The sequence below is a fragment of the Mastigoproctus giganteus genome, chromosome 11 (assembly GCF_048544385.1).
Source record: "Mastigoproctus giganteus isolate SK-2022 chromosome 11, ASM4854438v1, whole genome shotgun sequence".
Lineage (NCBI taxonomy): Eukaryota > Metazoa > Arthropoda > Arachnida > Uropygi > Thelyphonidae > Mastigoproctus > Mastigoproctus giganteus.
The window spans coordinates 76,515,650-76,659,828 of record NC_143585.1 but is presented as its reverse complement, the minus strand read 5'-3'; the positions used below and the strand labels follow the sequence as shown (position 1 = coordinate 76,659,828).

Sequence of the window (144,179 nt, the reverse complement as noted above, 5' to 3'; positions counted from 1 at the left end):
ATATTCTCCTAATGTGGGTAGGGGTGGCTGACGCCCACAATTCAGCGCCATACAAAATGGCTGAATACACTGTGGTTCTTAAATATCGTGCGGTTGTTGCAGTCTGTTTCACGTGCAAGAGGTGCTGTTTTGTTGCCCAACGTAAGTAGTTCATTTTCTTTACAGTCAGGTCAATATGAGAGTTGAACGTAAGTTTCGTATCAAATGTTACTCCCAGATCTCTATGCGTCTCAACAACTGGGATAGGTTTGCCATTAAGTTTCGGGTGTACGAGCGTAGGCGATTTTTTGAGCGAGTACACCATGATTACAGTCTTCTGCGGATTTAGGGCCAAGCCAAATTTGTCCAAGTACACGAATAAGTTCAGAAGCTTATAATTAATCTGCTCACACAATGCCCTGTTGTTCATGGACGGTTGGATGGGTGTTAGGATCTTAATGTCATCTGCATAAGTGCATACATCATCCCTACCGTTGCAGAACGGGATCATCATGGCGGTAAAGAGGAGTCCTGATAAAACTCCACCCTGTGGAACTCCTGCATGGAGTTGGCGTTGGAGGATCTGATTATCTGTGCGGTAATAAATGGACCGACAAGTAAGTAGGGCCTGTAGGAACTTCAGCAAATTTCCTTTTATTTGGAAGGTGTGTTGGAGCAGATTAAGTAAGGCATGTACATCCAGACTATCGAAAGCTGCTTTTATATCGGCATAAATTATTGCGATTTCCTTTCTGGCTTGGAAAGCATTTAGTATCGTGGCCTGAACTGTGAGGAGGTTAGTTATTGTTGATCTTGCAGTCATTGAATAATGAATTTGTTGAGGCTGCCCAGCCAGTATCTGATTCGACAACTTTGGCAACAGAGCTTTCTCCAGTACTTTTAACAGGGTAGATGCAGTAGATATTGGCCTATAGTGCTCCACAAGGTTAGGCTTTGTAATTTTCGGCATTGGAATTACAGCGTACTTATTCCAGTTCTCAGGGAAAACTCGGCAAGCAAGGATAGAGGTATAAATTGCTTGGAGTGGTTCAATTAGGTAAGGACTAAGACACTTTACCATGAAGTGGGGGACTCCATCAACTCCAGCTGTGTTAGTTGGCCTGAGGGAGTTAATACTCTGTATTAGTGCTTCTTTAGTTATAGGAACAGACTCTATCTCATTGTCAACTAATTGATCCCACTCAAACTCCCTGACTTGAGACTCATGATATATGCTGGAGAATCTGCTGATGTGGTCCATCCACGCTTCTTTGTCAAGCCCCTGATTTGTGTCACTTTTATGTGTGCAACGAGGTAGCTTTCCCCTGTCAAGTGTGTCTTTCATGTAGCGGTTGATTGCTCCAGATTTTTCCCTATTAAATATTGCTCTGGCCCTCGAGTAGTTAATTCTATCTTGTGTGTCATTAGACAGTTTCCATTTTCTGTGCAGAGTTTGCTTTAGTTTAAACGATGTAGATAGGCTAGAGTTCCACCAAGTTTTAGATTTTGATGACATCCTTACTACTTTGGAAGCCGCAAATTCTGTAATAGAGTTGATCCAACTTGTTAAGAGAGTTGTTGCAAATAAGGCATCACATTTGAGTAGACATTCCCACGGGATACAGCTGGCAGCAAATAAGCATTTATTTGGGTCCAGAAAGGCTGGCGAAGTGACAAGCTGGCTCTTAATTTTTTCCTTGACATTGAAGTCCACATACGGTAGCATTATGAGCATTGCAATTGGGCTATGATCGGATGGAAAGAACATTTCGGGGGGTACATCAATTATACATTTACCAGAAGACAGAATTAGGTCAAGTCTATTTTCACCTCTTGTAGGTTGGTCATTGATAAGAGAGATGGAACATGGCTGTAGTTTATTTAACATGGTGTCCAGTAGGTTATTGAGCTGTGGTGTAAGGTTGAAATCTCCACATACTATATGGGTGGCTGACACATGTAATTTGTTGAGAAGCCAGTCTACTACATTGTTTATCATTTCTAGACTAGGAACAGGTGGAATGTAAACGACTGCTATATCCAAGAGTGCTGAGTGGACTTTTAGAGTGACGAGTAATGCCTCATAAAACTCTGAATCTGAGTAGGCGACCGAGATTATTTGAAGTGCTATGTCACGTACAAACAGGGCTACTCCTCCACCCCTCGCTACAGATCTGGATTTGAAGTAGGCATTGTATCCAGCAGCGTCAGCAGCGACCAGAGACTCTTGATGTGGCTGGAGCCAGGTCTCTGTAAGACAGATAACATCAGCAGACAGTGACAAGAGCATTTGTTCCAATGTGTCCAACTTGTTTCGTATGCTCCTAACATTCTGATAAAAAATCTTCCCCATGGATAATGGTTTTATCTGTGTTCTAGTAGGTGTTCTACGGGGTATAGTCTTACTTTGTATCATGTGTCGGGTAGTGACTATTGTAGAAATTCGATTGACATCTGAATGGCGATCCGGTAGCGGTTCAGTATCCTGTGTAACTGACGGGGTACATATATTCTGCGATGGTCTGGTTTCCTTCCTTTGGCGTCATACTTGTGAGTTTGTGGTTGGCTTACTGGGATATACATAGCGAGGTAGATTTAATCTCGGCTGGCCGTTGTGATAAAAAAGGTCTGATGAGAGCTCCCACTGGCCAGAAGGAAGTGGCGGCAACATTATTAATATCTTTTTCGTCACACTGAATTTTGAAGGACGCATATGTGGCTGCCCTCTTCAGTAGGGTGACTCTTACAGTTATATTCATGAGTCGTAGGCATTCAGACACAATTTGGTCTGGGGTAGTCTGAGGGTCGACTCGGGAAACAAAGATTGCTTTAGATTGTTGGATGGGTCTTGTGATCATGGGTTTTATTCGAGAGGAGAATGATGCACCTGACAATCTACTATGATTGTTATTGGTAGGGTATTGTGTACCAGCTGCCAAGATGGAGTTGTTTCGGCTGTACCCGCTACGACTAGATGTGTAGGAAGGGACGGGAGGTCTTTGAACAACTTTTCTTTTGAAGAAAATTTCATTTCTCTTCCCATATGATTTGTTATTCAGTCTATTCGGCATAAGGCTACTGAGACAGTGTATAGCATTCTGGATTGGCGGGGAATCCGGCAGACTGGTATATGAAGTATTAGCTTCTTGATACGGCCACTCAGTAACGTCTTCATTGAGGCAATTTGCCACTGGATTATTTGTTGTGGATCTGTCGATGCATTTTCCCATATGAGTTAAGTGGTCTCTCTGAAACTGAGTTGGTTGGTTTGTGTAGAGATATCTGGCCTTAGGACCTACCGCATTAGGGTTATTTAATGTGGGAAAAATGATATTATTCACACAGCAGTCACTCGATGCAGGTGTGAGACTTAACTTCTCCGTTCTATGACATGAATTGCTTGTGCTAAGTTTATCCTCATGAGGTACTGAGAGATTAGAATGCTGCCAATTCTGAGTTTCAATTTCTAGCGAAGGATTTATACCGTTGATAACACTAGCTTCTGGAACTGATTGAACACAACTCGTCATGTGTTGAGTTTTGGGTGCCTCTAGTATCATGACCATTAAGTGACCTCACCCTTGGTTGATATGACGTGTGTGAATTGACCCTGGGGGTATTCGCCATCGTACCCTGATTGTCGTGATCTTCAGAGAGTTTTAATAATTTGGCTTTGACTAGAGACATTAGTTGAGTGTCTAGAGTGTTGATTATTAGATGCCTTATTTCGTTCGCGATGAGCTCCAGTTTTTGGTCGTCTAGGCGAAGGAATGTAGTATTATCTGGTTGTTGGTACTCTGCTTTTTCTTTTGTTCCTAGGCAAGGTTCAGCAGCCAAGTTCGATACTTCACTTGGGGCGTCTAGACTCACGCTGCGATTTATTTGGTTGTCTTCGTTTAAATTTACTCTTACAATAGTATTTCCACTGTTAGAAGCAGTATCAGTCAGGGTTTCATTATAATGTTGGCTGACATACACAATACTATCACTAGTATGCCGCCGTCTGCATTGATTTCCTAGTAACTCTGTTACTAACTGCCTTGGATGATTATCTTAGACTTTTTGGGCTCTCTTAGAGCTTGTATTTAGGCAAGAACTTTTTAAAACATCATAATTTTGAACCCTGCCTAATGTGATTTCATCTAGGATTTGGACATGTATTACTTTTGCGTTAACCCTGAAACCTTTTATTTATTAGGCCAGGTTATGGCATTACCCTGGCATTACATTGGACGTATCTGTACATAGTGTATATTCTGCTGTGTTCCTGAAGAAGAGGATATTGTACATATTGCACACAGTGCCTTTCTGTGGGTAGGCGCCTCCGTAGCCAGGTGGGAAGGAGCAGCAGTGCGTAGCACACGCTTCTTGATTAGACCGGGGTTCGAGCCCGTCACCACCAAATACGGAAAGGTCAGGGAATGACCACCGCATATCTCGGAGCAATATGGCCTTAGTTGCTAATGCTCCTAAAAACCAAATAACAAACAAACTTTCTGTGGAGCTTTTCAGAATTCGTGGAATTTGCTTTCACTGTGTTTTTTGTTAGAAGATCAATTATTTCTTCAACAACTGAAGATGTTCTGCCTACAAGGGGTTAGGGAAACTGTAAATTAAGATGTTTTGCTGATCCTAGTTCCTAGGATGGGATTTTCCATGGGACAGGTTTCCATGGTTAGAGAAGTTAGTCCACTTCTTCCTACTTTATTCTTGCTTTACTTCTTCTCACTTCTAACTATTGGAGAGTCCCTCTGTTGATTCTCCTCTATTCTATCCATTTACCTCCCCAGATCCCAAACTTCTCCCTCTGTATTCCTCCTTTTCCACTTCATTCTTTTTTCGGGCACTCTCAGGTGTTATGCCCTGGGCTTGCCCAGCAGGAGATAGTTGATCCTGGCCGCCTCCACGTGGCGGGGATGGGGGGTGAGACGTAGTGACCAGGTGTTACTGCTTCTTATCTGCTAAGAGCCAGACACCGGCCGATAACATAACAACAGAACACATCATAACACTTACACGTCCAACACACTACATACAAATGGCCGGTTTTGGCAACACAAGAAGTACAATAGCTATTGTACTTCTTGTGTTGAAGCTTATGCCTGGGATCCGCCACAACAACACACGAATATCCCTGAATATCCCCTGTCTACTTTCATTTTTAAAATCAATTTCGTATGTAGTCAAATTTGTTTTTTTATTCTTTCCGAAAACGAAAAAAAGTATATACCTAGGTTTGTCCATTGTTTTTATTACTACTTTTATTTTTCTAATCAAATTCTTTTATGTAGTCAGAAAATTTGTTTATTCTTTCTGAAAACGAAAAAAAAAAAATAATAAATAAATACTGCGCGTACGTAATATACTGGCAGTGTAAAGTGAGTGTCGCGCATGCTCCGTGACAATTCGCAGCACACAGACCAGCAGATATAGTTAGTGTCGCGCATGCTCATTGAAGTCGGAACTTCTCCGTCAGAATATATGGACCCGCAGATACAGAGTGTCGCGCATGCTCCATGATAATTCCCAGCACAGACAGGCAGATACAATGGCAGCCGGCAGATAGTAAGTGTTGCGCATGCTCAGTCAAGTCGGAACTGCCCGTCAGAATAATTCGCTTTCTCCCTTGAAGAAGATACACATTTTACGGTAATTCTTAATTGTTTCTTTAGAAAAATATAACACAGATTTCTAAACGCATAAAATAATATTGAAAACCCCTATTGGAGAAAGGGAACTTTCATAAGTGAGCAAACTCAATACCTTCCTCTCCCTCAAAATCACACAAGTCAACCGAGTCCATATTAATGACGAATTATTGTTACAAATAAATTGGAAGCAGGATCTGCTATTTTAAATTAGCAGAGTTAAAATGAGGAAAAAAAAAAAAAATTGAAAAATAAAATAAAATAAAAGTAAATAAATAATAAAAAGACGCTTTATCGGCTTGGGGCTCAAGTTCCACAAATCAACATTTAATAAATACGTGATAATTTAAGACGTATTTGAACTGTAGCAGTACAGTTCAAACACGCCTGTTAATCTTAAGCCTTTTCATCACAAGGCTTATTGCAGACGAAAATAAGTAGATGAGAAAATAAATTTAAATCTTGTTTTCTAAAAATCGCAATCACTTTTCGCAACTTGGAAACAATTATTTATTTCTTCTTGATATATTTTTATTTATTTTTTATTTTTTATTTTTGTGTTTTTGTATGGGCGGCTCCTAGAACAGAAGTTCATCTCCGCCTCGTTGCTCTGTTCAGTTTTTATAGACTCTGTAAAGATAAGGCCGGTGTGTGTCTTATAAAAATAAATAATATATATATATTTTTTCCAAACCAAATCCACACAGGAATATCCCAGATTGGATGAAGATAGATGAAAAGGAAGGGGAGAGAGAAAAAAAAAAGAAAAAAAGAAAAGAAAAGAAAAAGCTTTTCATCCCGCACGGAAGAAAGTGATAGGAAAGAAAAACTGTGTTTGTGAGCTTATGTGTGTGTGTTCTGTAGCGTGATGTTGTGTTTTGGCCTATTGGCTACCTGGAAGGAGTGATCACCTGGACGATTCCTCCAGGTACTCGTCCCTAGCAGAAGAAGAGCAAGGCCTCCCCTACTATCTGCACGCCCTCCTCCCTGGGGAAGAGTTCCCAGGGAAGAAAGAAAAACTTGTATAAGATGAAGAGAGGGAAGGAGTAAAGAGGAGAAGGACTGTTCCGGCCCAGGGAAGTCCCAATCCAGGATGGATAGCTAGAACAACAACGCAAACAAATAAATAATAAATAAATAAATAAATAATAATAATAATAAAAAAAATTAGTGTGAGAGAGGAGCTTTCCTGGTCTGGGGAGCCCCAGCCCAGTTCCTGACGATGATTATACAACACAAATCATGCAATAAAATAAATCGGTGTAATATTATAAACACACTTACCGCATATCTCTGAGTCGCCTCAGTTCTCGCATTTCTAGTTCAAATTTAAGTTTATTAATATCACATAGCAAGGCATCCTTTTCCTGTTTCATAACTGCTAGTTAATTTTCAAGTTCTTCTATCCTTATAAGCTGACGTTTGATCAACAAATCCTTTTCTTCTATCACCATCATTAGCCCGTCCACAGCCATCCCCTCCATCGCGTTACACCTGTTTAAACCCAAAGGGAGTGTTCCCGGTACAGTACTACAACCACGAGCATCCACTCCATAACTTTGGCAAGCGATTGTTGTGAGAACTGCCCACTAGCACGTTGTTATGAAAGAGTTGGCCACGTTTGTTAGTTTCGTATTTTGAGAAAAACGCTAAAAATTAAGTCTTTCGTTCTGTTAATAATTTTTTAAAAAATAAGAACTCATTACTTTAAGGCAGAACATTAGTATCAATATTAATTAATATTTATTTTACTTTAATTAACTTAAAAACGTTTGTATCTTTTGGCGCATGCGCTTCAAAAGTAAACACAAGTAAAGACGCTCAAACGTTTAGTAAAGCGGCAGACAGGAGTGAGTAGAAGGGCAAACCCCATCTCGATCTTCGTTGTCTGTATTTACCTGAAGCATATAAGCAATGTTTGGCGCAGAATTCGATAATGAATAAAAAAAAATAAAATAAATAATAATAATAATAAAAAAAGGAAGAAGAATGGCACCAAGGTTTCCTCCCCCGACACACAGACTATTAAAAAAAGTCTCCATGTTATTTCACATTCGGGAGGCTTTGGAGCTTTGAAGGATTTATTAAGTCGAAAAGGTTTTGGCGTCGTAATAAAAATGATAGAAAAATAAACAGTCATGTTAATTAGTATATTAATAACATTTAAATTTATCGTGTTATTAATTTATTGAAAACTGAAATTTTAAAAAAGTTGAACGTTAGAATTAGACTCCACCCATGTTTCATACTTTAGCACTCTTAGTCGTTTGAGTCATTTGCAAAACAGATCTAGAAAAAAAAATCCATAACCGTATCATGAAATAAATAATGAAAGTCAAAGCGATTGCAAATTCAACATGATTTTGTTTGTTTTTTATGATTTTATTATTTTGCTATTTTTATTATTTTTACAAATTAAAAACGGCATTCCCATTTTTTTTACAATTCAAACAGCCACAGATCTGTTTCCTAGATATATTTTTTTTCCTTATCTTGAATTCAGAATATGCCCCAAAATTTTTTGCACATACGTTTCAACACCCTGTATATGCTAACAAGTTACTTATTTTAAGTATTTTAACTATCATTTCGTTGGTACTAGTTCCTCTTGATTAGGGTTCATTGCTAGGGTTGCTAAACGCTGAAAATTATTTTTACGGACGGAGAGTATGGAAAAATTTTACGGACATCAGACAATTTTGGGGTAAATATCAAGACGGCCTCAAAGGCTATAAAAGTCCTAAGTGATAAAAGAACATAAAGTTAGCAGCAAAATATATGAAATTAAACAAATAATAATAATAACAACGATTTTTGGTCATGCATTACTTAGAGCACATGAAGCAATGAGGATTTTTTTAAACTGTGGCTGAGTTATTTAGAGTTTTTCATCCAGCAAAAAGAGGTGAACTGACCAATTAAAACACGCCATTTACATAAACAACACTGAAGAGAACTATTAGTTAATGATAGCAATTGTTTTTATAATTAAAAAAAAAATTGATTACAATCTTTCCATCAGCTGTTGGGAATTGATACGAAACCAACTGGACTAGAACAAGGAGCAAGAAATTTTAAATAACTTTTATACTCTTATTTATATATTTTTAGTAGTTTCAATCTTGCAGCTTTGTCAACTTTTTTAGTATTTACTATTTAGTGTGTTTAGGGTTAAACGGCACCAGGAGTTTCCCACACCTCCGCGTAGTACACATTGTGGTGTGATACAGAACACTGTAGAGGCCAGAGGTTTAAAAGTGTATGGATATTGTGATGTGTAATGTTTTGTACAGTTGTTCATCAGGCCTTTTAGCCGTTGGGCCCCTAATGAGAGGCCACCGTTGCCCACGCTAAGCGCCGTGGAAGCAGATCAGGTACACAGGTATTTTAGATATTTATTCTGGCAGGTCCTGCCACCTAATTTCCTGAGATTTCAGTGGCTAGGAAGGACCATAAAAAAAAAGTGGGGGGGGGGAGAAACCTTAAAAATTATGTCAGGCCGAAAGAGATATAACTTATGCTGGGTAGAGTTAAAAATTTTGAGTGTGGAGCTTTTGTAGTTTTGACAAGGGTCAAACACTATTAGTGAGATAGCTAGAGAGGGAAGGGAGGCTGAAGACTGGGGGTGAGAGACAGAAGTATGGGGACGAAATTCAATTATTATATTAGGGCCATCCGTTATTACTAATATATAGCCATATATATATTTTGTCTGTAAATTGCGTACATTCTCTGGTCGATTTGCCTGTTTTGCTGGACGAAAAAAAAAACCTTGCAATCTACGCCTGAGACCGACTAACTCAGCCACAGAGTGAAAAAAGCCCATTAAAGTTCCTTGCGTCATCGACGGGATTCGAACCCGGGCCTTTTCCACCCGGTGTGGGGAGGACGGTGACGATACCATTGTACTACCGCACAGACAGTAAAGTAAAGTTACACTTTACTTTACTGTCTAGTAAAGTAAAGTTACACTTTACAGTAAAGTAAAGTTACACTTTACTTTACTGTCTGTGCGGTAGTACAATGGTATCGTCACCGTCCTCCCCACACCGGGTGGAAAAGGCCCGGGTTCGAATCCCGTCGATGACGCAAGGAACTTTAATGGGCTTTTTTTTGTACTACCATTGTACTACCGCACAGACAGTAATGGGGACAATAGGGAAGACGGCTCCGGAGTATCGGTGAAGGAGGCTCATACCTCACCAGGTGAAGGGAGGGTTCGGGGGAGCACGCCAACTCTTCCCCCCTCCCAGAAAGGGAAAGATAGGGGCACCTCACAAGAGAGTGAGGCACAGATCGCCAATGGCACCAGCATAGCTGGGAGTTTTCACAGTGAGTATTAGAGTCGATATCAGTTGTTGGAGGTCGGTCCGCTGTGAGGCATACATTGGGAAAGCCCCGTCCGGTGAGGTTGTCTTGATGTTGGTAGTTTTTGGTCCACTCGAGATCAAATATGCATGACTGGCCGGGTTATACGTTGTCCAACCAGGGAGTGGAATGTCCCAAATTTCGAATTTCCTGTGTGTGTTGTCACTTCATCTAGATAGAGTTGTTTTTAGTTGGTATCATGAATAGCAATCAGGACTTATTCTCCTGGAGAATAAGTCCTGGGCGAAGTGTGAGAATGCTCTGTAGTCGTCCTCCGTTTCGAGTAAGTGCGACTGTTGATTCAGGGGTGTATACCTTGTCCTTGTTATTAGGAGGCATCGCAGGTCCTCATAGTGTTCACGTCGGTGCATTAGATGGTCCTATGTCTTCGCCTGCCCGCAAATACATAGTGGGCTATCAACCAAATTGAAGGTTGCCAATTTGGCGTTGTATGGGCCATGTCTTCTGATTAGAAAGGTCAGATTCAGTCCTGGATGAAACCAGGAGGAGGCCTGGGGTACACCCTGTCAATATCTGGTAGGAATTTCCTTGTCACTACTCCTTTCGTCGAATTGGCCAATCTATTCTGCCATGCCTGCTGCACATGTTGGATTAGGTTGGCTTTCTCCATCTTCTGACTGAAATTCACCGAAAAGAAAGGAATTTTAATGCCCTCCCCGCTGTGGCCAAGTTAATCGGTCTCAGATAAGGACGCATCATGCATACGTTTTTTCGCTAAAGGGAAGGTCTGGAGCCCTAGTAAATTTATGGCCCACATCATAAAATAGAATAAAGTACAGGAACAGAGAGCATGATGTCAAAATTTACAGACGATGTAAAGATTGGGAGAGTCGATAATGATCAGTGCCAAGCAGCTCTCCTTCAGGACGACTTAAACAGGTTCAAAAATAGTCAGAAAAGTGGCTATGTTTTAATACGGCAAAATCTAAGTAAACACTTTGGGAAATAGCAACCCCAAAATAAATTATACAGTTGGTGAGGTTGAATTAAAAACAGTAGAGGAGGGACATAGGAGTTACAATATGGGCAGATGTGAAGTTTTCTGAGAAGTTTAAACAGGCAGCCAGAAAAGCCAATGGAGTCCTTTCGATAATTAATCGAACGGTATTGTGTAGAGATAGGGAGGTCATAATCCCATTGTACAAGGCAATTGACGACTACATTTGGAATACGGTATTCAAGAACGAGACTTCATCTGAAGAAAGGCATTGAGCTTCTTGAAAAGGTCCAAAGACGGCCAACTGGCATGGTGAGACTGGCAAAGAGGAAACCGTATGAGGTAAGACTTCGATTATATGGGCTACACAGCTCGGAAACCAGGTACCTGATTGAGGTTTATAAGGCTCTGATAGGGGTTAGTAAAATTAACGAAGGCGAAATTTTCACTGTTATAAAGAGTTCCACAACTAGTGGTCATAAATTCAAATTCCAGGAGATGAGGTTTAGACTATACTGTAGTAAGTTTTCTTTTGATTACTGGATCAAGTTGCTTCAAAAGTAGTTGAGGCTGACAGTTTGAAGAATTCCAAAATTCAACTGGATAGGCTCTCGTGGGTAGCACAGCTGGTAACCTTGAAATCCTATCAATGACGCGAAAACTTTTTATGAGCCTTTTTCACAATGTGGCTGATTTCGTCGGTTTCAGGCGAGGGTAACAGGGTTTTTTCTCCCGGAACTCGGGTTTTTCTTTCAGCAAATAGCAAATTAACCATAGAACGCACGCAATTTTCAGACATGTATTTTCTTATCTACTGTTTACGTTTTCTTTTTTTCTTTCTTTCATTTTCTTATCTTTTTTTTTTTTTTGGCATGAGCAAAAGCCTATGGCTTCCTTGCACTATTATGGCTAATATAATTATTCAACTAGCATTATTTATACAATGTACAAAGTACATAATGAATTTCTTCTTTATACTCCGGGGCGACCACACAGGGTGAGAGGAGTTCACAAGATAGAGAGAATACAAGAACAAAATACCGTATTCGGTAGTCACGCAGGCTTGAATCACGGTCACTCAAAGCGAGTGCCCTTTTCTACCCCGGGGTTTGACAACACGGCTACGGAGGCCTATTCAGGCATCACATGCTAGGTCGTATTTAGATAGCAGAAATGTACAACATATTAACACCGAACAAAAGAGCCAATAAGCTGAAGTTCATTATGATTGATTGTCGCATTAATCAAGTTCTGAAGACGGTAAAATATTTAATAAGAATGGATTACCAATAATCCGAATCAATTATTATTGGATTTGGTCAACAAGATTATTTGACGGATTTGATCAATAAGAATGCTTTTGGACAATAGGTCTTATGAAATAAATGATGATTCTCTTACCTTCAAATATCCTGTCAAAAGTAGTCAGACAGTCCCACTAAATTTAGTAAACAATGTGAACACAGAATGTATAGAGAAGGAACTGGAATGGAAATGTGCTGAAAACACCAGGGATATGAGTAGCAGGAAATTCAGGTTTCAAGATGGAAAACATTCATCTTTTAATGTCAGAAGTCTCTTGTTGTCATGGTAGAACCAATTTGTCAACTTCCCCTATTGTGATTTCATGGGTCAAGACACGGATTATGGTTTTTATAATTGAAACTAAAGCGTTTTGTAAGTGCTTGCCGTTTCAGAAGATTCCAACAGTTTCTATTACTTTTAAATCTAACTTCTCAGATCATTGATTTGGACATCTGACATTTATTAAGCACGATCTGTTTTCACAATCCTGGAATGTGATATGAACTGGGCACATATCAAGAATTCAATGAAGTGGTTTCTTTCACAATTAAGAATTTCATCAGTCACATGGATCCTTCACATACCTTTGCTATTCATGCAGCATAAAAATCAGTGGCAATCTAAACTTCAAACTATTGTATATGCGATCTCAAAACTCAACAAGGCTAAGTGTTTAAAAATTACGATAAAATCTACAATATACTCTGTCCACCTCTGTGGAAAAACGTTTTTCAAAGGAGTACTTATTTTACAGACAGATTGTTTTTCTTTGGTTGATTTCGGCTTCTGTAGTTTTTTTGGATTGATTTTTGGAGTGTCACATTAAGTGACATTCCAAAAATGTGAACTTATACGGGACAGTCAAGTTAATTACCGTAAAAATATGTGAATGTTCTGATTTAAATATGTTAATCAACATACGTACAACCAGAGGTGTATTGCTAAATACACCTCTGGTTGTACGTATAAAAGAGCGTTCCGGTAAAAATAGTACCGGAACGCTCTTTCTCCAGAAGACTATATGATAACGCCACATCTACATACAGTAACTGAATCAGACTTCAGACTCACGATTCATAGAACAACCAGTTCTAGCGTTCAGCACACGGCAAATCAAAATGCAGTGTTCGCAAGCATCACGGTATATCTCATTCGTTGGATCCCTTTATCTAACACATTGCACTTTAGTAAGAAATGTTCACGTTTCATTGCGAAATTTATATTTTTGTTTCTAAATAAATTTTTAAAGAAATCTATTAATTTTTAAGATACTAATATATATTTTTAGTAGCAATGGGTAAAATAGATATTTTTCTCTCCCCTTTGATTATGCCATTGTTTCATAATATTAGGCGTATAAAATTAAGGATTTTCTATTATGACATTTAGGAAAAAGTACGGGAACGTCGTTCCGGTGCGTTCAGGCCCGAATACACCACTGCGTACAACGAAATAGAACAATTAACCTTTATCAGAGTGCCTGAATTTACATGGCTGCAAATATTGCTCAAAATGTTATTCCTCTGGATCAACAGCTGATCAAATTTGAACATTGAAATTATTGACACGTTCATTAACTCTCTTTACTCGAGCGACATCTTTTAGGTCATGTCTGTAGACGCAGACTTTTAGAAAACCCCACAATCAGTAAACAGTAGCAGTAGGGCATGGATCAGGACTGTGAAGTCGTTACTTTGATTCAAATTTTCTATCGGCGCGCCAACCACCGAAATGTTGTTTTGATAATACAATAAATCTCCAGTGAATATGTGGGATCGGTTTATCCGGTTGATAAATCAACTATTCCAAATACTGGACCGGCCAGGGTATGATAGGCAGCCTGGCTCATCTCCCACTAATGGTGGCGGGAAAATTAGGGACACTGCCGTCAAGCAGCCAGCGACATAACGAAAGAACAAAATATAATACTACATAAACCAAATACTACCTTTTCCTGACTTTTTCAGTAGTTCTGCATCCCATTACAGAGTACATACGGCGCAGATGTGGGAAACCATTGGTGGCACCTGACCTTAAATACTATGCCACTATGTTCCAAACACCCCCTTTCTGTCTGGAATGACAATATTTGTAACATATCCACATATCTCTATCCACGGCGTTCGCACCGGTAGTACAGTGGCTATAATCACTATCATCCCCCACATCGACCTTCGTTGGTAGCACAGTTGGTAGGATCGCAGTCCTCCCCACACCGGGTGGAAAAGACCTGAGTTCTAATCCCGTCGATAATGGGAGGAATTTTTATGGGCCTTTTTCACAACGTGGCTAATTTAGTAGGTCTGAGGTGAGGGTAGCATGGGTTTTTCGTCCAGCAAACAGAAAATAGACTTCAGAACACACGCAATTTACACACAGTATACATGGAATACAATGGCCTTAGTCTCTGATACTTCTAAAACCCTACAACAACCCCACACTGATTGAAAAGACCAGGGTTCGAATCCCATCAGTGACACGAGGAACTTTTAAGGGCTTTTTTCATTGTGTAGTTCAGTTTGCCGATTTCAGAAGTGAAGTAAGCTTTTTTTCCGGCTGAATTTGAGTTATTTGTCCAGAAAAACATGCAAACCGACCAGGGAACGCACGCAATTTATGAACATTATACATAAGGGCTTATAAATTAGGTCTTGGATGCCCCTAATATGACAGTTTGTCCATTTACAGCATAACAAACTGTTGATTAATTTTTAACAAATAATGACCAGTTATGAAAGACTCTGCGAAACCTCCACTTTTTAGCGAGTTGGGCCAGCACTCTTAATTGCATAATGGGACAGCACTCTTACACTACATTCTCCTAAAGAAAATTCGTTTGCAATTCGGCTAATTTCATTAACATGCAGTGTGACTTACTGCATGCAGGTTTTCCTCAGCAAGCACAGCACAATTGTCTATCAATGCAGTATGAAGACCAAAGGGAGCTTAGTCTGACCATAAAACACAATTTAGCATTGTTGGTCTTCAAGTAGGATGATACATAGGTGGGAGAAATTCAGACAAATTTCGGTGTTTGAAGACAGCAAAGGGTGAACTGTTTCTAACTTTCTCTCACACTATGTGGGAAAGGCCCAAGTTTGATTTTGTTGCCTGCTAACGTTAAGAAATAGTACCTGTCAGAATGTAAGAAATTTTATAGGATTTTCGATGCGGAATCAATCATAAATTTTGTTAGTTATGTAATTTAAGTTTCCAGGTCCAATCGCATTTAAGTCGTTCTGCACTTGGTCGTCTTTGTTTTTTTGCACTCCATTATTTTTTTTACACAATTACTTCGCTATTACTTCCCTTGAATAGAAATTTGCTTATATCAGCTAACTCTTTAAAAGCCAGGAATCTCTACTTCCCAATAATTAATCGATTAACCTACTTAATAGCCCGTTTTAAAGTAATGAAGAAATGCATTGATTGGCAGATCTTACATTATCTCAAAACGTTTCGTCTAATTATTAATCAGCAATATGGATTCCATTGATATCGATCCGTAGGAAATTTCTTGGCTTATGTCATTCATCAGTCGTTCTCCACTGGTGGAGGTAAGAGACAGAGTATGTACTTAACTTAATTCATCTGAAACACCAGTCGCGTTGCATTTTCCTCAAGAAAAGAAAAAAGTTAAAATTTAATGCTCTCATTCTCATTTATTGATCCTTAATAAGTTTTTTAATTCATTCGTGGCTTCTCAATTCGTCCACACCTTAAGCTCCAATAATCTTTTGTGTTTGAAGGTCATCATGAAAATACTTGCAGCTGAAATAATAAAAATTTATACTCCGGAACTGGTTGAGAATAATACGAAGTGATGGGTGTTGATACACACATCAGACGAATAGTCCTGCGTACAGAATATGCCCAAGGAATAGATCAATACATTCTACTCTAGCCGTGTTGCCAAATTTTTGGGGATACCGCTTCATACAAGAAATAAAAAAATCTATCCTTAGTGAACTTTAGTAGCAATTGCATAATGGTATGGTCTTGTTTGGTTTGCAAAATGATGAAGTCTGCATACTTGTTCAGGGTGCAAGGGTTACAGGATTGCTGCAGCAATAAAGGTCCACGGCATTCCCACTAGGTTTAATTTTGCTATTCATAACCATAGTCCGTTTCCCCTCTATGCACGATACATGTTAATCGGTTTAGCTTGATAACGGTTATCTTAACTTATTTTTACACTCCCAGAAAACGTTCCGCTACTGGAAAGTATTAAAGAACAATGCTTCGAACTGCTACATGTTCTGGGTTTCTTGTGTGGCACTGCGGTTATAACCACCGTCCTCGCACACGTGTTGGAAAAAATCTAAGTTCGAATCTCGTCAATGACGAGATGAATTTTATGGTCTGTTTTCACAACGTGGCTAAGTTAATCGGTTTCAAGCGCGGTTGAATGGTTTTTAATCCCAGAAATTTGGGTTTTTGTCTAGAAATTAGCAAACCGACCGAAGAATGCATGCAATTACAGATACAATATTGTGAGGCCATTAGTTGCTTTGGTGTTTAACACACGTCGTACCTGGACTCGGAAAACTCGTCGAATGTGCCGTTGAATACATGTCAAGAAATTATGAAATACATCCTGAGATATGGCAACTTCATGCTGGCTGCAGTATTCTGTTATTACGGCATAGTGGACGGTATTGTGTGTGTACGTCATAAAGACTGATCTTTTCTGATCAGTCTTTATGACGTTCGATAAGTCCAGATGAGAGAAACTTGCCGAAAAGAGAATCGTGTGAAGTCAATTTTTCAGACTATATCTGCCTAGTTCTAGCGGAACTGCTTTGTCCTGTTGGAAAATGTCACTGCTACAATCAAAAAGTTGTGTTAAAGATGATAGGCAACAAAGTTCAGATAGTCTTCAACTTTCACATTGTTGAATTTTTCCATAGAACTCGAAGAACTTCAACGAAATTTCCAAATAGTCCATTCTCCACCCTCACCAGATTGTTCTGTGTGGAGCATGTACATCTGGTTGATTGCTTCCTTTTTTCTCACCTGCTACTGTTTCTACCACTCGGATAATGAGATAGATCAGCTTTCTTTTCGTGTCGATTGTGAGTACTGTGAATGATTTATTTTCTGGCACTTTTTTTTGTTCAATTTCGATCCTTCTTCCCGTCCATAACTTTGAGTGTTGCTCTTTCGCTTACGACTGCCTTCTACGTACATTGAACAGTGAATTCACCAAGAGGTTCTTCTTTCTTTTCTTTTCAATTCTTCATATTTGCAGTGCATGACTGGACAGCAATCTTGGAAGCGACTTAACCAAACTTTAATTTGTTTCAGCGACTTAAGAATACCATATTGTTGTATCCCGTGGATACAACAATATGGTATTCTTAAGTCGCTGTACGTTGAATATCCATTCCACTACGGTTGTATCTCATAGCTACATAGAAGGGGCACTTTTCCAAGGAGATACAAAATGCTAAATACTGTAGATACATAATGCTACAGCATCATCTGACAATGCAGTTGTTATTTCGTCCACTAAGATGAGAGATACCAATTGGTATATCAAGGAGACTTAGAGGGCATTAGTTCGGTATGATTGTTAAAGATCACAAGAGGAGGTGGCCCGTTCGAATATCTCGCGGGAGGGGCCCAGAATTTCTAGTTTTGTCTCTGCTGTTCTGCACAGATTATAAGGAATGGATTATATGCACAACTTCCTTGCCTAGCCATCCTCCCCTACAGTCAATGGATTTCAATTTAGTGGACAACATATGGCATATAAAATGACATATAAAAGCGACTTCTGCCTACAACTATGGAAAAATACAAGAACGGGCTAACATCATTAGGGATGTTATATAGAATCAGTGGCAAGGAGGACTGTAGCTGTCACCCTCTCAAGGAGGTTTAACTAGCATTTAATAATTCACTAATATTTGTAAAGCAAATATTATATATACTGTATACATGAGTTACGAGTTATGTTATAGTATAGTCTAGTATAATATAACTGTTACTGTATACCCATTTTAATGGCGCTTTATTTGAGTTTTTATGTTTGTACTGGAATTATCCCAATTATTATTGTTTTATTAAACAGATATTTTTTGTTAATGTTTTGGACATTTCGCTGTTATAATGCAGATCGTGGTAATTTTGATTTAAGTTATACACTATGTTTCTATTATATTTGTCAACTGAACTGTTTAATGATATATTTTAGTTTTATTTAAATTCTTGAGAGTATATCCTTTTTTTTCCTACAGAGGAACAGCACTTTCACGTGTCTCTGGAACATGCATAGAGCACAATTACATGTTGCCCTCGTGAGTCGTCAAAATTTTTGACATCCTTGAAGAGATCGAAACAGTATTCCTGGATTATTGTTCATGTTAACTTCTGTCTGAAGACAAGTAACGATTGTTTTCGGAAGTAAATGCCTGCTCACGTGGTCAGCACGGTTGGTAGGATCGCGGTCCTCCCTACACCGGGTGGAAATGAAAATTTTTATGGACTTTTTTTCACGTGGTGGAGTTAGTCGGTCAGGGTATGGTTTTTCTCTGGGGGGTTTTCATCCAGAAAAACAGAAAGAGCCCAGAACGCACGCAATTTATAGACAATATACACGGAACAATATGGCCTTACCGCTGATTCTCCTAACACCCTATTATAACAACGTCTTCCACAATAACTAAAACCTGGCTTGAATGCATAAGTTTCCAAATGAGCACAAATTAGCATTAGTAGAGGCATATGATGCAAGAAAGTGAGTTTATGAAGCATCAGCCAAAAAAAAAAACCACTTCCATTTTACCCCTCCGTTCCTTCGAAATACCTGTCCAGCTGAGCTTTAAATTTATTTAGGCTATAAACTTCCACAACAAGGGATGGAAGTCTGTTCCACCAACCAAGTACCCGCTGGCTAAAGGCAAATTTCCGCACATCTATCCTACACCTGTCTTTCCTCAATCTGAATTTATGTCCTATCAGGTGATTATTCTGAGCAAGAGGAAGTATCCCATCAGAATTGAGCATGCTCAAACCATTCAAGGCTTTATACACCTCTATGAGATCACCTCGCCGGTGCCTAGTCTCCACACACTGTAATTTGCAAAACTTAAGCCTTTCTTTGTAAGCGCAACCCTTTGTTCCATTCACAAATCTTGTTGTCTTTCTCTGTACTCGTTCCAGCAGCTCTACATCCTTCTTGAAATGAGGCCTCCAGACCTGTATACAGTACTCAAGGTGTGGCTTGACCATTGCCTTATACAAGGTGAATAATCACCTCCTTATCCCTGCTAGAAAAATTCCTGTATATCATTGAGAAGACACCATAATCTACTCTTACAGCCCATCTGCACTGCTCAGAGAACTTCACATCTGACTGCACAATTACCCCCAGGTCCCTTTCATTCTCTACCACTGTCAGTGTAGTACCACACAGTTGATACATTGCTCTGGGGTTGCTGTTTCCCATATGTAGTACTTTACATTTGTCAATGTTAAATTTCATTTGCCACCTCTACTCAACCTTTCCAGATCCTGTTGCAGCAGCAGAGCGTCAGTAATGTCCTTAAGAACCCTGCGAACCTTTGTATCGTCTGCAAACTTGGTCATTAGCTTGATATACCATCATCAATATCATTTATAAATACAGAAAACAACAATGGACCCAACACTGAACCCTGAGGGACTCCACTAATAACTTTAGACCACGATGAGCAGTGTCCATTGATTACCACTCCCTGTCTTCTCCCCCTCAATCCAACCCCTTTATCCATAGCAGCAATTTGCCTCCAATACCACACTGCTCCAATTTATGCAGCAGTCTTCCAGGTGCAACAGTATCAAAAGCCTTTCCGAGATCCAAATATATAATATCAAAGTTATTCCCTGCATCCAGTTCTTTTGTGAATGCATCATAGTATCCAATCAAATTGGTCAGGCAAAACTTTCCCTTAACAAAACCATGCTGTGTCTGAGCTATGACTGAAGTCTTGTCTAGATGATCCTGCAGTGCTTCTTTAACCAGTGCCTCCATTAATTTTCCTGGAACAGAAGTTAAACTCACAGGTCTATAATTACTTGTGTCAGCCTTTGATCCTCCTTTGTGACTTGAGGTCACATTTGCACATCTTAAGTCGCTGGTACCTCCTCTGAGTCCAAAGAAGCTCTCATAATTATGGCTAAGGATTTGCTTACTTCCTTTGCTGCCTCCTTTAATATAACTGGATAGATCCCATCCACCCCAGGTGCCTTTTTTATGTTTATCCTAAACAATTTCTCCTCCACTTTCCTCTCAGTAATTACAAAATCATCTAGCTCACTGGCAGAGTTTACTTCACCTATGGCATTCCCCTTCCTGAATAACTCATGTGCATGTAGATGCAAAATACTCGTTTAGTTTGTTAGCCACCTGAGCAGGATCGTCAATTGTTGAACCATCAATATCTATGGGACCAATCTGATTCATCCCTTTCCTTCTAGAGTTTACATAGGTAAAGAACTCTTTTCTGTTCTTCTTTGCATCCTTTGCCAAGGATTTTTCATAATCTGCCTTTGCCTGCGTACTCCTTTGTGACTTGGTTACAGACCAGCTTATATCTATCATATAGGCTTCCATGTCACACATTAATTTTTATGTTTCACATGCATTTTCTTCTCTGCCATGTCTCATAAGTTCATCTGACATCCATTTAGGCCGAAACCTTGAACAATATTTCTTCGTTGTACAAGTCCCAAATTCCAGTTCTGCATTGGTGTACATGCAAGTATACATGCACCTGTTCCTATTCTTAGCTACCCTAACACAACCCATGTGTTTACTTGTACCGCAATGACTCTCAGCCGTCTCTGAAATATCCTGCATCTTGTTTTCCAGGCTGCTTCTCATTCCAATAGAAGCATTGCAAGAATTACTTTGAACTCTGCCAGTGGCTATTGTTAATCTATTAGTCCTTGTACCGTCCCAAGATAGCAGTTTTCCGACCCACCTAACACTGCCTCGATAGCATCGGCAAATATTCTTGCACCCTTTCATTTAAGTGTATCCCATACCTGTTGAAGCAGTCTCTCCTGTTAACAAGTACAGACGAGGCTGAAAAAAATTCTACCCCTTGAGCCTTGAACAATCTTTCCAGGGCCGAAATGATCGACAAGGCTAGATACTCCCTCCTATCGTATCTGGGCAGAATTGCTGACACTTTCCCTCTTAATATCACTAGTGCCAACCTGTAACACTATATCACCTTTTGTGCCCTTAAAAGATGATATCCGCTCTACGTCATCAACCTTTGCTCCTTGCAGACATACCCTGGTCCTGTTCCACCTATCCTTTTTAAAAAGCATGTTCCCCGTTTCCCTGACAATAGTTACCAAAAACCACTAGTTCCTGTAGGACCAGCGCACTCTGCCTTGGGTGTTGCGTGATGACCAAGTGCACACTCTGGCATTCTGGGCAGCTGAGAGCTTGATGGGCCTCTCAATTTAGATCCTTCAAAGGCATCCATCCTGTCCTTCAAGCTCTCATATAGGCTCATAACAATGCAGAGTTGTCGCCTGATTTCCTTACACTCCTTACATCGCGCAGACAACCCATGGCAATATCATGTCCCGTACCCAATTGTGAACAAACATTATGCAAGCGGTGCATTTTAAAAGGCTGTGATTCAGAGTGCAACTGCCCCCCAGTGGGGGATTACCCATTAAGGCAATGAGGCACGTGCCTAAGGGCCCCACCAGCCAAGATATTTTCCTATAGTGTTCTAAAATAGATTGTTTTAATTTGATTAATTTAAGCAAAAAATTCAAAAGTACAAAATTTCATTTATTTGCCACCTAATTTATTTTTTTATTATCTTTTGGGGGTCCCCAAATGTAATTTGCCTGGGGCCCCAACTATCCTTAATCCGCCACTGCTGCCCCTCCCCCTCAGTTCTTTCCCGAGCCTGAGCTTTTTGCTTTGCTGCTCTGGTCGGAGTCATGATTTCGATTTCATTTCAATTTCAGTACAAAATTATAACCCTAAACTTGTATCCCAAGACGGTTATAACGCTATATATATTTTTCAGTATCGAGTTCCATTTATATAACTTCCTTATCAAGTTATGTATTAATTAATTATGTTGCATTTGTAATCTAAGTCGTTATATGTATTTAGTTAAAATGTACAATTTAATTGACAATGAAGTTTAACAAGATTAATAGATTTTACTGATTGATTGAAAATATTATATTATATACTATACTAAGCTAAGCTTACACTATCAAGTTCGGGATATAACGTATCGTATAACAATGGCGGCAAGTTACGAACAGTAAATCTATGGACACTTAAGTATTAATTAACTTCTAAATCTCACTGTCTGAATTCAGAATAAACTAAAGCTCCTGACTAGGTCTATAAAGCGGCTAAATATGGCTAAAAAAACTTCTCGTTCAGCAGAGCTGGAACTTTTAACACATAGATTTGATACTCTTACCGATACTAATACCTACAAAATCTCTAAGTTAAACTTTAAATTAAGTGTCGTAACTAGGAATATAAAGCTACTCTCTAGAAAATAAGTTAATATGCCAATTTAAGCTAATAAAACAGAAAAAAACTTCTCTATTCCAGGAGCAGTAAAAAACTTCGCCTGCACAAGGCTACTCTCGTACTCAAGCCGAAAAGAAACTTTATTAATGAAATTTTACATATATGAGTAATGTGTATGTCGGTTCATTGCTTATGATTAAGTGTTGGTAGTATTGGAGTGGCTGTGAATCACCCCGCTACTGCTATTGCTTATAAGGGTTACCCAATAACCTGCTGACATAGTCAATCAGATCAGTAGATGGCACTAGTTATTTTCATTATGTTCAACCAACCATTCGAATTCCCAACTTTAAAAGAAATTGTCCATTTTTTTTGGCTTAAAGTTGTTTATTGCACTTCTCCATTAATTTTTCTCTTTCCACCCCTTCCCCCAAAAAAGAAACCTCAGCTTTTTCTGCTTCGTTAAAATTAAGTGTAAAGAAACTCACACAAGACATTAAAATCTTTTATCTTGGTCTTCAGAATAAATGCTAGTAATAATTTCCACACAATGTATTAATTAATTTAGAAATCAATGAGGTCCCACTAAAACAGTAAATGTTTCTAAAAGTACCATTGAAAATTAAAAAATAAATAAATAACATAGACTGATTCCTTTTATCAGAAAACAACTTGCACATTTTTGTAGCTCATCAGAACCAATGACGATGTATATCTCTGTGAGCACTAGTATCAGCATGAGAAAAGCCAGATCACTGTAATCAGAAAGTTGTAGGTTGCTTTAATAGTGTTGATGCCTTCAAAAACATTCAGATTTATCCAAGTGTACCATAAGAGAGGCGCCTCTGTAGCCAGGTGGGAAGGAGCAGCAGTGCGTAGCACACGCTTCTTGATTAGACCGGGGTTCGAGCCCGTCACCACCAAATACGGAGGATGCGGAAAGGTCAAGGGAATGCCCACTGCATATTCCCGGAGCAATATGGCCTTAGTTGCTAATGCTCCTAAAAACCAAATAACAAACAAACCGTAAGAGAACGGTTAGCTGGCCAGCTGACATGTGAGACAGACTGCAAATAATTTTAAACAGAACAAAATAAATTTAGTTTAACAGAACCAAAGGATTAATTTTCAACGGAATAAAATTATAGTTCCAGAACTGCCATAAAACAGAATGAGAGCTTGTGACAGTTATTTGGTTCTCTTTACGGAGAGTATTAACTCTCTGTAAACGTCTGAATTATGCAGAACTGTCCCTTCAGATTTAGTAGTTATAATCTAATGATTACTATTCATGAAACTACAAATCTGTATTATTTTAATTGGAGATTATGAAAATCAGGTTTGTATTAGAAATTACACTCTTTGGAGTAAATACGAATGTATTTGATTTGAACAAATGTAGCCAAGACGATGAAAGTGTTATAAAGCAATTTCACCTGGATCACTTAAGCACACAAACGTGTTGTAGATATAAGTTTCCGGGAGAAGAAAAAAACAACTATGCTACTTGCCCGAGTCCAACTAACACAACCACGCTGTGAAAAAGGCGCATAAAAATTTCTCAAGTCATCGACGGCATTGGAACTGAGATCTTTTTCCAACCGGTCTGGGGAGGGCAGCGATTCTACCCATGAGGGTGTTAATGAATGAATGAGCAAAATTTATTCTGCTGTGGCATTGAAATGGGTGTATAGTAACTGCATTAACTCTGCAATTTAAATTCTTCTGGCTGAAAAACTAGCCAAAAGGACAGGATTTTCCTAACTTCATACAAGTTAATAAGACCCAATAGACCTACTTTGAATTTCGGTAGTTTTGAAAAGTGGAAACATGGACATGTCGAAAAAAGTTAAATTGTTTTATAAAACTGTCGTTAGAGGCATTAGTGGGAAGAGGTTGCTTGAATGGCATCTCGTGTTTTTGTGATGAATCATGTTTCTGGATTCAGGGAGGGACGTTATGCATGTCTGTGTACACCTCAGGGAGAGGTAATCCAAGGAGCATCAGCATACTTAGTTGACTCCCACAATTACATGGGGAGTAATCAGTTATTGAGAGCATCTTGACAGCAAATTATGTTGAAACCATTCTGAGACCAGGGCAAGTCCTAAGCTGTACTCTGAATGCTATATTTCAGGACAGTTCCTGCCCACATACGGCTCTTGCATCCAGATAATTTTGTGATGTGGATACACTTCCTTTGCCTACACAGTCATTAGATGTTTCCCATTGAACCCAACTGCAATATGGTTTAATCAAGGACCGGCACCTCTTAGCCCCACACCACCTTAATCACAAAACCCTATTACTGCATGTTGGCGTCACCATAAGTACATAAAGTTACACCGCCGCACAGAATTGAGAAAAGTGAAAGTAAGAGTTGAATGTAACTGCTTTATTTCCTGTGCATCACGGAAAGCTATGTGGCAAGAGATATTAGAAAAAAGTTTTGATACTTAAGTGTGATATTTTTTTTCATAACGTTCTGAAAAAATGAATATAACACGTTTTATAGTGAACTTTTTTAAATTACATTTTGCATGCTTCACATATAATTTGTAATCCAACTAATGCATACATTTATTCATTAAATGTGATGATTTGTTTACCATAGTTGAAAAACTACTTTACTTTAAATGTTTAAAGTTTACGTTTGTGTTTCTTTTAATACATCGTTTTCCTTTTTACAATAATTGTTGAGAAAAATATTGATAACGGTATTAATCAGTAAATTTAAAATTATTTTTATCCAAAAAAATTTCATTCAAAGGAAATTCCGGTTTCGAAATTTTTTTTTTCTCAAAACTTCTCGAAAATTTCACTAATCACAACTGAATAAAAGTTAAGGAAGTTACAAGCTGAAATATTAAATTTAAAAACGTAATAGTTATTTTTTGAAATAGCTTTCAGCATTCAGGCACTCTGCTAGTTGTGTGATGCATGAAATTCTTGAGTTTTTTCATTAATTGTATTTGTTGTTTGTTATTTGGTTTTTAGGAGCATTAGCAACTAAGGCCATATTGCTCCGGGGATATGCGGCGGTCATTCCCTGACCTTTCCACATTCTCTGTATTTGGTGATCACGGGCTCGAACCCCGGTGTAAAGAAGCGTGTGCTATGCACTGCTGCTCCTGCCCACCTGGCTACGGAGGTGCCTAATTGTATTTACCTTTAATACTGTTTTCCAAGGTGCTTTTAAAGTATTTTCTTCTAATCTTCGCTTCTTTTCAGGACTGTCTCTGTGATAACTAATTGCTTGGAGAGTTCAGAAATGATAAACCTTAATTCAAGGAACAGCTCTGTGAACTGCGATTGAGAATAAAAATGTCAAAGCACTTTTCTGGTAACTATTTAATAGAAGTTATCTTTTATGAGGACAAAGAAATCAAGCTAGTCCCCAAACTTCCCTTTATTTTTTGTTCCTACAGCATGGCCTGTTGTAGGAACAAATGCATCTTGTGATAATGAGAACAAAATGATTCCCCACATTATTTGCATGTCTCTGGACCTGCAAATGATCACATACATTATCAGTGTATTTGATATGCATTAAAATAAGTTGACTGCAGCGTCGGCTGTATATGTCTGACCTCTTTAGGTTTTTCAGGTGCCATGTCTGACATACATTACTGACACCTTTTGTTTCAGTCGGAGCTGCATTGGCTGTATAGTGTTGATTGTTGGGAATTCACATTATTTTTTAAAAGCGTGGCCTCTGGCGATACATGTGATGAAATTTGCATGGCGCTATTAGCAAAAATAAGCGAGTAACTGGTCATGATTCAAAAATTCTTTATTATACAAAGTTTACAATTACAAAATCATTTGTTGTCCAAAAACACTCTAAACACATGAAAGGCTGACGAATACAGTCTGGGCAATAAGTAGAAACTCTTTTCCCCTTATTGCTAGCAACAGATGTTCCTTCAAATTCTTTCAATTTTGCATAACAAAAAATGCACATTCTTCTAACTTTCTTGTTGTTTGCATCAAATTTTGTAGTTAATATACGAGTATTATCACCTTTTGGCTTTTTGCGTTTCTCTTTGTGTTCTATATTTAGTAAATCTGTAACTCTTTTCCTGAAAGCTTCTTATATTTATATTTTTTGCATGGCACTCTTGTATACCACATGTGCATTGACAAATGAAATACCAAGTATATACTCTATTGCTAATTTGCGGTACCACTTTATCCCCTTTTAACATTGTGGCATATGAACCCATTCGGTCCAACAGATCAATGCCTGCTTTTCCTTTATTAAATGTTAGAATAGGAAGTGGTTTTTGTTTTCCTTTACTGGAGGGTCCATCAACCATTTCTGGGGCATGCTTTGTTGGCAATAGCCCCACATCTCACCACTTCAGAATGATAATTCCAATTTTTTATTCCTTGGCGATCATCCCCCCCTTTATCTAGCTTTGAGTACATGACTTCTTTAGGTATAAATTTTTTACTGGCTTGTAACATACTGACAACGCGAGTTTTTTGATGAAGAAACAATGCCAGATTGCAACTCGTATAAAAATTGTCTATGTACAAGGCGCAACCTTCATTTAGAGGTCCTTGCAATAATTCTTTGTAGACCTTTGCAGTTAAACCCATAGATTTTCTATTAATTTTCAGATTTGCCCGAATAAACCTTACCTGACCAGGTATATCCTTCAGTACATAACTTGAACTTTGATTCCATATCTGTGAGCTTTATTTAGCATATATTGTCGGAATACCAGCCTGCCCTTCCAAGGAATAAGTTTCATCAACAATGTAATCTTGACTGGAGAAAAATATTTTCTGAAATTTGTGCCGCAAAACATCTATCAAGTGTTGTATCTTACTGAGGCCTGGAATAGTAGTTTCATTGTCTGAAAAATGAATGAGGCATAACAACAATTCAAATCTGTTGTGAGACAATTTTTGTTACCAAGTTATTTTTATAGATAGGTTTGGTTGACCAGTAAGATGCAATACTGTCCAATCTTACTAGTCCATTCACATAAGATAAAAAAAAAAAAAAAAAACTTTCTTATCCCATCAACAGTTGTTGGAACCCACTTTTTTACATGACTCTGCTGCAAAGCCCAGGTACTTTGAATTTTCTGTTTGGCATATATGTTTGTTTTTGTTACCTCAATCTCAGGTTCTTGGTCTTTTCAATTTGCTCATTTCTTTTCGGCAGTGGTTCCCAACCAGTATGTGTGTACCACAGCCCTTTTCAAGTGTGCCGCAAGATTAGGAAAAATTCCACTGAGTTCAATGGCAATCACTATTTCAGTGTGCCATTAATATTCATCTTTTAACTTACAGTGTGACCTAACTGATAAAAGATTGGGAATCACTGGTTTAGGGCATTCAACTGTACACACAGAATCATACAAGAAGTGTGTGGAGCAATAATTAAGAATCTTCTCCTGGAATGCATTCCAACACCTAGGAAGAAAGACTGAGAAGAAATCATGCTTTATTTTTTTTTGGTCTATATGTAATTTTCCAAACTGCTTGGGTGCATTAGATGAAAAACATTGAGATATTAGCAATTATATCTCACACCTGCAAAACAGCAGTTTTAATTATTTTAACTACAAAAAACCCTTTTCTGCTATATTGCTGGCTTTAGTAGATGCAAATTATAAGTTTATATCTGGAAATATGGGATCCTATGAAAAAAAGTGATGGAGCATTTTTGCGAATTCGAGGCTAGGAAGAGTTCTTGAGAACAAAACTTCAGATATCCCTGAAAATAAAGAATTACCCAGCCAAAAATATTGACACCTTATGTGATTTTAGGAAACTCAGCATTCCCACAAACCTTTCGAGACTTAAAGATAATTTTTGCTACTTGTATCCTATATAATTTTTTGTGTGCTTACAACATTCACACAATTTATAGAAGATTTATCATCTAATGAACAAGACAGTATATTAAATGCTATGCCAAACCAAGGCAGTAATGCTCAACAAAAAACATAAAAGAATACTTTTACTCTTTTCAGTTCTGAGCTCAGGGAGGTATCTTGGCAGATGAACAAAATTTGATGCCATAGTCACGAGTATTATGCTGTGTATATTACCTATGTACCTTTTAAAATGAAAATGTTAATTAAAAATGACAAGGGAATGTAAATTAACCTACTTAAAAAACAATTAATACTCAATTTGTATAATTTTTCTCATATTTTTTCCCCCACTTTATTTTTATATCCGGAATCTGATTATCTTCTGCTCGAAAACTCTCACAGTTCTTCATTTGCATGCAATAGTTCTATCAATTTTTCATCCATTTGAAACAAAAATGAAATTCTCTTCATCTTGATACAAATGACAATGAAAATATGAGAGGCCAGATTATTCTCTGACCAAACAACATTCACACTGACTGGTTTCCGCACAACATACAGGTCACAGCTTGCTCAAGTATTCGGCTAAGGTAAAGAAAGCCAACACGAGAACCATGGTAAAATACGGGACACTTACTAGACAAACTGGTTTTCTGCCATGCCACTTTAGTGCTGCTTGCTTGGGAAACAGACCGTGCATGTTATCGGTAGCAGCAATGCATGACTGCTGCTACTGCTTCACATTGCATGCTCAGTAAACAGGTAATGTGTGCTATTGGTCTGGAGCAGAAGTCGAGAATGATATATTGATCGACACATAGGCATGACGGACGATGTACTGATTGGTGCGTGAACACAACAGATGATAACACCATAGCATTAAGTGATTGATTGAGGTTATGATATGTATATATAAAGATTCTTTCTTTCTTTTCCTATTATTTCCTAACCTAATGTTTAAATTAAGTAAGGAAATATAAGAAAAATAAAGAAACCTTTTCTTTTGCATTTCAGTAGCTGTTTGCAATTTGACTAACAATATTCTGAAAAGAATCTTCATGATTTTCTCCATAAATCTTATGCCATATATATTCATTTATGTGACCAGGCAACATATGTTTATAGCTGCCATTTAATCTTTTAGTCACACTTTTCGGTCTCTTCCACAGGGCTTCAATGTTATTTGTATGTGTTCCTGTGTGTGGATCTGCTAAATGTTCCTTATGTTTCATACCTGTAAATTATTTTTTTCTAAAGTCGTAATATGGCTATATCCACGCCATTCACCTGTCATGATGGTAGTGTTTTGTTTCACTACTTTTTCAATAATCCGTAGAAGAGTTTCTGCTTTCGGAGCGGCAAACCAGTTTTGTCCGGTAAGTTTCCCATAGTTTGCTGTGGTTCTTGTGTTGGCTTTCTTTACCTTAGCCAAGTATTCTTTCAAAGAAAGACTGTAGCCATGAGACCAGCAATATGACTTGACTGCGATTGGCACTGTGAATGTTAATTTACAGTTGCACATGATTTCTATAGAAACCCCCACTACAATATTTGACTGGATCATGCATGATCTGACCATGATTTAACTATAAGTGGGAATCGATCTCAATTCAGCTAGAAGTTAAATGTTTATTTTTTTGAAGCTCACCAACAAGATTAACATTGTTTTCCAATAATTTTGAAGCCAGTGGTATAACACAGAACCAATTACCTGTGGTAATTATGACTTGGTCAAGGACGAAAGTAATGGAAAACCTTATGACTGCAATGATGGGAAACTCTGAAGGTTCAAAATTTGATGTGATGCTGCAGTCGGACCACAACTGTACCTATTGAACTGCAAGGAAAAATAAGAATAAATGAACACAATCTAATCTTCAATTAAACAAATAATTTGAATGCTAAAGAACAATGACCATAATAAATCTTGGGAGTTTAACAAAAATACATTGGCACTAACTTGCATAGATCCAGTGCTCTCTAAAGGAGAAGGAAAACCTACCTCATCACTAATGTATCTTGATCTGACCATTAAGTTCTTTTTTAACATCGATGTCAGAGTTCAAGAACTCCAAATTCTATAATAATAACACTGGGAACTGATAACATCCACAACTACTGGTACAAGAAGGCACACACAAGCACCTAGCAGAGCAGTTCACTCGAATGATAAGCAACCTGGAGACAAACCCGAAGCTTCTCACTGAAGGAGTCACATATCTGAAGCCTAAAGATGAAGATACAAGAAACCCGGCGAAATACAGGCCAATCACATGCCTCCCAATGAGGTACAAGATCCTGACCAGCTGCATAACTAAGAAGATATCAGACCACTTAGAGAGTTAGAATATAATGGCTGAACAGCAGAAAGGATGCAAGGAGCAATTAACCATAGATGCCGCAGTTATGGAGCAAGCCTTCAAGATGCGCCGCAACCTATACATGGCCTATATTGATTACCGCAAGGCCTTCGACTCTGTATCTCATAGCTGGCTTAGAGACCCTGAAGATCTACATGGTCAAGCTGATAGTGATAAACTTCCTAGGAGCAACAATGGCGAAATGGAGTACCACCATTAAGGTTGAGAACATCACAACCAAGCCAATCCCCATTAGAAGAGGAATCTTTTAGGGAGATGCTCTGAGCCCACTATGGTTCTGTCTAGCACTCAACCTGCTATCCACCATGCTCAACGGCAGCAAGTACGGATATAACCTCAAACAAGGAATAAAGAACCTGTACACCCTCACCCACCTGATGTACATGGATGAAATCAAGCTCTATGTGGCAACCGAGAAGCAACTCCAGCAACTACTCTGGATCACCGAAGAATTCAGCAAGGACATCGGGATGGAATTTGGTCTAGAAAAATGCAAGACCCACACAATGCACCAGGGAAAATTAGTTGGCCAAAACTACCAGCTGCTAACTAGTAAAGAGATCGAAGCTATGACAGAAGGAGAAACCTACAAATACCTAAGGATGATGCAGGCTGAGCAGTTAGAGCACAAGGAAATCAAGAAGTGCATGACCGAAAAATATCATCAGAGACTCAGAAGCCTGCTGAAAGCAAAACTGAACGGAGGGAACACAGTTAAAGCCATAAACACCTATGCAGCTCCAGTACTAACATACACATTCAGGGTCATAGATTGGACTAACACTGAGCTAGAAGATACCATGCGAAAGACAAGGACAACGATGACCAAGAGTCGCCAACACCACCCGAAGTCAGCAGTGGAGAGAATAACAAACCTCGGAAAGAGAGAGGAAGGGGCCTGATAGACCAACAGAAAACAGCGATAGTAACTAGAAGGATTACTTCGAGAACAACACAGCACCACTCCACCAGGCCATAAGGAAGATAGATAAGCGGTATACCCTACTCAACCTAAGCAATTAAACCCCTCCCGCCCAGACAGTACAAGAAACAAAGTTAGAAAGATGGGCAAAGAAAACACTACAATGACCTCCATCAAGATCACATTGATGCCATTGCTTCCAATGCATGGCTCACAAGCAGGACGCTCTTTCCCCGAGACTGAAGGATTCGTGCTGGCTATCCAAGACCAGGTAATCAACACCAGAAACTATAGAAAATACATCGCAAAGGAGCCTGGAATGTCAGATGACACATGTCGATGATGCCACCTGGCCTCAGAACCGATCCATCACATCACCGTAGGGTGCAAGGTGATCACCCAGACTGAGTACTCTCATAGACAAGACCAGGTAGCCAGGATAGTACATAAGAAGCTAGCGAGGAAATACCAGTTGACCAAAGAAAGTGCACCATACTACAAGTACGAACCCCAGGCAGTACTAGAGACCCGAACCCCAGGCAGTACTAGAGACCCGAACCCACAAGCTGTACTGGGATCGCGCCATAATAACGGATAAGACCATCCTGCACAACAGACCGGACATAACCCTTGTGGACATGAAAAAGGCCACCTACCTGATTGACATAGCGGTGCCGAACACTAGCAATGTCCAGAAAACCCATGAGGAAAAAATTAGGAAGTACACGAACCTGAGACATGAGATGTGGCATATGCAAGAAGTATCAACCATCCCAATCACCGTGTCAACCACTGGTATGGTGCCAAAGGCTCTACATAGCAGCCTAGCAGCAATAGGTCTGCCAGAGAAAACCTACAAGGAACTCCAGAAAGTCGCAATCCTGAACACCTGTAGGACAGTCAGAGATTTCCTCGACCAACAGTAACACCAGACATTACAACCGCCCTGCGTACTTGGTGGCAGTACCCATCATGGAGTGGAATCCACCAATCAGGGAGAAATAATATAAGAGCAACAACAACAACAATAATAATAATAAAAACACTGTCTTAGATTACAAACAGCCACTGTAGACATTTTGAAATTCTTACTTAACAGATGAAACTAAGAGCCTTATTATAAACATTTCACAATCAGTGAGAAATGGATGGACGAGTTCAAATATATAACAAATTAAAGGGAAGGGGAAAGCTCAGGTAATTTTTTTTTTTTTTAAATGAAAATCAACGAGCAAAAATGTAAAATTTAAAAATACTGTTGTCTACCTAAAATTTATGTATAAAATGCTTTCTGATATTCAGATTTCTTGAGTAACACCTACAAATAATGTACTGTTATGTTCAACGTATTGATTATCAAACAGGATGTCACCATCAGCAAGTTCATATGCCTGAATGCAAGCTCTATCAAACAGCAAAAATCCAGAATTTAAAATAATAAACAAATAAATAGCAGTGTGCTATGATTGACTCATCCATTTACTCTATCTTTTTTCCTTATAATCTAATCATATTCCAGTGACTTTTCCACAGCACCCTGTACCAAGGTTCTGCAAAAAGTAATCAAGGTGACTGTGCAAAAAATTAACAAAAAAATTAACCTTCATACTTATGATGCAACCTAGATTTTAAAAAATACAGGGTGATTCAAAAGGTATTCAAACCCATAATATATTTTAAATTTTATTTCAAATTTCATTATAAACATAATTACAACCAGGGTATTAGTATTAGTATTAGTATTAGTAACGGCCGTATGGTGCAAGAAAGCCTATGGCTTATGCTGCACCAGCCAAAAAAAAAAAAAAAAAAAAAAAAAAATCGGAACAAAACAATGATAAAAACAAAAATTAAATAAATAATAATAATTAATAAATAAATAAAAATAATAAAATGAAATTAAAGATTAAATAAAAAGGAAATTAATCCTATCATCCTATGTGCTTCCCTTACCCGAAAGTACTATCCAGATGACCTTTGAATTTCCCCAAACTGTCGGCCTCTACCACCCATGAAGGCAACTTATTCCAGTAATTTATAACTCGCTGGCTAAAATAAAACTTCCTGCAGTCCAATCTAAACATTTCCCCGCGTAACTTGAATTTATGTCCCCTAGTTCTAGCATCATTTATAATCTTGAAAATTTTGTCCTCATTCATTTTACTGATGCCTCTCAGAGCCTTAAACACCTCAATCAAATCTCCTCTAAGGTGTCTAGTTTCCAAACTCTGCAACCCACATATTCGAAGTCTTTCTTCATAAGGACGCCCTTTTGCCGATCTCACCAGGCGAGTTACCCTTCTTTGCACCCTTTCAAGAAGCTCGATATCTTTCTTTAGGTGCGGTCTCCATACTTGAACACAGTATTCCAAGTGTGGTCTAACATAGGCCTTATATAATGAGATTATCACGTCCCTATCTCTACTTGCAAAAGTTCGATAGATCATCGATAGGACACCATGGGCCTTCCTTGCAACCTGTTTACAATGCTCAGAGAATTTCATGTCTGACCGTATCGTAACACCCAAGTCCCTTTCCTCCAGTACTGGGTTTAGTTGAACTCCACCAAGTGAATAAGTTATTTTGGGATTACTGTTTCCCAGGTGTAATACCTTACACTTTGTTGGATTAAAGCACAGCTGCCATTTTTCTGACCATTCTTGAAGTCTATCTAGGTCTCTCTGAAGAAGCTCAGCTTGACAGTGATCATTAACTACTCTACCAATTTTAACATCATCTGCAAATTTAGACATCACGCCCTCTATCCCTTCATCAATGTCGTTTATGAAAATTAAAAACAACAGTGGTCCTAATACTGATCCTTGGGGAACCCCACTTCTTACATCAACCCAATCTGAGGAATAGCCATTTATCACAACCCTCTGCCTCCTGCCCTGAAGCCATCCTTCTATCCATCTAAGGATTTTCCCAGTGATTCCAACCTGTTCCAGCTTATAAAGCAACCGCTCATGTGGGACTGAGTCAAAAGCTTTGCTGAAATCTAAATAAACAATGTCGAAATTATTCCCTAAATCCAGCTCGTGAGTGACCCTTTCGAAATAGCGAACCAGATTTGTTAAACATGATTTTCCCTTTACAAAACCATGCTGAGTATCTCCTTAAATAGGCCTCTGAGGTTGGGTATGTTCATATTACGTTCTTAGCGTTTTTTCACCAACCTTTCATGGAGTAAAATAAAATTAAAATTAAAATATAATAAAATAAAACAAAACAAATCTTGATAACTATATTTACAATAACCTGTATTTACAAAACAAATATATGGATTACAATATTAAAAATATATTAAAACACAAGATTAAAATGCATTAAAATATACTAAGTTAAAAGCGATAAAATCCCGTAGCTTTCAAAGGCTCCAGCCTTCTTCTTCAGCAGTACTCTCTATTATTCAGTACACCTTTAAATATCAGCAGGGTAATGGTAGGCATCACATGTTTCCATTCTCACGTGTTCCGCTCTCTTGCATTGTGGAACCGGAAGTGGCTCGAACGGAAGTCGTACGGAACCGCTCATCCTTTTTTTTTTTTTTTTTTTTTTTTTTAGGTAATAGTGGCAATAGTGATAATAGTGGTAATAGTGGCATCATCTCCCCAGACGATGCCACTATTACCGATCGGGCGCATAGGTTCTGGGACCGTAAGTGGCTCGAGAGTTTGCGGATCAGCTCTACAACCAACATTAATAGGGATAGGGGTGTACGGATTCACCCCCTTTTAGAGACTATTATCCTAAAAAAGGATGAGCGGTTCCGTACGACTTCCGTTCGAGCCACTTCCGGTTCCACAATGCAAGAGAGCGGAACACGTGAGAATGGAAACATGTGATGCCTACCATTACCCTGCTGATATTTAAAGGTGTACTGAATAATAGAGAGTACTGCTGAAGAAGAAGGCTGGAGCCTTTGAAAGCTACGGGATTTTATCGCTTTTAACTTAGTATATTTTAATGCATTTTAATCTTGTGTTTTAATATATTTTTAATATTGTAATCCGTATATTTGTTTTGTAAATACAGGTTATTGTAAATATAGTTATCAAGATTTGTTTTGTTTTATTTTATTTTAATTTTAATTTTATTTTACTCCATGAAAGGTTGGTGAAAAAACGCTAAGAACGTAACATGCTGAGTATCCTTGAGAATTTCAATTCTATCCAAATGATCCTGAATTCCACCCTTGATCAATGCCTCCATGATTTTCCCTACTACTGAAGTCAGACTGACAGGTCGATAATTTCCCACTTCACTTTTAGAGCCACCCTTATGTATGGGAGATATATTTGCACTTTTCCAATCCAAGGGAATCTCCCCAGAGTCTAGTGATGCTCGCATAACCAGCCTCAGTGGTTCAATGCACTCGCTTGCCGCCTCTCTCAAGATTATAGGGTATATTCCATCAACTCCAGGAGCCTTACTAGTCTGTAGGCTTGAAAGTTTTTTCATTAAATAATCTTGCGAAATTTCAATATCATTAATTATATATTTTTTAACTTCGCTCCCACAATTTCCCATTGCCACAAAAGGCTTTTCATTTGTAAATATCGATGCAAAATAACTGTTGAGTTCATCTGCAACGGCAGCTGGTGTATTTATTACTATCCCCTTTCCCTTACGTAAAGGTCCGATCTGGTTTGTCCTGCTCTTCTTGGCATTTATATATGTGAAGAATTCTTTATCCCCCCTCTTTGCTCTGTTTGCTAGTGATTTCTCATAAACTGCCTTTGCCTGTCGAACCTTTTCTGTGGCTCTATTACACACCACCTTGTAGCTGTTATAGGCTTCAGTACTTTTTATTGCTCTGTAACGTTTCCATGCCACCTTTTTCTGCTCAAGTAATGTGGCAACTTCACTATTCATCCAACTTGGAACCCTTCTCGTGGAGTATTTTTTTAATGGTATATACGCATTCAAGGCATCTGTGATTAATGTTTTAAAAGCGTACCACAGTTCAATTGTATTCATTCTCTGCGCGATATCTACCCAGTTAATAGAGGCCATGTAGTACCTTAAGGCATCGTAATTTCCTTTTCTGAAATTAAAACCCATTCCTTTGCCTTTTACTTCTGCTACCTCTCTCGTCATCATCCACCGTAGAACTCCGTGATCACTTCCTGCTACTGGTTCCTCTACTGTCAGCCCTGTTATGTCATCTGATTCATGTGTGATGATGAGGTCTAGGATATTCTTTTCTCTAGTACTTTCCCTGACATGTTGATACAAATAACAGTCATCTAGTTGATTTAAAAATTTTGTTCCCCATGTCGAGTTTCCTTCCCATTTACTCCAATCAATTAGAGGCAAATTGAAATCACCCATAATAAGGCATTGACGCTTACTTGCCCATTCCATTTGCATGTAGAGGCTTTTGTCATAGTCTTCACAATCACCTGGTCTGTAGATTACGCCTACTCGCATTGTACCTTTGTTTCCAACTATCTCACACCATACAGACTCTATACTAGCATGTGAAATGTCTGAGTCCGGGAAAGCTATCGTCGCACTCAGGCTGCTTCTGATAAGAAGCATTACCCCACCACCCCTTCTATCTAACCTATCCTTCCTAAATACATTATACAAGCCGTACTGAAACTCATCATCCCCAATTTCCGGGTGGCACCACGTCTCTGTAAGCCCTATTATGTCCACGTTACTTGTTTTAACCAGCAGTTCGAATTCGCTCATTTTATTGACGACACTTCTAACGTTACTGTATAAACAATTAAGATTTACTGTTCTTGTATATTTAACAACCCTAACACAACCCTTGAAGTTTTTTAGGCTCTCTTCCCTGATATTAGCTACCTGCTCACGTGAAACGTCTTTGCCCCCAGAACATCTAGATAATACGTCCAGTTGGGGTAACAGATAAGAACTCTTAAGGTATGTGCAAGAGTTACATTGACCAATATTATCAGATAAACGCGTGTCAGTATTACCCACATCCCCCCTAACTAGCAGTTTCCCTGAGCCTTTAAGGTATCCTCAATAATACTGGCAAAAACTTTTGCACCACCTTTGTTTAAGTGTATCCCGTCTCTACAAAACAAATTCCTTCTACCTACAAGTGTGGGCCATGCTGATAGAAATTTACCCCCTAAAGCCTTGCAGATTCCTTCAAGTCTTGAGTTAATCCACAAGGCTCTTAACATATAATCCCTCCTATCGTGTCTGGGCAGAATTGCAGACACATAGACATTATGGCCTAGCTCGCGACATTTCCTCAGCATGGTCCTGTATTTTTCCAACAAATCGTCAGATCGTGTACGTTTAATATCGTTTGTCCCCACATGAATAATAATATTTTCTTTACCCCTTTAAAATCTGACAGTCTGTTGGTGACATCATCAATAGTTGCTCCCGGCAGACATACCCTGGTTCTGCTCCACCTATCTTTATTACAAAAAATATTCCCCGTTTCCCTGACAATGGAGTCTCCTAATAAAACAATGTCCTTTCTAACCAGGGTAGTTTGCACTTGGTTTTTCTGTTTTGAGGCTCGAATTGGGTGTGCATCACTTGGTAGATTGCTGGAGTTTTGAGTCCCTGACGAGCTCCCAGAAGCATTATTTTCGAGGGCAAGCACTCGTTTTTTCAGGGACTCAAATTGTTCCATCAGTGCACCAAATTGTAATTTAAGATCGGTGCACTCCTTACATCGATCACAAAGAAAAGAATCCCCAGCTGAGGTAGGATTAGTCACCAGGTCGACCTTGGAAAACATTCCACAGGTTCCACAACGGATTAAATCATGACTCACCCGTAAATCGCCATCTGCTATTTCCGTGTGACTCACGATACCCTGTGACGTGTTTAAGGCAGATCTCGTAACAACCATTATAAAATTAAATAAATATCAATGAAAGTAACTTTAAAAAATTATATCTATAATATTATTAAAATCAAACAGTTACAGGAAAACCTATAACAAAATAATCCAACAATATTTAAATAAATCAAATACAGTATTTAAAAGCACTATCCAAAAGTAAACCACTTAACTGAGGAGCCCTGTCTAAGCGCGTCCGCTCACCTCGAATGCCAACCTATGTATGTCTGCCAGGGGCAAAAGTCGATGATGTTGAAGAACAGATATCATATTTGAATAGCACAAAGGGCGATATTTTTGTATACAAAAATAAAGTGCAGCCATTATCAACCCACTGCAGGATGGAAGCCTCCTCAACAATTCATACTGAGGGAAATGGACCATAATCTGCCATGCTGGTCCAGTGCGGGTTGGCAGATCGACCGTATTCAGCAGTCAGGGGCTCGAACCCAGGTCTACTCAAAGAGCGTGTGCTACTTGACCCATGACCCGCTCATGACCACTCGGCTACGGAGGCCTCTACAAGTTGGCACTAAAGACATTAAGAGCTGGAGATCTACAGATTTACTTAACAAGTACAGGTCGATGCTGAAAAAAAGTCGAGAGTTAGGGTTAAATTTGAAAGTGTCTGCAATTCTGCCCAGACATGACAGGAGGGAGTATATGATGAGAGCTGTGTCAATCAATTTAGCCCTGGAGGGATTGTGCAAGGCTCATGGGGTAGAATTTTTCTCAGTGTGGTCTGTGCTTGTTAACAGGAGAAACTGCTTCCACAGGGATGTGATACACTTAAATAGAGGGGTTGCAAGAGTGTTTGCTGATGCTATCGAGGCAGCGTTCGGTGGGTTGGAAAACTGCCAGCTTGGGGGGGGGAATTCACAGACTAAAAGGTTTATAGTAGCTGCAGGCAGAAGTTAAATTGATTCTTGTTCTGCTTCTATTAGACTGAGCAGTGGCCTGAAGGGTGGGGTGCTGGGGGTTTAGGGACTGGCAGGAGTCATCATGAAACAAATAAATACATTGGCTGTGGTGGGGTAACTAAGAATAAGTGCATGTACACTAATGCTAGAAGTATAGTAAATAAATTTGATGAATTTGAAGTGCTGGTCAAGACATCAAAGGCAGATTGTTGGGATATCAGAGACATGGTGTTATACAGATATAAGCAGTGGAAATTGGAATTTGGGGAGTACAATGTTCACAGAAAGGGAGGAGGGGGTTATGCTGCAAATTAAGAAAAACAAAATCTAAGGAAGTGTACCCAGCTGATATAGATGGACAGTGCAATGTTGAGTCAGTTTGGTGTGTAATAAGCACTGGGAAAACAAAAATGAGAGTAGGAGTTTGTTAGAGGCTTAATGACTAATGAGTACAATGAACAATTGTACAGAGAAATAGAATGGGCCAGTAAATCAAATTGTGTTATAATGGAGATTTTAACTTCCCAGATATTGACTGGAACTTGTAGGCTGGTCACTTGCACACTAGTGACACTTCTGTGGATTTATTGGATGATTGTTTTCTGCAGCAGCATGTTTGAGAGGCAACCAGAGAGTGTAATACTCTTGATCTGGTTATTAGCAGTGATTATTTGTGCATTAAGAATTTGCAGATAAAGGAACCACATGGAAGCAATCACAGTGTACTGATGTGGGATTTACTTAAAGATATAATTACCATCAGGGGTAAAGGGAAGGGCTTTTACTCCTGTAAAGGTGACTACAGTGGGACCAACTGATGATGTTACCAACAGCAAATTCTAAGTGGGAAGCATTCAAGGAACTAATTGTGGAAGCTGCTGGGCTTTTCATACCAATTAAGAAATATTGTTTAAGGTTCAAGCCTAAATGGATGTCAGATGAACTGATGAGACTTGTGGCAGAGAAGAACAATGCATGGGATGCATATAAATTATCAGGAGACACAGAAGCCTACGGCAGATATAAGCTAGTCTGTAATCAAGTCACAAAGGAGATTAGGCAAACGAAGGCAGATTACGAGAAATATTTGACAAAGGATGCTAAGAGAAGCAGCAAGGAGTTCTTTACTTATATAAACTCTAGAAGAAAGGGGATGAATCAGATTGATCCACTTGATATTGATGGTTTGACTGTTGATGATTCTGCTAAGATAGCTGATAATCTGAATGAGTATTTTGCATCTACATTCACATGAGGAGTTATTAAGGGAGAAAAATGCTGGACGTTTATCAAACTGTGACAGGGTGCTTAATGATTTTGTAATAACTGAGAGCAAAGTGGAGGAGAAATTGTTGCAGTTAAACATAAGAAAGGCACCTGGGGTGGATGGGATATATCCAGTTATATTAAATGAGGCGGCAAAGGAAGTAAGCAAACTCTTAGCCATAATTATAAGAGCATCCTCGGACTTGGGGGAAGTCCCCACAGACTGGAGATGTACAAATGTATCCCCAATTCACAAAGAGGGATCTAAGGGCGACAAGAGTAATTACAGACCAGTTAGTTTAACTTCCGTTCGGGAGAAACTATTGGACTATGGTTAAAGATGCATTGCAGGAACATCTAGACAAGACTGCAGTAATAATTCAGACAGAGCATGGATTTGTTATGGGAAAGTCTTGTCTGACAAATTTCATTGGATACTATGATGTGGTTTCAAAGGAACTGGATGCAAAAAATTATTTTGATATTATATGCTTGGATTTCAGGAAAGCCTTTGACACTGTTGCACATGGAAGACTACTGTACAAATTGGAGCAGTATGGTATTAAGGGTAAGTTGTTACAATGGATAAAAGGGTGGTTGAATGGGAGAAGACGGAGTGGTAATCAATGGATGCTGCTCTTCATGGACTAACGTTATTAGTGGCGTCAGGGTTTGGTGTTGGGCCCACTGTTGTTTTGTATATTTATCAATGATATTGATGAAGGTATATCAGGCTTAGTGTCGAAGTTCACAAATGATACAAGGTTGGCAGGGTTGTTAATGACAGTAATGGCAGTGTCCTACTGCAACAGGATCTAGAAAATTTGGGAAGATGGGCTGAGAAGTGGCAATTGAAGTTTAACATTGACAAATGCAAAGTACTGAATATGGGTAGAAGTAGCCCCAGAGGAACGTACCAACTGTGTGGTACTACACTTAGGGTGGTAGAAAATGAAAAAAAGACCTGGGAGTAATTGTGCAGTCAGATATGAAGTTTTCTAAGCAATGCAGACAGGCTGCTAGAGCAGATCATGGGGTATTGTCAATGATATACACTAATTTTGCTAGTAGAGAAAAGGAGGTGATTATCCCTTTATAAGACAATGATTAGGCTACATGTTGAGTACTGTGTCTGGAAGCTTCATTTTAGGAAGGATGTAGAGTTACTTGAGCATATACAGTGAAGGGTTAGGGGAACAAAGGGGCCCTCTTACCAAGAAAGGCTTAAGTTCTGCAAATTGCAGCAGCTGGAGACTAGGCACCTGCAAGGTGATCTCTGACTGAGGTGTATAAGGCCTTGAATAGGTTGAGCACACTGAATTCTGATCGGATTCTTCAACTTGCTCAGATTATGAACCCGAGGGGGTTCAAATTGAGGAAAGACAATTGTAGAATAGATATGTGGAAATTTGCCTTTAGCCAGCGGGTGGTTAATTGCTGGAAAAAACTTTCATCTGTTGTTGTGGAAGTTGATAGGTTAAATAAATTTAAGGAGGAACTGGACAAACTTTTAGAGGGAATGGATATGTTAAATTGTTTTTTTTTTTTGGCTGATACTACATAAGCTCATACACTTGCTTTCTTGCATCACATGCCTCCATTACTACTACAACAGGGATTGCAATAAGTGGCAAACTTGTCATTTTTCACAGATGTAAGCAAACATATTTAATGAAAACTGACGTGTTTGAACAGTTATTGAAATTTAATACTGACTTAATTAAAATGACATGTTGCCTTCATTATAAACAAAGCACTACTGGTCATTAGGGTGACTATCCGTTCAGAAACTGGTTTGAAATGTCCCACAGTCAGACAAATAAATTCTTTTTTGAGTTTGGGAATTATATGTCTTGCCCCTCTTGTAAGCAAACATCTGATTAAAATTAAAATTTGTACAAACAAAAGAAAGAGCAATATAATGATATTAGACTAAGGCAAACACATGCAATATGGCTTCCGGACAGATGTCCCCAGGAAAGTAACACATCTGCATAAATTAACTACCCACTAGTGAAATCAACCAGTCTGTTGCCAGAGCAACACTAATTCCATTGAGGCTCCCTGTCAGAGAAGGTCTATATTTGTCCTCTCCCACTCTTGCACATACTTGTTTGCCAGCTGTTGTTACCACTTCGTTTACTGGTAGTGAACAAACTAAAATTAACCTTGCTGTAGTTTTAAGTAGGATTTTGCAGGTGTATTTTTTAGTTATGTAATAATTTGATATTTAAGTTTTTATCATTATGTTAGCACTTACAGGTCAAGATGATTCCTTCAAAGAAACCTAAGAAAATATGTATTTTTCATAATGAATGATTAGTAAAATATGCATGGCTGAAACAACTACCTGACGACAACTCAAGGGCATTTTGCAAGGTATGTAAAAAGTTATTTACTATATCTCATGGAGGAGAAAATTATATTAAAAAGCATGCTTCAGGAAAAGAGCACCAACAACTCCATAATCAGGTTGGTCAAAATCAGTTGTTATCTATGTTATAATGACTAGCCAAGACAGTAACTGATACATGGCTCCTGAGCTGGCTCAAATATATTGTGCTGTACAGCATGAGCAATCCTACAAAATCACCGCCAAATGAAATTAAATGCTTTTATATGTAGTGACGAAATAAATAAATAAAAAAAAAAAAAAAAAACACATGGTTGCCAAACAAAAGGTGAAGCGATTGTAACTGAAGTTTTAGCACCAGCTTCTGTAAAGGAAATCATAAATATACTTGATGTGCTAATCCTCTTCCTTTTAGTTCTGTGGCAAGTGATGCTTCAAACTATGGCCATACTAAACTGGTCCCAAAACGTTAAAGTATTGGACACCAAAACAGTGTAGAAATCAAAGTCCCAGACTTTTATGATGACCTGGATGAAAACATCAGCCAGGATATCTTGACAAATTCAGAAGACTCCTGGAAAATTCATTAAGCACTGAAAATAAAATATTTCCTCTTACTCCAGAGACAATGCTAGTGTTAATTATGAAAAGTGCAATTTGGTTTTCCAGAAATCAAACCACCAAATCCAAATATTCAACATGCTTATCGTCTTGTGCATATTTTGCACAACTGTATACAAACAAGCTGGTGACCAACTACAGATCCTCTGATGGAAAAATTGAGAAACAAATTTAGCCAAAGAAAAGAAGGCATGTTTATCGGGGAAGAAACAGAGATGTTGTTAAAACTTGATGGAAAAAAGTTCTATTATTATTAAGAAAGATTTTCTCAGCTTTTATGACAAATCTCTCAAATATTTGGAAAAGTGGTTATTTCTATAACAATCTTTTATTTTAATTTTTATTTCCACAAAAATCCAGTTTTTATCACTGAAAAAGGAACCAACATATTCTGACTTCAAAGAGGCTGTTGTAGTTTTGAACTTGAAGGCATCTATCAACATGGATGAATTATATGAAGAATCTTGCATAACAAAGCTTACATTTGCATTGTTTCTGAACAAAGAATCGAACTGTTAGTGACAAATGGTGTCAAATAATTCAGATGGAAGACAGTGGACTTCCAAATGCAGTGTGATTACTCTCGTTTGTAATATATATTCCAGTATACAATGATTATGTGGAGTGAGTTTTCTCAATTATGAACTGCTACTGGAGAAATGAACACAATAAGAGCAGCATAAACTTAATAAAAAGTGAAACTGCAGTAAAGATGAATTGTATATATACTTACAATAACTTTTACATATTTGTGCTTAAGGAAAAGAATATTCTGGAAGCAGCAAAGTGACAAAAACTGTTTTTAAATTCAAATAATGAACCAAAACTGACCAACTGAAAATTTTCATTTTTGATAATCCATAAAATATAATGATACATTTAATTGTCTGAATTTTGTTGATTAAATAAAAATATTTTAGTCATTGTAGTATATTTTTGTTTTCTAAAAAAAAAAAAAAAAAAATTCTTGCATTTTAAAGTTCAACATGAAAAAATCTTTCAAATAGTATGTACTTTGCAATAATAATTGTCACATGTAAACAGCTACAACACAAAACCTTGCACTGCATGTTACTGCTATAACCCTCACTTCCCTTGTATGCTAGCATACTGTGGAAACTGTCAGAATGTCCTGCAATATGAAAATGAAAAGGTGATCATCCTATTGGTTATCCATAGCTGTTATTGTAGTAGGTAGAATTAAATTCTATCAAATGTCAATGATAAAACAGTTCCCCTCTATCTATAGCTTTAATTGTTCCATTAGTCCCAGCTTTATAAAGAGGATATCCAATTTGAATATAGTTGTTCATTTTAAAGCTTAAGTAAACAAATTTTAATGTTTTTTTTTTTTTTTTAAAATCATGTTGCAGAGTAACTGGTGAGTATGGAGAATAACCAAATGCTATTTGAAGATAGGAAGTGCTTTCTGAAATGGTATTGGAAGTATAAAATGTTAAAGACGTTCAGTGCATATGGCAGGGATTGGCAACCTGCGGCTCTTTAACTTTTAGCCCACATGAAGCAAAGTTTGAAATGGAGTCAGAGGACTTAAAAATCAAGGACATGCAGAGTGCAAGACTAAAATGCCTTAAAACAGAAATTGAGCATTTGGAGAGGCAAAAGGCTACCCTTGTAATTCTACATAAATGGATGCCGATAGGCGAGTCGAGAAAGCAAGACCAAATTGTGTTCGATGCATGGTGTAGCTTACTGGCTTACAATACAGAGATTCCAGGATCCTGGTATTGATACAAAAATACTGGTTTTTCGGTACTAATTTAAAAAATAATTATCCATTCATATAAAGGTTATAAAATTGACAACAATAATTCATTAATACTGCTGAATTTGCAAATGAGAGATTGTTATACACAGTACAAATGCAATGGAAACCTGAAAATGTCATGAAACTGCAAGACAAAATCTTACAAATATATATCTCTTAGTAAGTATAGTGTGTGTGGAAGTAAAGCACTTAAGGAATAACGAAAACATCATTACGGAAATATTTCCATTAGTGGCAGTAGGCCTGGTAGGATAGTTAAGGAATATGGTGAACAATGGTATGGCAGGTGTGGAAGGGTTAAAATTAAAAGCTTCTGAACAATAGTTTAATCCATCTATTACACTGCTACTTGAGGATGCGACACTCAGTGCGTTTTAGGAAAGGGTGTTGGTATGGAGCAGTTCAAAGGTATTGTGAACAGGTGATGTAGAGGTAAAAGATGAAAGCATTTTGTTGTGTGGGAAAAAGAGAATATTTTTCCCACCAAAGGAAGAAGAGCGAGTTTATAAAGAATAACACCGTGATTGGGCCAGGTTTAAATTAGACAGTGGAAGATACGTAAATGCGTGCAAACCCCTCTGGGGTTTGCACATAAGCTTGCGTATAAAATAGTACAAGGGGCGATTGTAACTTGCAATCAATTCAATAAATAAATAAATGAGAAGGAAATAAATAAGGTGCTCGCATCAAAAGAGGGGTTGCAGACTTCCAATGGTAGTTCTGGGTTCAGTTCGGGTCCAGTTCTGGGAGTGTCCAGCTGTATAGTGAAGGGTTCCATCGGGCATGTTCCTGTGCTAGAAGTTAATCCGGAAGTTGAATAACAAGCCAGTTCGATAGTGCCCTGGCTTCTACTACTGCTGTGGTAATTTCCTTCAGTATTAACAGAGAACTGTTCTCGAAATCCCAAAATAAGACAGTACTGGAAGAGTTATACAGCAGAGATGCAGAGTTCAACTAAGGAGAGAGAGAGAGAGAGAGAGAGAGAGAGAGAGAGAGAGAGAGAGAGAGAGAGAGAGAGAGAGAGAGAGAGAGAGAGACATTACCGCACTCCGTGGAAGGAACCCGCACAAAGGAATCCCAACATGAAAGAGAAGGAAGGCAAGTCCTCTGAACTGTGTTGTTTTGGAAATGGTACTTAGATAAAGAGGGAGATTATTTTAGAGTAAGGTTGAAGTTGAAGAAACACTAGAAATAAGGAAATGTTTAGTATTGAGTTGGTTTATTGGTTGAAGTTGTAAAGAAAATTGACATTTCTAATTTAAGAGAGATTACATGGAATTGTTAGCATTAAGTTAGCGACGTATGGATTGCTGTTGTGAAGAGAATTGATATTGGTGATTAAGGGAAATATGAGGTAGTGATTAAGATTGAATTAGTTTAGTGTTTGAAGCAGTAGAGACTTGAGATTGTTAATTGAGAGAAATTTTATGGAAATGATAGTATGTATTAACAGATTAAATGAGAAAAATGAATAGATTAGATGTAAATGAACACCAGTTATGTATTATAAGTAGATTTGTATGATAAATGACTTTTTTTATATTTGTGTCAATGTTCTTGAGAAACTGACAGCTCACATATAATATGTATATAACATAATATATATACTTGTGTGTGGGGGATGGGAATATCCCTCAGATCCTGGAAATTATTTTTTAACACAATCAGGTAGCTTGTGGGGCTTAGTGCTTGAGGGGAGCTGCTGTCAGCAAATCATAGCAATGGCCACTGACAGCGATACTAAAGTATAGGGAAATAAAAATTAATAACTCCCACAACTTAGATTTGGTTTCCTCACCAAGCTTAACCGTGTTTCTTTTGTTAATATGGATATAGTGCCATAAAATGTCAAAAAGGAATTATATTTTTATTTTTGATAAAAAGAAAATAAGATTTTTTGATTTTTTAAGATTGAGGGAATAAGGTGGGGGTGAGTAAACTGCAACTCGTTTACGACTATTTCAGTACAAAGCTGTTGTTGTTTGTTATTTGGTTTTTAGGAGCATTAGCAGCTAAGGCCATATTGCTCCAGGGGGATATGCGGTGGTCATTCCCTGACCTTTCCGCATCCTCCACATTTGGTGGGCATGGGCTCGAACCCTGGTCTAATCAAGAAGCGCATGCTACGCACTTCTGCTCCTGTCCACCTGGTTACGAGGTGCCTAGTACAAAGCACCAACCAGCACAGAATCCAAAAGGACATATTTTCTGCCACTAATCAAATATGTACCAAAATTAGATCCAGTTTAAACGATAACACTACTGAGTTTCTTAAGAGCTCACTTTATTCAGACAGGTAGTGTGGATGCTTATTTTTTAGTTTTTAGAATAACTGTATGTTTAATAATATTTGCTAGAATGTTTATTATTGTAATAAAAGTTTGAGTTAAAACGTGAATTCAAGTAATTACTTGTTTTTTCCTTACTTTATTGCAACTAATTGTCATCAAAATTTATTGCGAAAAATGCTTTTTTTGGAATACCGGTATCATAAATTAAAAATACCGGTATTAAGGTTTTGATCGGTATTGTGAGCCCTACCGGACACGTATATAAATTTGAAAATATTTACGCTTGGACTTTTTCGGTTTGAAGAATTTTTGCAGGCAAATATTTTCGAACATGAATTATATTAAAAATAAACAAAGAAACCATTTGAACAAAGCGAGTCTCTCAGCATGCTCAAAGAAGAAAATTACAGCATACGTCCCCAATACTGAGAGACTCGCTCAAAAAGTTCAGCAGCAAGTCACATTAATTAGAAATATTATTAATAAATAATATTTAATAAAACATCTCCCCACTCTATTCCATTTCTTAACCCCCCCCCCAAGCTGGATTCCCCTCTTCGGATTATCCCCTTTTTTTATAATTAGATCAAATACGGCTCTTCAGTCAAAAAGGTTGCCAACCCTTGGCATATGGGAATACAAGTAAGAACAAAAAGCACCAATCAATTTACAATACCTTGCTTCTGTGACAAGTTTGAAGAACACTTAACGGTTCACAACATTAACCATTGAAAGAAATGAACATCAAAGAGTGCCAAAAATACCCAAGCTCAAGTGCATAAGACCAGTTATCAGAGAAGTCAACAAGACTGACCTGAGAAGTGAGTTTGAGTCAATGAACTATTACGGAAAGTTAAAAAACAAACTTCAAACCTTTCATATCTTGGCTATTGCATACCATTTGGAAAGATGATCATGATCAAAAAGTACAATTTTGTAGGTGGTGCTATGAAAAGAACAGCAAAGCCAGAGATTTTCACGAAGTAATCATATGGTCTGACAATGCAAACTTTCAAATTAAGTGACTATTTGAATCATCACAAATGTGTAGAAAATTTATGAAATATCGAAAAGCTTTGCAGGGTGGGGGGAATGCCTTCGAATACCTCACCTAATATTTCCAGACTTCACTCCATTGCATCTTTTCTTGCATCAGATTATATGAAAGATAAAGTGTATACTTTAAAGCACTTTAAGTGTACACTTAAACCAGTGGTTTTCAAACTTTTTTTAATAACGGCACCCCTAAGTAATTTATTTTATTTTGCGGCACTCCTACTCAATTTTCTTAATATATATATATAATATTAAAAAATATATGTTATATGATATTTATTACAATAATATAATTATAAAAATTACATTTCACAATACAAATTATATATATATACAGTATATAATTTTATTCTTTATATAGTGGTACTAAGTAAACATCAATTATAGATCACCACAAAATTAAAGATACTGTACATCTTTTTATAATGAAATAAACATATAAATTAAAAAATAATAAGTTTAAGTAACTTAAACCCAAATTATGTGGCACCCCTGGAATGTTGTTGCGAGACCCCGGTTGAAAACCACTGACTTAAATAATCAAGTGATTTAATTGAGCAATAATACAACAGGAAGCAAGCAAAATTACAGCTGACATGTGCACTAGGGTTTGGGAGTTGTGATACTTTACCACAAGAATTGAGAATATTCTTTGGAAATTTCACAGGAATTGTTGATTTCCTAGGCCTTTAATTCTTATTCTTACTTACTGTGCAATACTGAAAAATATTACAGACAAAAGGTATTTGATATTACAATAGTTTATTTAATTCATTGAAATACAATTAATGTTCCAAAAAAAATAATGCATCAATGAATTTGTTGCTTAATGACACCCTTTCAGTAACAAAATTAGTGGCATTAAAATAAAATACCCACTGCTGTTTTCCCCTGTACTTTTGTTTAGTTCCTCAGTGTTTTATTGTAATCATTAAAAGGTCAAGGTTTTAAGCAACCTGAAATAGCATTGCAACTGTGCTTATAGTAGGATTGAACTGTAAATATTCAATGACTCTGAATGGATAAACACAAAATTCCATCACTTCGTTACTATCAATTATTTTCCCAAAAATGTGAAAGTCACAAAATTTTTCTTCATAATTTCTTTCACACATTTTGTTCCATTTTTAAGTCATTTTGAAAAATACCACTGTCCAAATCTGATGCAATGAACCCAGAGTTCCATGTAGCACCATAAAGTGGCATAGTCCTCTTTCCTGAAATTAAATCCCATGTCCATACTTTTAGCATTAACTTTTTATCTCATCACTGTCGTACTACAACCACTATGATATCATCTGTGTGGAATCAGGTCTGGAATATTCTTACCCTTAGTATTTTCTCTAACATACTGATGCAGACAATTTTCAAGTTTATTTAAAAATGTTGTCTTCCCTGGTAAGTTTCTCTCCCACCTTCTCCAATCAAACTGAAATCATTCATAAGAAATTTTTACCCATTCCATCTTCATGTAGAGACTCATTATCATATCCCCAATCTAACTTTACCTTCGTATCCATCCATGCCACACTACATATTCCGTGCTGGCAAAATTCTGAATCTTTGAAATCTTTAGTCATGCTCAAGCTCCTACTGTTAAGAAGCATGCCAGACTGAAACTCACTGACCACTCTTTTTTTGTGTGACCCCACATATTCATTAGCAGTCTTAACCAAGAGTTTGCACCTACTCCTTTTATTGATGACATTCCTGTATACTCAGTTAAGGTGTTCTTGTGTACTTTACTATCCTTGAAGTTATTTAAGCCTTAGCATTAGCTTCCCATTCATTTGAAACATTGCTACCCTTGTCCCATCTTGTCAATATCACCTGTTGCAGCAACAACAAGAATAGCTGGATGTGTGTGCATGTGTTACTTTGACCCATATCATCACAAGGCACATATCCATTCATATTATCCCTGCCTCTCCCAGCTAGCAGTTTCCTCAAATCCTTAAGGTATCCTCAATTATCAATGACATTGTTAAAACCATTGCATCAGCCCTTTGTTTAAATGTATATTGCTATAAAATAGATTCTTTCTACTTATAAGTGTGGGTCATGCTAATAAAAATTCTCTTCCGCAAAAGGCTCATTAAGTCCCTCAAATCTTGAGTTAACTCACAAGACTTTCAAGTATATGGTTCCTATTGTGCATAGGCAGAACTGCAGACACAAACGTTTCCACCCTAACTTAGAGCATTTCCAGTATGATCCTATGTTTATCCAACAAAGCATCAGTTTGTGTGCTCAATATCATTAGTTCCTATATGAATAACAATGCTTTTTATCTCCCCTAAAATCTGACAATCTGTTGATGACCATGAACTGTTGCTCCTAACAGGCACACCCTTGTTCTATTACATCTACCCTTATTACAAAAATTATTTGTTTCCCAACAAAACTAAATCCTCTTGAACCAGAGCAGTGTGTGTGTGTGTGTGTGTGTGTGTGTGTGTGTGTGTGTGTGTGTGTGTGTGTGTGTGTGTGTGTCTGTGCTGCTCCTGATTCAAGAGGATTTAGTCTACCCTAGGGCCATAAATTGGAGGTGCATCACCTGGCAGGTCATTAGATATTCGAGTCCCCCCCCCCTTTTTTTGGTAGTTGTTGGCGCATAGGCTTCTGTGGCCATAATGCACCTCCCAAGGTTTTTTTGCAGTACTCTGATCCAAGCCCGAGGCGGGAATCAAACCCGCGACCTTTGGGTTGCCAGGCAGGCACTTTACCCATCCGGCTAGCCTGGTCGGCACTCGAGTCCTGACAAACTCCCAGTTACATTTGTCTCTAGGGTAAGCAACAGTTTCTACAGTACTCAAATTCAACTAGTAATGCACTGGTTTTAATTTGAGATTTGTGCACACCTTACAGTGGGAATAAAGAAAATAATCATCAGTTGAGCTATGATTATCAACTAGATTGACCTCTGAATACGTGCCACAGGTTAAACAAGCAATGAACTCATATTTCGCATGGAAATTGCCTATGGCCACTTCCATTAGAATAATGATATTTTAAGACTAAGCATTCCAAGTGGATCGTGCAAATCAGAATTAAACTAGCAAAATATTACAGCAACTAAGCAGTTAACTTCTACTACTGAACTTACAAATTTAAGCTTACAAGATACCAAAAAATAATGTAACGTAACAGAATTAGTTATAGATAAGGGGGCGCCTCCGTAGCCAGGTGGGAAGGAGCAGCAGTGCGTAGCACACGCTTCTTGATTAGACCGGGGTTCGAGCCCATCACCACCAAATACGAAGGACGCGGAAAGGTCAGGGAATGACCACCGCATATCCCGGAGCAATGTGGCCTTAGTTGCTAATGCTCCTAAAAACCAAATAACAACAATAACATATAGATAAGGGAAGAATTAAATTTAAAGATTACAGGAAATCACTTCACAAAATTATTGAAATTAAGTTTATAAACTTACAGAAATTAAATTTAAGGAAAGACAAAAATTGTTTCTTCATATACAATCCTAGAGTCCTAAGTGCCTCATGTCTACTCTGTGACTCTAAACTCATCCATGATATTTTTGCTTTCAGTTATGAGATTAGTCCTTTCTGCCATTTTTTTCTAATCCCATGATTAGCTTTAATCCTATTATTCCACTGACAGAGAAACAAGGTAATTTGGAGTATGACCATTGTTGAAGAGTAATGTTATAGTATGAGGGGTTTCTGAAAAGTAAGGTAACACATTTTTTTTTCTTAATAATGGTGAAAGGGAATGAGATGAAACGCTGTGGACAGATAGACCTGTTAATAATGTTCAAAAAGACCGCCAATGCAGTGTTGTGGTAACGTTGCCTCACAGCAGATCCCAGTTGCAAAATGGCAGCTACTGTGTGAGTGTGGTCCAAAACAGGTGTTCGTGAAGTTATTCACTTTTTGCAAGCAAAAGGGTCTTCAAGTTATATTCACCGTGAACTGGTTGCTGTTTATGGCAAAAAGGTGATGACAAAGAAACAGGTGTGTTTTTGGCACAATGAATTTAAAGTGGGCCGTGTTGACATTGAAGATCGACATAAAGGCCTCTGTAGCCGAGCAGTCAGGAGCGGGAGTGCAGTAGCACACGCTCATTGAGTAGACCGGGGTTCAAGCCCCTGACTGCTGAATACGGTCGATCTGCCAACCCGCACTGGACCAGCATGACAGATTATGGTCCATTTCCCTCAGCATGAATTGTTGAGGGGGCTTCCATCCTGCAGTGGGTTGATAATGGCTGCACTTTATTTTTTTTTTTTATTTATTGGGAGGGCAGGCCTTCATCGAGCAAGACAGAAGACAATATTTTGGAAATTAAGGGCATCGTTCTTGAAAACAGGCAAGTGAAATTGCACAAATTGTGAATGTGAGTAAGCTGACTGTTCGTGATGTCCCTGGCTTTCAAAAGGTGTGCTGCTGGGTGCCCCGACAATTGTCAGAGAAGGACAAAGCAAAACGTATGGGGATGTGTCTGGAGAACCTGTTGCGATACAGTGACGAAGGAAAGGATTTTCTCACTCACATAGTCACAGCAGATGAAACGTGAGTTCATCACTTTACCCTGGAGAGCAAACAAGACTCAATGACCAGGAAATATCCACAATCTCCTGTGCCCAAAAAAATCCAAAACCGTTCCCAGTGTCCGAAAAGTCATGGCCACAGTGTTCTGGGATCACCAAGACATTCTGTTGGTGGATTTCTTGCCGAAGGGAAGAACAATCAATGCACAGCTTTACTGTGCAACGTTGGAAAAACTGAAAGCCAACATTCAACACAAACGACCAGGACTCCTGACAATTGGCATGATTTTGTTGCACAACACAACTCCACACCACTCGTGAGTGGTTGCACCATAATTGTTGGGAAACTGTCACATCCCCCCTACAGCCCAGACTTAGCGCTTTCAGACTTCCATTTGTTCAGCCCTCTGAAAAAAACACTTTTCAGGAAAGCATTTCACCACAGATGAGGAAGTTCATCAGGCGGTGCAATGTTGGGGGAACGGACTTCTTCAGTACTGGTATTGATAAACTGATCCATCATTCAGACAAGTGCATCAATAAAACTGGACACTTTGTGGAGAAGTAGTGCACATCCACTTATTTCTTGGTCTGCAATTTCAACTTCGTATTATTAAACATCATCGAGAGAAAAAATGTGTTACCTTACTTTTCGGAAACCCCTCGTACCTCCAAACCACAACAAACTATCCACTCATGATTACAATATTTCACTTTTTCTTATAAGAATTTCAGATTGTCAGTCATAACACCCATTTACTAGCACTTTTGTGTAGCAACTCTGTTTAAGTTTGTGATCAAACTGTCAACAAAGAATCCCCATCCTGATGAATCAAACATTTACACCCAGTGCATTGATTAAATCACTTATGTAAGTACAGAACTCAAGAGGTACCTGACTGGAGTAGAAGTGAATGTATTTTTTGTCCAAATCTATACCAAGCAAATAAAGTGGGAGGCATCAACAGATTCATTCTAATATTCTAAGAGCTGTTCTGAATTCTTCAGTAGATCTACTGGTGCAGTAAAAGGAAAGAAGTTTGTCAATACACAGAAATTGTATACTAAATTCTTATTCCACTAAATTTGTACTAACTTGCATTTCTTCTTAATTATTTTAGGAATGAGTTCCGCAACACCTTTATCTCAATTTATTTTTCTTTTGCCTATTCCCTCTCCTTTTGTTGTTATTCCGCAACACCTTTATCTCAATTTATTTTTCTTTTGCCTATTCCCTCTCCTTTTGTTGTTATACTTATGATTTTTTCTGATTAAGCAGTTTCATTCCATACCTGGTAGGAGAGAATAAAGCTATTTGTAATAGCTTTATTCCCTCCTACCAGGTATGGAATGTTGTATTTTGTAATAATCTGCTGACGAGGCTACTATAATCTGCTGACGAGGCTACTAGAGTACTAGAGACGGTCGTTTTCAAAGCCGCTAAGTGGATTTTTCTTATTTATTGATTTGAAATTATTGTTTTTCTAAAACTTTTGATTTAAATTTAGTAGTATAACATTATTTTGTGATTTTCTGATTAATTTGGTGTATTTATTCTTTACTCGGCCTTGTAATTGCATAAAAGTATCGGTAAAGGTTTCCACGTGTTTCAACTCCGCTAACCGTTCGTAATTTTCCCGCCTTTGTGATACGATATACCGTACTAGATAGCGTTAGTTGAACTTCGTTAGCAGTTAAATTGTACGTTTAAATAAATACATATAACGACTTAGATTACAAACGTAATATAATTAATTTTATTTAACATAATTAATTATACATATAACCACTTAGGTTACGTAACATAAATAATTAGTAAAAACAAATAATTAATACATAACTTGATACGAAAGTTATATAAAGGGATTTCGCAGATAACACTCGTTACTGAAACGTAAATATTTCGTAGATAACACTCGTTACTGAAACGTAAATATTCCGTAGATAACACTCGTTACTGAAACGTAAATATTCCGTAGATAACACTCGTTACTGAAACATAAATATAGCGTTATAACTGTGCTTGGATACAAGTTTAGGATTTAATTTTGTACAGAAATTGAAATTTTATTGAAAGTAAATCTAAATCATGACTCAAACCAGAGCAGCAAAGCAAAGGGCTCAAGCTAATGGGAATGCTGTGGCCCAGGGGAGAACTGAGGGGGGCAGTTGTCCTCTGAATCACAGCCTTGTAAGATGCACTATTTGCTTGATGTTTGCGGAGCAGTCAAGTATGGGACATGATACTGCCATGGGGGATGTCTTTGTGTGTGTGCGATGCAAGGAGTGTAAGGAGATAAGGCGACAACTCAGCGTTGTTATGGGCCTATATGAGAGCTTGAAGGATAGGGTGGATGCCCTCGAAGGATTACAAGTGAGGGGCCCATCAAGCTCTCAGCTGCCCACACCAATGCCAGAGCTTGCACTTGGTCATCGCGGAACACAGCGGCAACCCCCAAGGCAGAATGCGCTGGTCCCAAAGGAACTAGTAGTTGTTGGTGACTCTATTGTCAGGGAAACGGGAAACATGCTTTGTAAAAAGGATAGGTGGAATAGGACCAGGGTATGTCTGCCAGGGGCAAAAGTTGATGACGTTGTAGAACGGATATCATCTTTTAAGGGCACAAAAGGTGATATAGTTGTACACGTTGGCACTAATGACATTAAGAGTAGGAGACCGGCGGAATTACTTGACAAGTACAGGTCACTGATGAAAAAAAGCCGTGAATTAGGGTTGAAATTGAAAGTGTCTGCAATTCTGCCCAGACACGATAGGAGGGAGTATATGATGAGAGCCCTGTCAATCAATTCGGCCCTGGAAAGATTGTGCAGGGCTCAGGGGGTAGAATTTTTTTCAGCCTGGTCTGTACTTGTTAACAGGAGAGACTGCTTCTACAGGGATGGGATACACTTAAATAGAAAGGGTGCAAGAATGTTTGCTGATGCTATCGAGGCAATGTTAGGTGGGTCGGAAAACTGCTAGATTGGGGGGATACAAGGACTAATAGATTAACAGTAGCCACTGGCAGAGGTGAAAGTGATTCTTGCACTGCTTCTATTGGAATGAGCCGCAGCCTGGAAAATAAGATGCAGGATATTTCAGAGACTGCTGGGAATCATTGGGGTACAAGTAAACACATGGGTTGTGTTAGGGTAGCTAAGAAAAAGAACAGGTGCATGTATACTTGTGTGTACACCAATGCTAGGAGTTTAGTAAATAAATTTGATGAATTTGAGGTATTGCTCAAAACATCAAAGGCAGATATTGTGGGGATTTCAGAGACGTGGTGTCACACAGATATAAGAAATGCAGAACTGGAATTTGGGGAGTACCATGTCTACAGAAAGGATAGACAGGATAGGAAGGGAGGAGGGGTTATGCTATTAGTTAAAAAACACATAAAATCCAAGGAAGTGAAGCCAGTCGACATCGCTGGACAGTGCAGTGTCGAGTCAGTTTGGTGTGACATAAGCATTGGGAGATCAAAATTGAGAGTAGGAGTGTGCTATAGGCCTAATGACTCTGATGAGTATAATAAGAAACTGTTCGGAGAAATAGAGTGGGCCAGTAAATCAGAGTCTTATAATGGGGGATTTTAATTTCCCAGATATTGACTGGAATTTGGGGGCTGGTCACTCACACAGTAGCAAGGCTTTTGTGGATTTATTGGATGATTGTTTTCTACACCAGCATGTTCGGGAGGCAACTAGAGGGAGTAATACTCTTGATTTGATTATCAGTAGTGATTCTTCATGCATTAAGAATCTGCAGATAAATGAACCACTTGGTGGCAGTGATCACAGTGTGCTGAAGTGGGAGTTACTCAAAGAGGTAACTACCATTAGGGGTAAAGGGAAGGGGTATTGCTTTCGTAAAGGCGACTACAATGGACTGAGACAGTATTTAAATTCTATACAGTGGGATCAACTGATGATATTGCCAACAGCAAATTCAAAATGGGAAGCATTCAAAGAACTTATCGTGGAAGCTACTAGGCTTTACATACCAACTAAGAAATATTGTTCAAGGTTTAGGCCTAAATGGTTGTCAGATGAACTAATGAGGCATATGGCAGAGAAGAAAAATGCATGGGATACATACAAATTAACACGTGACACGGACGCCTATGATAGATACAAGTTGATCTGTAACCAAGTTACAAAGGAGGTTAGGCAGGCGAAGACAGATTACGAGAGATCCTTGGCAAGGGATGCGAAGAAAAACAGCAAAGAGTTCTTTACTTATGTAAACTCTAGAAGGAAGGGGATGAATCAGATTGGTCCACTTGAGATCGATGGGTCAACTGTTGATGACCCTGCTCGGGTAGCTAACAAACTAAATGAATATTTTGCATCGACATTCACACATGAGGAGTTATTCAGCGAGGGGAATGCCAGAGGTGTATTCAACTCTAGCAGTAAGCTAGAGAATCTTGTAATAACTGAGAGCAAAGTGGAGGAGAAATTGTTGAAGATAAACACAAGAAAGCCACCTGGGGTGGATGGGATCTATCCAGTTATATTAAAGGAGGCAGCAAAGGAAGTAAGCAAACCCTTAGCCATAATTATGAGAGCTTCCTTGGACTCAGGGGAGGTACCCATTGACTGGAGATGTGCAAATGTGACCCCAATTCACAAAGGGGGATCAAAGGCTGACACAAGTAATTATAGACCTGTGAGTTTAACTTCTGTTCCCGGAAAATTAATGGAGGCACTGGTGAAAGAAGCACTGCAGGATCATCTAGACAAGACTTCAGTTATAGCTAGGACACAGCATGGTTTTGTTAAGGGGAAGTCTTGCCTGACCAATTTGATTGGATACTATGATGCAGTCACAAAAGAACTGGATGCAGGGAATAACTTTGATATTATATACTTGGATCTTAGAAAGGCTTTTGATACTGTTGCACATGGAAGACTGCTGCACAAATTGGAGCAGTGTGGCATTGGAGGCAAATTGCTGCTATGGATAAAGGGGTGGTTGAGGGGGAGAAGACAGAGAGTGGTAATCAATGGACACTGCTCATCGTGGACTAATGTTATTAGTGGAGTCCCTCAGGGTTCAGTATTGGGGCCTTTATTGTTTTCTGTATTTATAAATGATATTGATGATGGTATATCAGGCTTAATGTCCAAGTTTGCAGACGATACGAAGGTTGGCAGGGTTGTCAAGGACACTACTGACACTATGCTGCTGCAACAGGATTTGGAAAGGTTGAGCAGATGGGCTTCGAGGTGGCAAATGAAGTTTAACATTGACAAATGTAAAGTACTACATATGGGAAACAGCAACCCCAGAGCAACGTATCAACTCTGTGGTACTACACTGACAGTGGTAGAGAATGAAAGGGACCTGGGGGTGGTGGTGCAGGCAGATATGAAGTTCTCTGAGCAGTGCAGACGAGCTGCAAGAGTAGCTCATGGTGTATTGTCAATGATATATAGGAATTTTTCTAGCAGGGATAAGGAGGTGATTATTCCCTTGTATAAGGCAATGGTCAGGCCACGCCTAGAGTACTGTATACAGGCCTGGAGGCCTCATTTCAGGAAGGATGTAGAGCTGCTGGAACGAGTACAGAGAAGGGCAACTAGATTGGTGAATGGGACAAAGGGGTTCTCTTACGAAGAAAGGCTTAAGTTTTGCAAATTACAGTGTCTGGAAACTAGGCACCAGCGGGGTGATCTGATAGAGGTGTACAAAGCCTTGAATGGTTTGAGCATGCTCAATGCTGATGGGATTCTTCCTCTAGCTCAGAAAAATCACCTGAGAGGGCATAAATTCAAATTGAGGAAAGACAGATGTAGGATAGATGTGCGGAAATTTGCCTTTAGCCAGCGGGTGGTTGGAACAGACTTCCATCCCTTGTCGTGGAAGTTGATAGCCTAAATAAGTTTAAGGCTCAGCTGGACAGGTATTTCGAACGAACAGAGGGGTGAAGTGGAAGTGGTTATTTTTATTTATTTATGTTACTTTTTTTTTTTTTTTTTTTTTTTTGGCTGATGCTGCATAAGCTTGCTTTCTTGCATCAAATGCCTCTACTAATGCTAATGCTAATGCTTTATTTTAATTCCCCCCCACACACAGTTTTTGAAAAATGGCATTACACCATTTGCTACAGTCCACCCAACTGACAAATAAAACGCCACAAATTGTATTTTCTAATAATGAACAATGTTATGTTTTAATTATTCATCATCAATGTAATGTTTTTTTTTTTGGAAAATGTCTCACTGTTGAGCCACATATGGCAACAGGTCCAAACTGCATGAAATATCACTGCAAACAGAAATGAAAACCAACCACATGACCATTGCATTACATCTCGGCAGAAGGTCACAAGGCTAACAACAGGCATGGAATCACTGAACGTAAAACATTAAATGACCTGACAGACAACACTTATCAACCTGCAAATGCAGTAGATATAACACCACACTGAATAATGGTCATCAGAGATTTACATTATTTTATTTGGTTTCTTGTATATTACATGGTTAAGTGAATTAAAGATGTTGCTCCACTCATATTGTCATCTATAGTTCGGTTTTTTTGTATTCTTATTTAATTGCATTATTTGTTGGTAGTTTGGTATTGCCTTGTAAGTGCTTTGACTTGTTGTTGCATAATTTTTTGCTGCATAAGGGCCACCACTATTCAAATATACTTCACTGGCAGGTTGAATAGTATGTCTGCCAGGTCATCAACGAACAGATTTGTTCAATGTTTGAAATGTAGTGATTCCATAGACTGTTGCCTTGTGGCATTCTCACAAAATAAGACTAAATGGCCATGATGTGGTTGTTTTTCATTTCCAGTTATAGTGATATTTCACATAATTTGGACTGGGTTCTATATAGGGGACACTGCTAAATTTGTAAATTAGTATTTCTTCTAAATTATTTCAGAAAGAAATTGCTTCTGCAATATACGTATCTCAATTTATTTCTTCTCACTCTTTTTGGTTGAATTTTTCCTATTTACTTGGCTTGCCATATGACTAGCATACTTTTATTTTATCCATTCTAGTTATGTTACTACAATATGTGGTCGATAATGCTTTGGATTACATGATGCCTGTGTTACCACCTTTTGTTTTCTTTTTCTTTATTGCTTATTTAATTAAAGTTATTTTTATCTTCTTGTGTGCATATAGATATATGTAGTTCATGCTGCATTTCAGTCAGGTGATATAAAGCAGACGGAACAATAATACTTTAGCTACCTTTACTACACCAACCACTAAGAAAAGTGGCCAGTGTGAAAATTATAGCATCAAGAACCACAGGAATTTTCTCAAAACAAGCAGTTTAAACCCTCTTCAAAATTAATTTTAATTAATGCACTTTTAGTGCAAAAATCTACATAACTAAGGCATCCAAGAATTGCTAATAATTACTGGATGTTGTTTAGCACATTTGCACTGAAGTTTAGGGGGAAGTGCCCAAACTTATGTAAGGCACAATTCTAGAATCAAAGCTGGCTGTGGCATCCATATGCATATTTTTAAAATTTAGTAGTGCCAAGGCAACTCAAAGCACTGATGTGTTGGTAAACTTTATTATCATCCAATTTAATTGTTTTTCTTTAAAAAAATTTTACAAAAAAAAAAAAAAAAAGCGATACTTTGCAATGACTGCGATTATGATAAAGAATAGCAATAGTAATGCAAGCTATAATATGCTTGCATCACTATCTTTTGTTTCCTTTTTCTATCTTCTCATTTTCTCTATTGCCCATTTAATTAGTTATTTTTCTTTTCTTGTGTGTGTGTGTGTGTAGATATATGTAGTTCATGCTGCATTTCAGTCAGGTGATATAAAACAGACAGAACAATAATACTTTAGCTACCTCTACTACACCAACTACTAAGAAAAAGTGGCCAGTGTGAAAATGATAGCATCAAGAACTACAGGAATTTTCTCGAAACAACCAGTTTAAACCTTTCTCAAAAGTAATTTTAATTCACGCACTTTTAATGCAAAAATCTAAATCTAAAACTAAGGCATCCAAGAATCGCTAATAATTCCTGGATGTTGCTTAGAATATGGGTACCTGAAGGTGGGAGGGGAGAGTGCCCAAACTTATACAAACCACAATTCTAAAATCAAAGTGGCTTTGCCATCCATGTGTATATATATTTTTTAAATTTAGTTTAGTGCCAAGTCAACTCAAAGCCGCTGATGTGTTGGCAAATTTTATTATCAGCCAATTTAATTGTTTTGGGATGAAAAGGACTAGGAAAATTGTTCAAATTGTTTTTTCTTTAAAAAATTTACAAAAAAAAAAAAAAAAAAAAAAAAGTGATACTTTGCAAGAACTGAAATCATGATAGAGAATATCAATTTTTTCCACATACTATAAAGTAAACAATTTTGTTATTCTTATATCATAAAATATATTCCAGAGTAAATATAATTGTTACTTTTGAATCCCTAAAGAGATTTATTCTAAGTTTAATTTAATACAGTACATTCATTGCCCTGAATTGTAACATTTGAGTAGTATTTTTAAAAACTTTATGAATTATGGGCTGTTTCACAACTAGCATATTTTTAAATGGAATATGTTACAATGTTGCTGAAGCTAAACATAATTTTAGTTTTTCTGGAAGGATTTATTATATTTGAAGGCAAGTGCATTATTATAAAATACAGCGATTTCTGTTTAACCCTTTCAGGAGTGAGTTTAAGTGCTGCATGGGGAACACCTTTTTTTATGAAATCTCTGAACAATCAAATTCTTTTAAACATTAATCTGCTCTTATATTGACTTGGTTGCCTAACAAAACATAATTGCAAAATATTTGCAGAGGTAAAAAAAAAAAAAAAACCGCCTCTCCATTACTTTCATTTGAACAAAGTAGTGCAAGGATATTTTTGCCATTATCATTGAGGATATCTTAAGGGTTCAGGAAAACTTAGAGGGAGAAGGGTAATATTGATCTACGTTTATCTGATGATATGAGTCAAAGTAATGTTTGCACTGACCTTAAGAATTCTTGTTTGTTGCTGTAACAGCCGATGTTGGCAAGATGTCCTGAGGGTAGTAGCATTTCAAATGAGTGGGAAGATAAAGCTAGGGAAACAAGCCTAATTAACTTCAAGGGGGGGGGTTGTCAGGGTAGTAAACTATAGAAGAATACTTAGTCTTAACCATGTTTATAGTAATGTAAGGAGTGTTGTTAATAAAATAGCTGATTTGATCTCCTAGTTAGGACAACTAATGCTGACATAATAGGGCTAACAGAAATGCGATGCTACTCGGCAATTGGGGATGATAAGTTCAACTATGGTATGTGTAACATATTTAGGAAAGACAAGGAAGACAGCAGAATGGGTAGTGGGGTCATGCTTCTCACCAAAAGCAGCCTGAACGGGGAAGGAAAAAAAAAAAAAAAAAAAAAAAAAAAGAGAGCCTTTGTTGAGCCTGAAGTTGTCTGCCAGCATAGAATCTGTGTGGTGTGAGTTAGCTGGAAGCAAAGGTATATATAGCCTCTACATGCAGATGGAATGGGAAAGCAAGTACGAATGTTTTAATTATTTGCAGCAGTATAGAACACTGACCTCATACAACTGTCTGCTGTTGTATTTTGCTGTGTTAAAACAACACAAGACTTTACTAACATATCTAATTTAAAAAAAAAAAAAAAATAGAATAATGATTGTGAATGAAGTAAAAAAGAAATTAAAGAATGGAGTTATTGTTATTTGGTTTTCAGGAGCATTAGCAACTAAGGCCATATTGCTCCGGGATATGCGGTGGTTATTCCCTGACCTTTCCACATCCTCCGTATTTGGTGGTGATGGGCTCGAACCCCGGTCTAATCAAGAAGCGTGGGCTACGCACTGCTGCTCCTTCCCACCTGGCTACGGAGGCGCCTAAAGAATGGAGTATGGTAAACTGTTGAAATAATGGAACATTTGAGCTAACGGAACATTGAGATTGGATGTTTACACACAGCGCAGATGCCTCGCACTGGCTAAAAAAGAAACAGCAAGTCACGTGATTACTGTGTTTATGTTAGCCATTTGGAAAGTGAATTCTGTACTGATATCACAGATTATACTGCTGTTTTACATTTTTTTAAATTAAAAACTTCTCACTATTGTCCCTAAAGTTAATAAACCTCATACAGAGAATAAAAGAACAACATTAAAGCTTAGTGGCAAACTTGATATAATAAAGAAAATAGGGCAAGGCACAAGTAGGAGCGTATTAAAGGCAGAATATAACACTGGATCGTCAACATTGTATATATTAAACATTCAAAACACAAACTTTTAGAATTTATTACATGTTCAGAACCTAACAATAAGACAGCTGATAGAAAAAGTTCACAAGCCAAAATTAGAAAACTTAGATAAAGTGCTACACGAGTGGATTTTATTAAAATGATCGGAAGGGATGGCTATATCAGGGTCAATGATTATTGCCAAAGTTTAAGATTTTAAATAAAAATTGAGCATTGATACAATTACTTTTACAGATGGATGGTTAACTAAATTTAAGATAAGACACTGAATTAGAAAATTAGACACTGTGGGAGAAAAACAATCTGCTGACACAGAGTCGGCTAAAGAATACAGTGTGACATTTGAGAAGCTTGTTAATGAGAATAATCTTGCAGCTAACCAAATTAGTTTTTGATTGTGGAAATATTTTTCTTGTTATTTACCATCCAATGTCACTTCTCTCATTCACCATAGATCAAGGAGTTATTCAAAATTTTAAATGCCATTAGAGAAGTGATTTTATGAAACTAATGATTAGCAAGGATATCTCCACTCTCAATTTTCAACAGGATTTCACAATTAAAGATGCAACATACTCTATAGCAATTGCTTGGAATGTGAAACTTATCTGTGAATACTGTTAAACTCTTCGGAGAGCATGGAGGAAATTATGGCTAAGTGTCATGTCTGTCGCCTTATCATCTGATGAAGATAATATTGGTGGTCAAGGCAAAGCAGTATAGAAGAAATAATGCAAACAGTTCAATCTACCACAACAGAAAATTCCTCACATAGACTGGCTCGCTGTTGATAATGAGGTTGAATTATTACAATCATTCTCACATCAAGAAATCATTGATAGTGTTGTTACTCCTGAGAAACTGGATGATGCACTTTGTTCAGATGTAGAAGAGGACATTGATACAACTGAAAAGATAAATTGGGCTGTTGCAGAATCAAGCATGGAAAATATTCTGTCTTTTCGAACAAAATCCAAGCTTTACAAGCAACACAAGCACACATGCTGAGAAACACCATGACAACGAGCATTAATGAAACAAAGTGATATAAGAAAATTTTTGAAAAAAGCAGTTACCATTCCTAAAGAAAACCATTAAGAAAATGCACCCTCTACTACAGACAAAGCACCCTTTACATATTCAAAGATCAGTTAGAATAGAAAAAATTTTCCTTTAAGTTTACACATTACAGAATGTTTATGTTTTTTATGTGCAGTTAATAAAATTGCATTCTTAATCTATCTATTTTCTTATTTAGCCTCATTATTTCTGCATTAAATATATTAAAAATAAAACTTTCCAGATAATGAAAAAATTAAAATAATGGCACCTTCAATCCATGAAGGTGCCGTTATTCTGAAAGTCTACTGTATATAAATTAGTTGGCAAAGCATATGCTGAATCAGATTTCAATTAGTGATTGATGAAAATGAAGAATTAGTTAAAGATGTTGCAGCATTTCGTCTTCAAGTTTTTGTTTTTCAAAGCCATAAAACTGGTACTTCATCTACATAGACATTCTGACACCTCAGAATCTAGTTTAAAAACTATAAAGGGCTATTTTAGAAAAACTGTGGATACATTAAAAATGACAACTAAAGAAGAAAAGAAATAATAATAATAAAAAAAAATTGACAGTGAAATGTGTGTAAAGATATCAAATCCTTTCGGTCTGTTGTTAGTGAAGAATTTACAAAATTTGCAGTGTCTTATTGATAGTGCTTCAAAATCTGGTTGTACTGATGCCAATGCACTGTTACCAGATCCTACTACTGTATCACCTAATACCAAAACCTTGGCATTGGAACTTCAATTTAAAATTAATCCTGAACTCAAAGAAATTTTGTTAAATAAGAGGGGCAGTAACTTTAGATTTGTGGAAGAGAATTTTAGAAAAACTGGACATCGATGTTTAATTTTACACCACATTAATAATGGAACTTGGTCTTTGGTAGAAAGGGTATCATGAACAACACAACCCACAGTCTAGGCCTCCGTAGTCGAGCAGTCAGGAGCAGGAGTGCAGTAGCACATGCTCTTTGAGTAGACCAGAGTTCAAGCTCCTGACTGCTAAGTATGGTAGATCTGCCAACCTACACTGGTCCAGCGTGGCAGATTTCCCACAACACGAATCATTGAGGTTGCTTCCGTCCTGCAGTGGACTGATAATGGCCGCAGTTTACCTTTACCTTTTTTAAATCCAGTCTTCAGCATATGAATTAGATCAGCATTTCCCAAACTGAGGTCTGTGGAACGTTTAGAAGCTATCAAGTAAAATGTGTTTATTTTCTTAAAAAATATAATAGAATCGCAACGAATTTCATTATAGAACATTACTTAATTTCGATACGATTAGTATATATAATTGTATACATATTTCAAATTATTCATTCTATGTATAGCAAATTGTAATTCGATATATATAGAAAGGAATTCCCCGACTTATGTAAATTCAACTTGTACATAAGTTTTTGCTGGCCGATGCATACTTAAAAAAAACTGTTGAAATGTATTTTGCATTCCGTAGGAATACATGGAGGTATTGTGAAAATATTGTAATGTTAACCCAATTTCATTCCAAGTCCTTGGAAGTTGAAAATTTTGCTATATCACTAAGCTCTAATCTCTCTAAAAGGTCATATTTATGATGGAAATTGCACTACCCTTTCATGGTTATCATATGTTTCCGTTATAAGAATCAATTTTGAATGCCTTTGTGATATTTTTTAAAGCATGTTTCTGGAGGTCACAACCATAAAACAAAAACAATCTGCACTTTCCGGTTTATTGGGCTTTTCTGTTAGTGCATCTAATTATAAACAGGTAATAAACTTGATCTTATTGCATTTGCGATAATACTGATAACTGCAATCGTGTGGGTTTGTACACTATTACGGTGAAATGAGTTCCCCTTCACTGAAATCTTCAATCATATAAAAAACAAATTTTCAGAAACTCCTCTTCATTCCTATTTACATATTACAATGATGAAGGGAAAGGGACCAACGAAAAGTGCAAATAGTGGTAGTGCCAGGAAACAAAACAAAATTGATTTAGAAATGAAGATGAAAATGACTAAGAAGTACGAAGCAGGACAAAGTCTGTCATCTATTGCAAGGGAATTAGGTTTTGCCACTTGAACAGTGAATACTATTTTAAGGGACAGTGTGCATATAAAAGAACATGTTAAAGGATCAACGCATTTAAGATCAACTGTGATCACAAAACAGCATTCAGGTGCTATATCGAAGATGGAACAGTTGTTAATAATATGGATGGAAAATCAGATTCAGAAGCAAGTGCCCTTGAGTCTAATGACCATTCAAGCAAAAGCAACAAGTATTTATAAAGATATTAAGGATAAGTACGGCGAACCCCAACCCAAGTTTGTGGCAAGCAACAGGTGGTTTAATAGGTTCAAGCTTCACACTGGTTTCCACAATGTTAAAGTCGCCAGTGCTGATTCTGCAGCTGCAGAGAAATTTTGTGATGTGTTGGAAAAAAATGCCGGATTGAACATACACTGCCAAGTTTCAAGGCATCAAAAGACAGGGCCACACTCTTACTTGGGGCTAATGCAGCGGGTGATTACAGATTAAAACCACTGCTTGTGTACCATTCTGGAAATCCTCGTGCATCAATAAAGTCACCATACCTGTGCATTTCCAAGCGAACCAGAGAACGTGGATAACAATATCTCTCTTTGAGGACTGGTTTAAATCCTGCTTCATTTCCGAGGTTGAAAAATATTGTAAAGACAAAGTTCCTTTCAAGATTTTGCTTCTATTAGATAATGCTCCTGGACATCCTATGCACCTAGATGATTTCGACTCAAACGCGAGAGTCATATTTCTACCGCCAAACAAGACTTCACTCATCCAATCTATGGATCAGGGTGTTATTGTGAATTTAAATGCATACTATTTACACACAAAATTTTCTCAGGCATTGTCTGCAGTAGACAATGAGAAAAATTTTACATTAAGAGACTTTTGGAAATCTTACAATATTTACCATGCCATCTTAAACATTAATAAGGCTCGTGGGGAAATTACCAAAAGTTGTTTAAATGATGCATGGAAGAAAATATGCCCACGGCATGTAAAAGGCTTCGAAAAAGACAAATCATATGAAGAGGTTACAGATAACATTGTAAAGGTTGCAGAGCTACTTCAGTTGGAGACTGATGCCAAAGACATGGAGGCGTTAATAGAGGAAGAAGAAAAGGAATTATCTAACAAAGAACTTATTGACTTGCAGGCAGCGATAGTAAAAGAAGAAAATGCTGATGAAGCTCAAGATGAACCAAATGAGGAGCAGAGACGTTTCATCACCAGAGAGATGGCATCCCATGAAATTGCATAGGCAATGGCAAGGTTTGAGGAGATAGATCCTGACAGTGAACGATTCTTAAAAGTTAACAGAGGGGTGAATGATATGCTTGCTTGCTTGCTACAAAGAAATCTACAATGAAAAGAAAAAAGCCACTGTCCAGTCATCCATTAATGTTCTTCTGTAAGGTTGAGTGGCTGACCCCTTCTAAATCTCCACAGCCCCCAACCTCTGCAACGGCGTACTTATCAGCTGAAGACGTCAATGATGCTTGAGAGGTAAAACTTACTGATGTCACACCTGTCTCCCCACTCTTTTATCATTTTGAAATTTTTTAAAATTGCACACTTTTGTAATTATTCTTGTGCATGAGATAAAAAACTGAATAAATACAATGAATAATTCTATTCTCATGTTTGTCCAACATTTCTTTTTTGATTCAATCAAATCAGTAAGCACGGTTGCAAGTGCTGCACAAGCATGAGGGAAATTCTGACTTATGTAGTGTTCTGCGGAACGCAACCCTTATGTAAGTCGGGGAGTTACTGTATATAGGGGTCCGCAAACATATTTTAATTTTTTAAGGTGTCCATAAATATCAGTAGTTTTGGAACCGCTGAATTAGATGATTATTCCCCTAATCTTTTTTATGTAACTGACCATGGTGCAAATATGATATCATTAAAAAGTGTTAAATGTTTGAACTATTCTGCACATCTACTAAACACAGTTAAGGTGCCAGTTGAAAATAGATGTAACAGTTTGTCCATGTTTGAATCTATTCACATGCAGTATGATCATATTAAGGAAATATAACTGGACAGATCAGAGGAACATCGTCTCGATGATCTGAATGCTTACTTAATGGAAAATATTGCAGCAATCTGGAGCAATTTAAAAGAGCTTCAGATGCAGCGGAAGCTTCAAGTAAGCCAATGTAGCATTGGCTTACTTCTTCACCATTACCTGATGAAATTTAAAATTATATTACAATGAAACTTCCAAAACAAATTTCTGACAATGGAGAAGATTTCAACTGTTGAAGCAGTGAAAAATAATTATTTTTTTTCAAATCTTGCATCCATGACACATTTCATTCTGTCCATCCCTGCTAGCAGTGCAGCCAGTGAATGAGATTTTTCTGCAGAAGGATTTCTCATCCAAGAAAGGTCTCAGTTGAACCCAGAAACTGTTGATGTCCTTTTTCTGCACAGCAATTTAAAAAATGTGTAAAAATAATTATGCTATTAATAAATTTTCAGAACATTTTTTTCCATTAATTTGTGTAACTTTTTGTGTATTATATACAATAAAAAAAAAAAAAAAATCAATATTGTTTATGCAGTGATTTATTGCATTATTATCAATATTTATAAAAAAATTAAGACAAATTTTCTTAATGTTGTTTTTTTTTTTTTTTTGCAGATACAGTGTGGGCCAGGTGCAGGTATATAATGGACCCATGAAGGATAAGTCAATGTACTTTCCATTGCAGAATTATAAGCTGGTGCTTCACAGTCAGGCGCCTCCGTAGCCAGGTGGGAAGGAGCAGCAGTGTGTAGCACACGCTTCTTGATTAGACCGGGGTTCGAGCCCGTCACCACCAAATACGGAGGATGCGGAAAGATCAGGAATTGACCACCGCATATCCCCGGAGTAATATGGCCTTAGTTGCTAATGCTCCTAAAAACCAAATAACAACAGCTTCACAGTCTAGGTGAGAAGTAAAGTGTGTTAGTTGTCTGATGGCACCAGGGGTTTCCCCCATCACCGCAGTGAGAAGCGAAGTGAAGTATAACATCCACATTATTGTAATAGAAGTAGTTTGCAAATGTTTTGACATGCTCTTGGAAGTTCAATTTGTTATCAAAAACCGACTTAGAATTTAGATCTAAATGTTGTTCACAACTGGAAAAGGATGGCTTCATTGTGCATCTGTTACAAAAAACACATCCAGGATTCTGTGTTAGTCTGTTTTGTGTCATCCATAGTTCAATGTTATTTATTGAGATTACAGATACCCCCCAATGACAGGATATGATAAGATAAGATCACTGGTATAGTGGTATGTATCCACAATGTTTGGAATATCAGTGGTAACATGATTTTTTCATATTGAAAATAAAATGGCATCACGAACCACCAAGGTGAAAATAAAATGACACAGAGAACCAAGCCTTGCGGGCCTCCTTGTACACTGGTCTCAAAGAGTATCTGTCAGTAGTGAACTTCAAAGGATCTGCATTAAAGAAAATTTTGAATGAAACATAACAATACCTTTCAAATGAATGGAATGGAGAATCTTAAGACCTGTATTGCAATATGGAGTAAAAGATATTCTCCATTTCACCATATACTGTGGCTAGATGTTCATTTCTGATAAATAAGTTCCTGATGTTCAAGTCAGCTTTAACCACGAGTTCTTTCAAGAAAGAGAAAAATTCCAACAGATTTGAGTATCACCAATGGTATGGCAAAATGACACAGGTTCCTGTACATTTTTCTGGAAGTCAAATTGATTATTACTGGTCGTTTCAGGACTCAAGATATAGAGCAAACTGACAGTATATTTTTTCTAGTGTTTTGTTCAGGAAACCAATAAGAAAGACTGATCTAAAGTTATGCTAAATAGAATGATCTTTGCAGGTTTGGGGATTGTTAGTAGAGAGGAATCCACTAGGAACTCTTTGTACATAGGTTTGAATGAGTATCTGTAGATAGGGTATTTCAAAGGATCTGAATTAAAGGAAATTTTGAATTAAACATAGCAAATAACCTTTCAGATAAACGGAATGCAGAATCTTAACATCTATTGCATAATATGGTGTCACAGATTCTCTATTTCAACACACATGGCTAGACATTCATTTATAAATTTCTGATGTTCAATTCAGCTTTAACCAAGAGTTTTTTTTTCAGGAAAGAGAAAAATTCCAATTGAATTGAGTATCACCAATTATATATCGCAAAATAACAAAGGTTCCTATACATTTTTCAGGAAGCCATATTGATTATTATTACCCATGTTTTGGGACTCAAGATACAGAGTGAACTGATAGTATAGTTTTTCTAGAGTTTTGTTCAGGAAACTAGTAGGAAAGCTTTGTCTACAGTTATAATAAAAAGAATGACCTTTGCAGGTTTGTCATTACTATGTACTATGCCAGTACATAGGAATGACAACAGGAAATGGGGAATGTATGTCCAAAGAAAATTTGATTGAAAACCGTTTAACAAGCAGGATAACAATTTCTGATTGAGATGAGATGGAACATTATACAGTAAACTCCCCATCAGCACTGTTCCTTGAGGTAGTTACAGATTCTTGCAGTAGTGAATGTGGGCAGCTGATAAGGTAAAGGACAGTAACTTTAAAGTACCAGTTTTCAATCTCTCAGCTAAGGTTTTAATATTTTGAAATGGTAGATTATGAGGTTGAGGCATAGTTTGGACAATACAGCTCTTAGGGCATTTGCAATCTCTGTAGTGGTTTGTTTGTTTAGGGGTTTTATGGCACATAAGCATCTGAGGCTATTCTGTAGTGGTAGAGGGCTCATCAGTACTTTTATTAACTAAGGAAACAAATTTATTCAAGAAGTTTTCTTTTTAGCTTTCTTCCTGATATAGCATGCTTTTTCTCTAAGCCATTTTTAGAAATGTTTTCATGCTTTCTATCTCTTTTTTTGCATCACTGTTGCAATTTCCATTCCACCAATAATTTGTTTTCAATTTCTTACCTGATAATGTGGAATGGCAGGAGTTTCAATTTGATTGATGAATCTTTTAGGTTAATTTTAAATCTATCTATATTGTCCTTTAGTTTTGAATCAGCAAAGGGAAAGGCTATTCTCTTCTATCATGCATCACTGTTACAGAGGGAGACCAGGTAAATAATAAGCCTAGTTCAGAATAACAGTTTTTTCACTTAGAAAACAATTTCGATGGAAATTAAGAATATAATACAGATCATTTAGCAAAACAATTGTAATTCTTTATAATAAAAAGGAAAAGACAAAAATAATTTTACAAACAAATCTTACTTTGCAAATTGTTCACATTTTTTGACAATTAATTCAAACTTATCTATACATGTATTCAACTACTTACTTTCAGCAATACTGGGCAAGGTTTTATGTTTTATAACAAAACCGAGGACAGAAATCTCTTTTCATGATTCTTGACTACGACATTGGCTTATTTTATGGAGTGAGCCATACATTCATAAAGATCTTGTCAAGCTGCAGATTTAAAAAAATATATTATTTATGCATAAGCATTTGCCATTCAAATATATTTAACAATTGTAAAAAAGATCCTCTATGCATTTTAGATTAATTTTTTCATAGATTTTAGACAAAGAACAGTATATAAATTGTACGAGTATATTTGCTAAGGAGAGCCTTTAAAATTTAACTGTGTGCTTGATTTTATAACCAGAAAAATAATCCATACTTTAATCGTAGCACTCCCTTTAGCTTTTGGGGCAACCTATTATTAGTTTTTCTTGACTAAAGCAAGAATTATAGAAACCACTATAACTTGAAGTAGATAAATTTAAACTAATTTCAACTACCTAAATTTGCTTATTAAGATTTATAATGGAAGGTTTTTAATATTTCACACTAGTATCATAATAAGAGGGAAAAAAAAAATCATACTTTCAGTTCAAAGGAGACCAGAGTATTCATAATTACTATACAGGTTACTTCACTAATACTGTACCTTTTCGTGAGAACAGAAAACTAATGTAATTATTATTATTAGCCATATGGTGCAAGGAAGCCCGAGGCTTATGCTGCACTAGCCAAAAAAAATTTGCACATTACCCTGAGAGAGAGAGAGAGAGAGAGAGAGAGAGAGAGAGAGAAGTACAAGGGAATCTTTGGGAGAGAGAGAGAGAGAGAGAGAGAGAGAGAGAGAGAGAGAGAGAGAGAGAGAGAGAGAGAGAGAAGTACAAGGGAATCTTTGGGAACGAGAGTAGACTTGTGCAGGTGATGTTTTTACAGCTCCGGAAAATAGAAGTTTTTTCTGTTTATTAATTTATTAACTTATTTTCTAGAGTAGCTTTATATTCCTAGTTACGATATTTAGTTTAAATTTTAACTTAGATAGAGATTTTGTAGGAAATCTCTATCTAAGTTAAAATAAGATGCCAACTCTAATAAGATTTCAAAGAATTTCATTCAGAAATATGCTATGTTACTTACCTATCATTTTTAAATTGAGATTTTCCCAACACTAAAAAAATCTGACATGGGCCATATTTAAGTAACAGATTATCAAATTATATTACATAATAATTACAATTACAGTAATTGTACTATTGATGATTTACACAAATTATTTTTATATTTTTAGTAAAATGCAAGGAACTTTGCTTAACACGTCATTTCTCTTGATATTCAGGCTGGCCAAATACATAACAGCTAGAAAGCTTTTAAAACTACTGAACAATAATTGCTCACTTTCATTATTCATGACTTTAAGTACTATAAAGCTGTATATCTGTGTCTGAATTATAAGGTTACGGTGATTGTAATTTCAGGGATGGACAGAAAAAATATTCACAAGGGAGAGGAGAGAGAGGGAAAAAAACTCTCTAGAATAAATAAAACTGAGTAGACCATCAGCAATTTTATTCACTGAAGATTTAGGTTAAAAATGAACGTGCAGGGTTCAAACTGGCTCTTTTCAAAAATCACACGGCACACCTTAAATCATGGCTAAGGGCATCTAAAAAAAAATGTAAGCATCTTTCATTATCCACATGTTTTTTAAACAGAGTTGGCAATTAATGGATTTTTCCATCACTCTCTGGAAAGAGTAGATGTTAAGTGCAATGGGATAACTGGAAAGGGATTTATCACCCTTTTACAGAAATGACCTGGCTGGATGTGAGCAAATTTCCATGCAGAAGGAAAAAGACCAGTGGAATAGAAAAGTGTAAAAGAGTAATACAAAAATGTGAAGTTCTAGATTTAAGACATGGCATCAGAAGCTGAAGCTTTCGTGGCATCAAGGTTGTTCACAATTCTATTAATTTTTTTCTCTCAAAAGACCATGGGAGGCAACGACTGGAGTGCTTGGCATGGCAGAATATGATTTATCAAGATCGTTGATACAAGAATTAGAAGACAAGTAGAATGCTAATAAGTTAGCTTTATCTTATCTTCAGCAAAGGATACAACAGAACCATCAAGTTGTAACAGAGGTAAAAGTATAGATGGATAGAAGTTGTGGCCAACAGCTTTGGCAAGAGACCAGAAGGGTTGACTACCACTCGAACGGAAGGAAGTTTTTTACCTTTAGCTTGTTCAAAATTGTGTTTGGATTGCTTAAAATGGTTTGTGTTGCTGGCACATATGTGGTACACATATTTTATTTGTTCATTCCATGTGTTGAAAAGTAAAAGAAAACTGCAGAATTCTAGACACTTTTCAGTCATTTATTTTTAGACAGATATTAAAGGAGTTGCTTCTCAACATTCTGAAAATCATAGCACATGAAATGCGCTCTCTCTCTCAAATACAGCAGCAAAAAATGTGTTAATAATTATTTTACTGTTTTTGCAAGTTTTAGTGTAAACAGAAAATGAAACCAGGGATCTGGATACAAACTAATTGCAATATGCTACATTCTGTCTTTCACAGTCATAGTACATTTACTGGAAAACCAAGTTAGAGGAAGGATGAGATTTTAGAGTGGAATGCAAATTTAAAATTAATCTCAGTGACAATCTGAGCAAACATTAGGACCAGATGATTTAAAACAGTAATCTGACCAAGGATCATCCCATTTGCCATTCTTTTGATGGATAAACTTTCATGTTAATGTCTTTGCTGGTTTAACAATTATACATTATACACACATTAATAGTATTGTGCATAAATTTTATTTGATTTATGATTTTTATTTAGGGTGGGATGCATTTCAGTCTGACCGTCTGCTTAGCAATTGGTGTGCTAGCAGAGGTCAGTTATTCTATTGTTACATGTTGAATTAAAATTGCTAAAAGAAGACAATATTAGGTTAGTGAATTACAAGGCAATAATAGGTTAGTGGAAATAATAATAAGGTAAAGTTAGGAAAAATTAGGGAACAAAATTACATTCTTTCACATGGCTATCTTTCTGCTACTTCCTCAGGGGCTGAGTGGCCAGATAGCCAATATTAAAAGAATGTCTCATGCATACCCGATTTTGTAAAAAAAAAAAAAAATGGAAATCCTGCATAGTTATACAAGACCCATTGGACTGGCCATATGTAACTACAAAAACACTATAGCAAACCTGAATAATACTGAACACCTCTGTTACTGCAAAGAAACCAAATACAGAGCATTTACTGATCTAAATCACAAACACATTCTTACAGGCGACCTTAATATAGTTCAAGATCATGCATTAAAAGAAATCATGGGTAAAGGTATGAATTTCAGACCTAATGCCCATACCAACCTAAAAAGCATACACGGTTTGATCAGATTGGACTCACTACGGTTTGCATAAAAATTAGCCTATAAATACAATACACCAGTGGAAGCTTTCAAAATCTGGATTAACACCACCTAAGAACATATAATAGCAAGATTTAGAGACGTCATACAATATCAATATAATTACAAACATTACAACCTAAAAGCAATACATAAAAATATTAAAGACTTGCAAAATAAATTTGTTATTACTAGCACAGACAAAGCCAATAAAAATTTCAGTATAATATGCAAAAAATTTTACACAGACACACTCAAAAAGGAATTGAACAACAGCGATATGTATAAAATTACCAGAGCCACCCCAGTACTATTACAAATAAACTTATAGCTATGCACAAAAAAGTTAAACTAAAAATAGATAATGCCAAATTTCTTCGCCTATTGGATACCAAAATTCCAAAAAACCCAGTAGGCAGCAGGTTCATCACTACATGTAGAAACACCTACATTAAAAACCCCCAGTAAAAAACTGGAGATCAAACTAAGATTAATAAGTAGCCAACTCACAAACACAAAATTCATTTCAGACAACAGAAACTACATAGAAAACCTCAAAAATAATAACATCCATAAAGTGAATAGGTATTCCAAATACCTATTCACTAGCATTATCGCACGATAATTTAAAAAAAGTACTAACCGACTACTGTGTAGAATATCAGGAAATACTAGACTTTAGTAAACAATACTGGCTAGACCTTATAACATTATGTGTAATTAACAACTATATACCTATGGGCAATAGCATCTATGTGCAAAGTAGAGGTGTGACAATGGGAGTGAGTAGTTTTGTTCCATCGCCAACATATACTTGCACTACTATGAAAGCAGAATAAAAGATAATATAATATTCTACAGATATACAGATGAAGTTTGGGTTGTCGATTACAATAAATTCGAAGACTTGGCATCGGAAATATCCCCCAGATCTGACCATCAAACACACTTATCCCAATAACCACCTACAAAGAAAATAAAGTCTGCACACGACACTGACAAAAGATACCACTTTAACTTCTGAACCATTAAACAAACCAACTGGGACACAAATTTAGCAAAGCAAGTGTAGGGAAACATTATTAGAAACCAAACAAACAGAATAACACGAATTTGTAATAACCAGGAATATATATTGGAGACATTAATAAAACTAAAAGACAATTTAATGAAGAATAAAATTCGGATTAATTTTTATCAGATTCCATATAAACGCAGCCATCCAAGCCAATATAAACTGACATCACACAGGCATCAATCCAAATAGGCTCACAGAGCAACTATTTGGGCCGTTATTAGACAAGGCTTGTTGTCTGACCCCACTGTAATCCTTATGTCCAAATTCAAAGCTCTAAAAAGATAACGACAATAATATAGTTAACAGACTGTTGACCCTGACTATCTCATAGAAAATTAAACTGGATATTATAATACAAATACACATCACACTTCACTCAACCTACAGATGAAAATCAAAATAAATTCCTTGGCACCATAAGGATAGATATCACCACATTTGGAGGATGTAAATATGTATATAGCTATCCTGCTGGGTTTAAGTTGGCTGTTATGCTGTAGAAAGGTTATGTCAGTCCTTGCCCAGAAGATAACATAGAATAAAAAAAAATTTAATAAGTGTTAAAGGCTTTTTGTACCGACCACAGTCCACAACAGCTACAGGTAAATGCGTATTATATTGATGCATACCCATTGGGCTTTGGATTCCAATCCCAGTTTACTGTTAACACCAAATAATTTGGATTTCAAAAATTAAAAATATACTTATAATCCGGTATACCTAGACCTAAAAACTTAATATGATAAAGATCTACTAAAACTGTTATTGGGACTACAGAAATGGGTATGCATGAGATATTCTTTTAATATTGGCTATGTCTGCTCAAAACCCCTGAGGAAGTAGTGGAGAGATGGCCATGTGAAAGAATGTAATTTTGTTCTCTAATTTTTCCTTAAATTACCTTAATTTCTCCTAACTTTACATTATTATTATATTTCCACTAATCTATTAATGTCTTGTAATAATTCTTTTAGTAACAAATAGGCTAACCGACCTCTGCTAGCACACCAATTGCTAAGCAGACAATCAGGCCTTAATGACTGATATGCATCCCGCCCTAAATAAAAACCATAAATCAAATAAAATTTATGCACAATATACCATAGACAGTTATCAATAGCACTGTTCTGTGGATTATTTACAGAAGATTAGCAAGATTATACAGTGTCTGGGAGAAATGCTAGCACCCTAGATAAACAAAGGGCCATCCTGTGTCCCAATCCATGTAGACCAGCATTTGGTGACAAATGCCCCTACAACCCCCATTGTCACATCCCTGCTTATCTGACAACCAGCCTGCAAAAACCATTTTAAAGATGTATCACAAAAAGAATGAAATACCAGACTTTGCTATGTTGTCCATCATAGCTCAAAAGACACGACTAAAGTTACATGATAGAAGAAATGCCAGGGCTTTGCTCTGGAAACTAATCATGGATCTCACCACTTTGAGCCTCCAATAAGCAATGCTGTGGTATTGTACTAGGCAATGAGTCATCTACACTTAGTATTGACTGGTAAAAAAGATGGTCAGCCATTCCTCTGTGATGTGCCAACATACCTTAACCTGTGTTTATGTTGGTTCACACTGGGGTGGTCACCTTAAGTATATTAGATGCAGTGTTTCTAAGAGTTCCACCACTGTGAAGGCGCAAGCAGAGGTTAGGTTGTTAATACACAACCAAACTTTACAGGCAGAAATTTGGTCTACTTTATTTACAAGTGGGACCTTCACTAATGGTTCCACTAGTGTTTTAGAATTTAGGCCTTAGTTGTCATATCAGGAAGAATGCCTGTGACAAGCCTGAGGAGCCAATCAGATTATAAAAGTAAATTATTACAACCACAAACATAGGTTACATAAAAATACTAACTACAATTACAAACCAGTAGTGTAAGAATGAAAATGGGCTTGAATTCAAGGTTTATAGTGGCCATTTATTATTTTTCCCCTTTTGTTACTTTGTCTCTTACATAAAATTTTGTATCTCTACTAATTATTATTATTATTTAAGCGTTTGAATTTTGAATTTGAACATTGGAGTACAGGTGACCCCCGCTTAACGCTGATCATTCGTTCCGGAAAAACAGAGCGCTAAGTGAATCCGCGCTAAGCGAGCGCCGCTTTCCCATAAGGTAACATATGTATTTATGAGCTGCGGTCGGTGCCATAGGATATTTCCTAATGAATAATGAACAGTAATGAAAAGATGCACAAATGTCGGTCAAAATATTTAATATTCAAATATTTGCACATATAAAATATTCTGCATTGCATACGTATAATTATGTAGTAACTACTTGCGTATCAAAAGTAAATTTAAAATTCAAATTAAAATAATGAATTTAATCATGAAAAATAAATTTTGTAAATTTTGAGTTGAACTTTGGCCCTCTTCCAAATAAACTAAAAGGGGTATTAATTTTAAATCCCCCGCAGCGTTACAACCAACAATAAAGTCAACCGATCCTTCGCCGCTTTGAAACCTGGCATGTTTTTTTCTTCTTTCAATATGAAACTTCTTTTAGGCATTCGTTTCCACAAAAGTCCTGCTTCATCTATGTTAAAAACTTGTTGAGAAGGATAACACATAATAGCCCTCTTCAATAATTTTAACAAGTTCTTTTTTGAAAGTTTCGGCTCCTTGATCTGCACTTGCGGCTTCTCCCTGGATTTTAAATCTATTCAACCAGCCCTTACCAGTTTTAAATGGTTCCACATTTTTTTTTTTTAGGCGAGTTTTCTTTAGATCATCATATTGGCTAATCTCTTTCTCTCTCTCTCTCTCTCTCTCTCTCTCTCTCTCTCTCTTTTAATATTTAACTTAACTGAATTCTGCATTGGAATATTATCTTCAATAAAATTAAAGTCTTTCCATTTCAATCCTAATAGCCGGCCTAGCCCTAGTTGCTTGCAGTGGAACAGCTATCTTTCCCGCTGCAAAAATTAATTCTTTATTTTTTTATAATTGTTCTTACAGTTAAAGTTGCAAGTCCTAAATTATGGCACACATCCGTTTGTCGTTGACCGAAATCGATTCGCTTCAAAACGTCTAATTTAATTTTCAAATTCAGTCTTTTTCTTACATTTATAGTCTTCGTACTGCGCCCAGACGTTGTTGCTTTTCCATTCCTTTCAGTCATTATTAGCTCTTCGAAAATGTAACTGCGTTGGTTGAATTAATTACGATACAATGTTCAAGTAAACTTTCCGTTACACACGATGTCTAATACTCTACTTAGTGATGACTAGACTTCGGATAAATGCATATAACGCAAATATTACAAGCAATATACTTGATCATTTTTTAAAATGTTGATCTCGGAACTACGTAATAAGTCACTGTACTGAAACTAAATTAGCGTGCGAGAAAATTTCACTGAGCATGGGAAAATTTCTCAAGTCGGCGTGGGAAACTTTTTAATGCTGTTTTGATATTCATTTTCAAGCTATCGACTCCATCAAATGAAACGATTTCGTTAATATGTCAAAATGTAATCTGTAAAAGAGCGTTATAGTGATCTGTGACAGCGTTATAGTCAGATACGGGTTATAATATAAGAACAGCGTTATAGCGAATCAGCGTAAAGCGAACCGCGTTATAACGGGGGCCTGCTGTACATACCAATTAGGGTCACATGGGGTCCATAACAACCCATGCAGTTGTTATGGATCTCATGTGACCAAGCTAAATATTGCTTTCAATAACCAAAAACTAATAGGAATGGCTTTAACAAAGAAAACTAATTTAAAACACATTACAAGTCCATTTAAAAACATTCTGCGAAGAATAAGAGACCTAAATTTTTTTAAAAGCCTTTAGTCACAATGTAAAATCAGCAGAAATTTTTAATTCTAATTTGAACCCAGGGCCGGATTTACACATAAGCTAAACAAGCTACAGTTTAGGACCGCATATTACAAGGGGCCGCACTCCACCTTAAAAATTCTTTTTTAATATTGTCACAGTGAACCAGTGAAGGTTAGGGCCACAACAAGTTTAAATCTGGCTCTGTTTGAACCCTTACATCCTCATTAGGAATTTTCCATGACGCAATAGGGTTACCTCAACAAAAAAAAAAATCTATTATCCTAGTCTTTGTTGCCAGCTCTCTCTCTCTCTCTCTCTCTCTCTCTCTCTCTCTCTCTCTCTCTCTCTCTCTCTCTCTCAGTTCTTGTCTTTTCATACTTTTTTGGACTCCATCCATCCATTACTTCTTCCTGGTGCCACCCAATTCATAATCACTTTTTTGGAAGTCTCTTTTTCCATTCTTCTGGTATGTCCATACCACCTCAGCTTCTTTGTTTCAATTACCTGGATTATATCAGTTTTCGCTTCCATCATTCGTCGAATTTGTTCATTTCTTATTTTCTCCAGTCTTGATTTTCTTGCTGCTCATCTCCAGTAGTCCATTTCAGTAGTTCATTTGCATGCAATTTCCTCTGTTGTCTTTTATTCACCGTCCATGTTTCTGCCCCATAGAGCATTATGCTCTGTAGAATTGTTTGGTAGATATGTTTCTTTGTCTTACTGAGTATATTCCTATTCCAAAGGATTGCATACCTATCACTTTTCTTCCATCACTAATTCTCTTCTCCATCTCCAGTTTGGACCATCTGTCAGCTTGTATTATCGATCCCAAGTATTTAATGTTATGTACTGTTTTTAAGTTTATATTCTTCTATATTCAGAACTGCTTTCGATGTTTTATCTTTAATCCCCATCCTCTATGTCTCCACCAATTTCCTGCACATATACAGTACTCCGTATCATCCACGTCTTGTGCTCTCACCACCTGATCAGCGAATAGTAAGTTGAATATGTTTTCGGGTATACCCATATTGTTGCATTATCCGGAATAATTTGAAAGGCCGATTTTTCTTCTTTTTTTTTCTTTCTTTTCTTTTTTTATTAATGGTAGTATTTGAGACTAATGTTTATTATGCTACTAAAGTATTTCTGTCTGTGTTTTTTATGTTGTATATTTAGTGAAATGTTGGATTAGGACTAACGAGTTTTCTCAGAAATCATGAGTGATAGAGTTTAGTTATTTGCTTCCATGAAATATTTTGTTCTCTTCATTTCATATTTAGTTCAGCTCCACATTCGACAAGGATAATATCAGCCTGAAACTGTGCAATTTATTTTTATTATTAAGGAAACATGAGAGATTTTGCAGCAAAAAAAAAAAAGTCACAACAAATGAAACAAAAAAATGATGGAATATTATTTTAAAAAATTACTTAAAATTTTTTTACACAAAATCTACAGTAAAATATCTCTCCGAATATACATACATATGTAAATGTGCAAATTTTTATGTACAGGTTATTATTATTATTATCATCATTTTTAATTAAATAAATTTGTTTTTTTTTTCATGCTATTTAAAGTCTTTTTCTTTTACCTTACATTTGATTATCTGGAAAATTTTGTTATTCAGAAGAGGTCTGACAATTATTCTGGATAACTGACGCTCTACTGTATATAGATCTTAAAAAGAGTTGGTGATATACAGCAGCCCTGCAGAAGATCGTTTGAAGTAGTAAACTACATGTTGCCCTTATACATGGTCTTAATGATATTTATCAGTGGTTCACTGATAGATGCACATTTCAAAGCTTCCCATAACAGTTTTCTGGGCACATAATCATATGCCTTCTCTAAGTCTATAAAGGTCATCCTGACCTTTCTCATACTTTTTTTTCAAGAATTTGTCTTAGTGTGAATACATGCTCTACACATGATTTGCATGCTGTAAAACTGCATTGTCCCGATCCCTGGAATTCCTTTTCCAGTTGATTCCTTATAATCCTTCCCATGGTTTTCATAATGCAGTTTTGTTATATAGATACCTCTATAATTTGAACCCTTACACATTGAAAATTCCATTGGACATTGACATGTTGCTGGAAAGCAGTCAATGATTGAAATGTGAATCTTCTGGAGTTCACAAGTGTCAACATCCTTCTGCAGTGGTGCTTGTATTTTCTCTGTCTATTTTAGTGCAGTTAATGTGGAAGTGGCACTTATCAGTTGATGTGTGGCAAGTTTCTCTCTCTCTCTCTCTCTCTCTCTCTCTCTCTCTCTCTCTCTCTCTCTCTCTCTGTGGGGAGTTCTGTGTTTGTACTGCTTGTGCATTTGAGTAAGTGTCGCTTTAGTATTTTTATTTTAATTCGATTGTTAAGGTATCTTGGTACTTAGGTGGCAGAATAACCCATTGATGGTAAAACTTTACAACATGGTATTCCCTGGTTATGGCCAAAGACTAAATTACCCCAGGGCTCACATCTGGTGAGTATGGGCTTGGCACACCCAGGGTCTTCAGCTGGATACCATCATTCTTCTCTTTCTTGGTGATACCTTTCTACTTCTGACTCTCTCTCTCAGGATAACTCGGGTTTTGGCTGGTGCAGCATAAGCCTCAGGCTTCCTTGCACCATATGGCTAATCATAATATTAATAAGTCAGTATTTCACTTAACGGCATAAAATTCTCTACCTTCATTCAGTGATGGCTTTGTGAATGATTCTTCAATCACCCTGTACTTTAGTAAATCAAGAGGAATCTGACTAAATGTAAATGGAAGTGATTTAAATTTTTCATAAACATTAAGCATTTTACTAGTTTACAATGGTAAAGATATGGAATGCCAGATTTCGGAGGCTCAAGGGATGAGAGCTAGTTCCATTACATGTTGAATTTAAGAACGACTCTACACATTAATCATACACCTATAGAATTACATAAAAGAAAATAATATATTACACTTCTTCCAATATCGATGGAAACGAAGAATTTGCGAAAAAAAGAAAAAAAAAAAAAAAAAAGAAAATCAGAACACGTGCAATAATTTAACCCAATAAACACTACTACAATTCACCATGTGCCCAATATAAAAGAAAAATTTGAGATTTTCTGGGTTGAGATTCAGTTGCGGGTACAGCCAATGAGAATGAAGAGAATGAAGGCAGACGGCTCCACCCAGTGGGCGGAGTCAATTACGTCCTCAAGATCACAACTGACACTGGTGCCACGAAGTGCGTGTCACCCGTGTCACAGTGCGTGGCACGCGATATTGATATCACGTTTTGATGTCACGTGGTTGCGGTTTAATCATCGTAATTAATCACGTGGTTTAATCATCGTTATTAAAAAGAAAAAATTTAAAAAAAAAATAATACTTAAACGGCTGAATAATCCCGGGGGTGTGGGGGCTGGAGCCCCCACATTGACGGGGGTCTGGGGGCAGAGCCCCCAGAAAAAAAAAAATTAAATTTAATTCGAAATGCGAAAAAATTAAATTTAATTCGAAATACTTAATCGGCTGAATAATCCCGGGGGTGTGGGGGCTGAGCCCCCACATTGACGGGGGTCTGGGGGCAGAGCCCCCAGAAAAAAAAAAATTAAATTTAATTTGAAATGTCGGCTGATGAAAGTGACGTGGCCACTTTCCTCCTCTTCTGAGCCTTCTAATTGGCTGATTAGTAATTCCTAATTCCCCCCATTTCTGTGGTTCCTCGTGATTTTATTTCTAGTTCAGCCACGTTGGGTGCAGCTGTGATTTGTAGTTCAGCCACGTTGGGTGCAGCTGTGATTTGTAGTGCTGCCACGTTGAGTGCAGGTGTGAATTCCTTTGTTTTAGGTATGTATTAGGTATGTTTTTTGAAAGCTGTTTCTGTGTTATACAAGCCCGCCACTCAGGATTGAAAGAAGCATTTTCACCGATCAGGTGAGTGGTTTTCTTTGTTTTTTTAGCTTTTCTGATGATGTGCATCCCAAATTTTCATTGTTAATGCTGGTGAAATCGGATAGTAAACAACCTTTTTTTTGAAAAAAATGTTCATGAAAATCTTCAAATTTTCATTGTTAATGCTGGTGAAATCGGATAGTAAACAACCTTTTTTTAAAAAAAAATCATCATAACCATTTCTGTTGTTCACGTGTATCCGCAATTCTCGTTGTTAATTAATGCTCGCGAAATACTCTTTTTTGCAATTCCCTGGCGAATTTTACGTTGTGCTGTATTACCTGCGGTCGAGAAAACGGTTAGTTTTCTGAAATTCAAATGTCACGTGACATTTCGCGAACTCGTAGAAACGTGTATTTTTGTATGTGGATTTTTCTGATTTTCGCTTTTATCCTTTGTTTTCAGCTTTCACTTTCGTTGCTGTGCCACGTGCCATCTGCGTGTCACTTCGCCTCCGCCGGGCGAGGAGAGGAGGGGGAACGCAGTGAGTGGGTGGAGTCAAAACCCGTCAATCACTGCTTTTCCCCTTCCTTTCCTCGTCGCCATTTTGGTTGGCCGTACCCTATATTGAATCTTTACCATTTTCTGATATAATATCAAAAATATATTTTACTTAAAAGTTCAAAGATATAATTTTTGTGATAGCAACAAGTAACATATTTTTTTTGTACTGTTTATTATCTAATTATTTGCTCAGAAAGCAAGTTTATTATTTTAATACTTACTGTTACAAACTCTGCCACTTTTCAAACGCCCCAAATGGAAGGTAACACTGCTAAGTAGACATCGCACAACGACGAAATGCGAAAACAGTAATATATAAAAAGAGGGCGCTGTAATGTAATCCCTAAAATATTTGTTTTAAATATTCCCTTGGATATACAATGCGAGATTGATACACAAAGTTGCAAACTCAGTTGCTCATAATTATGTACAGAAAGAGCCTATGCGAACGTCAAAGGTCCAATACCACTGGATTATTTAATATTCGGCGAAGAGCTAGATTCCCTTTAAAAGGAAACCCGAAACTGAGGGTCGTCTTTTCATTAGGAATTGTGCTATAGCCATTAATAAAAAAATATATAATTAATAAAAATAAAAATACTGCTCTCAAAAATAACTGGAATAGAATTTAATGATTTTATACAACAATAAAATTCTACAAACTAATTTTTATATACAGATTTCTAAGATAAATTCTTCGTTTGGCTTTTCTGTTGGCAAAAATCACAACTTCAGCACCAAATTTATAGAAATGTTTTTCTTCAAAAACAAAACAAATTAGGTTTAATGCATGGGAATTTTAATACGATTGATATAACATAGTGAGTCCTCAGAATGAAGAGTTCATAGGGCCAAGGAACACCAAAAGGTGGCCCTGCTGAAATTATTACAAATCTATTAAATAAAAAAATGCAGATGATAATCAGAAAGGGCTTAAATTTTGCTGTGAAACCATGAAATTCAGTTAGTCACCTTAAAATAGTCTGATAAAAGCCCTTATTACACATGGAGAATATGCCAATATTTCCCATACGGCCACATCTATGTTTTATGCTTTAATTACTTGATAGTTTCATTCTCTAATATTTATGAAATAAAGAAAAGCCAACATGGGTAGCACAGTTGGTAGAATCGCCGTCCTCCACACACAGATGTAAAAGGCCAGGGTTCGAATCCCGTAAGTGACATCACGAAATTTTATGGGTCTTTTTTAACAACGTGACTAAGTTAGTCGGTCTCAGGAGAAAAACCGTACGAGGACAGCATAGTTTTTCTCCCGGAAATTTAGGTTTTTCGTCCAGCAAACAGCAAATTGACCACAGAACACACGCAATTACAGACAATATATAAGACGCAACATGGCCTAAGTTGCTGATGCGCCTAAAACCCTACAACATTTGGTCATTAGTACAATATCTGTTTAAGTCATAACTTAATTGATGTTTGGCGATCCACAACCCCATTAAACATGGTGCAACTTGGACACATGGGACATTACGCACGCACATTGGCTGCATTTATGTACCAGGTATCATTGGCACATAAATATGCCATTGCTAGAAAAGCCACTCTGGTCAAACACGTCAGCGTTGTTGCATCCCGAACCATTACTGATCACCAACTAGTAGCGATGGTTCTTCCATTATTTCCCACAATTGACTTCAGATTCTTGGCGTTTAAACCCAGTTCTTCTATCTGAGCATGAGCTTCAGGCTCTAGTACGGTCCAGCGGCTGGTGCTGGGAATTTTTATCAACTCACCGTCATCAGTTTGTCTGAAGTGACATGCGATGTATGTGATGGGGGGGGGGGGGGAAGAGGAGAAGCACCAGCGCAGATGACAATATACTAGAAATTTGCAAAAAATTCTTGAAAACTACTGGTCCGATTCCAGCCGTCATATTTTGGAACTTTTTTGTTACAGGCAACATTCCAGCAGTCTTTATGGAGGACCAGAATGTCTTTATAAGGAAAGCAGGCAAAACCTGAGAGGTGATGACAGACTCTAGACTAGCATTATTACTTATTATAGACTATACGTTATACTCAAGAATATTAAAATGCTCTGTCAGAGACATGGGCTCTGATGATGTTAACTAAACGTATGAGGTTCTGTAGAGGTTCACGGTATCTAATCTCTTCTATCTGCGCGACTTAGATCTACTGTACAAGAAAAATGCATTACAACATTCTGATAGCTGCAATTGACTTGGAAAAAGTGTTTGACAAATTCTCCCACGACTATATACAACGCCTGCTACAAAGAGTGAGAATGCGCTCTGTTGGGTACAGCGGTCATCAGTCTGTATAGAGCTGATGCGCCTAACAAATCCCTAAATCAAAAACAACAAAATCTGTATAGAGAAGCGCATACCTCCGTTAGTCAACGGGCCTGTTGACTAACTTGTTGGTTCCTCGAATCGTTGGAGGTTTAACGGAGAGTCATATGGTCTCGGATTCCCAGTTTGGCTTCAAAAAGGGTCATTCAACTGAGGAAGCAATTTTATCACTAATTAACTATATAAATTCTTCTCCTGAGAAGTATGTGTTGGCTGTTTTCGTTGATTTTGAAGGTGCTTTTGATTCTGTTTGGTGGGAGAGTGTGCTGATGTCTCTGAGGAGATCTGGATGTGATAGATATATTTATGGAGTTATCCGTTCTTACTTCAGTGATCGGCTTGTGAGAGTATGTGCAAAACATCTTACGTATTGTAAGTATGTTAATAGGGGATGTCCACAGGGTTCTGTCCTTGGGCCGATATTTTGGAACTCGGTTCTTGATCAATGGCTAAACAGATTGCAGGTTCCTCAGTGTTTGCAGGTGGCTTATGCGGACGATCTGGTCTTGGGAGTTGCTGGTGGCTCTAGAGCCGTACTGGAGTTGAAAATTCAGGAAATTTTGAACAATCTCTCAGAGTGGGCTGTGTTAAACAAATTAAAGATCTCATCTAAGAAAACCAAAATGATGGTATTTAAAAAGCACTTTGATTACAATCGCCCGCCCAGAGTATTGTTGAACGGAAGTCAGGTTGGTTCCTTTGGTGTCCAGTATAAAGCATTTAGGTTTGATTTTGGACGACCGGTTGGGTTTCCATCTGCATGTGTCACATTTGAGGGATAAACTGAAGAAATTTACTTCTTTTGTGATGCGTATTTCTAGGAAAGAGTGGGGACTTAATAAACGTACTATGCTATTATACTATAAGACCATTTTCTTGCCGACTGTTGCATATGCAGCGGGTGTTAGGATGAAGGCTGTGATTAAGGTCAGAATTAGAAATCAACTTATGTCACTGCAGAGGTCTATGTTGCTAACATTGTTGTATGCTCCTAGGACTGTTTCGACGGTTGCACTGCAGGTGATTGCAGGGACTCTTCCTGTCGATTTATATATATTGTACCGTGGTATGTTGTATGCACTAAGAAACGGAATTTCTGCTCAGTGCCTGGACATCTCTATTGACCTGACTGCTAATATTAAAGACGAAAAAGTTAGAATTTGGAATTCCCTCATTGCTATATGGGGGATTCGATGGAGTTCTTCTGCATTTGGTGAGATTACAAGAAAATTCATTCCATTGGCGGATTTTGCTACGTCAAAGACAGTGTCTTCTTGGTTCTGTCCTTCGATGTTTACAAGTTATATATTGACTGGACATGGATCTTTTCGTGATAAACTATATTCAAGAGGATTAGAGCCTGACCTGTGGTGTTCGTGTGGGGAGGCAGAAACTTGGATGCATGTGTTGTTTGATTGTCCTTTTTACGGATCAGAGCGTTGTAGACTTTTTGATGAGGTTTCTCCTTTTACTGAGGTCAATGTGGATATTCTCTTAATAGATGCATCTAGTTTCCGGGCTCTGCAAAGGTTTGCTGCTGCTGTATTTGCCAGAAGGACAATCATAAGGAACTTCTCAGATGTGGAGTTGGCAGCTTTTATAAATCATGCATGATTGCATCTGGGTTCGGGAACTTCAGTCTGGGAAGCTTTTGTCCAGTCTGTAGCTCCTGAACATGTACCACTACGGTGGTTTTTTTTTTTTTTTTTTTTTCTCTCCTTGGTTCTCGAGCTTGGGCGGCCTGAGACCAGGGATGTTGGCACCCAACAGTATTGCACTTCCTCTGTTGGGTGCAGGGGTGCAGGTTTGTGCTTTGCACTTCAGTATAAAATAGTAGAGACAGGTCCGGCTCCACGTGCCGGGGACGGGCATCAGCCAGCAGCTGAAGATGTCAGCTGCTTCCTGATGGCAGAGAGACCTGACATAAACAACATACTAAGCTCATAAACATTTCTTTAATACAATTTTAATCTTTCCTATACAAAATTGTCTATTTTTACTATAATTAGTGTACTTTATCTACCAAATTTTCTTGTTTTGAATATTCAATTTCTTAGCTATATTTCAGCCCACTTTACAGTTTTCTGTATTTTTAAATGATTTAGGTGGAGATGGGCATATGCCTGGGAACCACCCGACACAGTATACACACACACACGTTAGTCAACGGGCGCCACTCCAGAACGATAAAGGTGGATCGAAGTGCAGGCAGGGATGCCCTTGAAGTCCCGCACTCCTTTCTTTGGACTTGGAACCTGTATTTAGGTTTCTGTTTCTAATTCATCTTCCTGGATCGTATCAAGATGGCCAATATGTAGCGCAGGCTAATGATGTCATGTTGACAGTATCAGATGACGCATCATTGCAGACAGCTGTGGATTTTTTGAGTCAATTTAGTTTATATAGTGGCTTGCGTATTTAGAGCAAAACACAGTGTGGGCAATGGTTTGTTAGACCTGCGTGGCAGCTCTTTTGGGGCCCCTGTTCAAACACCTTTATTACTGTCCTAAGAATACGATTCACTAATCCCTCGTGGTAATCACTCGGCAGCTACTAAGCGCTTGGGATGGTTCGATCGATCAGTGGAACTTTGGGTCAGTATCTTTTGCAGGAAGGGTAGTATTAATTTTATGGACGATTCTGATCCAGGGATTAATGCATGTTGTGAAAATAACGCCCTTTAAGTACTGTACTCAAAAGAGACTACTTGAACGGCTATTCCAGTTCTTTTGGAACGACAGACAACTTAGGTAATTCTGCAAGAATTGAATTGTAAGAAGTCATTGGGAGGCTACGCAGTCCCACAGCTTAAGTGATTACGTTGGGCGTACATAATAAAGTATGCTCGAGTAGTGTCGACGGGCATACATGTGGTTTCTAGCCTAGCGAAATATTCTTTGAGAAGGCTCTCAGAACTATTTAGAATCGTGCACGCTAGTCCTGGTGCCGAAATTATAGCAATCTTCTATAAACAGGTTATCAAATTTTTGCAGCAGTTGGTTCTTGGCGGTTTAAATGTGAGAAACAAAATAAAAGTGGCTGATTTATACTGGAAGCTGTTCGATATGAACATGCCACCCACCATTCCATTCATGGGAATGGTCCAAGCTAGACATCGCCAGGCCTTTAGTTACATTCATAAGCATATTGGGTATGGTTCACGCAGTGACCTGGCTTGGAGGGTAATTCACAGACATCTACCAGTTCTGGCAAATAAAACCAATTTCATGGGATACACCAACTCAACCTGTTTATATTGTGGATCCAAGGAGACGGTCAAGCGTGCTTTTTCTTTCTTGTCCGGTCACGCAACAAGTTTGGATAAGCGTACACAGAAGTATGGGAATAGCAAGGTTAACAAGAGATCAGTTGCTATTTTCTCAACGTTCTGCCCCAATGTGGTTGTTGTTGCCTGGGGCATTAGCGACTAAGGCTATAATGCGCCAAAACCAGTCCAATGTCTAGAACCGCGCACACTCATATTTGTTGTCCACGAGGAAAAATATCAGGCGTGGAAATTGAAAAAACGAAAAGTACAGGGTTCCTTTACCGAAGTATCTAAATATGTGCTTCGCTCTATGCATGCCTTGTCATAAAGCGTTTTCTTCTCACAGAGTTAGAACAACTTGGAGAAGACAGTTTCAGGCAGCAGTGGTGTTGTCCGACACCTTTACGTCGTCTAGTGGAACATGACATCTATTTTCAACTTAGAAGGTAAAAAAATCAAATTATTATATTAGGGTTACCCGTAATCGATTACATTAACCCACATTTTTGTCTGTAAATTGCGTGTGTTCTCTGGTCGATTTGCCTGTTTCTGGGGAAAAAACCTTGCTATCTACGCCTGAGACCGACTAACTCAGCCATGTAGTGAGAAAATAGCAAGCCTATTAAAGTTCCTCGCGTCATCGACGGGATTCGAACCTGGGACTTTTCCACCGCGTGTGGGGAAGACGGCGAAGATACCATTGTGCTACACGCGTAGACTAAACTTAAGGGTGAGTTAGTCTAGTATAAGGGGTAATACTAATTTTATTCCGTGTTAGCGTTAAGAGACAGAGAGACCCAGTGAGGCGCAGGCAATTATTATTATTATTATTATTATTAAGCTATATGGTGCAAGGAAGCCTAAAGCTTATGCTGCACCAGCCAAAAAAAAAAAAAAAAAAAAAAATTCCCCGATTACCCTGAGAGAGAGAGAGAGAAGTAGAAGGGAATCACCAAGAAAGAGAAGGATGATGATATCCAGCTCAGGATCCTGGGTGTGCCAAGCCAATTGGTGGCTCTCCTGACGAAACAGAGGTCTGCTTTGCAAAAAAGCCTGTCTGAGTCTGCAGACCGAAAACGTTGGACGACCTGTGAATCTATTGCACGTAGGCTTACTCCAGGTGACCGCCAAACTAGTAGTCACATGGACTTGGCCCTCTACAGAGCAACTCTGATGACCGTTTTTGGTCTTTAAGTTCATATGGTATGAACGAGGGCTTTGTTTATTTGAAGGTAACTGTCCCTTTATGTTTTCATCAGCACTTTCCTTTTCCTGTCATTTTCCTTTATATTTTCTCATGCCTATTGTGGGCAGAGGTGTGGCAAAGGTTTTACTTATCCTTTACCGATGCACGACGGATTAACCGACTTCCAGCGAGGAGTTGGTCTCAGGAGAGGGTATCATGTTTTTTATTCTCCCAGAAACCCTGATTTTTTGTCCAGCGAACAGAAAATCAACCACTGAACACGCAAATTACAGACAATATACACAGAGCAATATGGCCTTAGTCGCTATTGCTCCTAAACCCTACAGCAACAACTTTAAACGTGGAATGATATAGGGTGCTACATAAGCTATCGCTCTGCATGTAACATTTAAATAGCACTGAAGATCTTTAGGTCTATGACTGGTGATGTGATGTGATATAGTGTGGCAGCAGACTGGTGCTGAAACTGTTATGAAACATGTAATGTGTAGAATTCTATTTTCCCATTTGCATTCAGTCATTTGTTGTATATTAACACAATAGTATGTGTAAACCTCGTGTTACGGTTAGATATCGAAGGTTATTATTATTATGATTATTTTATTCTTATTTTGGAAATTATGATGCAAGAAAGCAAATTTATACAGCATTAGCGAAAAAAAAAAAAAAAAAAATTCTATGGACATTCGTCAGTTCCAAACTTCATCACCAAACTTAAAACCGTGTTCGGTGATTTGCCTCCCCAAGACAGTTTTTCAATGTTCCATGAAATAATTACAATTTCGCGAAACAATTACAATTGCGGACGCTATGCATTGCGTACTGCGATTTTTGGTCGAGTACTGTACCTCATCCGTAAAGTATTATGCACTGAACCTTCCTACGTATGATCATTGTACCAATATCAGATCCTCGCCATCATGAACTGCTGGATGACAGTATGCAACGAATATGGATTGGATCTACATATTACTCCCAAGTATCCTCTTCTCTCTCTTTCCGTTAATGTCTGTAGTATACCGAACGCTTCCTGGCTGTGATAGCACCATGACGTTTCCATTTGGTAAATTCTTCAAAGATCAGACACTATCGATCTGAGGTGCTGCAATGGCAGGAATATATTGATTGCCGTTATGGCATCCTATAATGTCATCCTGTCTGAAGTTGCTAAACGGAATGCTTTGACCTATCTACTGTATTTCATTGATCAATTTATCACTAGCGTTAACACAGTTTTTCTTACATCTATTCCAAACATGTGAATGATAAGGTATGGTTTCTTGTTTCTAAATCCCAGGAGTGTTCGTATATTTTTGCAGTACAATGTATATAATGTAACCTATCTTAACAGATATTTATTTAAAGTATACCCAGTATAAAATAAAATAAAATAAAATATTTCCAGAAGCTTTCGGAACTCGTGTCCCTTTCTCAACTGATAAAATTTTTAAATACGCTACAAGCAAAGTGTGGCACGTTACTCATTCGTCATTGTTGTAGCACGGACGTGTGCTGCCTTGCGCCAGTGATCATCCATCAATAAAACGGTTGTCTCCAGGATTGGATGTATACGCATGCCTTTCTGGCGATTTAATGCCTTAGGGTTGTTCATTATGTTTAGTGACTCTAGCCATAGGCGGTGGCGAAAGTGTCGCGCGTGGTCCACTATCTCAAAGTCGCGCTTGGGGTCAAGATCGTGGTTGGTAGCCCAAAAATGTTCTGCAAGCGCGGACTGGTCAGTTTCGGCAAGCCGGATTGCTCTGTCGTGTTCCGTGAGGCGATCCTGGAGACGTCTCGATGTCTCACCCACGTAGCAACTGTTACAGGCCCTACAGGTGATACGGTACACTACATTGCTGCGTAAGACAGGTGTGACAGGGGTCTTCACACTGGAGACAAGTGAACGTAGGTTCCTACCTGGTAATTGTACACATTTTATGTTGTAACTTCTCAGGATCTTCGAGATACGTCCTGACACTCCTGGATAGTACGGAATGTAGGCGGATGATATGCCGACTTGCTTCGGAGGTCTTGGGTTGGAAGTAAGTTCTTGTGCCTGTAACAAGCATCTGTTTAGTACATGGGATGGATAACCGCATCTGGTTAAGTCCGCCTTCACACGGGAGATCTCGTTACGTCTAATTGTGTCGGTGCTGGAATGGCTCCAGGCCCTGGAGAACAGGGTGCGGGCAGTGCTATTGAGATGGCTTGGAGCGTGGCCGGACCCGTAGTTGGTGAATTGACCGCACCACATGGGTTTGCGGTATACTGAGGTCTCTAGATGTGGGCCTACGCGATGCACTAGCATCGCGTAGGCCCACAATCTAGCATCTAGAGACCTCAGTATACCGCAAACCCATGTGGTGCGGTCAATTCACCAACTACGGGTCCGGCCACGCTCCAAGCCATCTCAATAGCACTGCCCGCACCCTGTTCTCCAGGGCCTGGAGCCATTCCAGCACCGACACAATTAGACGTAACGAGATCTCCCGTGTGAAGGCGGACTTAACCAGATGCGGTTATCCATCCCATGTACTAAACAGATGCTTGTTACAGGCACAAGAACTTACTTCCAACCCAAGACCTCCGAAGCAAGTCGGCATATCATCCGCCTACATTCCGTACTATCCAGGAGTGTCAGGACGTATCTCGAAGATCCTGAGAAGTTACAACATAAAATGTGTACAATTACCAGGTAGGAACCTACGTTCACTTGTCTCCAGTGTGAAGACCCCTGTCACACCTGTCTTACGCAGCAATGTAGTGTACCGTATCACCTGTAGGGCCTGTAACAGTTGCTACGTGGGTGAGACATCGAGACGTCTCCAGGATCGCCTCACGGAACACGACAGAGCAATCCGGCTTGCCGAAACTGACCAGTCCGCGCTTGCAGAACATTTTTGGGCTACCAACCACGATCTTGACCCCAAGCGCGACTTTGAGATAGTGGACCACGCGCGACACTTTCGCCACCGCCTATGGCTAGAGTCACTAAACATAATGAACAACCCTAAGGCATTAAATCGCCAGAAAGGCATGCGTATACATCCAATCCTGGAGACAACCGTTTTATTGATGGATGATCACTGGCGCAAGGCAGCACACGTCCGTGCTACAACAATGACGAATGAGTAACGTGCCACACTTTGCTTGTAGCGTATTTAAAAATTTTATCAGTTGAGAAAGGGACACGAGTTCCGAAAGCTTCTGGAAATATTTTATTTTATTTTATTTTATACTGGGTATACTTTAAATAAATATCTGTTAAACTATGGACCCCAGTACTCCAGGCCCATTTGTAACCTATCTTCTTAGGAGGGTAAGCTGATGCATCCAATTACAAGTGTGTGCGGGCGTTAAGCAACTAAGGCCACAAGGTGTCAGTATATTATTGTTGTTGTTGTAGGCTTTTAGGAGTATCAGCGACTAAGGTCCTATTGCTCGGCGTCAGTATATCGTGTATATTCTGCTCACCATAATCGCGCCATAATCATCATTACTGTCAATATCATACTGCATCACGATCTTCAATATTGGAAAGTAGGCATGTTCCACCTGTGGAGAAGTGATTGAATAAGGACTAGGACATGCTATGCATCGCTTTTTACCGATGGTATCGTAAGGAGGGTAATTACTTTCCATTTCCTTTGGTCCTTGAGGCTGTCGAAGACATTCTCCCAGACATGCCAGACAATGTTGTTTGTTGTTGTTGTTTGTTATTTGGTTTTTAGGAGCATTAGCAACTAAGGCCATATTGCTCCGGGGAGATGCGGTGGACATCCCTGACCTTTCCGCATCCTCCGTATTTGGTGGGCACGGGTTCGAACCCCGGTCTAATCAAGAAGCGTGTGCTACGCACTGCTGCTCCTTCCCACCTGGCTACGGAGGCGCCATATGCATACATGCCAGACTGAGGCTGTATTTGCTACCTAGGAGTCTAAAACGCTGATTGAACTGATATTCGGGTGACACTCAAGTCAATTGGTCTCAATTTCGGCGAAGTCCGGACTGTCTGTGACAGCCAAATCCTCTGCTTGTACCTTCACGATGGTGTGAGCGTTCGTAATCCCATCAACCGGTGCAATACCACCACTTTGCTTATTGGAGGCTTGAAGTGGTGGAACCCATGTTTAGTCTCCAAAGCTAAGTTCTGGTCAACCCTCCCCCATCTCTTCCATCATACAGTATGATTGATGTCTTTTGAGGTTATGATGAACACCATGGCAAGATCCAATCTTCCTTACATTTCGAGGGTACAGCTCTAAAACGGTGTTCACAGGCCGGCCGCTAGTTAGTACACCGGACCGAACCTATTGATAACTGTTTAGGAGGCTTCCGAATCGGCTAGTGAATAATCTTGCTGCCTCTACTCTGCCAGATAGTAACTGGAGGGAGTCCGAGTAGTGTGTGTGTGTGTGTGCGGGGGGGGCATTGTCCAGGCCACGTTACGTCAAGGATCTGGGTTTATTCTCACCATGTGTATGCTATATCCAAAAATTTAATTACTTCATACAGCATGTCCCCCCCCCTTTTTCTTACTATTGAATACACCATGAATTGTCAAACTAATAGAGCAAACTTATCTGCGAAAAAATTCAATCCTCCCAACACTTCCTAGTTCTTTTCACAAATATAGGTGGTTTCAGTTCTAATCTCAATGATGTTCATTTCGACTTACGGTCTGCCAAATGTTATGTACTTTTTCTGACAGAATCTCAGTTATCGGTTGATTCAACCACTGCTCATCTCATTTGCCCAAATTATTCGCTGTATGATTCCTTTCGCTTCAATAGTGGTACTTTTGCATATGTCCGTTCCGATGTTCCCTGTCAGAGACTTGGTAATTTGGAATCTCCTCTTTTCGATCTTCTCTGGCTTAAATCTCTCTACCTCATCGTGTCAAATTTATCTGTTGTCTCTACCTTTCTCCCAACTCCACTAATCATTTGGAGCTCTTTGACTTCCTCTCTTTGCTACTTGACTTTCTCCAGTCCAACTTTCCTAACGGTGAGGTAATTTTCCTTGGTGATTTTAATGTTCACAACTCCAGCTGGCTTCTAGTCACACAGACCCAGCTGGTCGAGAGGCTATGGGTTTTGCAATTACTAATGACCTTGCACAGATTGTTCATTTACCTGCAGAATACTGGACAATCCTAACCATACAGCAAACACGCTTGATCTTTTTCTCACAAACAACCCTTCTAAGCATATAGTCGAAGTGAGTGGTCCTTTAGGTACCTCAGATCACAACCTGGCGATTGTCTCTTCTCCAATGGAGTCTTTATCTCATGGCTATTTCCAAACTCGTATTGTTTCTCATTACAAGAATGCAAAATGGGATGACCTGCGAGATTTCTTTTCCTTGGTCGGATTACTGTTTCAAAACTTCTGATGTCAACGTTTGCTCAGATCGTGTCAGTGAAATTATTCTTGTAGGAATGGAATCCTTTATTCCACACTCCACCTTACAGTCTCGTCCTTTGGCTTTCCAATAAATGTGCTAAGGCTGTTCAAGAGAAGAACGATGCATATCGTAACTGGCTTGTTTCGAATTCTTCAATTTTATTTTTCTTCAGTTTTCTCTCTGACCGCCCACTGAGGGTGATGGTAGATGGCTTTCTATCTTCTAACTTCTCCACTAATGCTGGTGTCCCCTAAGGTTCAGTTCTTTCCCCCACTCTTTTCCTCTTGTATATTAATGACCTTCTTCCATTGACTGGAAATCCTATCCATAGTTTTGCCGATGATAGCACATTGCATTCCACTTTCCATTTTGAGAAACCTTGTCCTGCTCAATCAGCTTCAACTTCTCGAAAATCTGCTACCAATTCCTTAAATGCCGATCTTCAGGTAATTATCCAGTGGGGCAAAGACAACTTAGTTGATTTCAACCCTTCTAAAACTCAGTCTTGTCTTATATCTCGCAAAAAGGATTCTTCTGCTCCTATGCTTATCTTTAGTGACACTCCGATTTCTAGGCAAAATGATATATCTCTTTTGGGGATTAGCCTGACTTCTAATCTCTCTTGGTACAAGCACATTACAAATATTGCCTCTTCTGCATCTAAAAAACTTGGTTTTCTCTTTCGCTCCTGACGTTAATTTTCTTCCAAACAGCAGTTCAGTCTGTATAAATCGCAAATCCGCCCTGCCATGGAATATTGTTCCCACATCTGGGGCGGTGCTCCCAAAACCTCTATGAGGCTTCTAGATTCCGTTTAGAGGAGGGCAGTTAGGTTAATTAATGATTCATCTCTAATAGCGTCTCTCCACTCGCTTTCTCATAGACGTACTGTTTCTGCTGCATGCCTCTTCTACAGATACTTCCATGGGCACTGTTCTTCTGAATTGGCTTCTATAATTCCCGCTCTCTCTTTCAAAACAGTCCGAACACGTGCCGCCACCAGCCAACATCCATTTACTGTCCAACTTCAAACCCACAGAACCAACTTTTCATCTTCCTCATTTATTCATTCAACTGCCGTTTTCTGGAACAACCTTGCTTCATATGTAATTCCCGAGAATTACAGTCTACAGAAATTCAAATCTAATGTCAACAAATATCTTCTTTTGTCTTCTGAACCTCCAACCCAAGCACGGCACTAAGTATTATTGGTTCTAATACCTCTCCTGTTTGGGGTTTTCATAAAAAAAAAAAAAAATTAGAATCGTGAAGATGATCGCAGTGTTCTCACCACTAAGACCTGAGGAGAAAAGTTGAATTAGCAATAGAAGAATTCTTGTAAATCCCGAGCTAAAAAATTAACTCTCTACCCATCCGAAGGAAGGTGATGTGAACATTCTTTTTTTTTGATTGACACAGAATAGCACTGCCTGCCTGCCTGTTTAACTTATTCCACAGCAATCCCCATTGATATAGTGAAATGAAGAGCAGTTTCAATACAATATGAATGTTCAATAGCTCAGCAACATTGCTTGTTATAGTGGCACGTGTTAAGTTGGCCACAAAGGTGCGAAAAACTTGTTAACAATCTTGCTAGATAACAAGTTTTTAATACAATGTGATAATACCCTTGTCAAATTGTTATGGCCAGGATTGCCCACCTAATGACATGACGTGAAAATAGGAAGCGGTTAAAAGTTACTTAATTTAAATCAGCTGCATCTCTCAGATCTATTTATTTCAAATGTATTTTGCATTTGAAGGACTCCATTATTGTTATCTCATATTTTTACTTTATTGTTAATATCCTAGTGTTCAGTAATCTTTATCATTTATGAATAGTGTGGTTGGTGCTGATAACAAGGCACATCATGCAATATTCCAACCCAGACGACTATTTAACTGCCGAAGCGAAGTTCACCTGTTACTATCACAACAAAATAACACGGTACCAATAGCCCAGTATCCCATTTTTACCTATCAGCATGAATATTTGTATAACTATTCTGTTTTAAAATTGAATGAATATCAAACAAAATACTGATCTCACATTGTTAATTTTGCCCAATTGAAGTTGTCATATGCAGTGTAGCCCCTTTCTGTACAAACTGAGTTTGGTATTGAGTGTAAATTTTAAATAAAATATGAAAGCATTTGCAATTTCCAAGTTAGTAATCTTGGAGCGAGTATATTATTGTTTACGTCTAGGCAACCCTGGGCCATCAAGCATCACTTAGATCTTATCTGTGAAGTATGTATAATGTACGGTCAGTCATCCTATTTTTGCAGGATAAAAAAAAAACAACCGAATTTAGGGCAGTGAATTCTGTTAAAGTGTCGGATATGACAATAAATTGGTCACGACTTTATGAAAGCCTATAAACGTCTCTTCTCTCATGTATTTTAACATTCTTTTTGTGAAAACAGCCGAAGCGATTGGAAGGATAACTGAATTCTGTCTACCTCTAGAAATACTCTCAATGGGAAGTGTTTAAGGGATGAACTTTCATGCGCTTTTTTCACACTGCAGTTTTAATCGATGAGGATTGTGTCCTTTTCTACTAGAAACTGAGTTATTAATTCCCCAAAAGATGCAAAACTTAATTCCCCATTATTAATTAATAATTATTATTAATTATTAATTCCCCAAAAGATGCGCCACCATAATTTCTGGAGAAGACATACTAGCTTCCTTCGATGTCGTTTCTTTATACACCAACGTACATTTACCCTATACATTACAATCCTTACGTGAACTCCTAACGACAGACAACACTTTGGCTAAACGCACTTCCCTTAACATCAACAGCACTTTAGAACTCACCTCGATATTACTTGAAACTAGGCACTTTCGGTTTCAAGACCAAATATTTGGACATATTTGGTCTATCCATGGAATTAGGAATTTCAGCTCCCTTATCAGAAACCTAGTTAGCCACGATCGAAAACAAGTACTCCAACCTTTTCCTTCGGGTATTAAGATCTACATGCGGTATGCGGACGACGTGTTATTAATAGGAAACAGAGCCATTGATAATCTGTTTATTAAATTCAATACAATACACGAAAGATTAAAATATACCCTTGAAATGGAAACTGACAATAAAATCAACTTCTTTAACCTCACAATATATAAAATAGGCGCCAGGCTAGGAACCAAAATTTATAGAAAAGACACACACACAGGGGAATACTTTCATTTTCAATCGCATTACCCACTCAGTAGAAAAAAGTCTGTTCTCTACAATCAAATTTACAACGCCATTAAGTTTAGTTCTTCGTAGGACGATTTATCCACCGAACTACGATATCTTACCAAGAAATTCATAGCTAAGAAATACTCTTCACATCTAATTCAACACACAATTTCTGTTGCAAGAAATAATGTCAATAACCCACATATGCACCAACCAGAACAACAGAAAAAACACACGCATTGTCCTCTCCTATCACAGCGGACTCGCCAGACAACTTCGCTAAGTGTTTGCCAATACAGACATAACGTTAATATTTTCTTCGTATAATATATTAAGGACCATGTTTAATACATATAAAGAGACATACGAATATCCAATAAGTGACATCAACGTTATATATTTAATTAAATGTCAATCCGGTTGTAACGCATGCTACATCGGGAGCCCAACCGCAAAATATGGCACCACAAAAACTTCCAATACACGTGCTTATTACCACCATAATAGCTTCAGAACTAATCAAGCCAGCACTGAACTTACACAACACGTGCACCCTCACAACCATAATCCCCTAATCGATTCAGCCATCGCAATTATTAAATTAGGATCTAATTACAAAATCTTCCAACACGAGGCGCTTGTCATAGAATGGTGTCGCCATAACACTAAATTTAACGTCCTAAACACGAAACTTCAACCGACCTTTCACTGGTCTGGAACCTTGCGCATGTAAAGTTCCCACATGTCTCGAAATGCATTATGGGAACATGGGAATCCTTTAAATACATAATTCCTTTTCTCAGATCATTGCCAACCGAAGTTTTTTTTCACGAAAGTCGCTCGTTGTGACTATTGGCTTCACCTTGTTCTCGTATTAATATTTAATATTAATATTTTATAAATGACAACCAGGGACGAGGTAGTGCACTTCTTCTTCCTTGAGTATTTAATTACAGGTTTTTAACAATTCCATCTTTATTTATTTTAATTTATTTTAAACTTTATTCCACTTTAATACCATGTAACTAAGCACATCAATTGAGGTGAATACCGTCAATTAATATCTGATTGCTATTATTATTATTAAGTTGATTACGTAACGGTACATTAAAATCTATAAATTAGCTAAGTTATTTAGTTGTTTTAATTATGCTATCGATTCTCGAGGCACATTACAAGGAGTTTCACAAGGAGTCCCGGATTCGGCTATATCCAGAAAGAGAGAAATGACAGCAGACCTTTTCAATTTTATGTAGCTGGGGTGAAAAAAAAATTGTTATATTTATGTCGAAAATGCTGGGGTTTCATTCCCGTCAATGATGCAAGGAACTGTTTGTACACTCTGTAGCTGAGTTAATCCGTCTCATGCGAGGATAACAAGGTTTTGCTCCGCAATTTTGGGTTTTTTGTCCAGCAAAACAGGCAAACCGACCAGAGAATACACTAAAATCTTGGAAGTAATACACACGAGTGGATGAAATAATTATCCGGTAGCCATAATAGACAGTGTTTTTTTTTATTAGTGTTATCCGAGAACAACCTCATCCGCTCGTGTGTATTATATTCATAAAGTAGTTGGTCCTCTGGTCTGTTTGTTAGTTTTACAAACATAACATATTCGGTGCAATATGGTCCAAACCTGTGATGCGCGTAAAGTGTTTTAAAAATAAAATAAAATGTATTTATACTGTATATGAGTGATTTCTCCAACAGTATATTTATTTACAGAAGTACTTATTCATTATTCATGTATTAATATATAATATATATATACTGTATATATATATTTATATATATGAATATAATAATATATTCATATATTATTCATGTCATTTCACTGGACTATTTATTAAGGATATATCCTGGAAAGCACACATTGCACTCCCGCACAGCAGTTTAGTCTTGTGGGGATACCGGCTTTTACAGGGTACACCTAAAGTTAATCTTCTAGTACAATAGACTGTCGAAATAATGGCACATTGAAATCGGATGTTTACATACAGCACAGATGTCTTGCAGTGCCGAAAAAAAAAAAGAAAAGAAAACGGCAAGTCACGTGATTACTTTTTTGTTTAACTTTGCCATTTTGAAAGTGAATTCTGTACTGATATTACGGATTATACCGCTGTTTTACATTTATTTTAAATTAAAAACCCCTCGCTATGGCTCCTAAAGTTAATAAACCTCATACAGAGAAGAAAAGAAGAATAATTAGGAACGTTAAAACTTAGCGACAAACTTGATATAATAATAGAAAATAAAACGGGCATAAGTAGGAGTGTATTAATGGCAGAATATAACATTGGATCGTCAACATGTTTATGTTATTTATGTGCAGTTAATAAAATTGCATTCTTAATATCTCTATTTCTTATTTAGCCTCGTTATTTCTGCATCAAATATAGTAAAAAAACCACTTTCTAGATAACGGAAAAATCGAAATAACGGCATATTGAATCCCCGAAGGTGCCGTTATTCTGAAAGTCTACTGTATTATTTTCTCTCATCTTTCCTCAAGGGCTCAGCCTGCCTGTACATCGTATCAGCCTATCTGAAAGCGGTTTATTCGATTAAAAGGATCGCGAATGGAACTGGACATCTGTGTGAAGCAGATCTACTCGAATTGACTTTGACTGCAGAGTCCAATAGTTGAATGAACAATTTTTTGACTGAGATCGATTGCTCTTCCCGACGTGCATGGGCTGTAGCGTTGAAAAGGGAAATACAAGTTGCTAGAGGTTTGAAAATGGTGCTGCGTGATGAAATCCCCTTAACACTATTCGCAGTCGATAGAGGCAAATAATTTTGGAATAAACACGGGAGTTGCTGAATAAAGGTGGCCATATGTTTTTTTTTTCTTATGAGTTTACGAAATCGTCCAGAGGTTTCATCGTACGTTACGTGGGTGGATGTGGCGTTCCTTTTCTTACAAAAATACATAACGGTATATTGATATTCTCATAGATCATGCAGAGAGGTATAAGTAAGAAAAGAACAATTGGCAGGGAACCTGTGGATGCCAACGTTGAAAATGAATCATTACAGCACGCACACCCCGTCTTGACCTTCCAATAGCCTTTGTTCGCATCTCGCATCAGAAATCAATATTTGAAAAACAGCGCGATTCAGAGTTGGTCTGAAGAGATCTTTGTGAGAAACGATATCGCCCATCGCCTTTGACTTACCAGTTAATCGACAAATCTCTAAAGACACTATCAGGAAGAATTTACTCCTCTGAGTTGCAAAATGTGGATTGTTCTGAACTTTATATTATAGACTATATATTAAAAAATACAGGATCAGCGACGAAAACAATTTCTGGTCACACGCAGAGGATATTCTGAATCATGCTGGATAAACGAGTCAGAACTGTGGCATTAATAATAGTTTTTGTAGCATTAGTACCCAGTGTTGTGTTGGTCCTACCCCTAATGGCAAGAAGTTTAGTGTTTAAATCTGAAATTGTACATTTTCAGAACATATTGGTTACAATAAGTAGGTTAGCGTGTGTGGAGGACCAGAAATTGATGTACGTGTCTTATTCTCACAATTCAACATGGATTCTTATAGTCAAAGGACTGCATCTGCACGCTGATGAATTGTAATAAACTCACGCCTTTACCTTACACCAAGAGATTAGTAAAACGTGTAAAATTTGGGCTCCTCCTGAAATTTTTGAAATGCCTTCGTCTGCAGATGGGTATTGCTGACGATTACACTTCCAGCAACGAGTCACTCTCTTCCGGTGATTGATTCGAATACTGCATAGTTACTAACGTCACCCGAGATCCAACTCGTTTAGAAACCCTAGTATATTCGATGGAATGGGGAGTGAAATTTCCTTCATTTCCACCTGAGGTGGGCTTTCATGACTGCTGCACACATGCCACTGTCAAAGAAGGTTAGAGAGTGTAAATTCGTCTGAATCGGATCGTTTGGAAATATTAGATGATGTTGTCTGCTCTCGTTTTGAGCGACACACTGCCAGGTGTACAAATTGTGGTTACCGCAATGACATTGTCTACGTCGTGATAGCGATGTCTAGACGTAGCTATTTTTTTTGAAATCTGCCTAACTGATTGCCGAATTTAATAGTTTTGGATATTAAAATTCATAATATTCATTTCGGTCTTCAGCATCTGTTGCAAACAGTCGCAGCTGTAAAATTGCATTATATAATGCTGACGCAACGTTATTAAAAATCGCTGTAGCTTCAATATATCTTGTTTACTTTTAAACTTTAGTTTGATAGAAACTGCAAAGTAGTGTGAGATTGGAAATGACTGTTGCGCTCAGTTTAGCTACCAGGTAGTGAGAGAGAGATAGTGTATGTGTCCTCTGTTTTATATTGAATTTTCCATACATATATGATATTACATTATCATTTTCGGATTATTGTTGTGATTTCTTAGAATATTAAAATTCTGTGTTGCAGGCAAATTATGACAAATCTAAATTTTTTTAGAAAGCGGTGAATGGTATATTTATTACAACAGGAAAAGTTACTTGTATGACAACAAGTTATGTTTACAACAAGTGGGTTTCATAACTGTTCACTTCATTTCAGGAACATTCTTTTCGGCCTCTGGTGCCTGTTACAAACAGTAGTTGCTGTAAAATTACATTATATATTCCTGAAATATTGAAACTTTATTTCAAAGTCGCTATAGAACGAATATATCTTCTTTGTTTTTCAACTTTCAGAATCATAGAAACTGAAAAGCGCTATCAGATAAGATTCAAAAAGCAATTTTTGCAATAAGAGAGAGAGAGAGAGAGAGAGAGAGAGAATGTGTGTCCTTGTCTCTATTTTATGCTGACTACTGCCATTTCCATAGATATAACATTATATTATCATTTTCAGATCGTTGTGTTTCCTTAGAATATTAAACTCCTGTGTCAGAGAAAAAGATTAGAAAATGTTAAATTACTTTAGAAATCGAATATTTAATAGCTTTATTATAGAGGAGCCGAATACTTACTAATATCTTTCATAATAGTTTTTGGCTTTCAGGAGAAAGAAGTTCAACATGCATATACTGTTCTCTAATAACAGGAAACAATCGGCCATAAAGACTGATTACTATTTTTAATTACCACTCTTATACCACGTGAAATTAATAAAGTACTTTATTAAGCTTATAGCCCAAACCATTATACATTTAAGGTGACATTTCATACATCTTACCGATACTCATCATTAAACCATATTGTTAGGGTAGCAAAATAGAAAGGGTTACAATTTGGATTATATTATAATAATTATTAGTGAATTTTAAGTCTAAAGTGTTTACTGTTAAATTTTCGTTTTGGTTACAGTAGAAAACAGATATTAAAAATAAGTAAATACATATGGATAAAAATACATAAAGATTAAATTCTTACCTGCCGACAGACTCCTGCTTGCCGACTCTACCAGAACCTGATGTACATACTGGCAAGAGGTGCTGTGCTACCAACAGTTAATTTATAGATGATTGATTAAGTGGACCAATAGGAAGATATCAAATTTTTCTATCCTGGATCTTGTTGGAATTGAAAAGTGGGTCTTGTTGGAATGGAAGCCCTGGGGTGAACTTTGCTCTCATACTCCGATCATATGTGGTTGTTGTGCAGCCTGGTTCTGGAGGGGGGGTTGTATGTGGGCTGCTCTTCCGGATATCGGGACTAATTTCTTTTCCCATTTTACCATTTCTTCTTCTATTTTCTTGTTGAAAAGGAGGAAATATTGAGGGCTGAATTCGATTCCTTGTTTTTCGTTAATTGATGAGGCTCCGAACATTTTTATGAAGAAGGCTCCTTTAAATTTTTTTCTGTTGTATTGATTGTCTGTAGAGAGGATTCTAGTGTTGTTGAAATGCTATATGTACATCTTTTTTATGTTCTTTGATTTTGCAGCTGAATATTCTATACGATTCTCCTACGTATGTACCCCCACACCTAGAGTCTATTTTATAAATAGAACCTCCAGAGTTGTTCGGGTTATTGTGCTGTTATTTTAGTATCTGCTTAATGGAGGCCGAACTCTTGAAAACGGTGGTGATTCCATATTTACTTGCTTTTTCTTTTTTGTACTGATTTTTGGTATGTAAGGTATGCATATGGCGTTCTTCTGTCCCTGCTGGGTTGGGATTATGTGAAGGTCTTGGAGATGTCTTCTACTGCTCTGTGAATAACATAGAGATGAAACCGGTTCTTCAAGGCAACCTAGTTATTGTTTGTAGTTCTAGTTGGAGATCTTCTTCTTTACAAATTCTGTATGCTCTGAGGATGGAGGATTTAAGAACACAGATTTTTGTTGAGCAAAAGAAGTAAGTAAATATGGAATGTAAACTATGGTATAGTACAGCAAATATGGAAGCGAGTAAACATGAATGCAAACTGGCTTTGCTGTATAAAACGGTTATAATTCCTATAATTATATATGCGGCTGGTCTTTTTTTTAGGGTCGCTGTCCTTAAAATAATTCAGTCTAAACTGGAAAGTGTTCAACTTTGCCAACTTTGCTTTGTACTTGCTGTACCCTTTCTTCTGCTATCCTTCAAGTTCTCGCTGACACCATTCCCTTAGAGGTGTGGTAACTGCGTCTTTCTTTTATCTTATTTGATACTATTTTGTCTCTATAATACCCCCAGCTTACCTTGGAACTCAATAGGCTGTTGCTGTACATTTAAATTCTGGAACAGAGGTCCTCACTTCCCGTCCAAGGTGCACAAGTTATCTGCTGCTCTAAATTTATTTTAATTTTACCTTTTTCAGCGTCAGAAGATTCCATGTAATGAGGATTTTCTTTTATTCTTCCCCAATCCAGGATAAGTCCGGTTGTTTACTATAGAGCTGTGTGTATTTCTCTTGCATGATGAGACATATATTTTAACAACAGAACAAAGTTTATTTCACCTTTAGGATCATAAAGAAATTACAAACACTAAATAATTCATGATTATATAATTACCCATAGCCCTTTTCTACTCTACAAAATTAATAAACTCAGACATACCTTTCTTTTCTAATAAAGCGATTTACAACATCCAATAGTGGAAACTCTCTCTCTCTCTCTCCTTTAACTTATCTTTGGCTTACTTCCCTAAAGTGTCTTACAACCTAACATATATTTACACACACACGTATATAATTACCTTACATTCCATCTCTCTCCTGTTACATGACAACATCAAATTTCGCATAGATCCTTCCCTGGCCCTTCGGAGCCTTCAGTGGGATAAGAACAAACTGGTTGTTCCCTCTGAGCACAGACTATTTGTTAAATAACAATAACATCTAATACATTCTTTTACATATGCTTTTAGTACAGGTGGGTAACACTCTCTCACTGTTTTCCTCTCTATCTACTACTGTTCCCCCATTTCCTTTAAAATACAGTATTCAGTTCAACCTATTCATTGTCTAACATTCCTATTCATTTTCCCCGTTTTTTCCAGTTAGCATAATCAAAAATTTCAGGAATTACTTCTCTTTTCTTCCCTGTACTTCGATGGGGGTTCACGTCTCTTTCCAGCGGTCGTCTTCCTGGGCCTGGCCTTTACTGGTTCACTAGGCACACATCTCTGGACTGCTCTTTGTTGGTTCTCTCCGCAATACAAGGGTTTTGCTTCTGGGATGCTGCTTTGGCCATTCCTTGGAACTCGAGCCGATTTTCTTCTTAATCCTTTCCCCTCACTCTACTATTATTAATACCCACTGAACTATTCTGGCCCCATTCTCACTCCCATCTTCAAAAATCTCCGTCCTCCGAAAATTTCCCCACACACCTTCCAAAACCAGTCTCACTCCCCAAAAATTCACTCTCACTTCCAAAAAAAAATCTGTCTCCCCCTCCAAAGATTCTGTTTCTCCTTTTTGTTCATCCCTCTTCCCCATTTCTTGACCAATCACCATTAATTTCTCTTTTTCATATTTATTCTTATTCGCCCAATTCTTTTTCTTGTCTCGGCCCACGTTCTGGTAGGTCGGGCTCCTTTAGTCGTAGCAGGGACATTTGGATGCTTAGAAATTTCTGGAACACTTCTTCTGACCGTCCTTGTTCACTTACTCCTTTCGTTACGCCTTTTTGAAGTGACCGCCCTTGAAATTTATAAGAGTGCACTTCGGGATCGGCCTGTTTATTCAGCGCTATAATATCGAATCTTGGCTTTCTCTAGAATTCCATTCCGGGTCTTTCTTCTTTGGAGTCCTAACCATTTCCTAATTTCTTAGGGGGGGGGTCCCTTTGTTCACTTTCTTCAGTGCAGCTCCCTCTCTATTTACTGTAAACAAAACGGCTTCTAACTGGCACTCCTATTGTTCAGTTTTAGTTCGAATTGGCCCCCTATTGACAACGCTAATCTGCTCTCTTACTGAAACAAATAACTGTGGAAACGCAAGCAATTTGCCTAATGCTGTCCATTTAAAATATAATAAATTTCAAAATTTTACAAAAATTTATTATTTTACTGGAGTTGTAAGATTGGGATCTTACAGAGGAGCATCTGCTCGTCATTTCCAACAGATCGTCTTATTTTGTCCACAGAGGTGTCTATACCTATTTTCAGGAGTTTAATGTTGATATCATTGTGGATCCCAAAAGATATATACAACTAAGATGTAGAAACGTCTTCTCTGTCTCGTTGGCAGCAGCGTTGATCGATCTTTGCTAAGACTCTGTTACTAGAATATTCCTGCGGAATATTTCATATACTAATGATAGAAACGTTAACCTGCCGATGGGGAATTAAATTTCAAGCATGTCATTCGGCTGCTCAATCCCCTCCTCACTGCCATGTACGTCTTGCCATCTTTCCCTCATATTCGTATTCTCGAATCGCCAAACTCCATGTTTATTTATATATATAAGTAAAAAGGCCATCTGTTCATTTCTGCATGAATTTTGATATCGGTGACATCTTTCTTAAAGAAAGAACTGATTTCTTGTTGTTTTATTTGCTTTTATTTCTCTCTGTAAAGTTATTTTCAACAGGAAATTGCATTTAAAGCGATCGAACTATCCACTATTAATATTAAAATCTTCATTTCCACTTTCGCTAAATTTTTGCATTTCAAGTTCAGTGAAGTCACAGATTTTCAGAAGGCATCGGCCCTATGGGAATTCTCCAATACTCGCATTTTTGTTATGGCTCGCTAAAGGAAAACAACCATGGATGCCTCATTGCGAGCAATCATTACAGACATATCGGCAGAAAACACTCCTTAAATATAATTTCCCAAATAACTAAAAAAAAATAGCTCACACTGAAAGACAAAATGCAAATTAGATGCCGATGGTCCAATTTGACAAGTCGAAAAGAAATGCAAATATGCGATATAACATTTACTAAGTAAAATTGCACCTTATGACCTTAGTCGCCCATGCACCATAAAAACCAAACCAAACTAAGTAAAATTAAGCAGAAAACTTCAAATTAAGTAAAGTTTTACATAAATTTATTAACCAAACACATATTCTTAAAAGAGAGAATAAGAATGAAAATAAATTAACAAACTAAACAAGAATGAGTAACCATATCGAAAAATACAACAAGGAAAATAGAGGATGGTTAAAAATAAAAAGAAATAAAATGCAACTAACCGTATACTGTTCGTATCAGTAATAATAGTGGCGTAATTTCATAAAAATCATTAATTGATCACATTGCGTATATTTTCAACTTTTTATTCACGTACCTTGGCCGAATAGGTATGTGAGCTGTATAATCAGACCCATCATGTTCATATAATCGGCCTCATTACAAAAAATAAACTTGCGAGAGGCAAAACGAAAACAGATTTAGAATTAATATCCAATCTATCTAATCCAAGTATATTTTCCCCGATGAAAATATTTGTTGACCAGTGTTATATTCGTATGAACGTTACTAATACTGATACCACGTGTTGTATTACGCATAGCAAAGAGCCATCGTGTGTAGCGTAGTTGCTAGAATCACCAGGCCGAAAATAGCTGAGTTCGAATCTCGTCGATGATGTGAGGAAATTTTTATGGTCCTATTTCGCAACGTGGCTGAATTAATCGTTCTCAGGCGAGGGTAGTATGGTTTTTTTTACCCGGAAACTCTTGTTTTTGACAAGAGTCATATAGCAAATAGAAAATCGGTCATAGAACACACGCAATTTACAGACAATATGTACGAAGCTATATGACCTTAGCGTACACTTTCAAAGTCAGCGCTGATATTACTTAAACCCTACTACAATAACAAAGTAGTAATGAAACCAGTAGTGGGATATATGCATAACGATTTGATTGCCTGACCCTCCGAGGAAAACACGATTCAATGAAATGAAGGTTTATATGATACCAAGAAACATTCTTCTGTGGCAAAGCGCTTACTTGCAAACAGCCTCAACGCGATTCTTAAAGGATCCTTTTGACCACCAATACCTGCAATTTGGCTTCCGTAGCCGAGTGGTCAAAGCGGGGGTGCAGTAGCACATGCTCTTTGAGTAGACCACGGTTCAAGCCCTTGACTGATAAATACGATCGATCTGCCAACCCGTACTGGACCAGCGTGGCAGATTATGGTCGATTTTCCCTCAGCATAAATTGTTGAGGAGGCTTCCATCCTGCAGTGGGTTGATAATGGTTGCAGTTTACCTTTACCAGCAATTCGCGATTTGTCTCACTAAATAATCCTGACTTCTTCCCTTCTCTACTTCGTACCAAATTTGTTCCAAAATGAAAGTTACACTGATTCAAAGTGCCGATGCCTTTTAAATTATTAATAATACAGTAATACCCCGAAGTTGCGCGATAGGTGGGTCCGACGAAAATCGCTTAAGTCGAATTCGCGTAAGTCGGGGTACAACTTTGCATATAAATACATATAAATTTTGTTTAATTGGGGCCAAGGAAAAACAAAAACACTAGTTTAGAAGAAAAATATTTAATAAAATTGCAATTCTTTATACATATTAATACAAAATATGTATTAAAAATAAATGAGTTACGTAAAAAAGTTATTTCGATGTCGATGGCTTCATAAAATCTAACAAATTCGTCTGACGACACAGCGCCTTTTTTTCACGAAGAATTTCTTCGTAGCAAGTTAATTTTTTATTCCTTGCTCTGTAGCTATAGCGCGTTCTTCGTTGGAGTCTATGTGTTCTAAAATTTTTAAGCCCTTTTCAGTTGAGCTGAGACATTCTGTCAAACTTGCAATTGTCATGTGCTTTTCTGGTGGAACTGGGTCTGAAGTGTCGGATACTTCAGTGACGTTTTGCTCACGCATCTCTGTGAGTTCATTCATTGTCAGCTCCTGACTATGCGAATCCAACAGCTCGTTGATATCATCACCATTGACTTCCAAATCTAATTGCCTGGCAAGATTAACAACTTCTTCTATCACATGAGCGACATGATCACTTTCTGGCGTTGTTTTCGTCTCGTTTTTGAAAAAAAAATGAACAAAGTTTCTTCCAGAGACCATTCAATATTTTTTTTGTGAATTTCATCCCAAGATTCTTCAATGATTCTTACGGCATCTAAAACATTGAATTGTTTCCAAAAGTCTTTAACAGATATCTCACTATTTTGTCTCATAGCTTCATTCAGACGTGCAAACGAACGCCTCGTGTAGTAAGCCTTGAATGTTTTGATGACTCCCTGGTCCATCTGTTGAAGCAAGCTGGTTGTGTTTGGAGGCAAAAACACAACTTTCACAAGTGGGTCGAAATTAATTAGGGTGGCAGGAGGGTGACCGGGTGCATTGTCAATAAGAAGCATCACTTTAAATGGAATCTGTTTAGACTTGCAATAACGTTCGACTTCGGGTATGAAGGGGTGACCAAACCAGTCCTCAAAAACGGAAACTGTCACCCAAGCTTTATGATTTGACTTCCAAATCACTGGTAAGCTAATTTTAGATATACACCAAACGAAAAAACCAAGAACCGCGTAACTCCGAGTTCGCGTAAGTCGGGGTATTACTGTACAAATTTTGTATAAACTTTGTTTTAGTGGAGAATGTTACTGTTTCCAGATATATCTCGATGGAGAGCAATACGTAAAGCGATAAATGATTAGATGCGTTTCATACATATGAAAAGATCGAAGAAGATCCGGTAACTCCATTTACAGAGTAGATTTGGAAATTCGTGGTCGCGTACACTTTCAAAGTCAGCAGTCTTTTAAACATGATAATGAAAGTAAGAAAACAATTTGTTTTCGTATATTATCATTTTACCAATCACGTTAGATGCTTTGTAACTGATTGTCATATTTTAAAATTCATCTTTTGAATGAAATGTAATTTCAAGAAGTCACTCCACTTACCATTACACTTCCACGACCCACCTACAGATACCCAATAAAAATACGGTTTCACGGACTGGTTGATTAATGAAGTGTACCTAATAGACTGGATTCGTGGGGATCTTTTAACTCTCAGTGTACTAACGCTCAGGAGTTTTGCTTCGAAAACTTGCTGAATGAATTGTACGTGTTTTTGAAGTTCATGGTATCATCGATTTTTAAAGAATAATAAAAATAATGACATTTTACCAGGCAACTGATTGCAGCGGTGGAACAGGTTTCAACACAATCAAATAATTAAGTCAATGGAAAGAAATTTGCATTCTAATTTATTCATTTGATAGTGATCATGACTATTAAAATGAGTTTTATAGTAATCATCCGAAGTACCAATTTCCATCTGGGGATATTGCTGAAACAAATTTTGAATCTGTATTTTCGAAAAAAAATTTCTTCTGGAGATAAGCCTTTAAGAATACATTAATGTGTTTGTATTTGAAACATACTAATATTTTTGCTATCGGTTCGTGTTTATCAGGGAGTTAACTTTCCCGGTAATTATAATGCATAAATGCAGAGGAAACCAATTTCCGTAATAATTGAGGAAGAATACAAATGACAAGCGTTGGAAAATATCGATATTTAAGCATTGGGTAAGCAATGTGAAAGTCGAAATCAGAGACCCCTAACGAATGCCATGTTTAATTTGTCATATAAATATAAAACAATCTGGAATTTGGATGTGTAACTGCTCCAGCATCTCTTCTGATCGTTATGGCCTCTGCTTGCGATGTTCGGAGGAAAGAAAGGGAACGTGAACTAGATGAGCAAAATCTCAAAAAGCAGCTGAGAGAATCTCTCAGCGACAACCTTCCTCAGATAGTGAGAGCCAAAAGTATACCTCAAAGAACAGTAAAAACGCTTGTATTCCTGCTATCCTTAACAGGTTTCTTTTATCAAGTACACCAATTTATGGAAATATATTGGAAATATCCGACAGTTTTTCAATCTAATGTACGATTTCAAACTAGACCGGAATCTCCAGCTATTACGCTATGCAGTATGAATCAGTAAGTTAAAACAGAATTTCTTGTATTTTTACGGCCATTTAAATTTTGTACTAGAATCGCATGATTCTTAAGCTCGTAATTTTTAAAATACGAAGGGAATGTAAGAAATATCCCAGTAATAAATAAAATAAATTTACAGAGAAAAATAAGTTTCAAAAACTATGCCTAATAAATAATTTATTGAAAACAGATTAGAATCATCTGTACGAGAAACGTTGCCTTGTCTTCTTTGTGACGTCGTCCACCTAAACTTGAATATCCTGCATCCTACCAGAGAGAGAGAGAGAGAGAGATAATGGGGTGTAGAAGAGGTTGCTTGAATCGCTCTATGGTAGCGAAATGATGAATAAAGGAGCAACACTCAAGATACGAAAAAAAAGCAATATATTGCTTTAAGATTATTTTCTCCAATTGGTTCTGGGAAACGGATCTTGAAATGCATTAGACATGAGAGGGCATTATGGATTTTAGAACTTAGTAATAAACGTGAATGGTGTTGTATGTGTATCTAACTAGTTTTGAAGACTGTATATACAGTAATAGCGTAGCTTTATTAACTGTTCACTAAAATAATTTGACTCTAATATTAAATATTTCTGTAGGATTTCAAGAAGTAAATTCTGCAAACGAAATGAACATATGTGCGCTGCTCCTGAGGACAAAGAGAAGTTTTGTAGATTATCACCTCATTACTGTCCTTATGGAACACTGGAGGATAATTTCACAGTAAGTATAAACAATTTGTGAACAGGTATCATTCAAATGAGAGGGTGAAACACGTAGTCCTCAGCCTCTTGAAACATATTTAAATTTTCGTTGTGTGGAATTTAAACACTTAAACATTTTCTGTAGGTGTGGTACTAAAAATAGAAGCAAGGCAATCAAGAAGTGGGAGGAATACAATGCCAAACATACATACGAAAGAAGAATTAATTCTATACAAATTGCTACGATATGTTGGTGTGTCCCTGCTATGCCTAAAGGAACTAAGGTTATCGTAGTGGCATAGTGTTTTGGGTTGTGGCGCCACCGGTGGTTTTTCACAACTGCGTAATCATTTCTCGAAACAACTAAGGTTATGAGGAGTTGTCATTATGTCTATAACTGCTGGCAGTTGTTGTTTTTGTTTTAGGGTTTTCGGCGCATTTGCCACATGGGCCATATTGCGCTATATATAATATGTTTGTCAATTGCGTGTGTTCTGTAAAGATCGCATGAGTCGTTGATGATCAATGCCAAGCATGGAAGGGGGGGGGGGTTCCTTCAGAATGACGTGAAGAGGTTTCAAGAATGGTCAGGAAAGTGTTTTAATGCAAGGTCTTACTTACTCTTGAGAAATAGCAATCCCAAAATAACTTACCTAGTTGGTGGGAGGGAATTAAAATAGTGGAGGACGAAAGGTATCTAGGCGTCATGATACAGGTAGATATGAAGTTCTCTGAGCAGTGTAAACAGGCTGCCAGTAAAGCATGGCGTCCGATCTTTGATTTATTGAACAATCAGCCGAAGAGATAGGGAGGTCATATCTCTATCTCTACAGGTTATCGTAAAGATAGAGATAAGGAGGAAATAATTTCACAGTATAAGGTAATTGTTATACCGCATTTGAAATATTGTTCCAAGTATGGAGCCCTCAGCTGAAAAAAAGGTATTGAACTTCTTAAAAGGATCTAACGGAGGGCAACACGCATGGTGAGATCAGCAAAAAAGGACGAAAGTATCTTCGATTATGTGCGATACAGAGCTTGGAAACCAGGCACCTTAGAAGGGACCTGATTGAGGTTTATAAGACTCGGAGAGGGGTTGATAAAGATAAAATGAATAAAGGCAGAATTTTCACTGTTATGAAGTATTCCAGAACTAGGAATAAATAATATTACAGGGGAAGAGGTTTTCACTGAATTATAGGTTTTCTTTTAGCCATCAAATCGTTAATCATTGGAACAAGTTGTCTCCGCAAATACGTGAGGCTGACAGTTTGAAGAAATTTAAAGATCAACTGGATGGCTACATATGTGAGGAGAGAAGCTCGTGATTGTATTCTTTATTTACTTTTTTTTTGTTCAGTGCATCAATATTCGTGCAAGCTGCACGAGTTTTGATGCACCGAACTCTGCAAGAGTCGAAAAAATTAACAGAACAAAATGTTCTTCACGAATGTTTTATTGTGAACAGTGTCGCCGAATGCGAATATTTGACATAATAGGCACCATGGCATGCAAATTCCAGATATCTAATAGAAATTGATCAACCACCTTACGGAGCCGCACATTATGCAAATTATTCATGCATATAAAAACACAAGTTGCAACCACATCACTTAATTCCCGTTATTTTGGTTTGCTCAGTGGGATCTCCGGTACTAAGGATGGCAAGTCAACGTCGTTTTAATGATTCTCTGAGATGGTAGACCTTTGGACGACTTGATGTCAGCCGGGCCTTTGTAGGCGGAAGTGGAACGTTGGCTTAATGTGTCACACTGTGCCATCTCGGCACTATGGAGGCAGTTTTAGGAGACAGAAACCATTACAAGAAGTGCTGGCCAAGGTCGCTAGAGGGTTACATCAACCAGAACAGACCACTATCTAGCTGTAAGAGAAAGATGAAACCCTAGGATGTCCTGTCATCAACAGTTTCTTCAGGTTGCTGAGGCCACAGGTGAAAACATTTCCAAGTAGTCTGTGTTGAGAAGGCTTAATTCAAGTGAACCGTACGCAAGGAAGCCAGTGATTTGTATCCCATTAACCACAAACCACTGTATAGCTCGTCGAAACTGTGCCAAGAACATGTGACTTAGGGTGTGATAAATGAGGTAGGTATAGTTCTGTTTGAGTACCGTTTTAGCCTACAAACAGATTCTAGACGTTATTTCATCTGGAATCAACGAGGGATGCGGTACCATTCCTCCAAAATCAGATAAAAAGATACAGTGGAGGCGGTGTTCTTGTGTGGGGCGGAATTATGATCAACGGCCGTACCCCTCTCTGTATTTTTGATAATGGTACCGTAACTGCGCAGAGGTACCGAGAACAAGTCCTCGAACCCTATATGCGACTTTTTTAGGAATGCGGTTGGCCCAGATTTTCTTTTCATGCAAGCACGACAAAGTCATCGCACATCGAGCTCCAGTGGGGTAAAAAAAAAAAAAAAAAAAAAATGTATATTATTTTAGGCCATCCAAATAATTCAATTCATCTGCCGTGCTGTGTCTTATGTCTGTTAATTGCTTGTGTTCTATGGTCGATTTGTCTGTGTTGCTTGACGAAGGGGGGGGGGAACCTTGCTATTTACATCTGAAACCGACTAACTCTTCCACGGAGTGAAAAAAGCCCTTTAAAGTTCCTCGTGTCATCGACGGATTCGAACCCGGGCCTTTTCCACCCTGTGTGGGGAGAACGGTGACGATGCTACTGTGGACTACTGAAGTGGGCTAGGAATACTTTGAAACAGAAGATATCCAATGAGTGCCTCCGCAAGGACGATCACCAGACTTAAATCCGATCGACCATGTGTAAGTCTCCCCCTTGGGTGCCGTATTGCATCCCGACAGTACCTGCTCGATCACTAATCGGATTTGTTTGCCATAGAATCTTATAGACACTCTTATATCGAGCATGGTTCACTCGTATCAGGCCTGTTTAGCCGTTGGATGGGATCGTACGCTGTGCTGATGTCAGTTCCCATATTTTCGAGCATCTTGTATCGACTTCTGTAATGTGACCATTTCAGTAATTGTTATACGAAGTTTCTTACTCTCTCCTTATTTCATCGTTATTCTATGGTATACAACAATACTAATTTTTTTCCTGCTTCATCGCAAGCTGCACCAGTTACACCACGTTTTTTAAGCGTTATGTTAATTTTGTCAAGCAGTGTACTCACCTGGGATGCGAGTTTCACTTTTCGATAGCATTTCCGTCAAACAAGAAACAAAACATATGCACCATTTTTGGAAAATCCTGTAAGAGTTAACGGGTTGGTATAATATGACACGATATACTAATACCATAATATACAGTATAACAAGATATCTCGCACTCATCCCCTACATGATTCAAAGATCTAGTTCTCGGCGCCTGCATGTCACCAAGAAAAGATATTGGACCTTAAGATAGCTAAACTGGCTAGGGGGAAAAACACTTCACTTTATCTCGATGGATATTACATACCAACATCAACATGACTCTTTGAAAGCTCGTTGTCCTAAAAAAGTATAGTGCCATCCTATGGAAATTATTGACGAAAAGGGTATATGTTCTAATATAAATGATATCGTTACTGTTCCCCGATACCGTTACAGTAGCACACCTTTTCCTCTTCCCTTAAAGATGAAATTTAACAAAATTTCCCGCGTCTACAATGTTTGCTGCTAACGTCATGGAATATTTTAGCGAATTTGAAAGAGACCGTCACAGACTAACTGAAAATAAAGCATACAGAAAAACAATCCATCAGAAACTGTATCGCAGCTTTGCTTGACTCATACCTAAACCCATAAGAGGATACCTAGCAATGTAAAGTTCCATTTCATCAAGAAGAGCAGTGACATTCACTGTATAACCGGACAGGTTAATACTTAGTAACATATCTCAGGAACAAAGCTCTATAACTAACCTATTTGCGTTCCTCTATCCTATAATTTGTACAGGAGATGAGTGTAAAAAAGCAATAATTTGAATAAATATTAATAATTATTATTTTTACATTTACGGAATTGTTTCATTGTTGATAAAATTTACCCTATTTTCAATTTATTTTCTGTTTTGTGTTATTCATGTTTCTATTTGTTTACTTTATTTATTTGTGGATTGAGGTCTATCAAAAATGATCTTCGACTGATTCTACGTACAAAACAGAAATACTACTGGAGGATATTCCGTCCACGGTGTAGCATTCCATCCAAACTAGACAAATGCTTCATTCGGTTACATTTTAAATTCACCTTTGGGTACCACGCCTTTTCAATTCGTTAATATCAACGACACTACCTCTATATTTGTTAGCAACTGCTATAATTTTGTTCAGTTGTTTATAAACATTGTAAAGTAAGCGGATCTTTAATGCATGTTTTAACCCCACATCGTCGATGCCGTTTACAACATTTTGTGTTCACGGCTAGCAGTTTCTTACGGATTGAATAAATACACCAGTTTCGGAACTTTTTGATAGACCTTCGTGTATGTATACTATATATTGCCTTATAACGACTTATCTTTATACGAATCTTTTTGTACTTTAGGTACTAAAATATAGTGCAAGTGATAAAATAAAATCAGGTATGTATGAGGTGGAAAATACTTTCAGAGTTTTGCACTGCGTTGATAAAGTAGAAAAAATTAGGTAAGCAGAAATTTTTGAAGTATTATCAAATATAATGGTTTCAATATTTAAGCAGCACACTCGCTTAGTTTCCGTATGTATTGTAAACATGAAATTAGCGGATTGTTATAGACCGAAAATACGGCAATGGCTTGTTTGGGAGATGTCTACTCTATCGACTTGTTAACAGGATAGATTCCTTTTACAAGGATACGCCTAAATAGAATTGGTGCAAGAATATTCGCTGATGCTACCGAGGCAGTGTTAGGTAGATTGGGAAACTACCAGCCTGGAGCCATACAGACACTAATAGACCAATAGCAGCCGCAGAAAGAGGTGAAAGTGATTCTTGTTCTACTGCTTTTGGGACATACAACATCCTGAAAAGTGAGATGTCGGAGATTGTGGCCTGCTGGGGATCTTCTTGACGAGCTGGTGCCTCGATTTCCTAAACGGCTGAACTGGTGGGGTGTTCGAGAGCCGTCGTAATTAAAGTGTACCAAGACTGGCGTCAAAATGGTCAAACAGCGACCCGACGGCAAAACTGCAAACGTCAGCGAAAGGTTGATGCTAGAGGTGAGCACCGGGTTTGATGACTCGAACAGGCGCAGCACTGTTGAAGAGTTGACTACTCAATACAACATGGGCCAACCCGGAACAATATCTGCCATGACCATGCGTCGCACGTATGGGCTATACTAGAGACGACCTCTACAGCATCATCTCCTAACCGAGATTCATCGGCGTAAAAGACTCGCCTGGTGCAAAGAGCATGCAAGTTGGACGTTAAAAGACTGGAAGGTGTGCTGGTCGGATGAGTCACATTATTTACTCAACACCGTGGAATGTTGTGTACGGATTTGGTGTCAACAACATAAAGCTCTTCATCCAGCATGCATGGTGTCAAAAGTGCAGGCGGTTGTATGGTGTGTAGCATGTTTCACTGGCAGGAACTTGGACCCCTGGTGTATGTGAAACAACGTATGAGTTGTCACCGCTATCGTCAAATGCTTGCTGATTGTGTACACCCCGCTATGTTACACTTTTTTCCGAATGGCGATGGTGTCTTCCAAGATGACAATGCGCCGAGCCATCGGGCACTTGTTGTGCAGGAATGGTTTGAGGAACACAGTTCTGACTTCCAGCATATCGATTTGCCTCCGAACGTCCCCCGATATCAATCCTATAGAGCATTTGTGGGACACTATGGAAAGGCATATCAGGCGTCTGGATACACCAATCACCTCCATAACTGAATTGCTGACCGAATTACACGCAGCATGATTAGCCAGACCTCCCGAACACTTCGGACCTCTTGTTGAATCAATGCCACGTCGGATAGCTGCTGTACTGATGGCAAAAGGAGGATCTACGAAGTATTAGGTAGGTAATCGTAATTCAGGGCTCACTCAGTGTATATTTGCGCAGATGATCCGTCAGCCTGAATAATTTCACCCAGGTATTTAAATTGCTGTACAGTTTTCGCCCGTATTCCATCTAAATCCAGACCATCCTCATTTCGATTCATGTACTCTGTCTTATTAAAATTAACTGTCAGGCCCCCATGTTTTATATTCTTCTAGTAACTTTCTGTCCATGTAATTTACATCACCATCGTCCTGTGCTACCACCATTTGGTCGCTGCAAGCAATAGATTATAAAGGTACTTATTTTGACCAAGGGGAACCCATTTAACTGCAGTTCTGTGATTATGGTCTTAAAATAATTTTCATGTACAGCTTAAACAAAGTAGGTGACAAACAGCATCCTTGAAGTAGTCCTTTGGAAGTTTTAAATTTTCTTGATATTTTTGAACCAATTTTGTATACAGCATGTATTGTTCTTGTAGATTTTTCTATTTATATCAATATAGAAGCAGGCACTATAGAGACAGTGTCAGGACACAAAAACATTACCAGAAGAGCTGGTCAAGGTCGCCCAAAGGCTACATCAACCAGAACAGACTGCTATTTGGCTCTAAGAGCAAGATGGAACCCTACAATGTCCTATCATTAGCTGTCTCTTGAGATTTCTGCTGCCACAGGTGAAAACATTTCCAACGGATTGTGTTACGAAGGCTGAAGTCAAGTGACTTTACGCAATAAAGCCCGTAGTTTGTATCCCATTAATTCGAAAACAGCACAGAGCTCGTCGAAATTGGTGCCATGAACATGATTCAGAGTCCAGGCAAATGGGGTACAGTTCTGTCTCTGAGTCTCGTTTTAACCTGCAAACAGATCTAGACGTTATTTCACCTGGAGACAACGAGGAATGCTGTACAATCCCTCCAACATCAGAGAAACGGACACTTATGGTGGAGGTGGTGTTCTCGTATTGGTCGGAATAATGATCAACGGCCACACCCTTCTTTATGTTTTTGATATGAGTACCGTAACTGCGCAGAGTTAACGAGAACAGATTCTCAAACTCTATGTGCGACTATCTTTTATCTTTATTCTATCTTTTAATTTAGCTGTCTTTGTTGACAGCTAAATTAAAAGATAGAATGACATCTATGTTTACCTGGATTATGGAAGAGTGGTCAATTCTCTTTTCGTTGATTCAGTTTACTCATTTGACACAGGTATTCCTATTCTCATAACATGCATTTAGCCTCAATATGCTATATTTTAGTCTATGTACTCCGCAAAGGAATGAATTCCATATTTTCTCATATACGTTGCTCATGAAACTTATTATTCAAATTGTTCTGTTTTATCCTTTCATGATACTACTGTTCCTGCTGCGATTTACTATTTATGCCTATAATTTTATTTACTTTTGGCCATTGCCCTTTATTTACTGCACGTTACTACCACTGCTACGCAACTGCACAATCTGTCTGATCACCTCCAAGATAAATGGAATTTATTATAATTTTATTTACAGTTCCTGTGTTTTATGAAATGCTTAACAATTATTGTTTCTCTGCAGAAATGTGATGGACTCGGGCTTATCTAAATGTATGTTGAATTACTCTGGAGAATACGAATTCAGACTGCATGTTTATAACTGCCAATTAAAAGGTTATGAAGAGAGAAATCTTTCCGCTAAATGTGACCTTCAGAAATATATTCGCATTGAGCACCAAACTTTGTCTCAGAAATGCGTTGTAATAAATGCTTTATGGGGAGAACCAGACCAAGATATAATTAAGGTTAATGTTAATTTTGGTGAGTACAATATGCCATATACCATTTAACTAGACAGCAGCACTTGGGAGTACTTCTTTACTCTACAGACGAATTTTAACACTTTAATTGCGATAAAACCAGCTTGACAAACGCATGATAACTGGACTCATGATAAATAAATGGCATAAGTGCGAAAAATCGGTACGGCACAAGTAATAAGAAACAGATACGCACGGTATGTTATAGCTAGAACCGCCATTTTTTTCATATCTTTTAAACATTACTGCAATTAGCGTTAAAATAAGAAATTTTAATATTTATAAAAGCTCATTATGAAAAAAAAGAGGTCTTTGAACAATATATTTGATCTCTTAAATTGTGAAGGATTTTCTTCCGAGTTTCCTCAATGTTTATTTACAAAGATATAACGTAAGAGATCCAGGGAAGTGGAGAGCTAACTCGAGCCCCAGGTGCAAAGTGTATGACGGGTCCCCCTTATATTTCTATATGTGTTTGTCTGTGCGTGTGCCACAAGTCAGTTCAAACATAATAAATCAATAAGATAAAAAATTAATAAAATATAACGCATTTTTAATTTTATAGTTTTTTTGCTGATCATTAGAAATTAATTAAATTTAAAAAAAATGTAATATTAAAGTCTCGGCCGGGCCCCTTGAAGAATTACAGGCTTGGGTACTGTAGACTCCTAATCCACACCCCTCTTTTGGCCTGCAGAGATAATGGGCTTTATGTTCACTTTCGTCTGTTGATTAAAAAGGTCCACGCTTGAGCTGCTCTATTTTAAGGTAGTACCTTAGATAGAAAAGGTATCTCATGATGTCGAACACAAAATCAGTGTATAAAAACAAAGTAATTCAAAATCTTTAACGAAAGAAATATATCGTAAAGGATAAATAAATTAAAAATCAATTGATTAAAAACAAGCTGAAGTCTAAATGGAATGAGTACTAAACCAAAATACATATAAAAGAAAACACACCTATACTTATTAAAATGATAGCTGTTCTTAGAATGCAATTGGACCATTAAAACCTTTCCACAGCGTGCTGAATGAAACCGGTGAAACAAAGCCACTGCAATATTTCATTAATTTTGACCCTTCCTGAAATGTAGTCTGCCACCAACATGTATCCTGACTAATGCTTTTTATAAGAGAATAATGATATTTTTTTTATCTAAATAGCAAATTCCAGTTCATCATAGATAAAACACCACGTATTCTCGAGGTAAAACGTCTTACCTGCTGAAAGAACTTCGAGTACTTAATAATGAAAACTATTTTTCATTATAAGCTGCGAGCTCGTACCTTAACTTTTCGTCTTCTCACTCAATAAGATAATATGAGTTTAATATTATCAAAATGTAGACATTTATAGTTATAGCTGTCTCAAGTAAGACTACTTTTATGTCTTGAGACTAGGTTTTGAGTTTCTTAATTGTGCAGGGGGGAGGGAACTAAGGGTTAAGTTAGTGTGGACAGCGAGGATTCTTTGGTCACCCCTTTTTCTGTTGTTTATTAGTCTTTTTGTTTTCTGATCTGTTATCTTTTCAGTCACCGAAGAAGTGGTAAGGTAGTACGACTTCTTGTCTAAAATTTATTTACATTCCTTTAAGAAAGCAGTCAGAGTTTACTCTACAGGCTGAAGTGCTTAACATTTCACACGTCTCCATCCCTAAACCTACCGATATCTTCAGATCTCAAATAAATATGACCTTTCTATACTCAGTGGAAGCACCCAAGCCAGTTATATTGCTTTCTGAATTACAGCAATACTACATTGCTAAGAGTATCCGGACACCACTGGTATTCCAAAAAAATTAACCATACTCTTCGTCCACATCTAAGGAATAAGTACAAGAGTAACTTCAAAGAAATAAAGTCATTATAAGATGATATATCAGCAATGTCCTGTTCATGCCACTGCAGCAAAATTGTAACGCTCTACATCGATAATGGTTTTGCAATCATCAAATGGAAAAGAAATGGCAGTACTACAGCCAGGAAAAGTGCGGTCGGTCAGACCAAGAGAAATTGACAGAACAAGACGAGAGGACGCGCAAAAGAGTGGTAAGAAGTTTCTATTACTCCTAATACAACACTGTCAATTCAGTTTAGGGCAGCCAGGAACTGATTTAGTACAAGGATGATACATAGGGAGCTGTGGCATAAAGTTTCTAGAAGAGTCCCAATACAGAGAAACAACATACAAATTACAATGTATAATGTTGTACAGCGTTGTATATGACATAAAATAATTGGTCCCTGAAATGGGGATCAATTACAGTGAATTGTGCACAATACGACTCAACTCTAGTTGAGTCGTATTGTGCACTTTTAGCAGTAAGCAATAATTGAAATAGAGAATATTTGAACTATTCACGAGTGTTATTTTCTTTAATTTACAATTTTTCTTCATAGGCATGAAACTGTTCATTGATCTAAAGCCTGAAGAATTTTTAAAACCAACCACTCCCTTAGAACTGATTATGGCTATTCATGACCCAAAAATCCTGTTGAATCCTTTTAGTTTGGGAAGCGGTGGCGTGCTGATGCAACCTGGAAGAGAGTATATCGTGAATTTAGAAAGGGTATTTATTTTTTTTTGGATCTGAACATTCTTAGACTATTGAACAAAAATGTTTATTTTTTTTATATAACTGTTTCTTCTCGTATATATACACTTTATGATTTGAAATCGACGCAGTTAGTTTTTTTGCTAGTATCATTATTTTGGCGGCAATCGAAAAACTATAATGCAACCAAAAATGTCATTCTTCATTGCTCCGGTGCCATGAAGACTTAATTCCCTATCCGTCTGTGCCGGTAGCACAGTGGTATCGTCACGGTGCTGCACACACCGGGTGGAAAAGGTCCGGATTCGAATTCCGTTGATGACGCGAGGAACTTTTTTTGGCTTTTTTCACTCAGTGGCTGAGTTAGTCGGTCTGAGGCGTAGATAGCAAGGGTTTTTTAGTCCAGCAAAACGGACAGATGCACCACAGAAGACACAATTTACAGACCCAATACATATGGGTAGATGAAATTACTTTCCGGGTGACCCTAATAAACTGGAAAGTTTTACGAAATTCTATTAATAATCTAATTATGACAATACGAAATTTTTAGAAATCTTCAAGTACCGTGTTAGTAGACTAGAAAAGAATAGCGAAAGCTTAAAAAACGGTACTCACCTTGAAATTAATCTGCGATGGTTTACTTAGGTAGCGTGGTTAATGTTTACGTTGAATTGTTAAATTGAAAATTAAAAGGGAGGGAAGTAAGTAAAGGTTGACTGAGTTAAATGGGCCCAAGGAAACAGAAGTGTACACATCCAATCCTTGGTTGTCATCGAAATAAAAAAAAGAAGAATAATTAAAAACTACGTAAGTGAAGCCAATAGTCTTTACGAGGACTTTCGTTAGTTAAAGAACGTCTTCAGTTGGCAATGTGTGGGGAGAGAACGCGTATGGTATTTTAAGAATAAAAAATTATACTCTCGTGATGCCTTTTTTGACATGTGGGAACTTTAATCTCGAGAGGTTCCAAATTGGGGAAAGATTGAAGGGGAGTTTAGAATTCAGAATTTGGAGGTTAGAGTGGTGCTTGTACCATTCAATAACTAGAGCTTCATATTGAAGTATTCTGTAGCTGGATTTTAGTTTAATGATGGAAATGGCAGAATCGATGAGCGGGTTGTGGTTGTGAGTCTGGGCATGAGTTGTAAGTTCTGTGACAGATTGGTTAGACGTGAGACTATGGAAATGGTAGTATGCACGGGTGTTGGATGTTTTTGATGAGCCAAATTTGGTAGTGGTACTTCCGATATAACATGTGTTGCAGTTTGGTTGACAATTAATGAGGTATATAATATTATTAAGGTCGTTTGTAGAATATTTGTATGTGTCTTTATAGGTGCTGAAGAAGGATCCTAATTTGTTGTAGGTGGAAAAAACAAGGGAGATATCAGTGTTGTTAAATAGGCGTCGGAACTGTCCTGCTAGTTCATTGTGGTAAGGGAGGACTATGCGGATGTTAGTTTTATTTTTGTCTTTGGTTGGGATGTTAGATTTAATTTTATTTTTAGCGTTAAGGATTGTATTTAAAATGAGTTGGTGGGGGTAACCTCTGGATATGAATTTGTCGGTAATATACTGTATTTCATTGTGAAGGTCGGTGGGTGAGGAACTGTACTTTAGTGCATTGTGAATTTGGTTATATAAAACTGCCTTTTTAGTGTTTAGAGGGTGATGAGAAGCAAAATGTAAGTATTTACCGGTGTTTGTATTTTTCCTGAAAATTTTCGTATTTAATTTTGTGCCTGTTATATAGATAGTGAGATTAAGGAAATTTATCTGATTGTTCTGTCCAATTTCAAGGGTGAATTTAAGTCTATCATGTACAGAGTTAAGTTTTACGAAGAGGTTATTAATAATGGGTCTGTTGCCTACTACAAGAATGTCGTCAGCATAGCGCATGTATAATTTTAGTTCAGGGGGAAAGGGGTGTAGGAACCTCTTCGTAAAACTGAATCAGCCAGAGCTGAGGCAGTGGCTATACAAATCTAGGAGGAGGTCAGGGGTATATTCGGCAACTGTCTTTACTATTTCCGGCTCCAGCATGTCCGGACCTGGAGTTGTTTTGCTTTTTAATTTGCTAATGGCTGTTTGTAATTCACGGTGAGTGAAGGGCTCTTCCATTCGGGTGGTCTGTTAAGCTTCGTTGGCCAGACAAAGTAGTTGTTGTTCAGGAGTATCATTTCCGTTTAGTGGTTTGAATGTGGTTTTTAGGATGTTGTTGATTGAATCTTGCCAATTTTTTGTCATAGTGCCTTGCGGGGTGATTGTGGAGGATGTCACCTCCCTTCTGGGCAGTTTGTTCATGGTTATGCGATATATTATGCTCCATGGGCCCGAGTTGCCTACAGTAGACACCAGGTGCTCCCAGGACAGCTTCTTCCGCTGCCTGATCATCGCGTTATATGTATTCCTGGCATCCCCGTACTGCTGCCTGAGGAACTCCACCTCAGGTGGGGGCGGGGCCAGGTCCGTCTAGCTCTCTGGAAGGCTCATCTCTTTTGGTTCATTTCCCGTCTCAGTACTTCAAGTTCTTGTGACCACCACGGGACTTCTCCCGGCTGTGGGATCCTTGTCCTGATCGTCTGGTTTGCAGCACTTGTTATGGCATTTGTTATTGCACGTTGGTGGTGATCCGGTGTGCAGCTTAGTAGTTGGTCGGTTTGTAGGCTGTTGGCTTTGCAGATGATAGCCTATTTGAATTGTTCCCAATTCGCTTTATCTACTGCATACCTGTTTAGTTTGGGACTAATGACTGGGGCTCGGTGGAGTGATCTTTGCACGTCAAATGTGATAGCTCGGTGGTCGGAAGTGGTCCAGTTCTCTTGAACCTTCCAGGCTGCAATGTGACTGGCAAGAGATCTGGTAGCTATGGTGGCATCCAAGGTGGCTTCCCAAAGGGTTGAACTGAAGGTGCGTAGATTATTGGGATGGTTTAGGACAACAGAGCCACTGTTGGTCAAAAACTCTTCCATGAGGAACTCTTCCAGCGAGACCCCGGAACGCAGGGGGTCCAGAAAAAAATGCAGGGGGTCCATTTCTGAACCCTCTGCGTTCCGGGGTCTCGCTGTGCCCCAGAGGTGAGTGACAATTCAAGTCAGCAGAGACAAGTATTCTGGCTCCATGCAGCTCGGTGAGTACATGTTGCAAGTAATGTGCTGCAGGGAGAATATCAACGTCCAGACGACAGTACAAGGATATCACATACAATTCTCCTAGTGACGATATTATGTGTGCACAGGATGCCCGCTCAGAACACAAATGGATGATCTTTGTCACTGTTATATTAGCGTTTCTCACCACTATAGCCGCCCAGGGGGGTCACTCAACCCACCTGGACAGGTATCCCCGTACAGCCCCGGCGCTGGTGTAATGTTCTTGTACCAGTATGATGTCAAGATTTTCTTCCTCTGCCTTTTGCCTAACCTGTCCCGCAACGGCAATGGCCCGCTGCGCATTTAGCTGGAGAAATTTAATGCAGCTTGTGTTGAATCTTTTAGGAAGAGTCCCCATAGTGGATCTTTAGTTGTTGTGCGCCTTTTGCTTTTATGTAGACAGGGCATTTGCTGTCTCTGCAAGTGTGTGTGTGTGAGGGGGTTTCTGCCACTTACAATTTGCACAAACTGGATCGTTTGCTTTGTTCGGGCAGTTTGGGAAGTTGTGCCCCTTCTCAGCACAATGTCCGCATGTTGCTTCTTGTTGGGTGCATGTGTGCGTGATGTGCCCGAATCGGCAACACCGGAAACATTTCGGGACCGCGATGTGCTCCTTGTACTAGTGGGAGCTCCAATTTATGTATATTCTTGTCTGTTTTGTGATCTCTTGCCAGGCTTCAGGGGCCAGTCCGAGTACCCAGTTTGAAGAGCCCCCATTTCTGCTCTTAGTTTGGAATTTCGGCGTTATAAGGCTGGTAGGATCTCTGTCAGGTAGTGCCTGTTAGAGGTTGCGCCTGTACACTTCTTCACATATGGAAGAAGGGCAGAGATCGTTGTCAATGTCAAATATGACAACAGAGGGACCTTTCTCTCTGGGCGGTTCGGCTGTGAGCCCGAGCGTGGGGATCCTAGAGTTGTTCATAATGAGGTTTGCGTCATCCTTGGTTGCAGTTTCGCTGACGACCCATGTGTTCCGCGTCTTTCTAATCGATTTGATTTTGGCATATCTGTAGTCTTGAGTCAGCGAGTCGATCACTATTTTCTTTACTTCTTCGCTGGTTTTGTGGGAGTCATTTGTAGTGGATTTAAGAACCACAAGATGTGGCTTTGGAAGTAATGTCTTCCTAGGAGTAGGTGTGGAAGTGGTGGTTGTAGCTGTGGTTGTGGTTTTGTTCCTCAGCGCTTCTGAATAGATAGGGGCGCGCTGTGGCATTTCCCTTGCCCCTCCTTGTAGATATGCCTCCAGTGTAGCATTCACTTTCTCCATATTCCACTTGCGTTTTGTATAAAATAGTTTTGTCCACAAGGAGACTATGTCGGCGCGGAGCCATGCGGTCACTCGATTGCTCTGTTCCTTTAGGAGGTCATCTAGTGAGTGCCTGAGTGCGAGCATCTGATCAGGCACAAGGCTTTCTGGCAAGGCTGGGTCTAAGGTGCAGCGTTCTTCAGCAATTTCCAGTTGTTGACGTTGTTGTTGCTTCCTTTCAGGGTCAGATTGGGACCTAGTTTCCCTTTCTGGTTTAGGGCCAGTTAGCCTCTTGTTTCGCTTTTTTGGAGAGAGGGGCTGGTTTAGGTTTGTCAGCGCCGTCTCTTGGGCCGTCAATTAGTTCAGTTTCGGGCGCTTCCCCACCGTTCTCTTCCGTTTGGGTGAGATCTTCTGATGGCATATTGGTCAGGTCGGAAAAACGGGGTTTCCGATTAATGGGATTATGTCGGTGGATCCTCGTAGGGGATACGAAATGAAGAATTTTGAGGGGGTCACACTAGTCCGTGCGTTTATTAGGAGCTGCACAGCTCTCTGTTGAAGATTTGGGCTATCCCCCACAGTCACGTGAGGGGGGGGGGGAGAACAGGAAATTTATAATTTGTCGCAGAAGGAAACAGCTACTTCCTCTCGGGGTATTCGTGGACGTAGAAGACGATGGCAAGGTCTGTTTCGCAGCTAAAGTTGTAAATTCCAAGATATATTCTGTCCATATAAAGTTTATGGCAGGGTGGGGGGGAACATAAAATACATGTTTCTAAGGTAAGAAAACCAGTAAACACAAAAATTCTTGGAGAACTCTTGCAGCTCGGGCTTGGCACGATATGGGGCACCTCCCCAGTCAAGTGCAATCTACCAGCGTGGCAACCACTTTATTTTGGTGCCTCTCTATGGCCCTGATGTCAGCCACATGGTGACCATGCGGTCTGACAACAAAGGACGCAGGTATAAAACGCTGATAAATTGCTCAATTCCCCTTAAGTTAATAAAGTTTTCTCACCTAAGGAGTTCTCATATGAAAATCAATCGATGAGCACACTTTTCTTGGAATAATTATACATTTAAAACGCATATTAGACACAAAATTCAGGAGCGCTGAAAAACGTGACTGCACATAACAGCGGCCATATTGGCCCAGTGCGGGACAGTGTGAAAGTGAAAGTGTGTTTAGGGTTCAACGGCACCAGGGGGTTTCCCCATCTCAGCGTAGTTTACATTGTGGGTGAACCAGTTGACTGGAAAAGCCAGAGATTTAAAAGTGTGTGGGAATTGTATTTGTGTGGTGTCGTGTACCGTTGTTCATCTGGCCATTTAGCCGCTGGACCCCTGCTGAGGCCCAACGTTGCCCCACTTTCTCCCGGTGGAGGCAGACCAGGAACTCACTTGACTTAAGTTACTCTGGCAGGTCCTGCCGCTTAATTTCCTGAGATTTCGGCAGCTAGGACCTAAAAAAAAAAAAAAATTGAAGATATACATATATAAGTGTATATATATATATATCCATGCAGTTGTAATTACTTTGAATGTTTGCATACAGCGCAAAGCGTCCATGCATTCAAACGGCAGTAGCGGGGCAATGCGTGTGATAGGCCGAGGCCAGGCGAAAATTATTTTGGATTTGTTTAATTTAGGATATAGGGCGTTCGCGTCGTGTATAGGTAGAGTGGGGGAGGAGAGGCAGAAGGCTGGGGAGGTAAAGGTAGAAGTATGGGGGCGACAGAGTATGTTCATGCCTCACCAGAGGTCTTCTGGTGAGGCATGACCATGCCTCACCAGAAGGAAAAGGAGGCTCGGCAGAGAGAGGGGGGCTAGGGTGTCTCCCCTCTTCCCGCCTGGGTTTGGGTTTAAAGTAATCGAGTCAGATGCTCGATTTGGTTTGCCAAAATGGCTTGGTGGCAGCGAACTGCACGGTCCAGGTCGGTGTGTTCCTCTGACAAGTCCAGGGTTGTGGTCATTCAAATGGTTGTAAGGCGTGTCCTTTATTCTTAGTAGAGTCGGTTTCCTTGTAGGTTCCACGATGCGGCAGTCATGACACCTAGTCGTTATCAATTCTCAGCTTGAATTTGTTTTATTGCTGTTGGTCATGGTTTGGTTGTTGTACGATGAGGGTACGTCTCCTCTTGTATAGGTCTTCTGTGAATTTGGAGAATGCAATGTATTGCTCTTTACTGTCGAGTAGGTGCTTTTCCCTGTCTCAGGGCAAGAAGGTGATCCTGGAGATGAGCTGGCAGCGATGGTCATCGTAGAGCCGGCAATCGTACATGAGGTGCTGCCAGCTCTAAGGCTCTCCACAGCAGCAGGCAGGGTTCTCTGTGATGCCCAGGGCTTTGAGTTTTGCCTTGAATGCTCCGTGTCCGGTAAATAAAAAGGCTGTATAGAGGGCCGGTGAGAACCACAGCCTTCGGATGTAATTTCTCCACGTTGGGGAGAAATTTCCTAGTGATCTCTCCCTTGGAAGAGTTGTCCCATCTAGATTGCCATATTTGCGTGAGGTGGGCAGTGAGTCTTTTCCTTTCGGTCGCTCCGTTAGCAGTGGGATCTGCATTGTAGCCCATGAAGGTGCAGGAGTTCCCCTTAGATAATTCATAGAGGATTCCGATTCTGGCCACTTCCAGGTCGAGTGGAAGGGTTCCAGCCAGCACCTGCAGCGCATCAGTGCTTACTGTGCTCCAGGCCCGTGTGATGGCTAATAGCATGGCTTTGTGGATGGAGTCGAGTAACCTGTGGTTTGCTGCCATGGTGACTTTAGAGTACCATGCTCCCGATGCATAGGTTGCTATCGGTATAAAGGCTGCTTTGTATATGAGCTTGAGGGTTTTGCTGTTTAGCCCCCAGTCCTTTTTTGCGACCCTGGTGACGAGGGCCGTGTAGCCCCTAATTTTCTTCCTGGTGTAGTTGAGATGCGCTTTAAAGGAGAGGGTCGCGTCAAGTATTACACCCAGGTACTTGTGCTCTTTTGATAGTCTCAGTCTGGTGGTACCAATCTTGATCTGAGGGGGTCTCCTCGGATCAAGGGAGTCCCTTAGGAGGATAGAATTAGTTTTTTCTTTGGAGATCCTGAGATTATGCTCTTCGGTCCATTTCAGAAGAATTTGTAGGGCATGGTTTGCCTTTGTTTCACGTTGTAGTCTGCTGTTTCCAGCGACCATAAGGATAAGGTCATCTGCGAAGGCTTGTGAGGATGCTTCACCGATGTTCGTATTTATGAATTCATCCATTGTAATGTTTCACAGTATTGGTCCCAGTACAGAGCCCTGTGGGCAGCCTCTCTGCATTTGTCTTGTAAGCGTTCTATATGGGGTGTTTATCGTGATACATCTGTCAGACAGGTAGCTTTTTATTACGTTATATAAATTTTCTGGCATGCTGGTCTCCCAGCGGGTTAAAAAAATCAAATTATTATTTTAGGGTTGCTCGTAATTAAATACATTAACCCATATTTGTGTCTGTAAATTGCGTATGTTCTATGGTTGATTTGCCTCTTTTGCTGGACGAAAAAACCTCAGTTACTGGGGAGAAAAACCTTGCTATCTACGCCTGAGACCAACTAACTCAGCCACGGAGTGAAAAAAGCCCATTAAAGTTCCTCGCGTCATTGACGGGATTCGAACCCAGGCCTTTTCCACCCGGTGTGGGGAGGACGGTGACGATACCACTGTGCTACACGCGCAGACCTCCCGGCGGGTTATGTATGTATGTATGTATTTGTCTTGGGCGGCACCTGGAACGTTAGTTCATCTCCGCCTCGTTTCACTTTTAAATTAGAGGAGTCTGCAGAAATGGCCAGAAGTGAACTGGCTGTTTGGCCATCCGGAATCAGCAGGTCGGAAACGCGCCACCATCACCGCCACGGGAAGGTAGACCAGGGGCAACCAACCGGCGGCAGCAGAAGAGAGGGACGCCAAGAGCCCAACAAAGTACGAGCCAAAAATAGTAAAAAAACAAAGGAACTTATACAACTATACAAAGATTAAATACTGTACAAAACATAACCTCAACAGATTGAGGTAAACACAGATGATACTTTGAAATTTCAAAGTAAACAATGAAAGTAATCTCATGCATATTAACATAAAAAAAACAAAAAAAAAAACAAAACAATTTCAAAGAAAATAATTAAGGATAACAGTACCATTCAACCGACAAAACTTTACACAAGCATGCACAAACCATATAAACAGTTGAGGTTAAATCCAGTAAGTCCTGCAGTAATTAGTAGCAAAGTCACAGTCAATCACCAATAACAAAGTCACAGTCAGTTAACAGCCATCCGAGCAAAGGAGCACAGGAATTTTCATCGCCAAATTGAATTGTAGTTGTAGGACACTTGTAGAGTTTCAAGAAAAAAAAAAAAAAAAAAAAAACAAACAAACAGAGCACATGTCCAGAATTGAGCTGAATTTGAAACATTCGCATGTGTAGTTATTGCAGAAAGGATTGCGAGCCTTTTATTGAAGGTTGCCTTAGCAAAATCCTGAAGAGCGCGGTAACTCGTGGCATTTGATACAAAATTAGGTTCCAATCCTGATGAAAAGTTGGGAATTGCATTCTGTAGAATTGCTCGAAATTCATTGTATGAGGGACAAGAGTACAACACGTACCGCCACAATGGCAGAGTTCCGTAGGAGACAAGCGAAATTTAAACAGTTTATTATTTAATGATCTGTGTCCTGATATCAAATAGGAGGTAAACAAATCAAGGCTAAACCAGACTGTAGATTTTTTATCCGTAAGAGAGTCAACTTCGGGAAAAAACTTACGCGTTACACTGCCCAGTGTTGTGTCATCCCACCTACTCTGCCACAAGTTGATCAACTCTTGCCAAATTCTTTGTCGTTCAGCTTTAACATCGACTTGAGTGTTAATAGAAATACCAAGGATCTGAGTGGGAATCTGACGTTTCAAGCGATAACATAAGCCTCTGAAAATTACGTAGAGATCGAGTGGTAACGTCCCGGCTAAAACCTGTAAAGCAGGTGTTGAAACTGTTCGACAAATCTTCAAAATACCAAGTAACATTGTACGCTGGATTGACATCAAATTTGATTGAAATTGTACAGTCCGCACCCTATGGAACCAAGCGCCAGCAGCACAGGCAACCATAGGGAGAAACACAGAATTATAGTAGATTCTTAAACATCTTCTAGAAAGACCCACTCAATTCTAGAAACTCTGACAAGAGCGCCGGTGAAATTTCTGATCTTAATTCGCAGATTGGATAAATGAGGGAGAAAGTTTAACTTGCTGTCAATAGTTATTCCCAAAAGTTTAATTTCCGTTATTAGAGGTATTTGTCTATTGTTTATTTTAACTCTTGGTGGTCGACGAACGTCCAATTTAGAGCCAAGGATCATAATTTTTGTCTTGGTAGAACTAATTTTTAACTTATTTTCAACTGTCCATTGTTGAAGATCAGATAGAACTTTCTCAGTGGATATTTCAATAGAAGACCTTGATATTCCACCAACAAGGACTGTCAAATCATCCGCATATGCCATGATCTTCACGTTGTCAAAGGTTCGGGTAATCCAACCTTGCAGAACAAAGTTCCAGAAAAGTGGTCCCAAAATGGAGCCTTGAGGACACCCTCGAAAGACCTGACGCAAAATTTGTCTGTACTTAGATCTGGCGGTGATAAATCTGTTAGAGAAATAGCTCTTAATTAGAAGATAAAGTTGCTGGGAGCATTCGGCATGACGTAAACGTTCGGGGGCACTTTCCCACCAAAGGGAATCAAAAGCACCCTCAAAGTCAATAAAGATAGCAAGAGTATACTTGAAACTGGAGTGTTCAGCGGGTTAGTATTAGATATTGATGAAGGGATAGAGGGCGCGAGGTCTAAATTTGCAGATGATGTAAAGATTGGTAGAGTAGTTAATGATCGCTGCCAAGCAGGGCTTCTTCAGAATGACCTAGACAGACTTCAGGGATGGTCAGAAAAATGGCAGCTATGTTTTAATCTTTAAAGTGTAACGTATTGCACCTTGGGAACAGTAACCCCAAATTAACTTATACACTTGGCGGAGTTCAAGAACTAAAGCCGGTGGTGGAGGAAAGCGAATTGGGTGTTATGATAGGGTCAGACTTTCAAGTTCTCTGAGCATTGTAGACAGGTTGCAAGGAAGAACAGTCTGCGTGGGTAGCACAGTGGTATCGTCACCGTCCTCCCCACACCGGGTGGAAAAGGTCGGGGTTCGAATCCCGTCGATGACGCGAGGAACTGTAATGGGCTTTTTCACTCCGTGGCTGAGTTAGTCGGTCTCAGCGTAGATAGAAAGGTTTCCCCCCCCCCAGAATCTGCGGTTTTTCGTCCAGCAAAACAGACACATCGACCATAGAACACACGCAATTAACAGACATGTGACACACAGAACGGCAGATGAATTTAATTATTCGGGTGGCCTAAAAAATAAAAATAAAAAATAATAGGTTGTTTGGCTGCAAGGATGGCTCATGGTGTCCTATCGATGATGTATCGAACAATTGCTAGTAGAGATAAGGACGTGATAATCCCATTGTATAAGGCTATTGTTAGACCACACTTGGAATATTGTGTTCAGGTATGGAGACCGCACCTAAAGAAAGACATTGTGCTTCTTGAAAGGGTGCAAAGAAGGGTAACTCGCCTGGTGAGATCGGCAAAAGAGCGTTCATATGAGGAAAGACTTCGAAATGTGGACTGCAGAGCTTGGAAACTAGACACCTTAGAGGAGACTTGATTGAGGTGTTTAAGGTTCTGAGAGGCATCAGTAAAATGAATGAGGACGAAATTTTCACGGTTATAAATGATTCTAGAACTAGGGGCCATAACTTCAAGTTACAGGGGGAGTTGTTTAGAGTGGATTGTAGGAAGTTTTATTTGAGCCAGCGAGTTATAAATTACGGAATAAGTTACCTACATGGGTGGTAGAGGCTGACAGTTTGGGGAAATTCAAAGGTCAGCTCGATAATTACCTACGGGAGGAGGAAAACGCTTAGGTTGTCCATTTCCTTTTCTCTTATTTATAAATTATTATTATTATTTTATTTATTTTTTATTATTGTTTATTATTATTATTATTTTATTTTATTATTATTTTTTTGGCTGGTGCAGCATAAGCCATAGGCTTCCTTGTACCATGTGGCCATTGTTAATACTAATATTATTTTACAGACCGACACGACCATGCTGCCCCACCCTTATTCTAATTGTCAAGATTACCTGCCAATGTGGGAGCCATCAGGGAGAAAGGCACCAGTATCTAGGGGGGTAAGAATATCCAAAATATAAATGAATTAAAAATGCATATTACTCTTGTGCGTCCATGATGACCTGAAAGATTGAAGTAATGAAATACCATTTATGAGTAAAAATAAATAAATGAATATTCAGCTTATTTTATCATATATATATATATATATATATATATATATATATATACAAATAATATTTATATAATAATAAACTAAAATAAATTTATATATATAATAAATAATTAAATTAATATAAAATAATAAAATATATTTATATATGTAAATAATACTTTCATATATTAAAATAATGGAAAATGTATGAACAACTCACTGTTGCAATACATCTTCTATCATCCTGTTTCTATGCTCATAGAAGATGTATTGCAACAGCTGTATTTCTTCTATGATCCTGTTTCAAGTATCGAACCGACTACGAAAAATTTACAATGACAATAATATCATTTCTTTTATATTAATCTCTACCAATGTGTAAATATTTTACATACCGTTTCAGGCCTTAGGCCAACGGGTCAGTTCGAAAAGTCTGACAGACTGAACAGTCTCTCGGAGAAAACAGTGAAGCAGGTGGAGCTCTTCCCCATTTTCCGTTAATAAATTTATATATTAATTTTTAGCCCTAGCTGTGTTCTTCTTTTCTGGAGGTTATTTAAGTGATATTTTGCTAAAACGGAAAGGAAGAAACTATCCACCCCAACCAATGAGGTGCTACGTTCGTCATGCAAACATATAACGAAGTCTCCAAGGCGGAGAGCAATATGACAATGCACACACAACACACCAAGCTGAAGTGGGAGTAGATGAATAAAACCCAAGCAGAATTCGAGGAAATGGATTCCACAATGACCCACAGCATACCGAAGCAGAGATTGACGAATCAACGAAAAAAATCTCCACCTCAATTGACGAATAATACCAGATTACTTCAACAACAACGAAGTAACGATGGACTCCATTCGCGCAACTATGTTGTGCCGCCAAGGCAGTCACCAGGATCAACGGCAGAGAAACCAGAAACAAGGAGAAAAAGAAACGCCAAAACAAGGAACCTCCAGCATAGGAAAGAAGGCTTCAGCAGAAGATATAAGATCTAAGATTCAAGAAAGGCCAACTGTCACGGTACCAACGAGTAACAAAAGTAAGAAGCTGGTCGAAAAAGTGAAGAGCATCCTAAAAGCAAGAGACCCATAGCAAACACGAGACCAAGAAACAGAAGGTTAGAAGAATACTTAGACACCAGAAGCAGATCCTTCTCGTACTCAGCAAGAGGATACGCCAATATAGCGAGAGAGTGCCCAGAGGACAACTATCAGATGTTCGATGAAAACCTCTACAGATGTATTGGACAATCCCATGCTCCTGTTGGAGAATCATTGGATTGGATTGACTACCTCCACATGCTTGGATTATCTTAACAAGGCAAGCAGAGTCCATTGTTTCCTGAGATTCTCGCCACACTCTCTGCCTACCATCAGTGCAAACAAAGTTTATTGTGATTCATCTGACCATATGATTTTCTACCATTGTTCCACTGTCCAATCACGATGTTCTCGGAAAATGTGCAAGAGGATTTTTTGTTTTTCCCTAGAAAAAGTAGCTTCTGAATAGGCAAGTGATGCCAATACACAATTTCTTCATTTCCCTGCGCAAAGCACGGATTGAAATAGGGTAGTTTTGGGCTTGGTTTAATTCAGGTTCATTTGCTGCACATTGCATGTCCTATTTTTCTGTACAGTTCTCAGAGTACGAAGGTTTCGTTATTGAAGAAATGTTTTTCTGCCATATTTCCACCTTTGAGATGTGGAAGAACCGCTTGTTTTCTTGCCATTAAAAACCTTTGGGATGGAGGCTTTGGAGAAACCAGTCATGTCTTTCGTTTCTTGAATCGTGGTTTCAAGTCACAGTTTTCTTGCATCTATTTGTATCTTTGCATATATTCGCTTTATTTGAATTTCTTCTGTCTGACTGTCTTAATACAAAGGTTCGTATTTTTTTGGCCAGTGTGTGTACAATGTTGGCATCTTGGAATGAAGTCTTTTCGTTTGTTCCTAGCGATCCATTTTGCGATTAATACAAAGTGAGAATGTGTAAAGAAGTTAGCACCGTTAGACGGTCGATTATACATTCATTTTTATTCTACCTTTTTTGTAAGATAAACAAGAGTGATTCCCCCCTCTATCATGACTCAAAGAATTTGTTGTTATAAATTTTACCATACCCCAAGTGGGAGGTACATATCCTCCCACGTTCTCTACGCACTTCTAATATCACGATTACTTTTTACAGAAAACATATCCCAAAAGTATTTTAAACTGCCCTTGGGCTCGTTGCATTCATGGATGAAAATATGAGTTCTTGTTATTCTGAAAGCTTAATTTTCAAATAGTGGAATAACTTTCAAGAACACGTAAGTATTCTTTAAAGTTATTGCACTTTATTTAAAGTTATTTTTTTCTCCTCTATAGACATGTTCCGCCGAGAGGTTCATCAAATATTCTTTGTTACGCTATAGTTGTATCCCTCGGGATGCAGTACATCTTGGAGATGATCCCATCTGTGCTAGTAAGTGAAAATCACTTTCTTTCACTGTAAATACCCTTTTCTTAGTCCTTGATCCCATCCGCCTTTCGACAGTACAGTTGAATTGTAACGGTTCAAGCGTAGCATGCGACATGCGACTTGGTGTGATTCAAAACTCATACGCTCACGGTCTTTAAATTTATTTATTTGATCATATACACAGTGTCAGAGACATTTATCGTCGTCTATAAAATCACGCAAATACCCACACATCTAAAAGCAAAGAATTGCAAATAATATAGTTTGATTTTGGTTAAGTATGTGTAGCAAATTATAACGCGAAGAACAAGAAGAGCATTTTGAACCCCAACATTACTTTAGCTGTAAGGCCAGTACCTCATGGACTTGAATTGCTGGTACCAACTGTACCAGTTCGTCTTGAACAACTGCCATTAGTAATCTAGAATGTAATATAAACTACTGTGACTAAGAAATTCAAAGTGATTGCGCAAGAGATTTAAATCTATTCGAAGGGTCAGCAGAGCTCTTGGGGTCAAGACTGAAATCCAAGAATCTATTGGCCCCAGGAACAGTCTTTTCATGGTTAAGACTTGCAAAAAGAATTGGTTCTCTATTTTGTCGATGAAGGCTCAATTGCAACAGCATTCTGCAGTTATGATTTTATTTTAAATTTTCTACCAACCAAGAGAGTGGAGCCTATTTATTGGCTAATCGAAAGAAACCCTCAAAGGAATTCTTCTTTATAATGGACACAAGCATGCATATATTTCTGCAGCCTATTTCAGCATAATTAAAATAAAACGACGAAAAATTGAGTTTCTTATGGAAAAATTCAGTACAAGGAGGCTAGTGTATGGAAACTTCAAGGTTATTGGGTACATCAATGCTTGCTTTCTGTGAAAGGGTGTGGCTACCATCAGTCTCTGACACCAAGTTATAAGAACTACATTAAAGACGAGCCAATAGGGGAACTAAACGAGTACGATTACCTCCTGTATATATAAAGCCTAAGTTTAAAGGTTTAAAGAAACAGTTCGTCCAAGCCCCGAATAAAGAAAATTGTTTTAAGTAATTGTTTTTCCCATTCGGTCTTTTAATGATATTTTATTGTATGATTACTGTATTATTCTGTATGGACTCTCCTTTTGCCCACAGCTGCTTAGCGCACTGATGTCAGCATACTGAGAAATACAAACTTTACTCACGTGAACCATAATAATCAAAAAAGCAAAAACTGAAGACTTAATTTATATGAGTTGGCTCAGTAAGAGCATTAATATATGTATATTTATTATTATTCTTATTTAAGTAGAATACCTTTTAATTTTACAGGTTACTTGGATGTTAAGCAATTCGATGACATGGGAGAAGGTGGCTTAAGAAGTGACATATGTAGAATTCCATGTTTGTAAGTAGTGTTTCAGTTTTTTTCAAAAAATTGTCATACGAGTATTGCGAATACACTATCCAGTCAAAATATTATGACCACCTGCCTAACAGTGAGTAAGTACCGGCGGCGCCACACGACCAAGCGTGAACTGTATAAAAAGGCTTCTGAATATTGCAGGAGGTACGTTGCCATGTCGACTGAGTCCCGTAGATCTGCAATATTCCGTGGTGTAAAATCCAAACATCGGACCTGTTGATCCACGTAATCCGAGATATATTCTACGGAATTCATATTCGGCGTATTCAGCCAAGGTTACACCTGGAAGTCACTTTCGTGTTCGGCAAATTACTCTCGTGCAATACTGGTAATGTGGCAGGGCGTATCATCCTGCTGGAACACACCCGTACGTGACTTATTTTTTCCCGGAAGTGACTTATCTGCCAAATAAAAAGGTTCAAAGATGGTTAAGCTTGAGTCTGGAGATTCATTTCTGATTACGAGGCACGACTCTTTGAATAAAATTATTCACGATGGGACTTCATACATCAGATCTGTGTATATGAGGAGTTAAATAAAATTGGGCTCACATATTATACGAGTATACCTTGTATGATGACTTAAGAAATAGAGATTATTACTGATTTTGTACCCGGATATGAATATTTTTGTTGCAGATCGGTATACTTACCAGATATTTCAAGATTTTGCTGGGTCAGTGTTCTCTAGAAGGAAAGGATTTTATTCTAACAAATAAGAAATCGAAAAGTATATAGAAGGCGAAGGGACAGCAAGAATTTTCCCCCTCTCTCTCTTTTGTTAACACCACGGGAGGTTTTTTACCTCTCTGGAATGGGCCCCTCAGAGGAATCTGCCTCAGCTTTTGGCAGAATCAGGTGGGAATGTCCCGAATTGAGATAGTACGAATTGGCCCACTTTCCAGTCATGTGGACCAGTACCCAAAATCATCTTTCCAGGTGACTAATGCTTCTGGGTAGCCAAGTGGCCGGAACACAACAACCAAACACACATAATACACACAAACCTGCATTACTTACATATCTGACCCTTTTGGTGTGTTACTGTTCTTCCCACAGACAGAAGGCAGATTGGAACTTAAGTTCTAGCAGCGACCGTTAAAAAAACACATATCCACATGCTGGAACACACCTGTGCCATATAGGAAGACAGTCACCATGAAGGGTAGTACCTAATTAGCCACAATGGATAGGTAGCTTTTAGCATTCAGAGTGGTACAGGGGAATGAGAGTCTCAGGAAAATATCCCCCAATACCAAAACACTGGCGCCACTGCTTGTCTGTGTTCGACTAGGACATCCGAGTGATTTCTCTCCGCAGTTAAGTGCCGCACACTCCATCTGCTGTCCACACGGTATAGCACGAAAGGTGCTATACCATTTATAAAAGGCTACTTTTTTCAGGTTCAAACTTAAGGCGTTGATGATGATGGGTGACCATAAACATGGACACCTTGACAGGACGCCTACTCCGATGTCTCATACGGTGACGGGTTTGAATCTTGGTCTTGGAAACATCGCTGGTCAACCCCTTGTTAAAGTCTATGGTCATCATAATCCTATAAAAACCTAATAGCGTTTCCCAAGGTATAAGCTCAACAACGCAATGATTTCAATCTTTGAACACTTAGCCCATACCACCATCATCACCACCACCACCACTCTCCCTACTACTAAGCCTGTGCTAGTCAGGCTTAATGGTAGGGGTACCACCCTTGACAAGGGAGAGGCGAGTCTGTACTGTCTAAAAAAACATCAATTTTCAAAACACGCGATTATTGTCTCAAGCCACAAAATCTATTTACAATACTTACAAAATGTAAATTTGCATTTTTTACACACATGCATATAATAAAAATTCTATATACAATAAAATTCTAACTTTATATATGGATTGCAAAAACGTTTTTAATAACACCCAAAAAAGCCACATAACTTTGCAAACTTTGAAACAGCTTTAGCAGCTCAAAGAGTAATTCAGCTGTGCTGATCATCATAAATTCTACTATAAAGAGTTATGTGCTCGTTAGTCACCGGCTCTCCACAATTACAATTCTGGCTATCCACTACACAAAATTGCTACAACCTAGCCTTAATATCATGATTTGTCCACATAGCATAGTTTGATGAAGCCCAAGACTGGGCCATTTTTCTCTCTTTCTCCATTGTACTGATATCAGGAATCGTACTAGATGTGACGTCCTCAGACTCATTCCATCGTATTTTTCATATCCCCAGTACTTCAGTATCAAACCTTTTCTTCTCTACTTTGACATCATTCCTATCATATGCCTTTTCAAGAATAGGACAAGATCTCGCATCATACAGTTCCATAGAGTGATTTTTATTCGCTGCATACTGAAGGCAAATTAAATCCACCTCGACTTGTTATAACCTGCAGTGTCTCATTGGATGCAGTCCGACAGGCCCGAGTCATCGCCCCTAGAAGAGCAGATCTCTGTGTCGCAGTCAACTGCCGCCTTACGGGTATCGAGTGTGTAATAGCTGAACCCATATTCCACATGAGGCTCAGCACTTAAACACTCCATGCTTGTAATATGGAGTAAGAACACACATTTGTACATAAAGTCTAAAACTCTTCCTTTTATCCTCCAAGCTGTTCTTATAATACGTCTGAACTTAGCACATATAGTTTTTACTTTCTCTATCATATACATAGTATTTGGCAGGAAGCTCAACTTATCATCCAAAATTACTTGACTTCAGAAACGTACCCAATTAACAAATCATTGCTCTTATAGCGGGTACTTATGTGAACTTAAAGAACCCATTAAGTATACACTTTGTCTTGGTAGGAGATATATATAGTTTATATAAAGTAGCCCACTCCTTGTTCTTCCTTCTATCTTTCTGTCTACTTTCTGTTGCTTTTATCTCAATAGCCTACTGTCTCCAAAACACCACCGCTAATGCATCATCTGTGTAAGGTACCATTTCATTATCATTCCAGTTGTGATTCAAGATCTCATCACGCACAATTCCATAAATATGGGCCCTTTGTGAAGTTGCTGTATTATTTTTCTTTACCGCCATAAGCTTTTTTGCTGCACTTCTTCCAGAAACTTTCTATTTGAAAGTAGTCACGCATCAGCCTATATAAATTATTGGGACGCTATCTTACTTCTGTAAAAGCTTCTCTGAAGTCAATAAAAATTCCTGCAGCATATTTTGCCATTGACTGTCTCACTTTATTTAGTTCATCAAAGGTAGTATCTTGATGCTATCTGCTCAAGATCTATCTTGAATGGACCTGTCCGTCTTAAAAATATATTATCTATTTCATCCCTGATACCTATCAATCTTTTTATGCCTTCGAACACTTTTCGTATGACTGATAACAAAACTAAAGGTCTGTATCATCATGGAACCTGCACATCTTTAACTGTAACTTTCAAAATGATTTTAATCAATGCTATTTTCCATATTTAGGGAACGCTACCTTTCAAACGATTATAGGACAACCATTCATAGCCGGGAGCTTTTTTATTCTTAGATTATTTTAAGGCAACCCTTTATTATTATATATTAATATCCCCTTCTAACTGATTATTATTATGGGACTCATCCTCCAATCAGACTGCCCTTTGTTCTGCACTATCTTCCTTTAGGATTCAATTCCTTTAACATCTCAGTAACTGAATCCCTTCAATTTAATGCTTCGAATAGGCCAGTAAGTATTAATAATATGACGTATCCTTTCTCCAGTTTCAACGTTTCCATTATTATTTTATAAGGCAGTG

At 38.2% G+C, this 144,179-nt stretch overlaps 1 long non-coding RNA gene across 1 annotated transcript; it reads right to left on the bottom strand.

Moving 5' to 3' along the window:
* Positions 1-29,626: 29,626 nt before the first annotated feature.
* On the bottom strand, positions 29,627-85,282 carry LOC150078147 (uncharacterized). The gene is made up of 3 exons (XR_016547613.1): positions 85,203-85,282; positions 72,260-72,390; positions 29,627-30,445 (listed from the first exon to the last, which is right to left on the bottom strand). It is a non-coding gene; the product is annotated as an uncharacterized LOC150078147 (long non-coding RNA).
* Between the last annotated feature and the right edge of the window lie 58,897 nt (positions 85,283-144,179).